Raw genomic sequence first — 143,197 nt, 5'->3', positions numbered from 1 at the left:
GCTTATGAGCAAATTAATGAATGTAATACACCAGGGAAAACATCTGACCAGTCCGAAAGCAAGAATGGATCTGCACCTCAAACGTTGGGCTTATTGTAACTGGGGCATTGTCTATCCATAGCTGCTGTCGGAGTTCGGATTATACGAGATCCACCGAACATAAAATGGCAAATAATTGGAAATAACACTCGGCACTGCTTGGTTTTGAGGCTATTCATCATCTGAAATATATTAGCATTTGTTAATTTAAAAGAGGAAATAATACAGGCTGAAATATCAAACCACCGTCCTGCCAAAAAATCGAAGACAACATCTGTACTGTAAGTATTCCTGCGTTATTGCCTATAGCTAGATCACAACCTGTGATATGGTTTGCGCCTGTGTTTATTATGCATGATCTTTTCACAGGCTACCTTCACCTGGTTACTTCGCAGCCTACAGGTCTGCTCCGCCGTCCAGGACTATACAATCAATACAAGATCGTATGGATTTTAACAATAACCTCCATTATTTGTTGTATTGAGTCCTGCGAAAATGTTGCTTCAATGTAACTATAGCCTGTGTCTTCGTATGTATGATTCAGATATCGGTTGTTGGTAAGGCTATTATTGTTAAGCATTCACTCTTGAGAGCTGAAATGCAAATTTGTTATCGGTGTAGCGACCTCGATGTTGTTGTTCAATACCGTTGATGAATGTCCTTACAAATTAGTGTGAATTATGAACAAAATCATGTACTATAATAATTAGTAGTGTGGACCATGATTGTTCAGCTTCCACGACCTATAATTACAATTTTCATCCCCAGACGTATGGTTTTGATTTCCAAGATAGTTAGCACCCCCATAAGTCTGTTATTGCTGTTGGTATATGGTCATTTTTAACATTGTGTCCTATAACCACACTACCTAGAAATCCCATACTTATTAGGGTTCAATAATAATATTGATAGTGTCCTTTGGATGAATTTCAGTCATAAATATAACATGTTTAAAGGGGTTATTGTTTGCTTTGTTCAACAGACATGGTAAGATTTCCTTTAAGCAGGCGAGGACAAAATTTGTTTTTTCATCTGTTTTGTTTCATACATTCTTTCCTGTCTCCTTTCTGATTTAGAGTGTATTTTAATCCCATGGTCATCTGCTGGGGATTTCTCAAACTGCTCCGGCTGTTAACTTTTGCAAAGCTCATCATCATCAACATCATCTGCCACTTCAAACGCATCACGCCTCAAGAGGAGAAAGCCTAGCCGCTTTTGACATTTCAAAAAGACGCTGATCAAAGAAGTTGTTTGAAACGTCAGTTGGGAAAAGCACCTTCATTATGACCGTGAGTTGTGCCGAGTGACCCAGATGAGTCCATCGGACCACCATGTCACAGAGGACAATAGGAGGGACTGCTGACATCACACTTGCAATTGTTAATTGACATTTATTTTTTTTGCCCATCTCTGATGACCAACGGGGTAGTAGTGGTCTTCTTGTGCTGTATTAGTAGCAGCTGAACCATAGACACAAACCATAGAAGATGGCACGGCCGGGCTCTGGCGTGCTGGTTTCGGTCAATGGGCTTGGGTACCCTCCTCAGAACCTGGCCCGGGTGGTGGTGTGGGAGTGGCTGAATGAACATGGACGCTGGCGGCCATACAGCGCGGCAACTTGCCACCACATAGAGAACGTACTGAAGGGGGACGCGAGGGGGACTGTGGTCCTTGGACAGGTGGATGCCCAGCTGGCTCCTTACGTTATCGACTTGCAGTCCATGCACCAGTTCAGACAGGACACAGGTAAGAACCAGTCAGAACATCTGTGTACTTCATTGTCATCGTGTGTTGCAGGCAGGCGCAACAAAATGAACTGTAGCCAGAGAACAACCAATGCAGATTTGTGGTTATAAGAAAACCCCCTAGATAGGCTGGAAGCTACTGTACAATAAAAGGAGTGGAGCAAGGCTGCATGGTGTGGCCAGTAGTCCTTTGGTTCTGCCACAGAATGCAGTACATATTCAATCATCTTTCTGAGCCATAGAGTCCTCCGTTATGGTATACATTTACTTTGCAAGCTCCTGGAACAATTTTGTAAACTACGTTTGAAGGATGTGCATCTTGTTCTACATTTGTTGTAACACAAACCCCCTAAGTTGGGGAAGAAGTCAAGCAGGACATCCAAATATACTGGAACCTCTCCGAGCCACAAGTGAGGTTGGTGTCGTTGCTATGACAGAAAATGAATCGCTCAGAGAACCATTCATGTTTAGCAGAGAAGAAACTAGTGTGGTGACGGCCCGCTTTAAGGTCATGACCTTGCCATATGTCCCTGTGATTGATGCAGCTGAGCATTTGACTTCTGTAAATCCTCAGTTTCCAGCACCATAAAACATTTTTTGGGTTACCAAATAACAATGTGAAATAAAATTCCTGATTAAATAATACAGCCATAGGCTTAATAAATGATTTTCCTTTCCAGTCATGTTTCGTTTATGTGGTATGTTTATGGATTATATTATTTGTCTCTTCCAAGTATTCACAGGGCTGCCACTGTGGTACAAACCTATCAATCATTTAAGATGAGCAAATCAACATTTTCTTTCATCTAGATGTTAAAGATGTTCTTAGACATACAGAATTAAGATCTCCTATATGTAAAAAATTATTGCAGTAATCACAATCACAGCAACAATCAACAGAAACATACAGACATTTAATTGTTTTATGTTTTTGTAGTCCACTGAAATGTCCACCTTCCCACCTGTTTAACATCAGTTCATGCAACACAGTTGCTTCTAACATGAGTTGTAAGAATATCAAAGCTTTCCTGTGTTGTTTGCTCTGAGTTTTTGTACCTGATGTCACAGCGAGTTAGCGGAGCAGATGTATGCATGCGGGGGCGGAATCAGAAAGATTTTCAATCTCAGCTGAAGAGAATCTTCTGAGATCTGAATCGCTGTAGCCTCACACAATAAATATCTCAATGTGATTAGTTCAGTGATTTATTTAATATTTAATAACATCTCTATGTCCCATTGGTTCGACGTCTACAGATGCTATATCTTAATTTGATCATCCTGTTGTTGCAGGATGTTTCCTGAACAGCAGGACATTTAAGCTTGTGTATTCAAGGTTTACAAAGTGTGCCATTTCGGCTTAAAAAAGTCAATCTTAAAAATGTATAAAACTCTTAAACTTCTTCCATTAATTTTAATTCACATTGCACATTCCAGAATTTAGACAAATCATTTGTATGCCTGTGTCGAAACTGGAACCTTGGGTTATGCTACTTCTGCTATCAGAAAATTACCAATTGCTTTATAAAAACGTGGTTAAATACAAAATGACGTGGTGGCCTGCTATGCCGATGTCTTGGGGATGTGGTCAGGATTGCGTTGTGTGCAGATTTCGCCTCAGTCTGAACGCCCTCAGATTAGTGAAAACGGATACAGGGGAACATGGGTCTCGATGGATCACCCTTGGTGAAAGGCCTAAATTCGGCTGTTGTTGTGCATAACAAAGATCTTATGTGTCTACGACCGTATGGCTGATTGGGAGTTAGTGGAACCAGCCATTACCATGGCGCTGGACCTGGACCTGACGTTTATCTCTCCTTATTGGGCCATTCTGCCTGTTGCCTTCCCCCTCGGCTGGAATAAAACTGTCACAACAGGCGCTGACAGACGGCCTCCTGGACTCCCGCTCCATGTCTCTCCTAACGGCCTGGGCTGGGCTCCTGCAACTATGGCCATCCTATTGATCTGTCTTCATAAAAATCTCTGGTGAACAACATGGGATATTGATGCGCCGCCACCATTTACATGAACGCTGGAATGGGAAACCGTGGCCCCTGCCCTGTTTGCTCTGGCTTTCGATACATTCGTTAACAGTAGATATTTGCTATGTGAAGGACCGTCACAAAGCCACAATCAATTAGCCTGCTGCCGGGCCCCATAATGTTCCTCCCGCAGGAAGACAATGGTTTCATGCTGGCTGTGCCGCTGTCCACTGTAGCTGTGGGAGGGGCTAGAGGCTGGAAGCCACAGGACTGATGCACTTGTGCGCGTGTGTGGTGTCCCGGGAAGAGCGTTGAGGGAGGGAGGGCTACGTTCGTTGGGCCGTGTGTGGTGTCCCGGGAAGAGCGTTGAGTGAGGGAGGGCTACGTTCGTTGGGCCGTGTGTGGTGTCCCGGGAAGAGCGTTGAGGGAGGGAGGGCTACGTTCGTTGGGCCGTGTGTGGTGTCCCGGGAAGAGCGTTGAGGGAGGGAGGGCTACGTTCGTTGGGCCGTGTGTGGTGTCCCGGGAAGAGCGTTGAGGGAGGGAGGGCTACGTTCGTTGGGCCGTGTGTGGTGTCCCGGGAAGAGCGTTGAGTGAGGGAGGGCTATGTTCGTTGGGCCGTGTGTGGTGTCCCGGGAAGAGCGTTGAGTGAGGGAGGGCTACGTTCGTTGGGCCGTGTGGGTGTCCCGGGAAGAGCGTTGAGGGAGGGAGGGCTACGTTCGTTGGGCCGTGTGTGGTGTCCCGGGAAGAGCGTTGAGGGAGGGAGGGCTACGTTCGTTGGGCCGTGTGTGGTGTCCCGGGAAGAGCGTTGAGGGAGGGAGGGCTACGTTCGTTGGGCCGTGTGTGGTGTCCCGGGAAGAGCGTTGAGTGAGGGAGGGCTACGTTCGTTGGGCCGTGTGTGGTGTCCCGGGAAGAGCGTTGAGTGAGGGAGGGCTACGTTCGTTGGGCCGTGTGTGGTGTCCTCTCCGTATGCTCCCCAGGGATTGGAAACAGTCTCTCGCGGCTTCGGGGGGAAGGCCAAGCCCGGGAGGGATCCAGACCAAAGACCTACGTACAGCACACCCACATGACGGAACGGAGACGGCGGCAGCTCCATTTTAACTGTCCTTCTCCCTATAATCAGTGGAGTGTGACGGCAGCAGCTCACCACTACGGTCTGTGGAGCCGGCAGTTCCCTCTGGAGCCTGCCAGGCACATCTGTATGCCACTGCCACTCTCCACAAAGGGGTTGCACAGAGCTGGGCTGAGCACCAGCTTGCCAAGGGAAGATACCCGTCCAGCTTGAAGTTAAAAAACACAAATAAAATGTAACTTCATTTATTGCGTTGGCTTAGTATGTGTGTACGCCCACTGACTTGCGTTTTTGGTCTATTCCTGCACGCGTGCGCGTACAGGCTTTGAATATTTGGCTAAAGGCCGGAATGGGTTGGACCGTGTCCAAAGAGGATGGATCCGTTCCCTTCCCCAGCGAGGTGTGTGAACCTCTAAACACTGCTGTGGACGGTCCCCTTTCACCCACCCGCTACCATAGCAAAGCACGGGGGCTTATCCCCCACCTCTGTCATGCCCCAGGAGCGTCCCTGCCCCTGGCCAGTCTGAATGGGCTGAGACTGTCTCAGGGTGGCCTGTCTCCCCTGCTTACCTGGCAGTAATCTGGCGGCTTCACCTCACCCAGTCATGAAATGCTGTGGCTGGTGGAAATGCAAAACACGACATTAGACACCCACAGACTGTTGTTTATCATCTTATCTCATGAGATGCCAGTTAAACGTATAAAACGAACACGCTTGAAACTCCACAGCAGCTTGTGACTAATAGGATTTAGAACCCGTGACGACTTCCTTTTATGCTTTGAGTACAAAGACAGTATGGAGTTCTTATGTGTAACCCTAGAGATACATTTGTACAAACACAATATTATTCTCAGAGAAACACTGTTTCTGTTCAGTGGGATCTACATGGCTACAGTTTGGGGACATATTAGTTAGTGTAATGGACTACATCACAGGTTGGACCCTTGTCCCAGAGTGCTGTGATAGTTCAAAACATTCTGGGGCCCACAGTCTTTCCAGACTTGGTAAACTAACCAGTTAAAATTCTAGACCTCAGTTCACATGGTTTTAAAATACTCCTGGAAAACCTCTTGGCATTGGGGAGTATGAAAACCCTGTCTAAAAACCTGACAAAAATGGGGTTTGATATATATAAAGTTTGGAGGTCACCTTGAGCACTGAATACAGCCCGTGCAACCTGTGAATCTGATTGGTCATTCCTTTGGTGTGTTTAGTAAACATATTTGAAACAATATATGAAATGCCCCAAGCTTGCAACAGCACAACAATGCTATGTGAATGACAAAGACATTTTTGTCTTAAAATCTTTGGAGAAATTGTGTTTCAGTCGGGCAAATCTATCAAAAAAAATAAAAGAGTGCTTGATAAGTTATGCTACTAAATCAGATGTAGTGTGGTGCTGCCACCAAAATGTGACAATCCCTGTTTTGTTGTTACTAGCGTGAGAACCTGCTCTCCCCTGACCTCCTTTCACTTTAATCGTGCTCCATTTTGACTAACTAAAAGCTGGTTTGTGACCACCACACTGCCTGTGGTGAAAAAAGATAGGCTGACAGTGACATCTTGAGAGAAAATAAAAGCCATCCCCTTACATTTTCACGTGTGGCTGACAGCCGGCAGTAGCTGTGGTCTTGGTTGAATTGCTGAGTGTGTGTTCTGCAGGTGTGTCGGGGGAGGGCAGTGTGTGGTTTCTGTTCTGTGCCGAGATCGTTTCAGTTGTGTGTGGGTGGGAGTTAGTGTTCTAAGAAGGATCCTGGCTGTGTACGTGCCACAGGTTAGATATGAGTTAGCAGTCAGCTGCCGCCGTGTGAGCAGAAGATTCAGTGTATAGGTGGTTCCTGGAGCGTGTTTATGTGCATGTGAGTGTGATTCCTCTCTGTCAAGGCAGGTGTGTTGTTGATTGACACAATGGGGTTATGCCGCGCTACAGCTGGTATTCTACGCATTATTCACGCAAGACTACGTAAGTGTTAGGATCTTGGAGTTACCTACAAATAAATGCTGATGACATGCATTACAGTCAATACATCCAACGGTGATCATGTGAGCTACAGTATTCTCCTAACAAACTCATAAAAGCAATAGTTCCCCTCGAATTGCAGATTTTTGGTAGGAGAAACTCTAGGTTTTAGAATTCAAAGCAGAAGGGTATGTGAAGGGTGCAGAGAGGAGATGAGGACTGAGAGGGAGAACCTGGGAGAAAAAGGACTGAAGGCGAGCTGGTGGAGTGTTCCCCTGATGTAAAATGACAGTCCAGAAAGGGGAGCACAAGCATAAGAACCAGACAGAAGCACAGCGAAGATATTGAGCCGTTCACTAGCAGGTGTAATTTTCCAAACCTGCCCTTTCTTTTCACTTTTCAAGTTTCTCTCTGTATCCATTGTCCCTCCCCTCATTTTTGATTTCCACCCTCCCCTGTTCAGTCTGAATAAAGGCCAGCGTGACACAGCCTCAGGTAATTAGGAACATTAGTTTATTGTTTTAACATTGTCTTTGTGTACATCCCTGTTTCCAAAGAAGTTGGGATGTTGTGTAAAACATAAATGAAACCAGAATGCAATGTTGTGCAAATAATTTAAACCCTATATTCAGTTTCAAATGTTGAAACTGAGAAATGTTATTGTTTCTCTGTAAACATAGGACAAGGCCGATATTGGATGGTCGTGATCTTCGGGCCCTCAGGCTGAACTGCATTAAAAACCGACACGATTCTGTAGTAGACATCACTGCATGGGCTCAGGAGCACTTCCAAAAACCACTGTTTGTGAATACAGTACGACACTGCATCCACAAATGCAAGTTAAAACTCTACCATGCAAAGAGGAAACCATGTTTAAACAATACCCGCTGCCGCTGTCTTCTCAGTACCCAAGCTCATTAAAGATGGGCTGAGACAAAGTGGAAAACTGTCCTGTAGTCTGACTAATCAAAATTATAATTTTTTGGGGGGAATCATGGATGCCGCGTCCTTTGGGCAAAAGAGGAGAGGGACCATCCGGCTTGTAATTAGCGCCCAGTTCAAAAGACGGTCTCCGTGATGGTATGGGGGTGCATTAGTGCACATGGCATGGGTGACTTGTACCCATGCAATGGGCACCATTAATGCTGAACAATATATACAGGTATTGGAGTAAAATGTGCTGCCATCCAGACAATGTTTTTTTCTGGGAAGGCCTTGCTTATTTCAGCAGGATAATCCCAAACCACAACACCAAGGCTCTGTAGTAAATGAGTCTCGGTGCTATACTGGCCTGCCTGCGATCCAGACCTGACATTTGTCGCATTATGAAATGAAAAATACGACAAAGGAGACCTCGAACAGTTGAGCAGCTGAAATCCTATATCAAGCACGAATGGGAAAACATTACACTTAAAACTACAGCAATTGGTCTCCTCAGTTCCCAAACACAGAGTATTGTTAAATGACGAGGTGACACAACACAGTGGTAAATAAGCCCCTGTCCCAACCTTTTTGGCAACAGGGTTGTAGATCAGATTGATGCAACTATGAATACTTTTTTTATGGTTGAAAACATTTCAAGACAGACATTTCTCAGAATGAAGTAGAGTCCAATTGCATACTTCTGCTCTACATAACCTAATTTATGTTTCTGGACTGGAGATGTATAGCTCTGTGGGACTCCAGTCTAGGAGCTTGGAGAGGTATTGTAGCCAACTGTTGTAGCTTGGAGTCCAGACCAGGTAGGTCTCCAGCCTGTTTGGCATAACTAAACCTGTGGCTGTGGAATGTCCTGAACCTTCCTAAAGTTTTTAGGTAGTATTGTTTATGCTGTGGTATTTAGGTGGTAGTGTTTAGGTTGTAGAGTACATGCTGTACTGTTTAGGCCATAATGTACAGGCCGTAGTTCATAGTCCGAAGTATATTGGCTGTAGTGTTTTGGCCGTAATGTTAAGAATGTAGTGTTTTTGCGTTAGTGTATATGCCAGAGGGTTTAGCTTTAGTGAAAATGCTGCAATGTTTAGCCTTTAGTATATAGGCCAGAGTGTATAGGTTGTAGCTTTTTAGCCGTAGTGATTTGATATGCACTGGGCAGGGAAGCAGCTGGTCTGCTCTGGACTGGCAGCCTGGCATACGCAATAGCACAGTCAAACACCAATGCCATCTCTCCCTCCTCTCACCCTCTTATCCAGTGAGTCACCACTTTTAACTTCTGAGGCAGATATCTTCCTCTTTCATCCAGCTAACAGCTTTTGAAGCTGATCTCAACTTGTGCTTCTATTATCAGGGCAAGTCTGGGGGGTCAGTCAGATTAGAGTCTGTCAATATAGGAATGTGTCTTTTTTTCTTTTCTTTCTTCACTATTTTTTCTCTCTGATCACACTGCTGTGAATTTGAAAGAGGCCCACACACCACTTTCTCTGAACAACTCCAATAATCTATCACCATCTTCTTGGTGTCGAAGGTTAAGGACCTTTTTACACTTCGTATATATACACCGATCAGCCATAACATTATGACCACTGACAGGTGAAGTGAATAACACTGATAATCTCATCATCATGACACCTCTCCGTGGGTGGGATATATTACAAGTGAACATTCTGTCATCAAAGTTGAGGTGTTAGAAGCAGGAAAAATGGGCAAACATAAGGGTCTGAGCGACTTTGACAAGGGCCAAATTGTGACAGCTAGACGACTGGGTCAGAGCATCTCCAAAACTGCAGCGCTTGGGGGTGTTCCCGGTCTGCAGTGGTCAGTATCTGTCAAAAGTGGTCCATGGAAGGAAAAGCAGTGAACCGGCGACAGGGTCATGTGCAGCCAAGGCTATTAGCTACTGTAGCTCAAATTTCTGGAAAAGTTAATGCTGGAACTGATAGAAAGGTGTCAAAACACACAGTGCATCACAGTTTGTTGCGTATGGGGCTGCATAGCTGCAGAACAGTCAGGGTGCCCATGCTGACCCCTATCCACTGCTGAAAGTGCCTACAATGGGCATGTGAACATCATAACTGGACCACGGAGCAATGGAAGAAGGTGGCCTGGTCTGATGAATCACATTTCCTTTTACATTACGTGGATGGCCGGGTGCGTGTACGTCACTTTCCTGGAGAACACATGGCCCCAGGATGCACTATGGGAAGAAGGCAAGCTGACAAAGGCAGTTTGATGCTTTGGCCAATGTTCTGCTGGGAGACCTTGGATCCTACCATTCATGTGAATGTTCCTTTGACACGTACCACCTACCTGAGCATTGTTGCAGAACATGTGCACCCTTTCATGGCAACGGTATTCCCTGATGGCATTGGCCTCTTTCAGCAGGATAATGTGCCCTGCCAAGAAGCAAAACATTTTCAGGAATGGTTTGAGAAATACAACAACTAGTTCAAGGTGTTGACTTGGTTAACAAATTCCCCTGATCTCAATACAATCGAGCATCTGTGGGATGTGCTGGACAAACAAGTCCGATCCATGGAGGCCCCACCTCCCAACTTACAGGGCTTAAATAATCTGCTGTTTACATCTTGGTGCCAGATACAACAGCACACCTTCAGAGGTCTAATGGAGTCCATGCCTCAGTGGGTCGACCTGGACCTGGACAATATTAGGCAGGTGGTAATAATTATGGCTGATCGGTGTACACCGTTCAAAAGTTTGGGGTCACTTAGAAATGACCTTGTTTGATAAAGATTTGTTGTCCATTAAAATAACATCAAATTGATCAGTAATACAGTGTAGACAATGTTATAAATTAGATTAGATTAGGTTCAACTTTAATGTCTTTGAACAGTAATAAGGACAGTACAACAAAATGCAGTTAGCATCTAATCAGAAGTGCAAATAGAATAGGACAGACATTTACAAGGATTAAGTATAATGTATGTATAGATGTGCAATGAAGGCAAATGCAAGTACAAATGGCAATTCTAAATGCGCAATGAAGGCAAATTGAAAGTAGTACGTGCAACTGAAATTCAGAGATAGCAACAATGAGATTACTGAGGTAGACATGTACATGCCGGAACTGAAAATGTCCTTATCAGACTTTGTAAAGCAGTACCAGAGTCCAGTAGTACAAGGAGAGTAGTGCAACAAGGTCCCTGAGAGGCAGTACTAATCTGTGTGCGGGTGGGTATGGTTTATTTTTGGGTACAGAATTCAGCAGGGTTGCAGTAGTAGGGAAGAAACTGTTGCTGAGCCTGCTGGTGCGGGAACAAAGGGACCTGTACCGCCTGCGTGATAGTAGGAGGGCAAACAGTTTGTGGCATGGATGTGAAGGGTCCCTGGTGATGCTGCGCACCCAATGCAGATACCTCTTGCGTTGGAGGTTTATGATGGTTGGGAGCTGGGCACCAGTGATGTGCTGGCTGGTTTTCACCACCCGTTGCAGGGCCTTCCAGTCAGCCATGGAACATCTTCTAAACCACACTGTGGCACAGTTAGTCAGAATGCTCAGCTAAAATGACTACTGTAATTGGAAATGGACGATTTCTAATGAAATATCTACATACAATACTTATGTCTTGCAATAAAATGCAAATTAATTATTTCAAAATCATACAATGTAATTTTCTGGATTTTTGTTTTAGATTCCGTCTCTCACAGTTGAAGTGTACCTATGATAAAACTTACAGACCTCAACATACTTTGTAAGTAGGAAAACCTGCAAAATCGGCAGTGTATCAAATACTTGTTCTCCCCACTGTAGGTGTACATAGGCACATTATCAGCAACCATCAGTCCTGTGTTCCAATGGCATGTTGTGTTTAGTAATCCAAATTTATAATTTATAATTTTAAAAACGTTTTGCAATTATGTTAGCCAAGCTGAAAACTGTTGTACTGATAAAACAAGCAATACAACTTTCAATATTATAGTTGAGTATCTGGAGCATCAGCAATTATGGGTTTGACTATAGGCTCAAAATATGCCTGAAAAAATTAACTTTTTTCTGAAACTCATCAGTCTATTCTTGTTATGAAAAATGAATATTACAAATTGTTGTACGAGATCTTCAGTTTCTTGGTAATTTCTCGCGAGGAATAACTCAGAACACGACTAGACTGACGAGTTTCAGAAGAAAGTTATTTGTTTTTGGTGTATTATGAGCCTGTAATTGAACCCACAAATGTTCCAGATACTCAAGTAGACTAAAGAAAGACAGTTTCATTGCTTCTTTTATCAGCACAACAGTTTTCAGCTGGGCTAACATAATTGCAAAAGAGTTTTCTAATGATCACATTGCCTTTTAAAATAATGTATTTGGATTAGCAAACACAACATGCCATTGGAACACAGGACTGATGGTTCATAATAATGGGCCTCTGTACGCCTATGTAGATATTCCCTTGAAAATCTGCCATTTCCAGTTATAATAGTTATTTACAACATTAACAATGTCTACAATGTCTCTCAAGAGTTGTTTTTACCATGGACATTTGCAGGGACAGCTCTGGCCATAAACAAGCCACCTATACTTATGGAGCTACCAAAAGGTACTATGTTCAAAGTGCTTAAACCATAAAAACATTTGAAATATCCAATGTAAAGCCCCAATTGGCTACCATTATGTCAGACTGTGAAATGCAGGTTCAAATGTGGTAAATTTTTACCTGGCCTAATAATCAGAGTATCAGCTGAAATAGGCTGAAAAAGAGCTGGAGTGGCTACACGCCTATGTAAACAGAAACATTAAGTCAATTTTTATGTAAGATAAGTGCACATCTCTCTATATCGTTAGATGAAAAGGCCCTGCTCTATAAGTACCAGGGTTGACTTAGGGTGCCCTGAACTTTGGCTGGACTCACCTTTTTATAATTGCACTGGACCCATATGCTAAGGTGTTTTGTACTTTGTATTTATGTTCATGTCTAGTACACCCTATGTGACAGTGCTAGTGCAATGAGTGCGTAAAAATTAGGCAAAAGGGAAAGAACAAACACCAAGCGATAACATTTACTCTCTTTATAGTCTTCTCTTTTCGGGATTACAGAACAACACCTCGCATCCAGGAACGGCAGGAAACAATCATCCGTGCTGGGCAGTGGCTAACAAACACAATATATACTGAACTAATGACTGAGCGGAAACAGGTGCGTCCTCGGGGTGCGCTGCCGCCATCACTCCCCGGCCAGTGGTTAGTACACCGGCGAGGTGGAGCGCCGGATAGGAAGAGGAGCTGCGGTGCCACGCGGAGCAGACGTCACAGCCTACATGATAAATGGTTCAGGCACTTACGATTAAGCATAACTGTTCTGATTCAAGCTGTCATCTCCCTGTGTTTGATCTGTGAAGTCACAGAAAATGAATAATGAAGGGAACACCGTATGGTAGCAGATGTTCTGATAATCCTGTTGCGCAAAGTGAGCTTCTCTGTTTCAGCCTTACAGCTCATTGATGCTCCGAAGTGCAACGTGATCGATCGGGACTTGTCGTGTTGAAGGGGACAGCATTCTAATTCTTATCTGCAGCCCTGTCTTTGATCTGTAGGGTTTGTGTGGTCTTTAGTGCAGACAAGGCATTGTTTGACTCAGAGCTGGATTAAGGGAGCTTTAGCTGCAGGCAGTCTGCTCAGCTAGCTTTCGGTCTGCTTGATCACTTAAAGTACAGATCTGGGTTTGGGCCTTTGATTTTGGTTCCAGTCATTTTTGGGGTGGGTTCCGGTCTTCCTCTTTTCCAGTGTTGATGATATTTAGTAATAGCTGTATTATCCCAGAGGGGTCAGTTTGTTCAATGCATTTATTAGGATCCCCATTGGTTGTTGCCAAGCCAGCAGTTACCCTTCATGAGGTCTGATATATTGTATGTAGATTCATAAACAAAAGTGCGTCTTTAAATAGCAATATCAGAATCATAAGGGACTTGCAAATTAGGTCCATGTTTATTTGTGTTACCATTACAACTGGTTTTGCCAGATGGGTTTACACTCGAATTAATCTTTCTTAGTGAATAATTTTTTTCATAGCCAGCGTATAACTGGGAAATACCGTTGCAAACCTTGTGACTGGAATGTTTGTTTGTCTGAGTTATTGACCTTTTCATTGGTCAGAGCTGTTCTGTATATGGCGTGCAGGAGCATGCTTGTCCATTTGACCACTTGTTGGTGGGCAGTTTTCTGCGCACTGTTTCTCTACCAGTTAAGGTATTCCAGGTTACACAAGTTGAGGGAACTATTGCTCGGGTGTGGGTTAACATATGTAACTCATCATTATCTAAAGCACAGTAATGATCATTCATTTAAATGCATTTAAATGCCTAGTTCTGGACAAAAAAAAACATCTAGCTCAATCAAGGTTTTCTATTGCTATTGCTTTTTTAGTCAAGAACTAGGCCTCATCTGTGTCTGTGAAACTGGCCCAAAGGGTTGCAATGAACCAATCAAGAGATGGAAGGTTATAGGCATTTAAAATATACAGCTCTGGAAAAACAAGAGACCACTGCAAAATTCTCAGTTTCTCTGGTTGTACTATTCATTGGTGTGTTTTTGAGTAAAATGAACAGTTTTGTTTTAATCTATAAACTACTGACAACATTACTCCCAAATTCCAAATAAAGATATAGTTTTTTAGAGTATTTATTTGTAAAAAAAAGCTGGTCAAAATAACCAAAAAAAGATGCATTGTTTTCAACCTCAAATAATGCAAAGAAAACAAATTCATGTTCATTTTTCAAAAACAAAATACTAATGTTTTAACTTAGGAAATGTTCAGAAATCAATATTTGGTGGAATTACCCTGATTTGTAATCATGCGCCTTGGCATGCTCTCCACCGGTCTGTCACATGGCTGGATGGTGACTTTATGCCACATCTGGCACAAAACTTCAAGTAGCTCAGCTTTGTTTGATGGCTTGTGACCATCCATCTTCCTCTTGATCAAATTCCAGAGGTTTTCAATGGGGTTCAGATCTGGAGATTGGGCTGGCCATGACAGGGTCTTGATCTGGTGGTCCTCCATACACATCTTGATTGACCTGGCTGTGTGGCATGGAGCATTGTCCTGCTGGAAAAAAAAAAATCTCAGAGTTGGGGAACATTGTCAGAGAAGAAGAAAGCAGGTGTTCTTCCTTGACAACCTTGTACTTGGCTTGTTTCATGCGTCCTTCACAAAAACAAAATTTGCCCAATTCCAGCCTTGCTGAAGCATCCCCAGATCATCACTGATCCTCCACCAAGTTTCACAGTGGGTGTGAGACACTGTGGCTTGTAGGCCTCTCCAGGTCTCTGTCTAACCATTAGATGACCAGGTGTTGTGCAAAGCTGAAAACTTGACTCGTCAGAGAAGATGACCTTACTCCATTCCTCTACTGTCCAATCCTTATGGTCTTTTGCAAACTTCAGCCTGGCTCTTCTTTGCTTCTCATTGATCAAGGGGTTTTTTCTAGCTTTGCACGACTTCAGCCCTGCCCCTATGAGCATGTTTCAAACCGTCCTCGCTGTGCACTTCACCCCAGCTGCTGTTTGCCATTCTTTTTGTAGGTCACTCGATGTCATCCTACGGTTGTTGAGTGACATTTGAATGATTTGACGGTCATCTCGGTCAGTGGGCAGTGGTTTTCACCTTCTGCCAGTCTGTAGCTTTGTTGTCCCCAATGTCTGTTGCTTGACCTTGTTCTTATGAACCGCCGTCTTTGAAATTTTCAGAATGGAAGCAACCTGATGCTCACTATATCCCTCTGCCAGTTAATCCAGAAATTAACCCTTTTCCTCACTCAAAGCTTTTCTTTTCAACTCTTTTGTCATTCTGAATAGTTGTTTTTTTATTCAAATTACCTTTGAGGTACTACATGCACTGTTTTTGCCATCCAGCTGGTCCTATTGCAAGAGAATAGTGATGACCACAGCAGTGGTTTTTATACTTTTACTCGTTAAATAATATTTGGTTCAGGTAATCACTTATCAGTACCTCATTAAGTAAAATGAGGTATGCCTGTGTTGGAATTTAACAGACCCTGGAATGGAATGGCTGTCATACATGTACATTGGTCTCTGGTACTGTATACAGTAGTAGACCATGGTATAGATGGGTGGATCAAGTTTATCAAGCTATTTTCTCCGACAAAGCAAGATGTATGGCGATTCTGATATGGAAGGAAATTCCCTTGCAGCAGAAAAACAAAAACTCATTATTTTCTAAAGTTCTACCCCTGACATCCGATATATTTCAGACTGAGCTGTTGATTTGTGGGCACCCAAATTGTGTCCTGGACCAGTACTTGAATAGATTCTCTACCATGTGACCCTACAGCCAATTCAAGTGTGTTCTTGAATACATACATTATGAACACTAATCTACCTGATGTATGGAGAATTTGTAACCCCGCGTGTTCACAGTGCTTCCCCCAAATCTTCAACTTTCTGGTCAGTGCCGTATTTCTCCCATACACCAATAATGTCAAGTCCCACAGCATTGAGATATCTGACCACAGCCCTCTTCCCTGAGACGTGGTGACGTTGGGCTCTGTGAGGGGTTATGGAGGCTAAATCTTCAGCCCCTCACAGAACTTGCAGTCCGTGAATAATTACTACTCTTTTAAATCAATGACAGTGGAGATAACTCCTAATTGTTACAATCAGAAAGCCTTTAAAGAGAGAGTAAGGGATTTAATTCTAAAAACATTTAGGGCTGGATGGAAGCAAGTGATTTTGATGGGGGACAAACAGCATATACGTAGATGACATAAGACTCAGCTTCTGGGACTCTTTTTGCGTCCTCTGTGAGGAAAGGGCCTACTCGACCTGTTTTTAAAGCATTATCCTGGTGGAGTGAATCACTGCATGGATGTTTGTAGACAATGTTAGGGCCTTTTGACCAGCTCTTTAGGGTCACAGCAAGGTTTTTTCTCAAGGGGACACCGTGGCGATGTCAACCGTGATGGAAAGGTTCTAGAGCAGACAGACCTAGCCCCAGAGGAAGAGTTCTGTAGCTCCATTTAGTTGACTCTTAGGTAGTGGTCCGACATTTAGGCAGACGTCATTTTGGCACGCAGAAACGTGCGTTGCCACCGGGCCGTCAGAACAGAGGAAAGAGGAGAATAGGGTCATCCACATAGCAATGACAGCCAGAGCGAAGTCATATGGGCTACAGACAGGGGGACGTCCGAGAGCCGAGCCCTGGGGGACACCTGTAGTTACAGTCTGTGTGGCATGCACAGATCATCTCCACTTTACATGGAAGCACAAGCTTGCCCAGTAGGATGCTATTCAAGAGTGGGCAGTGTGGCGTCAAAGGCAGCAAATGTATCTCGTAGGATGAGAGCAGATGAGAGAGCAGCAATTTAATCCTTTACCATCCTCAGTCATTTACCACCCAGGTTGTCAGTGCCGGTTATTTTAACCTCTCAATCTAGCTTTACAGAATGTAAAACTACAGTGCTTGTCTTTAATTATTTGGGCAGTTATGCTTTAACCCTAAGGGCCCAGCATTTATTGTTGGCATATAGAACCCAGTTTTATAATGTTGCCACAAAAGTCAGGGTTGTTTGATGAAAGAGCCATCTGATTCAATGAGCAGAATGAACACGGTGCATGCATTCAGCCAGTGTAACATTCTGCACCACAAAGCTGAGGGAGCAGAGTTTAGTTGGATACTTAATTTCTGGATATAAGTGGGCAATTCAGCCCTCACCTCAAGATAAACAGAATGCATTGTCCGTTACTTAAAATGAACAATAAAGGGTTAAGGTCCAAAGGGTTGCAGTTTCTATCTTTTAGTCTTGTCCTTTGTCACTTGGTTGATAAAACATGACATCAACCTGGTTGTGGGTTGGTTTCCCACGCGGCTACAGAGGTCTGCTGAAGGACCTAAAGTATTGTGCAAAAGTCTGAAAGTCGAACTGTAGTAATTTATTCGGAAAGTAAGTGTTTGTAAAAAATGTTATACATATTTATGTATTATATATATATATATATATATATATAAAACACTAGCCAAATAAACCTCCTCAGTTCGACTCTCTGCTGCCTAAGACTTATGCACAGTACTGTACATGTGAAAATGCAAATCTCCTGTTGTCCGTCCCCGTGTCTCTGTTGTGTGAACTACGAAGCATTTAGTGAGACCTTCAAAGGATGCTCCAGTTACTAGCAGAAATAAGAGGGGAAGGACTTTGACAAGCCAAGGGAGGGTGGATACAATGCACACCTGGCAGACAACATGGGGGTTCACACTACCCCCCCCCCCCCCCCACACACACACACACTGACTACTCCAAACCACAGGACTACAATTACAAACTCCATTCTCCCTCCCACCCACAGGACTACAATTACAAACTCCATTCTCCCTCCCACCCACAGGACTACAATCACTGACTCCTTGCCCCCTCCCACTTACAGGACTACAATCACAGACTCCTTTCCCCCTCCCACCCACAGGACTACAATTACAAACTCCATTCTCCCTCCCACCCACAGGACTACAATCACTGACTCCTTGCCCCCTCCCACTTACAGGACTACAATCACAGACTCCATTCTCCCTCCCACCCACAGGACTACAGTCACAGACTCCTTTCCCCCTCCCACCCACTACAATCACTTATTTTGATTGTTTACAGCCTGGTTGCCTGCAGAATACCAATATAAATCTCTCTCTCATTTCCTCCCGCTCTTTAATTCTCTCTCCTTCTCTCTTCTTCTCTCATTCTGTCTCTCATTTTCTCTCATTCTCTCACACTGTCCATGGTTCTTTCTAAGTTTCTCACTTTCACCTGTAAGTGCTTCTAAATCAGTGTTTTGGTCTCCCTCCAAGTCTTGTGACTGGTCAGCAGGAGAACCATCTTGCCGCAGCGTGTGAGGTGAATAATATTAGCCAGGTTTTCTTGGCGGAGTTCCCTTATAACTGAGCAGCTTCTCTTTCCAGGCGTGTCATTAATGATGACATAAACACAATCTCAGAGGGTTTGTTACCACTGTCTCAAGGTGAATTTTCATCAGGCTAGAAGTCCAATCCTTCAATACTTCCCGATTGGCCATCAGTCTTTGAGGCACTTGTCAATGTGAAAGGGAGCAGTAGACCCACCCAAGTGATGTATTTTCTGTTAAAAATATCTGTGGGATTTTACCACAGATGGTTTCCCTGTTAAATGGACGCCTGAACAGACGATCGATCTGAAGCAGAGCAATGATCACACATTGCAGCTCAATCTGTTGGATGGAATATTACCACATTTATTTCCATCTGTTTAATTAAAAGGGGAAATTGTACAGTAAGCTCCTCCAGAAATTAAGTGTACACTAGCAATATGTAATAATCAAATTATTATAATGAACTAAAAATACAATACTTGCAGAGTGCACCAGTGTAGCTAAAGGCTATAACTCAAATAAAAGACAATTATCCTGTACTCTGGAATCTCCCAAAGCACCTGTGATTCATATTTCATTTTTCTGATGGATACTGTACAGCCAGGCATATCCACCCAAGGGAAGGTTGACTTGGAGAATCCCAGAGCAGCTTAATGGCAGTTCTGGATTTGCAGAATTAGTTTCTCTAAAGGCCATGCTTCACCCTTTCATGAACCCCTTTGGACCTACATACTGTATCCTCTGACTTCCTACATCAACTCCACAGATAGGAAACCCGTCTTAACGAGCGCAGTGTACCATCCTTAACAAGCTGGTTCTCTCATTCTCAGAAGACCTGGTTGAGCTTGTCCTGTTTTTCTAAACACACAGTTCCACAGGAGGCTCAAGAGAGAGATTTAATTCAGTACACTTCTCCAGTGACATTTTGTGTCAAACTGAAGAAATTGTGCTGCACTCAGATTACCTTGTCATTCGTAGGTCATAAACACAACAGTATTAGCGTTTTGTTGTTGTTGTTTGTTGTTTTTTGTGTTTCCATTTACCGGGCCTCGTGTAGCTGGTACGGATTTTACTGATGGTACTGATTGCCCAACCACTGACTAGTATTCCTCTCATTTAGAATTCTGCTGCGCTAGCAAAACATTTTTACTACCTTACACACATTTCTACTGGCTGTTGGCTGATATTAAATATCCTCTTGTCACGTGGATAAATACTGGTTGAGACAGGCAGGGTTTAGTGAGGGGGAGGGGTGTTTAGCGTGCGCTTGTCATTCTCCTAGTGAGTGGAGTGTGAGAGAGATCTCATCTGCCCACCTGCAAGGTCGCCTGTCAGAGATACAGTCCTCTGAGCTCCGGCACTGCACTCCAGATGGCTCAGGCAGACAGACACCTGCACTCACGCCTCAGGCCTACCACCGTTCACCTCCCACTCACCTCCCGGCAGCACCTAAACACAGTACAGTAGAACAGAGTGCCTGACAACCAGCTAACAACCAGCTGCCTACTGTATCCTCTGCAGCAGGCCTGGACAGTCGTATTGAGAGACCGGCTATCTGTGGCACCCCAGGCCCAGGGCTGAGAGGGTGTCTGTGTCCCGTTACAACCCGGCGATGCGCTAATGAGACCGTCCAACGCTAAACCCGGTGCCTGATGAGGGGGCGGTGTCACACTACCGTGTGAAGTGGAAGTGACAGGTTGTGACACACCCACAGAGGGCAGTAGCCAACGGGTGACGGAGAAGAAGCGAGAGTATGCACGGCAGAGCTAAAGCACCTTGACACGACAGTCCGCGCACACACACACACACACACAAAGCCAAGATTGTGTCAGTGTCTGTAGCATTGCTGCAGTATAACATCTGGCAGAAACCACAAGATTAACTGAAATTCTTATTTATATATTATTATTTTTTTTGGGGGGGGGGGTGGTAATCACTGAGTGTATTGTAACTGGCCAGCACTCCAGGGCAGGAGGGTGGGGGTGGGGTGCTCAGCTGCTTCCTCAACAGATTGTTTGGCAAGCGGACTGAGGAGAACTGAGAAGGACTAAGTCAGTGAGGGCAGTTCTGCTGCAGTATTCTCAAGCTTGCCTAGGTAGGAGAGAGTGAGACATCCTCCCTGGCAGAGTAGCTCTCCGCACATCAGCAACCTTCCCCCACCAGCCTCCTCCCAACCACCTGTACCTTTTCTTCCTTTGTTCAGCCACCGCGTCAGCTGCAAAGAGGAGGAGGCTTCTTCTGCTCTAGAGACTGTAGGTTTCCTCCTCCTTCTCTACGGACTCCAGATGAATTGAGCTCTGCATTTTTATTTGAAACTGCAAAATAACGTACGGTGGCTGAGCAGTATAACAATTTGCTTTGTCAAAAGGAAGTGGGTAATTTTGTTTGGAGGAAACATGGGTGTGATAAGGTATTGAGGAGCTATGTAAAACTGTAGGTACACCACCTGAAATGTACGCCACTTTTTTGTTTCACATGGATATTTGAGGTAAATTCCAACCAAATTCATTGAGAAAGGTAACCTAACTCAACAAATCCCACCTTATCTTTTTTTTACTTTGAAACCATTATGCAATTAAAATCAACAGAAATGCAGTTAAATATTGCAGGTAAAAGTGCATCGCTAGCTTCAATTGCTGATGTTGCCTTACTCATAACTTCATTTAAAATGTCTTTGTCAGTCTTTTACCTCAGCTTGGAAGAATGATTGCCCCCTCTTCAATGCAGTACTGCTTCAACTGATTTATATTTGAGAGCTTTCTTGTATGCACGCCCCGCTTCAAGTCACGCCACTGCATTTCCATAGAATTGAGATGTCCTTGAATCAGCCAATCCATAGCCCTCCGTTTCTTAATTTTGTGGAAAATGATTCAGGAAAATGATTCAGCTTTAAAACATTTTCCTGTTTCAAGATCCATGTTTGGTTCTGCTTCAACATTTTAATGGATAGCCACACAGTCATCTCAAGAATTCTCTGGTTCAATATAGAATTTATGGTTGACTCAATTTGGCAGCAAAGCAGCCCCACACCATAATGCAACCACCTCCATGCTTTACGGTTGGTATGAGGTTTTTCGGTTCTAAGGCAGCATTTAGTTTTGACATTGCAGCCAAACAACTCCACCTTTGACTCATCTGTCCAGAAGACATTGTTCCTGTAGAAAGAGTTTTTGTCTTTACTCAGGTGTTGTCAGGCAATCATCAGTTGTGTGTTGATATTCATTTTTGAGAGCTGACTTCCTCCTTCCTTCCCAATTTTAGTCATTTAAAGTGATAACAGTGAAGGTTGAAAGGATTGTTTGGATAAGGGGGGGTTGATAACTAGTTTGTTTTTTTTTCTGTGAAAATATGTACAGCGGAAGTTGTTCTTTTTCATGACTGTATGTTGTGGCCAGTAACGTCAGCTACTGATACCATTTTCATTGAAGTAATTTAGCAGACTGTTATCCAGAGCGACTTTTAGTGAGTGCATACATAAACGAGGCATTTTAAGTGCCATGCTCCACCAACTGTGCTACACAATGTCACGTTGTCATCATCACTAGTTCCCATGTCAGGTGAGGTGACTAGCTGAACAATTCATCACGTCTTTTATATGTTTTATTTCACAAGGGGGATTGTGTTTTGCACATCCTCTTGCTACTTTGTGTTCCACGGAAAGCTGTTTCAATGTGTCCTGTAATAGCTGGCCCTGTGTGTTCTCTAAGAGCTGGTTCTTTGTGTTCTCTAAGAGCTGGTTCTGTGTGTTCTCTAAGAGCTGGTTCTGTGTTGTCTAAGAGCTGGTTCTGTGTTATCTAAGAGCTGGTTCATTATGTTCTCTAAGAGCTGGTTCAAATGTTCTCTAAGAGCTGGTTCAGTGTGTTCTTTCATAACTGTATTGGGTTAATTGTTTTTGAAGGCCATTTTCAGAAGATGAAAGTACAATTTATTTTGAAGTCGCCCCAGGGGTTTATGTAAAACATCAAACATACCTCAATTACTTTATTGCATTTAATGGAATATTTATTGTTGTTTCTCTGCATTCACTGATATCCAACATTCACACAGAGAATGTGTACAAGAGAATTAACACAGAATGAAGGCTTTTAAGTCCAAACTGATATACCGCACAATAAAGCTTTGTTAGAAATTAGGTTGATGAACTGTACTAAGTGGCTATATATCCTACAGCCGTCAAAGGAAAAGCTTGTAAATGACAAACCATGATTTAGGAAATGCCCAGCAGTAACGCAGATTCTGTTCTGATAAAGAAAGATCTCACGGTGCACCTGTTACTTTCTAGCTCTTTGATCAAAGGAAATTCTGTTGCTATTTTAATAAGCTCACGTGTTCCGTGGGGAATTGGAAATGACTGTCGATTATTAGGATACATAATTGGCCTGTAGCTAAGCCACGCATGGGCTTCTCATCAGCTTGCCTGCCGCAGCACTAGAGGAAGCGAGAGTGCTGAGTAATGTGGACCTTAATTGACTGTAGCAAAACCTCTGCCTCCGTCCATTTCATTAAGGTGTTTTCTAAGGCCAGAATGGTGGCCAGTGAGTGACAGGTTGGAAACTGTGAAGCTTTGGTCCGAGGGCGTTGCACGACTTGCCGGGAGTTGACATGAGGGGAAAAGGAAGGCTGGCGTCAGCGGGATATGGGAGAGTGGAAGAGGGGACAGGGGGGCGTCCACCATGCTCTCACTCTGGGCAGAGAGGACACGGTTACTGGGAACACACAGCCGTGGACAAATCCCTCGGGGGGGGTCCATGACAACGGATCCTACCTCCGCCGTTCTCTGACAACAAAGTCTGAATCTCATTAATGTTTCACTGGTTTTCAATGCTGTCTGGTTGGACCGGAGCAGTAGCTACATCAACGGTGTGCTTCACCGACAGCCTAGAACATTCCATTTAAGGTACTGTTGTAGTAGGATCCCCCGAGGCAGTCAGCGAAACACAGTCGGGATGGACGGATTTGGATGTGGGTTCTTTAGTTTGCGATAATGCCTGACAGGCGTTTCTTTATGCCTGCCACGAGGTGGTATAGAGAATAGGCTGGGGTCTTCAACTATTTTTAAGGCCTTCCTTTGACATCGTCTGGTGTAGAGGTCTCAGATGACATGGAACATGACCATAGTACAGTGGATTTAAAACGTATACACACCCCTGTTAAAATGCCAGGTTTTTGTGATGTAAACTTTTAATGTGACCTATAATGTGAACAATACAATTGAAAAACAAACTGAAGTCTTTAAGGGGGAAATATGAAAAATAAAAACCTTACTATAATCTGTTTGCATAAGTGTGCACACCCTCTTATAACTGGGGATGTGGCTGTGTTCAGAATTAACCAATCACATTCAAACTCATGTTAAATAGAAGTCATTACACACCTGCCATCATTTAAAGTAACTCTGATTAATCACAAATAAAGTTCAGCTGCTAGTAGGATTTCCCTGACATTTTCTAAGTTGCATCTCAGAGCAAAAGCTATGGTCCGCAGAGAGCTTCCAAAGAATCAGAGGGATCTCATTGTTGAAAGATCAGTCTGGAGAAGGGTACAACATTTTTTCCAAAGCATTAGATATACCATGGAACACAGTGAAGACAGTCATCATCAGTGGAGAAAATATGGCACAATAGAGACATTACCAAAAACTGGACGTCCCTCCAAAATGTATGAAAAGATGAGAAGAAAACTGGTCAGGGAGGCTTCCAAGAGGCCTACAGCAACATTAAAGGAACTGCAGGAACTTCTGGCAAGTACTGGCTGTGTGCTACATTTGACAACAATCTCCCGTATTCTTCATATGAATGGGCTATGGGGTAGGGTGGCAAGATGGAATCCTTTTCTTACAAAGAAAAACATCCAAGCCCGGCTGAAGTTTGCAAAAACAAACATCAAGTCCCCCAAAAGTATGTGGGAAAATGTGTTATGGTCTGATGAAACCAAGGTTGAACTTTTTGGCCATAATTCCAAAAGGTATGTTTGGCGCAAAAACAACACTGCACATCACCCAAAGAACACCATACCCACAGTGAAGCATGGTGGTGGCAGCATCATGCTTTGGGGCTGTTCTTCTTCAACTGGAACCGGGGCCTTAGTCAGGCGTCCGTTAGCAAGCTGAAGATGAAGAAGAAGTTCACCTTTCAGTATGACAACGACCCAAAGCACACATCCAAATCCACAAAAGCATGGCTTCACCAGAATGTGTTTTGGAATGGCCCAGCCAGAGCCCAAACCTGAATCCAATTGAACATCTATGGGGTGATCTGAAGAGGGCTGTGCAAAGGAGATCTCCTCACAATCTGACAGATTTGGAGTGATTTTGAAAAGAAAAATGGGCAAATATTGCCACGTCAAGATGTGCCATGCTAATAGAGTGCTGTAATAAAATCAAAAGGTGCTTCAACAAAGTATTAGTTTAAGGGTGTGCACACATATGCAACCAGGTTATTGTGAGTTTTTATTTTTTATTTTCCCCAAAAATATTTCAATATTTGTTTGTTTTTAAATTGAATTGTTCACATTATAGGTCACACTAAAGGTGGAAAAAGTTCTGACATGATTTATCTTTGTCTCATTCTTTTACATCACAAAAACCTGGCATTTTAACAGGGGTGTGTAGACTTATTATATCCACTGTAAGTACATCGGGTTCAGAGAGGTACTGCCAGTGATGTTACTCTGTAGTATCGCTGCGCAACAGAAGATCACACCATGTGTGAACTGGGGTATGTCCCACAGGGAGGCTTGACACAGTGGAGCCTCACACAGGTCACAGCTCCACACCCAATGGGACCACTGTAGGATGTCATGAGGAGCAGGCAGGAGGATGGGATGGGCCAGAGGGGAGACAGGAGAAGGAAGAGTAGGAGGAGAGACTCAGAAGGAAGGCATTGACTGCTGCCAAAGGCACATAGGGTCACACGGGAAGTGACCACTCTCTCTCCGTTTCCTGTCGGGAATAGCATAGGGGGGCAGCCGGTTCACACGGACAGCATCAACAACTCAGCCTCACTCTTTGGGCTGTAGCCATTATATATACAACCGTAAATGTGTGCAGACTGATGGATGGCTATATGAGGTTGTTTGTGCTGTATGTGGGTGGAGCTTCCTGTGTTGGTTCTGTGGGACTCGTCCACTGGCCCAACCTTCACACTCTTTTTAACGCCCATAATTACCCCTGTCAATACCTCCGGCATAGAAATACAAGCTATAGACCACATCCAGTCCTTTAATTGCGTTGGCTGTTGGACATTCCCATTCGTCTTCTTTTGACAGTTTATATCCCAGGGTTTGCATGTGATGTATTTGATTTATGGTCTGGCAAAGGAGAGGTAATATATTCTGAAGATGACCCTATTACAAGGGGTTTTCCTCATGGCAGTGTCATGGCTATACATCATATCCTGTTGATGGTAATTAGCTGTAATAATCAAGGAAACGTGATTTACAATCTACAATCTGCTCTCCATTGGGGGAACCATTTCTAGAATAATCATGCGTTGGTGAAGCTAAATTGCTGCCCAGCATGTAGCAAGTGTTTAGTCCTGCAGCACATCCACTGATTAGGTCTGAGTCCTGAGAACACACAACCACACACGCACACACACAAGCACTTATACACACTCTTACAGAGGGAAAGAGAGAGTGTTAGTCTGTTGCATGTTAATGTATCCCACCGGACTGAACACTAAGTGATAAAAGCCTTTTTCTGTAGAGGAGCTGTCAGTTCGTCACTTTGGCTCCAGGTACCAAATCAACAAGCTGGATCAAGAATTGGCGGTCGGCAGTGAAACAGTGAACAGGTGATGCAGTAAGCGAGGCTGGTAGAGCCAAAGGCTATGAGTGACTTGAGTTTCATCCCCAAATGAAAAGAGTGACAAAAGGGTGCGAATGAAATCGGAAGGTCTATCAATAGGGCTCCTGAGGTTGTAAAAGTGAGTGAAGATGCTGTCTCTCTGTGTTTGTGTGTGTGTTTGTGTGTTTGTGTGTTTGTAGAGGTGCTCAGCAGCCTTCTAGATGAAATCAGCCATCAAGCCAGGTCCTTTACCACAGTTTGTAGCAGCAGGATATCAAGGTCAGCGCCGCTGCCTCCTCTGATGTTGTTCATTCTCTTGAGCCAGTGGTGTTTGTCTGTATGTCAGTTATCAGCCCCCCTTCCCCCATAATCCCTTCCTTCCATTATCACCTGATGCTCTCCCAAAGGGAGGGTGCGTTTATGCGTTAAATGAAATGGGGGAAGGGTATTGGTGGTCCTGGGTACACGTTCAGGCTGGAGATGGATGGGAAAGGTCCTCTGATTTCCCATGTGACCGCAGTAATGGTATTCTAATGTCGACGCCCATCAGCGGGGGGGGTGGGGTGGGAGGAGGGGTGATAAACTCAACCTCCCCCGTCAGCAACCCAGGGACCCATACCAAATTGTGGCCATCATTTTGCCTGGTAGAATCTGGGTTGCTTTTTATTTCAATGCATGCATTGCTAATTTATTCAGTGAATTATACTTTTAAACTCACGGTTGTTTAAAGCAAAAGTGGTTTAAGATGGAGTGAAGCGGGTTTTCCTGGATGGATGGGTGGATGGGTGGATGGGTGGATGGGTGGATGGATGGATGGGTGGATGGGTGGATGGGTGGATGGGTGGATGGATGGATGGATGGATGGGTGGATGGATGGATGGGTGGATGGGTGGATGGGTGGATGGGTGGATGGGTGGATGGGTGGATGGATGGATGGGTGGATGGGTGGATGGATGGGTGGATGGGTGGATGGGTGGATGGGCGGTGTTCCCCTCTAACCTGCCCTCTCTTCCCCTCCAGGCACCATGAGGCCAGTCCACAGAAACTTCTACGAGCCTTCGTCCGCCCCGGGGAAGGGCGTGGTGTGGGAGTGGGAGAACGACAGCGGCTCCTGGACGCCGTACGACATGGAGATCTGTGTGACCATCCAGAACGCCTACGAGAAGCAGCACCCCTGGCTGGACCTGACCTCTCTGGGTTTCTGCTACCTCATAGACTTCAACAGCATGGCCCAGACCAACCGCCAGAGCCAGAGGAAGCGGCGGCTGCGCCGACGGATGGACCTGGCCTACCCCCTCATCATGGGCTCCATCCCCAAGTCCCAGTCGTGGCCCGTGGGAGCCAGCTCCGGCCAGCCCTGCTCCTGCCAGCAGTGCATCTTGGTCAACAGCACCCGGGCCGCCTCCAACGCCATCCTGGCCTCCCAGCGCCGTAAGCTGTACGGAGGGTCCGCGGGGGCTCCCGGGGCCACAGGCACGCTCACCGCAGTGCGGCAGAGTAACACCTTCGCTGGAACCACCAGCAACATACAGCATAACAACATCAGCACAGGAGGCGGTCAGGCCAAAGCTGAACAGGTGCAGTCGCCCGTGTTCAGCGCCAACTTCTCCTGTTCCCCGGCACTGCCGTCCCTTCCGGCCGCGCACGGCCTCTCCCATGTCCACGCACACTCCCACGGCCACCATGCCATCATCAATGGGCAGAACAACCTGAACCGGCCGGGCACCCAGCGCCTTTCCATGGGTACTGCCAGAGGAGCCGTCCCACCAGGGTAACCATGACGTCAATGATTTGGATTACATTTCGATTGGTAGAAAAGAAACACGTCATTTTTTGATGCGAGAACAAGAATAACGCACGAGGTGTGACAAGAGTAAATCCTGTTAGTCGACACTTTAGTGGTTTTCAACTGGTGGTTCGCAAGTAAAACAAATAGAAACATATAAAAAATATAAAAAAATAAAAAAGGAACATACACCAGGTGGAATGTGAATAGAAATGGTATAGTATAAATCTTAACATAATCTATCAGTAAAATACATTTTTCAATATAAAATTATTAAAAATAATAATATTTTTATAGGTTACATCCAAAGCGACATGAATTAGCAATTTGAATGAACTGTCTTGCTTGAGGACACATAATGTAATAACACCTGCATTTTGTTATAAATTATTACATAATTGAGTGATTATTAAAAATGAGTTTGACTTTTCTCAATGAAATGTAATAATATGGGGCATTATGTAATAACCAACCAAATTGGATGTCTTCATTGGATGTCACCATTCACACATCGTTATAACATAGGAAAGTTTTTTGTTGCTATCATACTGACTCAAAATTAATATGATACTACCAATAAGATACTACCCATCTACTGCACTAATTGTATCTTTCATTCACCTGAAGTACATCAAGTGTCACTGTATTCCTTATCTTAATAGAAACTGTACTTGAGAGTTCAACAAACACAGTATTGGTATACACACATGTCAGGACACACGTGCGTGTGTGCGTGCACACACACACAGCTCTACCATTAAGGATTATGCAAATTTTGACTGTATAGAAAAAGAATCCCAAACAAATTTGCATAACAAAAGACAAATATGGAACAGTAAATTCTTACAATTCTTAAATAAATATTGGTGTAGTTAAAAACTAGATTAAAAATAATAATATTTTTTTTTTAAGGGCTCAAATATGGCTTAACTAAAAACATCCATGGACCGTCTGTTTTTGAGTCCTGAATCAAGTGTTTTTGAGGGTTAGGATACTTTTTAGTTAGACGGGAGTCTGGTCCAGAGATGTGCAGCATGGGTTGCTTCACCCAGTTTAGCTCTGGCACTCACCAGTTAAGCCCCAAGCAGCACTGCATTGTGTTCATTTCTGTGGCTGACATCCGGGTGAATGTGGTCTGACCTTTTGGTCCCTGTAAGAACTCTAGCAGCCGCATTTTGATTAAGCTGAAGCTTAATTGGCGTAGTCAACCCTGCTAGAAATAAAAGCTTTTATGTGGTTATTTAGGTGAACTATAGCGCCATGGGGGGCACAGAGGTCATAGGGGTCTTGTTTAATATTTGGGAAGTTTATTTTAGCATGATTATTAAAATTGTAACTGTGCAGATGAAGACATCTATTTTGGTTGGTTATTACATAATGCACCATATTATTACATTTTCATAAAAAATTATTCAAACTCCCACATTTTGTAAAAATCTGCGCATTATGTAAACATTTATTACAAAATGCAGGGAAATGTATTACATATTGCATTCAAGCTGTTTATTACAAAATTTGGCAAATTATTACCAAATGTGGGTGTTATTACGTAACGAATTAAACATTTATTGCATTTTTGTCAAGTTATTACATAATGCAGTGTTATTACATAATTGTTGTTAGATGGACAGAAAATAGATTTTCACCATTGCGGCTTGGGGAAATCAATCAAGCAACGTTTTGCTTACTGGTCTGATGCTTTGACTTTGATCTGTATTAGCAGTGCTACTTCTCAAACCAGTGTGTCTGTCGACATTCTTTATCAAGACTGAATAATACGGAATTATTAAAAATAAAAAGGGCGAAATGTGATTCCCTTGCCTAATATGATAAGAATTTGTTTTCTTGTCAATATAGCACAGCTTGTTCCGATGCCCAAAAAGAACAACATCTTGCTTGGTTAGCGTAACTGTCATACAACTTCACAAAGCATCTTCTCATGTAATAGTTTGTGTCTGTTGCATTGTTGTGTGTGGCATCACAGACATCTCTCACTCTTCTTCCTCTCTTCTCTCTCTCCTTCACTCTGTTGAGTATCTGCTGATTTACTGCACCTCTTGTTAACTGGGTGATCAATGGCTCTGCAGAGGAAGCTCCAGGTCCTGCTTGCATAGACTGAACTGCCTCGGCTGCTGTTCTTCACTCATCTCTTCCTCAGAGATAGACTGTACCCTATCTCTCTTCACTCTCCTTTCTCAAAACTCTCCCCTATCTCTCTTCACTCTCCTTTCTCTACACTGTCCCCTATCTCTCTTCACTCTCCTTTCTCTACCTTGTCCTCTATCTGTCTTCACATTCCTTTCTCTACCTTGTCCTCTATCTCTCTTCACTCTCCATTTTCTCTACTGTCCTCTATCTCTCTTCACACTCTTTTCTCTACTGTCCTCTATCTCTCTTCACTCTCCTCTCTTTACAATGTCTTCTCAGTCTACTGTCCTCTCTATACGCTGTCTTCTCTACCTCTACACAGGGGAGTGGGGAAACACTTTCCTCTCTGCTCCACATTTGAATCTTAGTGTGGTTGTCCTGGATAAAGAATCTTGCCTCAATAGACTCTGAAAAGCTATCTGTCTGCACTGTGTCTCTCATTTTACCCAGTTAATTTCTACCACATTATTGTGGTTAGCTATATGTGTCCTGTTGTTCAATGCTGAGCGCTGTCTGAGTTTTGGGTGGTTGTTCTGAAGTGTGTTCTTGTGGGAGCTCAAGCCTGTGTACATGCTAGCATAAAGCTGTGCTCCTGTGTAGCCGTGGAAACCCATTTGCCATAGAGGCCAAGATTCACTGGGGAGAAATGAATTATGGATCGAGCAAAAAATGGGAGCTTGAGCTGAGCGATCTGACCCGAGAGCGATTCAGAGAAGGGAACTGGAGGAAAGTAGTGCCTGTAGCTGTAACGGACACCTCAGTCCCTATCCTGCTTCCTTCACTAAAATAAATCCTCTGGTGATCTCATTTCATTCCAGTTCTCTCACACAGCTCACAGGAAGAGACACAGTTAGACAGCGTACTGTCCTTCAATGCCTAGTTCTGTGGAAGGGAATATGTGACGTTGGCAGCTCATGGAAGCACATGACTGAGTGGACAGACGGCAGCTGAATGTTTCCCTGACATCACCTTAACGTGTGAAACAGGCAGGAGCGGGTGTGTTTTTGTGTGTGTGTGTGTGTGTGTGTGTGTGTGTTGGGGACAACTTGTTGGCCCAGTGGTAATTCGTAGCTAAGGGTGCCATCAAATCAGAGTCCTGGAGTTGTCGGAGTGCTCATTTCTCACCTCAGTGTGCAGTGTGTGTGTGTGTGTGTGTGTGTGTGTGTGTGCGAGGGGCTGTGAGAGTCTGTGGGAGAAGACTGAGAGGAAGACAGACAGAGAGAAAGAAATGAGGTGGAGTACAACATTCCCCTGGCGAGTGGCTGCGCAGCGCACGCACAGGATGTGTGGTTTGCAGCACACGCAGCCAAACACAGACGCACAGACACATTCTCACACATTCCCATGAGTGCATTTAGACAGATAACAACGAAACCCACACAGAATAAAAACACTTCAATTTTCACACACCCACACCCAAATATCACTCGAGTCAGCCGTTAGCAATAACAAAGTCCCCCTTCCCCCTAATTTGAAACACAATTTGATACTGTAGTTTGTTTGTTACATATGTAACATTTTTTTGCAGCAACTCCATATTACCCCTTTAAGTGCCCCCATCATTCCCACAGAAACACACTCCAGCTGTTTGGTTCCATGCGCTGATTAACATTAAGTGTATGGTAGAAGCATTATACTTCAAAGCTAAACCCATTGAACAAGATATGAATCCACTGTGTAGACATATCAGAGATGGAGTAAAGTGCACCACCTACTGGTCTGTCCTGACATGTCACGTTCGTTTTTCATTTGCGATTCACTTTCCAATTGGCCTTTCCAGAAGACCAAACGTATCAGAACACTTATGTGTAAAAATAAATAAATTACACTCCAAAACTATGAATGTAATGGTACAAAGAGGAAGAAACTAGACTGGAATAAAGAGCATATTGTCATTTAGGAGAATTTCTAGTGAACCAGGCTTCTGCTTCTCTTCCGATCTTGTGTGTAGACAGTACGGTGCTAGAGTTTTCTCCAATCCTCTGGGACATGAGAGGGTTAGCAGGTGATTTAAGTCAGCAAGCCACTTCCTTATCTTAACTTCCTCCATTCACTTCCCCAACGCATAGAAACCCAGAGAATGTATGTTGTTGTTCTGTGTAGAAAACAGGAACTATCTGGTTTATTTTCTACAGATGGAGATATCAGATGACAAGGCAGGGTAAGAGAGATCGTTTATACCGTACTTGTATTACTATCTCATTTCATTTTGAAGCTCTGAATGATAGTGCAGCACACTGCCCAGCAGTGCTCTGCCCTTGACTGAGTGAGTCTGGTTTGTTGTGGTGTTCATGTCTCCTTGTGTTAAGCGATGATTAACGGCGTCTGGCTCTGCTCAGACTGGAAAGCTAGCTACATTATCTGATGTGAGTATACCATGGAACGCAGCGGTGACTACAGCACTTACTCCGTTCTCCACTGGAGCCCATCAGCCCTGTCTGAATCAAAGGAGAAATAACTGAATAAATCCTAATCTCGTGTTTTGGGAGCGCTTTGCGAGGTGCCTTACTCTTGTTGTCATCTTTCTCTGGGCCTGGCCCAGGGCAGGGGCCGTCTTCCTCCCTCAACCGATGCGCCATTAAGCACTTTTTGAGTTTCCTCCTCTCTACCTCCCCCTGCCTTTTTGGTGCATGATAAACAGATGAGAACATGTAATGGCTCCGTCAGCAGTCTTCTAACTGGGCCTAATTTGGTCTCTGTATCACATTGCTCTCAGCCTAATGAAGTCCTGCTCAAGTCCGTCTTTCAGAGAGAGGAGGAGAAGGAACAACCTCATCTCAAGGGAATACGTAACTTAGTGTACGTAAATCTGTTACAACCAAACTAAATGTTACGTTACATTACATTACAATGCGCTACTTAAAGGTTTCATGTGCTACAGATTTGCAAAAACATATCATATAGTATATTTCAAATTTACAAAAATGTATGAAGTTAGGAATTACTTTGAATGTTTAAGGTTAGGTTGGGGTTAGGCATCACAGTACTGAGGTAATGGTTAGGATTAAGAATAAAATAAAGAAAACCTCTTCATGGATATGATCTTGTATCCGTCCACCATCCCCGACCACAAACCAACAGCCACTGTATTTCATCCCAAATGTGCTTTCTACTCCTCCAAGCAGACAGTCTTTATCCTAACATAATATAGTATGAATTCGGCTGTCAAAGATTTAGGTAAACCATTTTGTGTAGTCCCCTAAGACCAGCCTGGAAGGATAACAGTGGAAGAGAGGGATGGAGACAGAACGGTAATAACAGGGAGCAGAGAATGAGGTTACTAAAGTATTGTTGTCTTCACTCATATGTTCTAACTTTTGTTTAACTTTTTCCCTCTAGAATAATAGTGAAAACATCAAAACTAACTAACACATATGGTATCATGTAGTAACCAAAAAGGTGTCAAAGAAATGACAATACATTTATAATTTAGATTCTTCAAATTTGCCACCTTTTGCCTTGACAGCTTTCCACACACTTTGCATTCTCTAAACCAGCTTCATGAGGTAGTCACCTGGAATACATTTCAGTTAACAGGTACGCCCTATTTTGTGGAATTTATTTCCTTCTATGTGCCAGTCAGTTCTATGCCAGTCAGTTCTATGCCAATCAGTTCTATGACAAACTAGGGTTGGTATACAGAAGACCATCATTATGTCTTTACTGTAGTACTCCATATTGTGGCAAGAACAGCAAATGGCAAATAAACAAAGAGAAATGACAGACATCATTATTTTAAGACATGAAGGTCACTCAACCTGGAAACATTTCAAGAACCTTTAATGTTTTTTCTAGTACAGTCACAAAAACCATTAAGCTGGCTCTCATGAGGCCAGCCGTAGGAAAGAAAGACCCAGAGTTATGTCTGCTGCTGAGTATAAGTTCATTAGAGTTACCAGCATCAGAAATCTGCAATTACAAATGGGAAGCTGTAGGGTAAGAGTTAAATACTCTTGGTGTACAGTATGTGTAACAACACTAAGGGCTATTCTATTCCTGCTAGTGAGAGGAATAGAAAATGTATACTACAGTCATGGACAAAGGTTTTGAGAATGATACAAATATAAATTTTCACTTCAGTGTATTTAGATATTTTTGTCAGATGTATGGTATACAGAAGTATAATGACAAGCATTTCATAAGTGTCAAAGGCTTTTATTGACAATTACATTAAGTTTATGTGAATAGTGAATATTTGCAGTGTTGGCCCTTCTTTTTCAAGACCTCTGCAATCCGCCCTGGCATGCTTTCAATTAAATTCTGGGCCACATCCTGATTGATGGCAGCCCATTCTTGCATAATCAGAATTTGTGGGTTTTTGTTTGTCCACCCGCTCCTTGACGATTGACCACAAGTTCTCAATGGGATTAAGGTCTGGGGAGTTTCCTGGCCATGGACACAACATTTTGATTTGTGAGTGAGCCCACACACATGAATGGTCTCAGGATGCTTTGCAGTTGCCATGACACAGGACTGATGGTAGTGCTCACCTTGTCTTCTCCGGACAAGCTTTTTACCGGAAACAATCGGAAAGGGGATCAGAGAGAAGGACTTTACCCCAGTCCTCAGCAGTCTAATCCCTGTACCTTTTGCAGAATATCAGTCTGTCCCTATGTTTTTCCTGGACAGAATTCTCTTCTTTGCTGCCCTTCTTGACACCAGGCCATCCTCCAAAATCTGATGCACTCACACCTGCCTGCTGCCATTCCTAAGCAAACTCTGCACTGGTGGTGCCCCGATATCGTAGCTGAATCAACTTTAGGAGACGGTGCCCTGACGCCTTCTTCACAACAGTTGAACCTCTCTCCTTGAAGTTCTTGATGAGCCGATAAATGGTTGATTTAGGTGCAATCTTACTAGCAGCAATATTCTTGCCTGTGAAGCCCTTTTTGTGCAAAGCAATGATGACGGCACGTGCTTCCTTGCAGGTAACCACAGAGGAAGAACAATGATTCCAAGCACCACCCACAGTTTAAAGCTTCCAATCTGTTATTCTGACTCAATCAGCATGACAGAGTGATCTCCAGCCTTGTCCTAGTCAACACTCTCACATGTGTTAATGAGAGAATCGCTGACATGATGTCAGCTGGTCATTTGTGGCAGGGCTGAAATGCAGTGTAAATGTTTAAGGGATTAAGTTCATTTACATTGCAAATAGGGACTTTGCAATTAATTCCAATTCGTATGATCACTCTTCAAAACATTCTGGAGTATATGCAAATTGCCATCATTAAAACTGAGGCAGCAGACTTTGTTAAAATTGATGTTTGTGTCATTCTCAAAACTGGGATTAGAGTTTTGTTATTAGATAATAACAAATGAGCTGAAAAGCTCTCTCCTAAAACCTCCTGTCCTATCACATTTACACATTAGTCACAGAGATATTATTTGTCCTGCCACAATTTTTGTGGGGATATTTTTATAAAATGTTCATTCATTTCACTTTTGTTAAATTTACACTGGTGGTCTGAGACGTCACATAGGACAACAGTACTTATATCATTAGTCAAATACATGAAGAACTATGAACCTATCCCCATTACAGCATCATAGAACGGTCTAAGGAGTGTTCTTGTATTTATGTGTTGACATTGTCTGAAAAGTTATTACCAAATCTTTATGTCAAGTTCATTTACCCTTATTCTGTCCCAATGGGGCCAGTGGTGTCAGATCTATCATATGTGACCTTCCAACGAAAGTGCATATGTACATACGGAGACCAAACCACCGCCCCCTCAACAATATATTTACTGAGTGAGCCACATGTAGTTCACTACTCTTAGCTGCCAGGCAAGGGTCCTGGAACTTGTACTGGAGGGAGAGAGAAAGATGTAAAGAACATTTAGAGTACATCTCCTGCCGTTCATGGACATACGTCTTGCACATACTGGAGTACTGTGTAACTTAACATGATGTTTACAGTTGAGGCATTGAGCAGGTGCTCTTATCCAGAGTGATTTCCAGTTAATGCACATATTTTAAGAAGCTGGGTTGAACAAACACACAGCTAAGAAGTAGTAAAACCATTCTATTAAATTAATTAGCAATCAGCAAACGTCCGTGGGAAGAAGAGAGTGGAAATGATTTACTTAATTGATTTAACAAGCATTCGCGAAGGCAACAGAAAGTGGCTGATGTAATAATTAATAGAATATGCTTTTTTTGTTGCAATCTTTGCGTAAGCAGTCATTGAAATAGCTGCCTTTTTTCACGTGGTCCTGTTTTTTCCACACCTACTCTACTGTAGAGTAGTAGAAGCAGCAGAAGCCTGTGGTCTCTAACCTCGATCCTCTGACAGGTGACCTTTCTCTGCAGCGTAGGCTGCCCTGTGTGGGGTGCTCCTTTATCACCAGACTGAGACCAAGGCCAGGATGTCTCAAAAGGGACTTACCAAAACACACAGGCTCATCATAAACCACTTTCTTTGTGCATGGTTTTCTATCACTTTCCACTTTTAAATGTCTTTGAGATTATTGCAGATTCCGTCTTCTGTGTGTTGTTTGTGTGTGTGAGTAAGTGAGTGAGTGTGTGTGTGTGAGTGAGTGTGTGTATGTGTGTGTGTGTGTGTGTGTGGATGCGTGCATTCTGAATCATGCCCTCGCTCCACATTCTGTAGATGATTCAAATTAGGGCTGACTCAATATAGAACTCGGATGCTAAGGCTCCCTGACTGACTATCAAACATAAATCAAGTGCATTTTTCAGTAAGAACAGTAGAATAAACCAGAATGAACCAAGTGCACGTAGTCTTACTGGTGATGTGGTGAATTCCTGTGGGGCCAGGGGCCATGACTTCCTGGGGGCTGCCATTGATTTTGTTAGACATTCTTTTTCAGATATCCTATTACTGAGACACAAGTCGTTGAAAAATTGGCACAGTTAAAAGAAATAACCTTTAAAACTGCAACAAAGGTAAAATGGATAGAATTTTGATGAACTTTGCAGTAAAATAATTATCTCCCCCACCAATGACATTGTTATTTAGGCTTGCTTTCCTGATGTTGTTTTTTTTCAGATCTGTATACTGTATGTTTTAAACATTTAATGAAAATACTTTTTAAAGCCAAACTCTAACTGCATTTAAATTAATTTTTAAATATTTAAAGTAAACCTATGCCCATGGCAAATGTTTTGAATTCAGGTCACTTTAATTTAACCCTAAAATGTTCTCCTGGGTTTCAAGAGGCCAGTAAAAGGTTTTCCGCAAGGTGGGGGGCCCCTCAACCAAATCTCACTGAGCACCACCAAAAGGCGAGATGTAAACTTCTCTGAATGTTATGACACATTCATGGACAATTTTCTACTAGTCAGTAGACTATGCTGAAATATAACTGCAATTCTATTTAAGTGTGGCCATTCTGACAGAAAATGCCTAGTCTTTTGAAAACCTGATGATGTGCCTAGTCTTTTGAAAACCTGATGATGTGCCTAGTCTTTTGAAAACCTGATGATGTGCCTAGTCTTTTGAAAACCTGATGATATCATATCTCTCCATAGAGTCCCTGCCCTCCCTGTTAAGAACCTTACTGGATCAGGACCAGTTCACCCAGCACTTGCAGGTAATAGTTCTATTTACATTTTCTTTGACAATTAGAAATAACCGATTGCTATATCATTGTCTCCCTGTCCCTTTCTTAATATTTCACATGACTTCCTTCCTGTTTGTGTCACAGGTATGACAGGTATCTTAATGTGTGCGGCTGGCTTGCCTGTCTGTCTGACCCGGGCCCCTAAACCCATCCTGCACCCGCCTCCCATCAACAAGAGTGACATGAAGCCTGTGCCCGGAGTCAACGGCATCCGCCGCAAGACCAAGAAGAAGCACCTTAGAAGAGGTATGTGTACTTTATGGATGACCAGGAGGGCTCCTGGGACCGCTACGGGTGTCTCAGACGAGACATTGAGATGATCTGTAAACCTCTGCTGGATACGATGGGAGCGTTCAGGGGCTTGCCAGTGCGCTGAAATTAACAGAGCTATTTCCGACCGCCGTAATTAAGAGAAAAGCTATTGCATAGTGATTGGTAGATGAGGATCCAGGGGTCTCTCTCTAGTGCCGCCAGGTCAAAGACGATTTGATGCCGTGGAAATCATAGGCATTCCCCAGAGAGTCTTTGTCCTAATTGGTCAGTGAGGCTGGGGGGTAACCAGCCCTGCGTTACTGTTCCACCCAGACAAACCCCATGCCCTATCTCCCCCCCCCCCCGCTACATCCTCCATCCCAGGTCACAGACGGGGACGGGATGACACCACAGATTGTTAAATGGGTGGCAGCCAGTTGTGCCTGCATTGATGCAGCACAGAGACCACAGAGCGAGGCATGAGGGAATGAGATTCAGGGTGATTTTGTTCCAGCTTCTGCTATAAAGGAGACCAGAGAGGCCTTTGATCCCGGTAATGAAGCCATCAGAAAAGCAATGCCGGAAAATTGCATAATTCAATCCTATTCCATCTCTCTCCCTATTTCTTTCCCCTTCATCACTTCCTCGTGTCGTTTCTTTTGCTTCAGAGTTTTTTTTCCCTTCCTTCCACCCATCCCCCCTCTTATCCGCCTCTCTTTGCTCCCCAATACACCAACAGAGCCCCTCTGGAAACGTATTATGAGCTGTGAGCTGTGGGGAGGCTCTGTTACCTATGCTAGCCGGTTTTCATACTGGGATTAGCTTTGTGTGGGGGTGACGGCTCATTGTACTGTGTCGAGTTGAAGGTGACCTCCTCTTCCGCAACTCTCTCTGTATTATCCACACGCCTCTTCTTGGATCGGTCTCGTCCCAATTAAGTCGTTCAGTGATCACTGGGCTTCCCTGTCACTCCAATAGACAGGACACACCTTTACTCATGCACTTCAGACTGGTCAGCGTCAATTCTTAGGACAGCATATGCGTCTGTGTGTGAGGGATTGGCCTGTGTCAGTTGTGTCGGTTACAGTTTCAGATTCCTTTAAAGCATGTGCCTTCCCATGTTGTGTCTTATTGACAGGGAAAAACCCGGAGGATGTGGTCCGGCGATACACGGAGAAAGTGAAAGTAGCCCCTGACGAGGTAAGTCTCGGATGACACTCACTTCCATGGAGCCTGCTGTCCCGAGGTGTGGTTGTCATCGGTGCCTGCTCACTTCCCCATCCCAGGACTGCACCATCTGTATGGAGAGGCTGGTGATGTCATCAGGCTACGAGGGTGTCCTGCAGCACAAGGGCATAAAGCCAGAGCTGGTGGGCAAGCTTGGCAAATGTGGGCACATGTACCATCTGCTGTGCCTGGTGGCAATGTACAACAATGGCAACAAGGTGAGAAAGGGCACGCGCGCTAGCGCTTGTTAACCTGTCATGTTTTATGACCTGTCATTTGATGTCATGTGTTGTGATGTGATGTCATAAGATTTGATTGATATCCAACAAATTCAGAGGCAGTGTTACTCTGCCAAACACAGTTCACTAGCATTTTTAGGCGGAACCACATACAGGTGCTGGTCATAAAATTAGAATATCATCAAAAAGTTGATTTATTTCAGTAATTCCATTCAAGAAGTGAAACTTGTATAATTTATACATTCATTCCACACAGACTGATATATTTCAAGTGTTTATTTCTTTTAATTTTGATGATTATAACTGAAAACTAATGAAAACCCCAAATTCAGTATCTCAGAAAATTTAAATATTGTGAAAAGGTTCAATATTGAAGACACCTGCCACACTCTAATCAGCTAATTAACCCAAAACACCTGCAAAGGCCTTTAAATTGCCTCTCAGTCTAGTTCTGTAGGCAACACAATCATGGGGAAGACTGCTGACTTGACAGCTGTCCAAAAGACGACCATTGACACCTTGCACAAGGAGGGCAAGACACAAAAGGTCGTTAGAAGCACCACACCGTAGAAGGACGGGCTTTAGATGAAACCAGCGTTGACATTCTCACACCTGCTGCAGAGTGCTTGCAACCTAATCAGATCCATACTCACCAACTTAATGTCATGGCGCGGGTCCATTTTGAACCATGGCTGTGTCCCTGTCTAGGATGGCAGTCTGCAGTGCCCTACCTGTAAGGCTATCTATGGGGAGAAAACCGGCACCCAGCCCCCTGGGAAGATGGAGTACCATGTCATCCCCCACTGCCTGCCCGGCTACCCAGAGGCCAAGACCATCCGCATTGTCTATGACATTCCTGCAGGCATACAGGTCAGCATGACTCGCCGTGTCCTCCACGCACACGCTTTTCTTCCATGGTCTCTTCCTCTGCACGGCTGTAGAACTGATGCGTCTGATACGAGGAGGCTACAGAGGGTATTTGATGACGTAGTGAGTGTTGTTGAGGAGGTTGATGTGTCCTACAGCTGTGTGACGGCATTCTCATAAAGGGAGCAAGAGAACGATTCACCTACTCTGTTTACAGGCCTGCAGGGGCAGTCTAGTCAAGATATATTTCATACTTTATCCTGATTGCAAAGCTGAGTTCTAATTGAGTATTTCTATCGGGGGGTGGGGGGGGGGGTTGTAGTCTTCACATCCCCTTTACATTCATCTACATTGACAACTGTAGTCTTCACATCCCCTTTACATTCATCTACATTGACAACTGTAGTCTTCACATCCCCTTTACATTCATCTACATTGACAACTGTAGTGTTCACATCCCCTTTACATTCATCTACATTGACAACTGTAGTCTTCACATCCCCTTTAAACACATCTACATTGACAACTGTAGTCTTCACATCCCCTTTACATTCATCTACATTGACAACTGTAGTCTTCACATCCCCTTTAAACACATTTACACTGACAGCTGTAGTCCTCACATCCCCTTTAAACACATCTACATTGACAGCTGTAATTCTCACATCCCCTTTAAACACATCTACACTGACAGCTGTAGTCCTCACATGCCCTTTAAACACATCTACACTGACAGCTGTAGTCTTCACATCCCCTTTAATCACATCTACACTGACAGATGTAGTTCTCACATCCCCTTTAAACACATCTTCACTGACAGCTGTAGTCTTCACATCCCCTTTAAACACATCTACACTGACAGAAGTAGTTCTCATATCCCTTTTGAACACATTTACACTGACAGCTGTAGGTTTCACATCCCCTTTAAATACATCTACACTGACAGCTGTAGTCTTCACATCCCCTTTCAACACATCTATACTGACAGCTGTAGTTCTCACATCCCCTTTAAATACATCTACACTGACAGCTGTAGTCTTCACATCCCCTTTCAACACATCTATACGGACAGCTGTAGTTCTCACATCCCCTTTAAATACATCTACACTGACAGCTGTAGTCTTCACATCCCCTTTAAACACATCTATACTGACAGCTGTAGTTCTCACATTCCCTTTAATCACATCTACACTGACAGCTGTAGTTCTCACATCCCTTTTAAACACATCTACACTGACAGCTGTAGTCCTCACATCCCTTTTAAACACATCTATACTGACAGCTGTAGTTTTCACATCCCCTTTAATCACATCTACACTGACAGCTGTAGTTCTCACATCCCTTTTAAACACATCTACACTGACAGCTATAGTCCTCACATCCTCTTTACACACATCTACACTGACAGCTGTAGTCCTCACATCCTCTTTACACACATCTACACTGACAGCTGTAGTTCTCACATCCCCTTTAAAAACATCTAAACTGACAACTGTAGTCCTCACATCCCCTTAACACACATCTACACCGACAGATGTAGTCTTCAAATCCTTTTTAAACACATCCACACTGACAGCTGTAGTCTGCACATCCCATTTAAACAAATCTACACTGACAGCTGTACTGATTGCAATCATACAGTACATGATCAACACAAGCTCTGCATCACCTGGTATGGCAGTAAATTCATTTTTTTCTGTAACATTTGAGAAACGTGTTTCTGGATGATAAGTGAAAAGGTTCAATTTGGCAGTGGCATAAATTTCCCCAAAAATTAATGCTTTGATAGAGTGCAAATACCCACCAGAGTAGTCTGACTGCCTACTAATATACAAGCTTGTCCCAGGGGCACATTTGACATTTCCCTCTGACTGAATCTTAATTGAAATAGAAAAAAGTGGCGCCCTGGTGGTGCAGCTGTCTAAGGAACTGCATCACAGGGTTAAGGGGTCCACCACAGTCTAGATTCATGCCTTGACAATGCTGCTTGCCGCCCTGCGGCCGGAACTCCCACTTGGTGGTGCATATTGGCCAGCATCGCCTGGGATGGGGGAGACATTGTCATTGTGTTCTAAGACTCCCTCAGGCTGATCGGCTACCTGCAAGCTAACTTAGGTTGTTAGTTGAGTGAGCCTGACCTCACACATCGCTTGGCTTGACACCTGATCCGTTGGGAGTTGTTGCGAGGAGAGAAGGCCATAACAACATTTGGATATCACAAAGAATGGGTTGTCACTTTTCTTGTTTTCGTCCTACTCACCAGACCACAGAGCATCCCAATCCAGGGAAGAAGTTCAGCGCTAGGGGCTTCCCCCGGCACTGCTACCTCCCAGACAATGATAAGGGCAGGAGGGTACGTTTTCCACTACTGTTTATATGAGATGAACAGTTTCTCCAATTATATTATGCCGTAAACTATTTGTGGACTGGAAAGAGCAGACGTTGTCTACATTGAATGTGTTATGTACCCGGGCTCTTTTTGTCCATAGGTCCTGAAACTTCTCATCATGGCGTGGGACCGCCGCCTCATCTTCACAATCGGCACGTCCAGCACCACAGGTGAGTCAGACACGGTGGTGTGGAACGAGATTCACCACAAGACGGAGTTTGGCTCCAATCTGACTGGACACGGCTACCCGGACCCCAACTACCTGGACAACGTCCTGACAGAGCTGTCAGCGCAGGGGGTGGGGGAGGACAACCTGAAGGAGTGAGATGTGGGGAGGGGGGCAGAGAGGCCCCCCCGAGGACCAGCGCCCATATATGTACCTGACATAGAGTCTCTGAATAAAGGGGCTATATGTAATACCATAACTGACTTTCAGTCCCCACTCCCAAAACGGCCCCTCAGATTCTGTATGGTGGGGGGGGGGGGGGGGGGTCAAGGGATTACCACAAATGGCATAGAAGTGGTCAAGTCATGATTTTGTTCCACTGGCATTTGCATTGACCTAAACGTAACAGTAAAACATTTCTGACTGCAGTGTCATTGTCTATGCCTTGAGCGTGTGCATTTTTGCCCAATGTCAGCCTGATAGGGTAGATATATGGAAGGACAGGATTTGAAATGTTGATCTCAGTGTTGTAGGGGTTTAGACATTGATACACGTAAAATGTTAATTGGTTTCTCTGAGACAGGGTATTGAACTCCGTCTTCTGAACTGAGGTTGATTTTTGGGACATCTTGGCACTGGAGGAGATTTGTCTTGTTTGTGCTTGACACCAAACCAAACGGCCCAGATTTTGATATTGCATTTGAATGCTGACAGCTTAACTGCAACTTTTGCGAAGCAGTTGGCTAGAGCTCTACTTGCTCTAGCTGTCTGTCCCCATTGGTTCTAGTTTTGGCATATGTGTATTTTTTATTTTTTATGGGATTTGTCAAGTTGTAGTTGGCGTTTCTGTTGATATCTTCAGGAGAATTGTAATATTCAGAATTGACCGGTATCATTTTAATAGCATGTTTGCTGTTCCGGAGCCGGCTCTTATTAGTCCAATTCACGCAAAATCTATACCTTTAAACTTGTTGTGGAAATGCTGTTGTGGTTGATAGTGACAGTCTTTTGAAAGTAAGGCTTTTCGCTTGGTGATCTCTTGCACCAAAACTGACCTGAAATGGATGCTCACAGCTATGTAACCTTCAGGAACGAGAGGACATTGCAAATTGGCTCATAGGGGGTTATTTTACAGCATTTGTTGCCACTGGCCAAGTCTGAAGGTTCACCTGAGAGGAAGCTTTTTGAAGTGAAATCTGAACATAGCTTCATATGCAAGCATCTTACCGACCAGTTAGAGGCTTGTTAATAATGTGTGCTTCTGGAAGTTCAGATGTGAGCCAGTGGAGCACATCTCGATCCGAACCAAGGTTAACCTAATTTGTTTTGTTGACACATTGATGACGCTGACCACTGTGAATAAGCTCACCTTATTATTCTCCCTACAGAGAAGGCCCAGGCAGTGGTTTGATCTATCACACTCACAGCACCTTGGCATGTTTGTGTGTGTGTTTGTGTGTGTGTTTGTCCGCGTGCTGTGGCGTTAATAGGCTCTTTGGCTCTCTAGTCCTTGAACAGAGAGGAACATGCACTTCTCAGAGAGCAGTGTCCTCCTACGAGAAAGTCTCCCTCCTCACCTAGGAGATCCATCATACAGAGCTGCCCACACGCGCACACACGCGCGCACACACACACACACACACACATTGTGATGCACTAGCCCCTGGGGTTCTTGTATGCTCTGCAGTGCTGGGCTGGTTGCATGTTGAGCCTCTGCAGCTCCCTGTGCTGCAGCCAACAGACTCCCCTTATACTGTCAAAGCCTTCTGAAGGCTCTTAGGTCTCATGCTGATGTATGGGTGCCTTTCCTCCGCAGCCTGATGAGCTCATTCTCCTGGAGGATCACTCAGAGTGTTGGTAAATGAAGTAGTGTGCTGATATTCCACTGGGAATATCCACTCATTTGGCTACCCTCCACCGCCCACAGATTATGTGCCCGTAAGTTAAAGAGTTCTTAAAGGTTGTAGGGCTTGATTTGATTCGGTTTAAAGTTGTTAGTGTTTCTGTGTTAGCGGAAACTGCATTATAAACAGAGACGGAACCAGAGCCAGATGGCCCACCGGATGTGTTTTACTTGGAGCCAAAAATACAAAAAAATTGCATTGTTTAGAGTGCAGGGCAGACTGAGTTACTGCACATGTGCTTAACTGAAGATGTGTTCCCTATCTGAAAATGCATACTAGAAGGAGCCAATAGGATCTTGCTAGCTTGTGCTATGCCCTGCCCACTATGCTATGGCCTCTGTTTTGCCCACTCTGCTTTTCTAGTCTGCCATTGGAAATAGCTTGTGGTCTACATTTGGCTTGATCTTGGCTGTAACCTCTCCATACTCTATGTGGCCTCATTCCAAAAGTAACCTTACATATCAATTTTGGAACAGTGGTGAACTTCTGCCATACAAATCGAATCAAGCCCTAAGTCTTGTAATGACATCTTGTGATGTTTCTTTTCCTAAAATAACACTTATTCATTAGGCTTCATAATAGTCTCCAACCAGTAGCATCTGGTCAATTTTAATGAATGGAGATGTTGGTGTAATCCAGAAGAGATTGGTGTTGAGGTTTTATGGTATACCACCCACCTCACTGGGTGTAATCCTTTAAATGCTTTTTAATATTTTGGATTGAATCAAAGTCTTCCGTAGCACTTTGAGGCAGCAGTTTTCTTCAATCAATCCTTTCATTTTTGGAAGATGTCTTTAAATGTATTGGCTACAATATCTGCATATTATATTTTAATGTTTATAAACTTGTCTTGTATTGCTTCAAATATATATCTACACATTTGCAGATGTGATCTACCTTTCAATGTACATGAACAGTATGCTCAATTTGAGTCATATGGTGTAAGTTTAATTTATTTTTATACTCTTCTATATATGAAAATATACACACATCTACCCGCCCAAATATCCACAAACAGGCACATATTAACATGAATACATCAAATCTGGCATGTATGATTTGCCAGAATGTCAGGGATTGTTGAGATATGTATGCCATGTTATTAGCGTCTTATATTAGCAGTAGTATGAGCTTTTGCTGCTGTCGTTAATGTAGATTCTGTATAGTGGAGCCCCTGAGGGATTCATTAAGTACAATAAGTCCCCATTTGTTATTTGTTGGAGGGATGTTGGCAGCATGATGCAGACCCCTTCCCTCAGATGGGTCATTGACCACAGAATTAGAATTCTGTCCCCTTGTGTGACCTTCTAGAAGAGGAGGGTACTGTCCAAACCCAACCTGGTGAAAACCATTTTCTCTGTTCCTTTCTTCTTCATCTTTTTGCAAGTTTGCAAGCTGATTTTAAGCTTTTTGTCACTCTTTTAAATGGGAAAAACAGGAAAGAAATGCTTCGAGTCTTATCAGGGAATTTTCCATTTTAAGTAACTCTTTTTGAGTTGTACAGTTTAAAAACAAATTCACTTAGTATTTCAAGACCTGATTACGCTCACATTTTCAGTCTCCAAATGCTAACATGTACCCGTGAAAGTAATATAATGTTTAATGTTCTAGAACTCAGCTTTTCAGGTGTACATACAGTCACCATCCTGTTAATTGAGTCTGTCCATGGGGAGCTTTATTATGAGTATATATGTTTTGTCTGATTTTGGACAAAGGATAATAGGTTATGCAACTATATATGCGAGCGATTTGTACCATTATGTGTAGCTTGAGGAATAAGGAGTTTTTAGGGACAGAAGAATGTCTATTCATCATTCTTTAAGGCATGTTCATTTGTGACCAAGGGAGACAGTAAACCAGTTTATTGCTTGTGAGCTCTACATAGGAGAACATATATTTTTGATGAATATTTTCAAATACTGTTTTACTTCATTTGAGCAGTCATAGTTTGTAGCATTGCTACATACAGTGTTTTACATTCATTAAGATGCATTGTATAACATTTTTCATAGCACACAATTATTAGGTGTCAGAAATGGGGTAACATTGACTTGTGAGAATACTTTAACAGGGATCTGTTCTCATCTGGAGTTTGCCTCACTATCTTATAGAGATGAATGCAAATGTGTTTATCTGTGTACACAGATATGCCTGTAACAAATTGGTGCGAATCTGTGTAAGTGTGAGATTGTCTGTATCTTGACCTGTTCCCATGCCTTTTTAGGACCAGAATTCACCACAATATCCTGAAATTAAATGAAGAAATGAAACATGCTGAAGTGACGACTTTTTGCAAGTCTTGATGTATTTTTTTTTTAGGTTATGAGAAGGTCAGGGTTATGTTTATGCACAAAAGTCAAGGTTACGTTTAGAGATTTATTGAGGATTAAATGTTTTGGAAAATTGTTTTTTGGAATGAAAAAAAATGTGGTCATGAAAACATTGTGCGTAGGTGTGTCTGTGTGAAAGTGCTTTGTTTAAGCTCCTAAGGGATTGGAACAGTAGATATTTGGGGATTGAGACAAACACATTTAATAGAAGTGCATGTTACTCAATGCGTAAACAAGTATGCTAACTAATATTTTTGTATGTGAAAATTGTTATTGAGTCATTCCAGATGTCATCCAGCTGTCAAGGGACATGGTGGACTCCATACTGTTTATCTGCGTGGCTTGGCCACAGAGGAGGATTTGAGAGAAAGAGATGAGAATGAGATAGCGCTTTGCTGCTCCTTTCTTCTCCTCCTGTTTCACACTGACAGTAATAATTAATATGTATGAGGCAATCTCCTGCATTTCACGTGCCAATTTTTTACTGACAAAATGTCAGAAAGTCATGTCATCATGGTTCAACATTCAAATGGAATTTTTGAGTCGTCAGAAGCAACGTGACATATAGTGATTTAAAAAAAATAAAGAACACACAAAGAGAAATGGAGACTTAAAGTGTACAATAAAATGAACGATATAAAATAAAGGCAAGATTAGAGACATTGATAAAACATTAAAGGGCTTCTTAATCTATCAGTCTTTATTGGATTGTGATGACTATGTTGCATGTTTGTGTGTTTCGTGTGAAAAATAAACATGCCCTCAACAGGGTAGTTTGTTTGACCTTCTCTCTCATCTCATTCTTTATTCTCTTAACTTGGCACCATGTCCTTCTCTTCTTTTGACTCTGTTCCTGTCTTCTCCAGGCTGTCATGTGCTCTGAGCCTCGTTATGTGCTTATAAACCAGATTTGCTCGAGCTGTGAAGTGCAGCAGTAATAGTTTTCCACGGCAGTCAATTTTGCTTTATGGTTATTTTCTGTCACTGGCTGCTGACGGTCGGTGCTGTGTGGACCAGCTGGGGGTTGGGTGAGCAGGCAGGCACTGTGGTGCATACTAGAGCGGACACACCCCCAGCCCTCTCGCTGCCCTCCAGGCCTGGAGGAACAGCTTGTGGGGCTGTCATGGAAGGACTCCCTGGTGGTCCTGGGGACAGACTGTGGTATCTGTCAATGAGCAAATCTTCCCTTTGCCAGTCCTAACCATGACTCAGAGGGCCTGTCACGGCCGGGGCTGACACTCCAGACCTCCTTTCTCCAAGCTAGGCCCCCCTCTTCACTCATCTCTGTCACTAATGAAGGTGTTAACCAGAAATGCTCTGCTGCCCCATGGCATGTGCCTCTCATTAACATTTTTATAAGGCTGTGAAGGGGAAGTGCTGCAAGCACATTTTACTCGCATTCTTAAATATTCAGCTAATATAAAGGGAAACCAGCTCAAAAATTCATATTTAACATGAATTACCTGGCGTGAATCCTGGGGGATTTGAAGTCTGTGTTCACGCAGCTCAGAGTAGTATTTAGTTGGGAAAAAGAGCACTAAGGTAGATAATACAGTAAGGCTGAATTTGGATCCAGTAAATTCCCTGAGGTAACAGTCTTCTCTTTTCCATACATAAGACTGGATGGGCCCTTTGTCACCTCACATTCAGGGGCTGCAAGTAACTCCTATCTGAAAGGAATGGGACCATGACTGTATGTTGAACAAGTGGTAAATTGGGTGTATGAACAGAGATTCAAACAAAATGGTAATAGTGATTCTGTAACATTTTACTGAACATGTACCAATACATTTCACATTAATACACATTATGTTACTGCCCATCTATCAAAATTCACTTTGAACATGGAATCATTTTGTCAGCAATATACATCGAAGCTAATAATAAAAAAAAAACTCTAGACAAATAATCCACAATCCAACCAATAAACGTTTGTCCAGATTTTAACTTGCTAGGTGAATTTCAGTGCAGTTGAACAGTGGTCTGAATCAAACCTCCAAATATATCCAAGCAAAGTTAATACAGTTTGTAATGTTGAAAACACAACTTACAAAACAAATGACAATAGTTTTATTAAATTAATTACGTTTTCATACAGTATATCCCTACGATGACTCATGATTTCAACTGCAGGAGAAAAGTGGCCCTACACGTTCATTACTGTAGAAATCAAACTTGAATATACATTGTTTAAATTAGCAATTGTCTGACAGAAAGACAGCCAGGTTTATACAAATCCCTGATGTTGAAAACCAAATGGTAGTTTAAAAGAAAGGAAAGATAATGTCTAGAGGCTTTTTTACTGTTTAGATCTAGTTTATAAATTAATTGCTGGGCTGATGTGACAGTGAGCTGTGCATCGAGAAGGAAGAGTAAAAAAGAGTTTCAATGTCACAGCATTTGCAATTTATTAGTTGTATCTCATAAACTGTGTAATTTCGGGTCCAGGTTGCTGATTGGCTGTCAGATGTGATATATCAGACCACATTTCACACGCATGAGTAAAGAGAACTTACAGTATTAATTACATTGGTAATCAGTTTATAACAGTAATAAGGCAGCAATAAGGCAACTTAAGGTATATGGCCAATATACAACGGTTAAGGGCGGTGTCCAGGCAGTCTGTGTTGTAACGTGGCTTAGAACAGCCCTTAGCTGTAGTATATTGGCCATATACCACATCCAGGCCTTACTGCTTAAATAGATACCATCTATAGCTGAATAGATTATTCAGCTATAGATGGTACATGGCAAAAAAGTCAATTTGGCATCTGAAACAGCACCCAATCGCCACAGAAAGCATTTTCAATGGCACACACCATTCCACAAAATTCATACACTTGGAGTTTTACTTCTTATCAACATGTAATACCACATGACTGTGGGAAGGCATGTGCAACAACATTTTCTCAACATTAATGTATACTACTGGATCGAGTGGCCCATGGTGGCTGTGGTATGGTCAGGCTGTACTGGATGTACTGCCAAATTCTCTGAAACGACTTTGGTAGAGAAATTAACATTCAATTCACAGGCAACAGCTCTGGTGGACATTCCTGCAGTCAGCATGCCAATTGCACGCTCCTTCAAAACTTGCAACATCTGTGGCATTGTGCTGTATGAAGGAACTGCACAGTTTAGAGTGGCCTTTTATTGTGGCCAGCCTAAGGCACACCTGTGCAAAAATCATGCTGTCTAATCAGCATCTTGATATGCCACACCTGTGAGGTGAATGGAATATCTCGGCAATAGAGAAGTGCTCACAAACACAGATTTAGACAGATTTGTGAACAATACCTACATTCCAGTATACATCAATTTTTGGAGAAAAAGGATAAGAAAGGATGTTCTCCAACTGTTGTGTGTGAACATCATGAGCTCTATACAGAGGGTTATGAGAGCCCAACTGAAGTACCATAGAAACAATCTACATGTGTCCCATTCCATTAATTAAATACACAAAGAAATGACAGTTCCTGTACAATTAAAATCAGCTGCCTTAAAATGGCTTACAATACCTGATAAGGGAAAACACAAGTCACTGAATCCACTGTACATATATGTCAATAGTAGGCCTATTGCATTTAAAAATTGTTTACTAATTAACCATCATCTGAGAACCCCATGTACTGTATGTAAAACACGTTTTCATAACAAAGCTATGACCTTGATTTTGAGTTACTCCACATAAAACCATGGAGCATCAGCAGCAATAAACGCAAGCTTCACTAAGTCTTAATCTCAGGTGCTCATGGCAACAGTGAAAATACAATATACAAATAGCAAACGAGGGAGAATTCAGGCAAATATTAATAACATTCAGGACTCTGTTCTGTCTGGATCTCTTAAGCTTTTCAGGTTGCAGAGAATATAATATATTAAAAGACCATTTCTAATTGAGCAGGCAAATACACTGTTTACTGTAAAGTCAGTCTCCAAAGGAACATTGCCATTTCAATCACGCTAATGCTTTAACTCTGAACTGTGGCAATCTGGATACTAACACATCTCCACGGACATCAACCTCAGTGAAATGTACACAAACACCATCTCACTGCTAGATTGTGGCTGTTCTCAAATAAAATACATACAATTTGAGAGTACGAAATATCAATAAAAGCAGTATCAAAATAGCATACATTCGGGTAGATTTAGCGAAACCTAGAGTAGATTGCATAATCCTCCTCCTTCAGTCTATAACGATAGTGAATATAAACACATTTTCTTCACATTGTACAAACATTGGATGTAGGTTTTGCACATTCCTTGATAGCCATACACACATTCCTTGATAGCCATACACAGTTCCACTGTTCCAATTACTCTATTGCCTGTCTTAAACCGGGAAGTGGGTTGAAGGCATTGTGGCTTTTAAACGTCTGCTGCATTTACCGTGAATGATAATCTAGGTGACCATTGTGTTTAAACCCTGCAATGCCTATTACTTGCTTTCAGGAATACATCTCCCTCTGCTTCAGGTCATTTAGTTTAGGACTAGGTGTCCCTTTGCTTCAGCTCATTTAGTTCAGGACTATATCTCCCCTTTTGTCAGCTCATTTAATTCAGGAATACATCCCCCTGCTTCAGCTCAATTAATTCAGGAATACATGTCCCCTTGCTTCAGCTCATTTAATTCAGGAATGCATGTCCCCTTGCTTCAGCTCAAATAAATTCAGGAATACATGTCCCCCTGCTTCAGCTCATTTAATTCAGGAATACATGTCGCCCTGCTTCAGCTCATTTAATTCAGGAATACATCCCCCTGCTTAAACTCAGTGTCACATAACAGTGTGTGCTGACCAAGTAATAGGACCAAAGCTTTGTGAGACTAGCAAATGTTTTTAAGTGTCAGTCAACCTGCAAGCAAGACTTGTAGCAATCACCTATGTGCTATGAGCATGTGTGTGTGTAAGATATAAAATAAAAACCAGAATGGAATGTTGCAGAGAAGGCATCCTCTGTATTTTAATGAAAAAGTTCCCCAGAGTTCCCCTAGACAGCACATGTAACAGACTTGACAGGGTGCCTTCCTTCTGTGGTCGCTTAGCTTTCCTACACAGTTTGGAGAGCAGGTCTGAACTTTCCTCTGTCCAACCTCTAATCCAGCCCCTCCCCCAGGCCCAACCAGGCCCCAGGGAAGGCCCAGTCTAGGGGCTCAGTATAAGGCTGGCCTCCTCCATTTCCCTCCGCTGGAAGGTGGCATGGGCCTGCTCCAGATCCAAAACCACCCCCAGTAGCCGAGCCGCTACAGCCTGCCTGCGCTCCAGGACCTCTTTTCTACTCTGTGCTCCATCTGAGGGGAGAGAAAGATTTAAATCAAGGTAAAAACTTAAAATGACAAAACAAGGGCCTCTGGAACCAATCTGATAAATAACATCAGATGTACAATTTCGTGAAATGAGCGGCTTATGAGATATTTTGAGTAGATGTTTTTAATATATATATATATATATATATATATATATATATATATATATTATAATTTTTTTAAACCTGTTAGATAAAATTGTTTGCACCTTCGGAAACTTTGGGCATTTTGTCAACCCTGTCTCTCTTTTATTGGAACAATTTCACAAGAAAGCCACTGAATGCACTGTTCTCAGAGATTTGCTATAATTCTAAAAATGTAAAAGTGCAAAAATGTCTAGAAAGTTATTTCTGAAACTTTGACAAAGTCATACCTGAATAATATTTAATATATCCTAAATTATTTAATGTCATTACCGATCAATTAAGGTTTCTATATCCGCCATGTTAATGTCAACACTGCTATAAGAACTTAACTGTTACAGTGGGGAGAACAGGTGTTTGATACACTGCCGATTTTGCAGGTTTTCCCATTTACAAAGCATGTAGAAGTCTGTAATTTTTATCATAGGTACACTTCAACTGTGAGAGACTGAATCTAAAACAAAAATCCAGAAAATCACATTGCATGATTTGTAAGTAATTCATTTGCATTTTATTGCATGAAAAAGGTATTTGAAACATCAGAAAAGCAGAACTTAATATTTGGTACAGAAACCTTTGTTTGCAATTACAGATATCATACGTTTCCTGTAGTTCTTGACCAGGTTTGCACACACTGCAGCACACCATACAGACCCTCTCCAGATCCTTCAGGTTTCAGGGCTGTTGCTAGGCAATACAGTATTTCAGCTCCCTCCAAAGATTTTCTATTGGGTTCAGGTCTGGAGACTGGCTAGGCCACTCCAGGATCTTGAGATGCTTCTTACGGAGCCACTCCTTAGTTGCCCTGGCTGTGTGTTTTGGGTCATTGTCATGCTGGAATACCCAGCCACGACCCATCTTCAATGCTCTTACTGAGGGAAGGAGGTTGATGGCAAAGATCTCGCGATACATGGCCCCATCCATCCTCCCCTCAATATGGTGCAGTCGTCCTGTCCCCTTTGCAGAAAAGCATCCCCAAAGAATGATGTTTCCATCTCCATGCTTCACGGTTGGGATGGTTTTCTTGAGGTTGTACTCATCCTTCTTCTTCCTCCAAACATGGCGAGTGGAGTTTAGACCAAAAAGCTCTAATTTTGTCTCATCAGACCACATGACCTTCTCCCATTCCTCCTCTGGATCATCCAGATGTTCATTGGCAAACTTCAGAGGGGCCTGGTCATGCGCTGGCTTGAGCAGGGGGACCTTGCGTGTGCTGCAGGATTTTAATCCATGATGGCGTAATGTGTTACTAATGGTTTTCTTTGAGACTGTGGTCCCAGCTCTCTTCAGGTCATTGACCAGGTCCTGCCGTGTAGTTCTGGGCTGATCCCTCACCTTCCTCATGATCATTGATGCCCCACGAGGTGATTTCTTGCATGGAGCCCCAGACAGAGGGAGATTGACCGTCATCTTGAACTTCTTCCATTTTCTAATAATTGCGCCAACAGCTGTTGCCTTCTCACCAAGCTGCTTGCCTATTGTCCTGTAGCCCATCCCAGCCTTGTGTAGGTCTACAATTTTATCCCTGATGCCCTACATAGCTCTCTGGTCTTGGCCATTGTGGAGAGGTTTGATTGAACATGTGGACAGGTGTCTTTTATACAGGTAACGAGTTCAAACAGGTGCAGTTAATACAGGTAATGAGTGGAGAACAGGAGGGCTTCTTAAAGAAAAACTAACAGGTCTATGAGAGCCAGAATTCTTACTGGTTGGTAGGTGATCAAATACTTATGTCATGCAATAAAATGCAAATGTATTATTTAAAAATCATACAATGTGACTTTCCGGATTTTTGTTTTAGATTCCGTCTTTTCCAGTTGAAGAGTACCTATGATAAAAATGATAGACCTCTACATGCTTTGTAAGTAGGAAAACCTGCAAGATCGGCAGTGTATCAAATACTTGTTCTCCCCACTGTATATTGTTGTTGTTGTCTGAAGGAAAAACAATATATATTTTTATATGTAACAATTTAAATATATATAGGACTTTATTGTTATATAAACATACAATAAAGTCCTGTTCTACAGCGGGTAGGCTAGTTCGATTCTATTGAGCTGGTTGGTTAAAACATTTAATTACTTGTGTAAATAAGGGTAAAGAAGCCAACTTAACCAATCACTTTAGGTAGCATTATTCTATGAGTTAGAATATACTTTAGAGGGACAAGACATCTGAGAAATAATTATTCACTGAACAAACTTTGCCTTGTCTTGTTGAATCCACATATCTTATTATTTATTTTTTACTGTGCATAGATAAACTGGAAATGTTTTGGCAATTTCATTTATTATTTGGATTTCTTTTGCATTACCTTACCTGCTACACACAACATGGCTCCATTACCTTGGTCATGTAAAGATTTTTGTCAAACCTGTTACACTAAAACCTGTTACACTCAAACCAGTTACAATAAAACCTGTTACTTTTTTTGGCAGGAGAATTAAAAATCCCAATTTTACATTTTGATATTAGATGTTTCCTCACAATGAATGAGCCAAGAAAAACTGTACCCATGATTTAGTTTTGTCTACAAACTTCACAAAAATGTAAACATTTGAGCTTTAAATCATACATTACCGCCATTAGACACTTTGTTGTATGAATGTTTTACTATATTACCAAGTTATATTACAACTGATATATCCTGCATGATCCGGACCCTGAATGCAGATGTGCTGTAAACCATGGTCTATCAGAAACCACAGGTAGGACAACATCACTTGATCACTATGCCACACCGTGCATTATTGCTGAAGAAGGGACTAGTTTGACAGTTTCTCACCAGGGAGCATCCTGGAGTTTAGTCTCTTCCCATCATCTTCAGTCGTCTCAAACTCCACCTCCACATACTGCTTCCTGTTAGCAAAGGTCACATAGCACAGCTCAGTGAACTCACAATAAAGGATAATGTCACTAGTTAGGTGGAAATGGTATGCTATATAAGGGTACACTTATTTTTAGCGATTTCACATGTGTTTTGAGTATCATTTGTTCCATGGACAAACTTTACAAAAGACATCATTTTACAAAAGCCGAAGTTCTCAGTGACGCAGTACATGAACATTTGTCTCTGAACTTCACCATAATGCAAATTTCCTGCACAGCTATATTGGTGGACTTTCTCGTTGACAATATGTCTTGAATACAATAACACACGTCACTGTTTTATACACATAATTTGGCTGGGATTCCCAGACTTCCAAAAGGCCGGACATTGGTTAACATTTGTATATAAGGCTGTATTGCAGAAACATCTATACTATCTTACCTCAAAAATAAACAGGAAAACCAGCAGTTTCCAAACACGCTCTTAAGACTCAAGGCTAGTCCTAGAGATACCGCAGGCTTATTCAGAGTTAAGTAAAACTGCTTTTGCTCTGGCAGAGTAGCTTTAAGCTAGATGTTCTGGTGCCCATATGTCAGTTCAAATGTTTGATACAGTACCTTCATATAGTTCACCATTATTGCTTCAGTTTAAATGTATTTAATCGGTTCATTTGTCTTTCCTTTTGCTGTAGTACATGCCTCAACTGTAAAAAAGACCTAAGTCAGCTTAATTTCTCTGTATAATTAAAGGTAAATGAATAATACACAGATATATTTCAGCAATATGCTTGGGAAGGTAAGTATAAACAACATGGATTTCAAATACATAACAACCTTGAGTGCTGTTTGTAACATTTTGCAGTTTGTAACATTTTGTATTTGGGTGTTAGAGCCTTTGTTGATGTTTTATGTTTAATTCCCTCAGTAGTTTAATTCATGGAGGGATAATGTCAGTGAAAATGTTGGTGAAAAAGAAACACAAATGTAGATCCTTGTATACCAAGCAATCTCTATAAAGAAAAATAGATTAGGTTCCTAAATAGTGAAATAGTCCTTTAACGCACTGATCAATATGTTTGTCAACGTTTAACACAGTGTAAGAGAGGATGTACATGTCAATCCACATTCATTTGTTGCTGAGTTACAGGCTATTACCGGTACAGTATATTAATGAATACTGATGAGCAGAGAATATTCTAGTGTTACAATGTAGACCCCTTGTGACAAATAAATTAACTACACCCTTTTTTGAAAAATGAAAAAGCATTTAGCCATAGCCTCTAAACGCCTCAGGTCAAACTGCCACTGACCTTAATCTGTCTCTTCCCTGAAGAAGCTGTTTGTAGATGGTCTGAGTCTCTGCATCTGGATCCAGTGGGTCACTCCAGTCACCCAGGGTAACTGCAGAGTGAGTACGACTGCAACCTGAAGCTAAACAAGAGAGTGGCCACACAGAGATGCTCAGAAGAACGAAGCTGGTCAGTTGTGTGAAACGTAAAGCTTACTATGTAACGGTCAACGTTATCGTTACCATTGCGGTCGGCCTGCAGGCAGCAGGTCCATTTGCTACTGCGGTACGCCCCCGGGTGGAAGGAGGGCAGCATGCGTTCGTTGTAAATACTGGCCTTCCTGACAGCTGACAACCACTGGTTCAACTCGTTGACGTTCTGCAAGCCCAGACCGACACACAGCACTCCGGTCAGTCCCAGCAAACGCACGAAACGCACGTAGCGTCTCCAGTCATGACCGCACACTAACGTGTCGGAGGGAAAAAACGACGAAGCGCCACAAAGACAAAGGTGCTCAGAGGTCCTTGACCGGAGGCCTGTCAGTACCTTACACTGGATGTACATGATGTTCATCTGTCCATCGTTGTCCTGGGTGATCACCTGCATCACATTCTGCTGCTGGAAGGCGTTGTCGTCCACCCTCTCCACAGCACACACACACTGCACGGGGATGGTGGAGCGCACCTGAAGGGCGCACACAGACAGAACCCGGTCAGGGTGAACACACGGGTCACTCTCGCGCGGCGCGTCTGCTTGGGCACTTCCTGTCGAGTTCGAAGCGTTTGAAGATGTGTAACCGACTGGCAAAGGAGAGAAACGAGTAGTGGGGAGACGGAGAAGAAAGGCAGAGGAAGAGAGCAGGGAAGGATGAACCCGGCTTTAATGTGTTAATCAGTCGCTTCCACGCTCCCTCGCTCGGGCTTGCTCACAGTGGGAGGGGCGAGGGGGAGACAGGATATTGTCCACCCTTGAATATCCACATACTTCAATTAGCCAAGGCTTTATTTCAGGCACACAAAAGGAAGGAGCCGCACAAAGAGAACAGCCAGATACGGCCTAACTCTCTTCTCCACATACTCCTATCTCTCAATCTCTGTCTACCACTGTCTGTATCCCACACCTCTCTTGTTCACAAGTCTTTCGGTTTTTTCCCTCTCCCTCTCTTTTTTCTTCCTGTCTCTCCCTCCCTCTCGACCACTCTCCCTCGTTCATCCTTTCTCTTATCTTGAGCTGGCAAGGCAAATGAGGGAAGCTCATTATCAAAAGGCTGGGCATCACATGATAATAGCCTTCCCATTAATGAGGTTCTTATACAGAGAGAAACACAAATAAATTAAGGCAGAGGGATGATTAAAATGTTTCCTATTTTATGGGACAGGATGAAGAGGAAACATCCTTTGAAGGGTACAGGAGCAATTCGTCAGGCAGAGGGGAAAAAGTGTTATCTTGCCATAATGAATGAGTCACTTTCAGAGGGTGCTGATCCTTAAAATCTTTCCTCTCCCAATGTTACACCCTTTTCATCCCAATTTCATGATATGTAATTATACTAAATACCCTTTCTCATCGCAGTAACACGCTTCCTCCAACCAGAAAGTTAGCCTGGTCAGTGTGTGAAGTCACGCTCACCCGACCTAGAACCTGATGAGTAAAGGAATGTTTCCCAGTATGCACCGACCCAAGGGACTCCCAGTCATACAGCTGCAAGTGGCACAGTAAAGACTCAAAACTAGACCACAGTGGACACCTCAACACTGATGTAGACCGCTGTGATACCCAGAGACCTGGTCCTGTAGGTTTTCTTGTATATCTGTATCTGACAGAGTGGGAAGGTAACCATCAGAGCTGGCCATGGATACATTTCTCCAGAGTGCATGTGGAGTCATACCTGCCATGGGTCCGGAGTCTTTGCATAGGACAGGGCCTCACTGCTCAGCCAGAAGTATCGCTTCTTGAAGGCAAAGCGCGAGAGGAGCTGGGTGCCTTCCGCCTTGTGTTTGTGGAGGTAGCCCTCCTTCACTATTACGGATGGCAGAAACACAGCCTTCTGGGGCACCTCAGACACTGCAGAGAAAGCACAGAGGAAGGACGTGGACCAGACAAATGGGACAAGACATGAGTCAAACAAAGAATGATGAATAAGATAGTTTAGGGCAGCTGTTGGTGTTTCTACCTTTAGTTATTGGACACAAGGTGGCGCTGTAGCAGTATAGTTAGGGTTAACCTAAACATATCGTTGAATTGTATTACAGCACGTTACAGTAAATGCATTAACTCATTGTGAAATATGGTTTGTGCCATTCACACACCCTCTCATCACCTCGTGTTCAGCACACACTCAGACAGATGGAACCACTCAGATTCACTCCTGCGTGACACGTTTACTGTGCATTATGTCCAACCTGGCTTCCAGGGAGAGCCGGTGGCAGAGATGACGCACGGAGATTGGAATGTGATATTTCACAGGGCTAAGACGGATTATAACCACGGAGTCACTGACACATGACGATGAGAAAGGAGTGTGAGTGTGCCATCCAGTCAGTGTGGTGGGGGGGGGTGCTGAGGGCTCCACAGTTCAACGCCCAGCCCACCCAACTCCCTTATAGTCCCAGTATCAGCTCGCTGATGCCTATTAATATTTCACCATTGGTTCTATTGTCTCTATTGATACCAGTAATAACTGGCCCTGCCAATGTGGCACCTGGTGGGTTAGCCTGCCAGAATAGGAGCCTAGCCAACTTTGCCGACCCCCCCCCCCCCCCCTAGCCTGGACGGACTGGAGCTCAGCCCAGCTCTGCTGTTCCCCCCCAGTGGCTCTACCTCATCGCTGACCTGCTGCTTCTTCAGCGAGCTGATGATGCGCTACTGCAAGCACAGAGTTTCCTCTGGTCAGGTGTCACGGTGAGGAAGAACTCCTGGTCTTATGCATTAGTGAATAAATAGTACTGCTGGAGTTCCCTACCGCTATCGTGGTCGATGTCGATGAGCTTGTCCAGGAAATCTTTAACCGAGGCCACACTGCAAAGGATGATGGGATGCAGGGGTTCCATCCACAGCTCCTTGCAGTGGCCCAGCTGAAGGCCCAGGTTTCCCACACTCTGCACTGCCTGTATCACAGAGAAATACACTCTCCTGTAACCACAACCTACCATCTCCTAAATGGATCAAGTCTGGTATTAAGAAAATATTGTAGAAACAATTGCTGATGCTTTCTCAATAAACTGAAAAAGAGAAGCAATTTGTTTGAAACATTTGCAAATTTTTTCATATCACATTCCCATGACACCCTTAACTGAGTGACTTTAAATCAACTTGACCCCCAACTTGGAGAAGGATGTGCCTGGGCTTTCCGTTATACCAGGCCAGTGCACCTATCTGTCTATTTCTCTTAGTCTCTAAGTGTAACATCAAATAACAGCCCAGTAACCCAGCATGCTGTGAGGCCCTCTTTATCCTGCCCACACCTGGCCTGGGGCGCAGAGGAAACCCTTCTCCAAAACCCTCTCTGAAGCTCTGCTTTGAACCCCAGCCTGGCCACACACATACACACACTGGGGTAAAAATAGACCCTTCTCTGTAGAGGGCCCCTAGCAACAGGAGCTCAGCATCATGGACAGCAGCTCTGTCCTCTGTAGTTGAATTGTGGCACTGTATCTCTCAGAATACCTATACATGGGACTAAAATGTGGCTTGTTGTAGCAGGTCTATGTGAAATATCCAACAGTTAATTTAAAGTCATTTTATGTTTTTTGGCGAAGAATAGTCTTTTCAGACCCATGTGTGTTTGACAACAGCCATTAACCAGCAAATATTGAGATGATAATCATCTGATGAGATGCTAACTGTCGGATAAAGATATGATAACCACCTGATAATATGATGACAACCGGCTGCTAATGAGATGACAACATGAGGTGATAATATGATAACAGGCTGATAAACAAATTATATTCTGGCTGATAATGAGACAATACCCAGCTGATGAGATGATAGTTGGCGGATGAGGATGATAACCGTTAATAATAAGATGATAACCAGCTGAAGGGATGACAGCCGGCAGATGATTAGTGTTTTTTGTGTGAATGAGTGCATGTTTCTTTGTGCATGCAAGGGCAAAGTACCTTGGCCAGTAGTAAGAGTGTTCTGCTAGTGCGTGTGTCTGCATGATGGTCCCTCAGCTGGAAGAGCTTAGGTGCGAGGATAGCAGGGGCAAAGAAACGCAGAAAGAAGAATCCACTGATGGCCAGATACTTCACATCCTGAGGGGAGGTCAGGGGGGAGAAGTGCAACAATGATGAGTAAATGAAATGCACAGACACCATGCCCACCATTCCCTATATTCGCTATAACCCTGGTTTCCTGAAAGAGAGGCTGAGGTGGGACACGTACAGGGCACACACGTCGGCTGCGTTCCAAATGTACTGAAACGATTGCTATTTTAGGAACACCAGTGTTGATCATGCCCATGTGGTGTTCTGTGCCTGGCTGTACGAATTACACACAAATACATGTATAAGTGTTATTTGTAAGTAAATAACAAATCTCAGATTCCTAAGTCTTTGCCAGTAGGAATAGACCAAAAACTTGGTAATTGTTAATATTGAACTGTGCACAGGATTGGCATACCTGTTACAAAACAATACAAAGGCCCACTGCAAAAGAAAGTCTTTAATAACTTTTTTAATAGATTGGAAATTATCCATGAGATCAAATTACATGTTAACTTCAAATATAAAGACTAAATATGCATACAAATAAAGGCACTTCACAAAATAGAGAATGCAATGTGCATATTTTAGCACAAATCAAACCACGCCGAGAACTACACAATGTAGAATGATCTAAATACAGGGAAATACATCAGAAGTATTATAGTCATTGATCTGAATACCATGGCACTGAGCGATGTACTGTTGAACTTTGTATTCAGGCCTGTGCTACTATAGCGGCCTGTCCTGCCTTCTCTAGGTTCATGTCCAGGACCAGAAGAAGCTAATCAGGTTTGGACATCACAAGGGTATCCAGCAGTCATCCCTGGATCCTAGAAAATCCCTCATTTCTCCGCCATCTCTGTGCCTGCAGCCCCTTTTTCCTCTCTGGCATCAATATGAGATGATGTGAGCTTTGTGATACGGTTCGTTATCCTGTTGGAAGTAGCTATTAGAAGTTGGGTACACAGTGGTCATAAAGGGATGGACATGGTCAGCCGCAGGGACGTCGCTAGGCCTATTTTATGGGGCCTTTAGACAATTCAATTCTTACAAATTGTATGGAATCATGTTCATTTGGCAGCATGTTATGTTGAGTTTGATGATTTGAAAGTAGTAGACACATCAGAGAAAACTACGATCTGTCAATTTTAATACAAATAAAAAGCAGTTATAATGTAAATCAATAATTGGGAACGGTGGCATTTGTTAAATACGTCACTAACCAACTACCTGAAAATATTAATATTTAAAAAACATTATCATTAATGACATGCTAGCTACAAATTGTATATCAGTAATTATCATCATAAACATTGATGACATGATCAAATGATTACTCGGTACAAAAATATGTTTTGCAAAATTGCTGTTGGATATGCCGATAATAGGGGGTTGGAGATTAGTTATGTTCCATGATTTGGTTTCAACCAAACACAGTTGCAAAACTGCGTATTTCACAGATTCCTGTTTGTTAGTGTTTGAAGTTAATGTATTCTGTTCAGAGGAAGGGAGATCCGGTTATTGAATGTTAATTTTTTTAAGCATGATCACTTCATTCCGAAGTGAATAGGCTAATGGTTAAATCTGTAATGATTCAGAGAAATCGCGTTCAGAAACAGAGTATGTAGTTCATTTACTATAAGTATAGTTAACAAAATATTTTGGCTACAAAGTACTGCGATTTTTGTGGGTGTTGGATGGATAAAGACAGAGTGGACTTTAATTTAAGTCATATTAGATCGGTGTCTAGCACAAACTATGAGACAACTATACTTGTAGCCAACCTTGACCCAAAATAACATTATTTTGACAGATTTTACACCTGATTTTACACCTGTTGTTACTACAAAGTATGCCCAGACCCCCCAAAACGAGGTTTGGCCCCCCATTCCATAAATTTTTTGTGACATCCCTGGTCAGTAGCAATACTCAGGTAAGCTGTGGCGTTTAAACAATGCTCAATTGGTACTAAGAGGCAAAAAGTGTACCAAGAAAATATCCCCCACAACATTACACCACCAGCAGCCTGAACCACGGCAGGATGGATCCATGCTTTCATGTTGTGCCAAATTCTGACCCTACCATTGGAATGTCGCATCAGAAATCGAGACCCCTCAGACCAGGCAATGTTTTTCCAATCTTATATTGTCCAATTTTGGTGGGCCTGTGCAAATCGTAGCCTCAGTTTCCTATTCTTAACTGAAAGGAGTGGAATCCCAGTGTGGTCTTCTGCTGATGTAGCCTATCTGCTTCAAGGTTCCACATGTTGTGTGTTCATAGATGCTCTTCTGCATACCTTGGTAGTAACTAGTGGTTATTTGAGTTACTGTTGCCTTTCCATCAGCTTGAACCAGTCTGGCCATTCTCCTCTGATCTTTTCCATCAACAAATAATTTTCACCCAGAGAACTGCCACTCACTGGATATTTCCTATTTTTTGGACCCTACTCTTTTTCTACTGGGGAAAATCACTTAAATCACCTTTCTTCCCCATTCTGATATTTGGTTTGAACTTCAGCATATCATCTTGACCATGTCTACCTGCCTAAATGCATTGAATTGGCGCCATGTGATTAGCTGATTAGATATTTGCATTAATGAGCAGTTGATAAGGTGTACCTAATGAAGTGGCTAATGAATGTAGCTTTAGTTTTAGGCCATAAAATGGAGCACAAGGCAGTTCTTAGTTGCAATTCAGGTTATTCCTTTTGTTTAACTGGGAAAAACAATAATTTCCCTACCCAACCCAGCAATTTGAAATATGTCCATGATGACAGAGCAAGCTAGAAAGCTAGCATATATATTTTTTTATAGTAGTTAGTGCAAAATGTAGCTAGCTAAAGTTTCACAGGTAACAAACAGCACATTGATATAGCATATTTTAAACTTGCTGAGGTAATGACATAAACATTACAGATCACAACACTTACCAGTTTTATAATTTCTCATCTTGCTGCGCAGTCCTTGTCATCATTTGCTTGTGTCCCGATAATGCTTCGTAGTAGCTATCACTTGCTTTAGATTGTTCAAATATATTTACAACTGTTGTGCATCTTGGCATCTGTTTTTTACTTTTCTTAATAATGACTGTATAATTAATCCAGTTGCCTGAACCCTATTAACAACACAACATCCATTGTTTTGTATAACAGTTTGATGCGTCAACTCCCAAACTAGTACTAGTTGAGAGAAGGGCCACTCGGCCGATGGCTAAAGCAACATCGGTACCACTCATGGCAGGGGAAACAGAAAACCTTTGTGCTTTGTAGTAAACCATCAGTGAAAATGCAGAATTGGTGTGGGATGAAATACAGAGATGAAGGGAGAAGGGGGTCTTTTCTGGGTGAGGGGAGGAGGTCATGGGTAATTTATTCATTTTTGTTTATTCATTGTTATTGTTTTTTTTGTTTTTTTCTGATCAATACTGTTTTCATTTTATTTGTTTGAACTTTGAAACATAAACATTTTTAAAATGGATCTATATTTATTTTCTTTTGTAAAAATTCCTGTTGCCAATTATTATGTGTGTTCAATAAAAATAATACTAGGAACTGGTTTGGTGTTTACCAAAGTAGACTGTCAAGCTGACACTGAAAAGTGTACTTCATGTGTGTTGTAATAAAGAGTCTGACTAAAAAGAAAAAACTTCATTCAGATGACCTATGACCTGTGGATGAGACTGACCTCGTTCTCCGGCTCAGGGAACTGCTCCTCTACCCTCTTGTGCAACTGCTTGAAAGCCACCCTCATGACAGGAGGGCACTGGTCGACTGATGCAACGATGGACTCCACGATGCTGGTCAAATAGCCCTGCAGCATTTCAACACTGCTCTCCCTCACCTCAGCCTCAGAGACTGCACCCTTAAATGAGATACGCCTCCAGAGAGAAACAGGGGGGTCAGGGTTACATTCAAATGAAATGCATACTGCCAAATCAATAGATCTCTGAAAGAGATAGCCTGTGGGACCAATACAGACCTTTGCTTGTTACAAACAGCATTGTCAGTAATTGTCTGACAACAGTCAGAGACAGACATTTGTACTGTTGCCAAATCGATACATCAACATGCATACATACAAGCTTCAGTATTATTTCAGTAGGTGATGTTTTTGGAAACATTAGCACAAATGTGGACAGATCTAATGGTATGTAGGATCTGTCTGTAAATATATGGTCTCAGCAACTACAGCGTTGATGGATGCTGGAGATGGGTGGGTGTCAGAGCTAGGCATCTCAGGGGGCTCTTTCTGGTTGCCAGGCAACAACCTTTCCCCATTTTGAAACTCCCTTTTCATGCCTAGATGTTGTCAGTGTGAAGTTGGGGGTTCTTCTATGATGACACTGTACTGTAGATGTTATGTGTTGTTATTCAGGAATGTATTCCATTCCTTTCAGGCCATAAATAATGATATTCACACTTGTATTTCCTGAAAAACTACGAATAATAATCACCATAATACCTCCCGGCACCACTGGAAAAGCAGCTCTTTGCATTCTTCCCGCATTCATTTCCTACATTGGGGATTTTTTAGAATCACTTCAATTAAGGTCTATGTTTCGTGCAGACTTACTCAACCTGGCCGTTTTGATAACTGTGAAAATATGTAAAGGATGAATTGACTTTTATCAATATTGGCTAATTATAAGCAAAGCAATTTTTTGGTAGATCTAATTGAAGCAAATATGTTAACAAAAGTCACCTTGTCCTGATGACATTTACACAGTTGTCAAAACACAGAGCCAGGGAATGTCTAAACAAAATCTAAAAGTTCCAGTATTACATTTTGCTGCTAGGCATTATGGGGATTATGACTCGTCGACCATTTCAGTCAATAGAGACAAATATTTCCTATTTACCTGGTTCTGTTAAGATCAATTTTACACGGGTCCAGCTCAATGTACTTCTTCTCCAAAAAGATGCGGTTAATTATTGGTTTCAGGACCTCATGAAGGTACAGCATACCCACAGCCTGTCAGTGTACAATGCCACAAATTTACAACACATCACTTATGTATTTGTAGCAGATATTCAGAAAAATATTCATTCTTAGATTGATGTTGTTCCCCTGGTTACAGGACTAGGGGTTAATGCTATATTGTGGACCAGGTGTGAACATACTTTGGCTGTCAAGATTCCTGCAAACACATTGGACGGCAGGCCCAGGCCGACACAATGAGGAGAATCTCCGGGAGGTTAACTGACCTTCATAAACTGCTCCATGGCTTTTGAAGCTAGCGAGTTGGACCGGAACAGAGTGTTTGGATCCGCTGGCGGGTCAAAACACAATTGAGAAGAGAAATGTAATCATGAGGTTATCTTTAGTGTTTCAGGTACATGGTATTGCCAAATTATTTTGATAACAGGAGGCATGAACCAGATATTGATATTGGTCGCTGCTGATCTACTAGCACTACTCTATTTTCAGTATTCAAAGAGAACCTTCATTGACCCTCTTGGCTAACCAGTTACCTTTGTCCTTGGAGAGAGAAACATTGATGTAGTCATGGTGATATGACCGGTTGCCGGACAAAGTGTTTTAATGTAGGACTAAAGGTCATTTTGTGGGAGGAGAAGGAAAGGATCTGCCTGTTCTTTCATGAGATAAAAAAACACACGTTGGGGTCTATTACACAACTAGTACAGAATGAATGCATGTCTTGTATTCTTCCTTGTGCCCTGCTTTAATGTCTTTCTGCACCCCAGCATCTATTTTCATCTTATGATCAACCAGCTCCGTTTTAGATTGTGTGGAGTTGCTATGGAAACTTGCTTGTTATCGCGAGCCACACTAACAGGGGGAAAAATACGGAGGACAAAACTATTTAAGACTGAGGGACCCGAATGGAGACAGGGAGGAGACGTAATAATGAACATAATTATTGTAAAGCCAGAACTTGTGAAGCAACTGTATGGGTGAATAATGGTTGGAGGTCTGATAAATATAGTGCTGGCAGGCGTGCACTGCCCTCCCACACAGACCAGCAGTGGCTGCTACTGCTGCGATTAGAGAGCGTAAAATCAGAGGTAAATACCAGTAAAGCTTAAAGCCTCTGTGGGATACACAGCAACAAGAGCAGGTGAGCAGCTGGGCTCTTATTTCATCTGCCTAGCACACGCGCGCGTGCGCACATACACACACACAGACACACAAGTACGCACACACACACACACACACATATCACCTTCCTCCCATGTACACAACTTAAACCAGCACAGATTTGTTACACAACATTTAAGAGATTCAGTGGCCATACAACCATACTAATTGAAAAGAGTAATTAAAATAGCATTACAAATCTGAATTTCCCATCCTATTCTATATTCCCCAGCCAGCCAGTGTTTCTTACAGGTGTGGTTGACCTCACGGGTGTTGAAGTAGTCCAGGAAGGGCACCACCAGGCCCTGGCCCAGGAAGATCTTAACCAGGGTCATGGCCACATCCTGCCGGCTGTCCACCGTGGTCACCTCCTCCAACATAGTCAGTGGGCTGCTGTCTTCCACCTAGTAGACCAGAGGGTGGAGAGATACTGGAGTCATGGTATAGTGAAGCGGTAAGGCATGAGAGGGTGTGTCTCAGCATTGCGTAAATACCACAAAACCTTGACATGCCTTACCGCCATTATAAACTGGTTACCAATGCTATTCGAACATTACAAATATATTTACATACAGACGGGTGAAAAATTAAGGGAAAGAAATGAAATAAATGAGTGGAAGAACATATTGAATGCAGATGCGTCCATAGAGGTGTACTGCACTAACATGCAGGGTTTCGACCCTGCAAAAAGAATAATTTATAATAAATCATTAATAAGGACTATAGTGAGGTAATTGAAACCAACGCGCTATAAAAACAAAGAAAACAAGCAGTATGGGGCAACCAACTAAGGCCAAGTCTTTGAATGCTGCACTTTCCTCTGAAGGTGGAAAGGATGAGGTCAAATTAATGTTGTCAATGGAAAGTCATTTTTCCAAGAATAACTTATACCGACCCAGTGACAGGACAATACAGTCAATAGACAGCATATATATAGAGGTCCATGGGGGCACGAATTATGGCAGCTACTGTCCACCATATTCCGTGTCCCCTGTCAATCAACAGTGTTTTTCTCCAAAAGTGTCTTATACTGTTTTGTGGTTTCCTCACCAACAAATCCAACAGGCAACTAAATTGTAGAGTTGATTTCTTTCCTAAAATAACCCCTACAGGATTCAAACCAACAAACTGCAGCAGAAAATGCACACAGCTTTACATAGTGAGCTACTCAGAGACTGGCAAAAATTCAGTCAATAAGGGGGTCCATAGGGGGTACGGATAATGGCAGCCACTGACCACCGAATTCCGTGTCCCCTGTCAATCAAGTGTTTTGTTGCAGGATCACATAAGCGAATGTCTCTTACTGAGTGAGTGAGTGAGTGAGTGAGTGAGAGGGTGAGTGAGTGACAGAGTTACTGACGGATTACTCAATGTTAAATAGCGTAGCGGTTAGGGAGGTGGATTGCCACATAGTCGACCTGAGTTCCATCCTCACCACAGACAAAACAAATTAGGCATTAGGATTTGTTCAGACTAAACCTTCGCTGGCTACAAGCTTCAGTAGCTACATTATAGAAAGTCTAAGTTACAATTATTTATCGTTATATTACGATGGACGAACTGCACTGACAACAAACATACTGCTTTTGATTTTGATTTACATAGCGTAGTTCACATAGCGTAGCGGTTAGCCATGCAACTACTATTTTATGGACGACCGTCTACAGTAATCTTTGTACAAGAGTACACTTTAGTTATGTTAATAAATTATCTGTTGCCTGTGTTATTTCAGTTTGTGGGAACTGACCTCGATGACCTTGACCTCCCAGACCTTGATGCACATTATTAACATTTTGACCACGGTTCAATTCCCCTCTCAGACGTTCCAATTTTTTGTCTCTCTGTGCTGGCTTTTTTAGATGTTAGTCTAATCTGGCCTTTCTATTCTTGAGGCTTATGAATAGTTTGCACCTTGTTGCGAACCCTCTGTATTTGCACTCATGAACTCTTCTATTTATGGAAGACTTGGATAATGATATGCCTACATCCTGGAGAGTGTTATTCACTTATCTGGATGTTGTGAAGGGGTTTTTCTTTACCATGGAAAGGATCCTATGATTGTCCACCACTGTTGTCCTCCGTGGACGTCCAGGGCATTTTGTGTTGCAGAGCTAACCAATGCATTATTTTTTTCTCAGAAAGTACCAAACTGTTGATTTGGCCACTCCTAATGTTCCCGCTTCTATCTTTTTTTTTTTTTTTGCAGGCTAAGGTTGGCTTGTTTCACTTGCACTGAGAGCTCCTTTGACCGCATGTTGTGGATTTAGAGCAGCAGCTTCCAAATGTGAATGCCACACCTGGAAACAACTCCAGACCTCTTACCTTAATTGCTGAAGAAATAACAAAGGAATAGTCCATACCTGTCCATGAAACAGCTTTTTAGTCAGATGTCCAATTACTTTTGGTCCCTTAAAAAAGAGGGGACAGCAATTCCTAAACCCTTCCTTCAATTTGGATGTGAATACCCTCAAATTAGAGAGGCTGCACTTATTGTAAAAAGCCAAAATAACCTAACTGTTTATCACACCCTGTAAACCCGAATAAGTCAAAACATTTAATCTCCATTACATTTATAAAGCACATAAAAAAACAACTAGTGTCAACCAAAGTGCTGTACAATCAAACAGAGTATATAGGACAGCAAAAGAAAAAACGTGCATAAAACATATAGCTAACTAAACATATTTTCATAGTTCATGATAGACATAAACATAAACGTCCTACCCAATTGCAAACTCAATGCTAAAGAAAAAAGATAGGTCTTAAGGTGGGATTTAAAAATGTTGCTACTAGTACAAGACCTAATATATAAAGGTAAGCTATTCCACAACTTTATAGCAGCAACAGAAAAGGCACAGTCACCTTTAAACTTTAATCAGGACCGTGGAGCACACAAAGCAGTTTGTTGGAATATCTAAGGGTCCTTGAGGAAGAGTGCTGGCTAAGGAGATCCGATATATAGGAGGGTGCTGATCCATGTAGGGCATACAAAACAAATAAAATAACCTTAAAATCTATCCTATATTTAACAGGTAGCCAGTGGAGGGAGGCCAATACATGAGTGATGAACTCTCTCTACTTTTTAACCTAGCAGCTGCATTTTGAACAAGCTGAAGGCGGGACAAGGAAAACTGACAGACAACCCATATACAAAGAGTTACTATAATCCAGACGGGACAAAATTAACGCATGAATAAATGTCTCCAAATTATTGAAAGAAAGAATGGGTTTCAATTTGGCAATGGCCCTGAGCTAGAAAAAGCTACCTCTGACAACAGCATTTACTTGTTTATCAAATTTGAGATCTGAATCAAAAACTTAAGATTATTTGCATGGCTATGTACATTATTGGATAGGGGCCCTAGGTTATTAACAATAACTTTGGTGGAGTCTGTGGGGCCAAATAAAATTACTTCTATTTTTGTGGTATTTAATTGAAGAAAGTTTTCAGCTAGCCAGTATTGTATGTCTTTAAGACAATCAGAGAGTGATTTCAGAGATTTCTTGTCCTCAAGTTTCAGGGGAAGGTACAGTTGTCGCATCAGCATAGCAATGGTAAGAGATGTTATATTTCTGAAAGATGTAGCCTAAGGGAAGCATATATAACGTGAATAAGATAGGACCTAGGACAGAGCCTTGAGGTACCCAACAGATGATTGATGCAGAGGAGGAGGAGAAATTCCTGTCTCATAATAATCAATAACTCTACCAACTGCTGCTAGTTCACACTGTTATTTATATTACTGCCATACTTGCCATATCTTCATGTTCAAACACTACCCTGATTGCTGCTGTATCAATAATACTACCCAGACTGCTGCTAGTTTACAGTACACTTTTTTTTAAACTGCAGCTAGTGTAAAATTGTATTGATATTGTTGCTATTTGATTATTATTTCTGTCTAGCTATATTTTTGCTTATATACTCTTCTCACTAACTCTCACTACGTAGTTGTCGGACTGTCTCCATATTGTCACCCATACCTGTTTCCCATTCTCACTTATTTTCATGCCTGTATATGGCCCTGTTTCCCCAGTGCTGTGTTGGTTATTATTTCCATGTCACCGGCTAGTGAGTACGACGTTTATGTGTGTGTGTATTGTATCGTTCTGGCTTCGTCCGCCTGTTCTGTTTTGGAGGCTTTTCACCTCACTTTACTTTGGCCTTGCCCAGTCAGTTTTTTTACGTGCTTTGAGTTGGGTTATAGAAACCCTTACCGCATTTCCTGTGTCTGTCTCCATTCCCTACAACACTGTGACACCATCATAGTTAAACTGTAATTTAAAGGAAATTAAATAATTGAAGTAATGACAACTAATATAAAACTAAAACGTTATTATTTAAATAACTCAAAACCATTTGGTTCTAAACTTAAATGTTTAGATGCAACTGATTGCCTCAACAGAAATGAGTACTACTCACTGTAAACCTCAACAGAGTTTCAGAAGTCTTACAATCCACCTAGCTCATGGATGATTCATTTCAGATGTCCTCAGATACACTGTGCTGTCAGATTAAAATCCTAGCACAGTTGCCAGAAAGCCATGGTTCAATTATTTTTGCAAATTTTCAGGAAAATTCTCGGTGAAATCACCGCTTCAGCTGAGATTCTGGATAACCTGGGAACTTCATCAGAATTTCGCAAAGCTACCCACAAGGCTTTGGTTTGCAAAAAGGAAAACACAACTCCCATTGGAATCCAGGTTAAGTGTTGACAGGAAGATTTTTCTATGTAATTGTTACAATAATTTCAGTAGTTGGTGCAAAATATTTCTTTTACTGCGTGATTGGAATACTTTAGACAAATGTATGTGTTTGATGTTTGTGTAGCTTAGATGAATACATCAGTCAATGTAGATTAAAAAAAACAATTCCAAAATATTACCTTAAGCAGAGCATGCAATTTCTATAAACTTATAAAAACTGATTAAAAGTCAGTAAAACATAAATGTTTTAAGCCATTAGGAACATTTCTCTAACTTTGAGTTACACTTAGTAGAAACATTTGAGTAAGAAATACATTAGGGTTTACAGTGCAGGAGGTTGACCCTGCAGTATGTCATCCATGGGAATAAGAAAAAACATAGAGGAAAGATGACAGAAATCTAAATACGGACATTGGTTTTCACAGAAATTGGGCAAGCACCATTACATCTTCATATGGCATGAAGAAGAGAACATGAGTAACAAACAGTTTGATATGAGTGTGGTGCTGACCTCAGAAGGAGAAATGACTGACTCAACCAACAGGTCAATGAGAGGCTGATAGTACACAGAGGGCAGGATACGGTCCTCCACCAGGCGCACTTTCAGACGCAGTGCTCCCAGCTTACCTCTGTGTAGAAAGGATGAGTGACAGGGAGCAGGGAAAGAAGATAATCTTTATAAACACAAGAAGCACTCTTAAGCAATACTTATAGGAAGGTTTCCCACACTGTGTATATAATGTTACGTTTGGTGAATTATCATGCAGGCTATATGTGTAACAACCACCCGGTAAAGGTATTTTTTACAGGTTCTAGTGATTTGAGGGTGGCAAACCTACAGTATATTACCTTACCATTTCCCCCTGAACAAACACCCCCCAAACCTGTGACCTGTGTGTATGTCACAGGTCTTCAACCCTCTCCTGGGCACCCCTCAGCCATTCCATCTACTAGATGTATCATAGAGCTAGCACACCTGAATCAACTTTTTAACTAATTAACAAGCCCTTACCTGTTGAATTAGGTGAGCTATTTTAGGGCAAAAACAAAACTGTTAGATGTATAGTGCATGTGATCTCTCTATCTAGAAAGATAATGAAACCTAAAGAAAATGGTCAGGTCCCGACTAGAACAAATATTTTGACATATGTAATGTTCACTTAAACCCTATTGACAAATAAAGATAACCTAATGATTATTATTGACATTGGGGTTGTACGTGACTTTTTCCTAAATTATGTCAGTTGTGGAATACAACGTTCTTGTTTTGCACTGTTTTGTACACCTTCAATTTCTTAACATCAAAGTGAAAGAAATGAAAAGTGAAATGCATGTGTATTTTCCTTGTGAAGTTTGTCAACACATACACCCAGACCAACACCGACACTCTACTTACCCAGCATCATCCTCATTGTTTCCCAGAGGCATCAGACGAAACCAACTCTGTAACAGAGGGGTCTTTTGCAAGCAAGAAAAAGGGATTTCCACCTGTGCATGATCACAAAAAAAACATTGTATCATAACATACATTAAACTGAAAGTACACTTCAACACAAACCCATTTCCTAAAAAAGTTGGGACACTGCGTGAAATGTAAATAAAAACAGAATGCAATGGAGTGCAAATCATTAAACCCTATACTCAGTAGAAAATACTACAAAGACAACATATCAAATATTGAAAATTAGACATTCTATTGTTTCTTGAAAAATAAATGCCCATTTTGAATTTGATGCCAGCAACACATTTCAAAAAAGTTGGGACAGTGGCATCTTTACCCCTGTGTTGCATCACCATCTTGTTTGATGTAGGATTGCAGCTGCTCAACAGTTCGAGGTCTTCTTTGTCATATTTTTTGTTTCCTAATGCAATGGGTGACAGGTCTAGACTTCAGGCAGGCCAGTTTAGCACTCTGACTCTTACTACAGAGCCATGCTGTTGTAATACATGCAGAATGTGGTTTGGCATGGTCTTGTTGAAATATGCAAGGCCTTCCTTGAAAAAGACGTCTGGATGGCAGCATATGTGGCTCCAAAACCTGTATATATTGTTCAGCATTAATGGTGCCTTCACAGATGTGCAAGTCACCCATGCCATGTGCACTAATGCACCCCCATATGATCACGGATGCTGGATTTTGAACTGTGTGCTGATAACAAGCTGGATTTGCAAGACCACAGGACAGTTTTCCACTTCGCCTCAGTCCATCTTAAATAAGCTTGGGACCAGAGAAGGTGACCTACAATATGAACAATTCAATTGAAAAACAAACTGAAACCTTCGAGGGGGAAAAATGAAAAATAAAATGCGTGACCACTCAGAAGCTTGTTTTCACTTCTGCTAGTTTCTCTTAAAAAAAAAGCAAGCTGTCTTTAATGTTTCTGAACATCAGTGTTTTCCTGTGGTATTGTGGTGCTGTGCTTCCGGGTTACTTGTTTTTCAACATTATGATATTCTTGTATATTTAGTGGGGAATCCATTTAGGCCACATTCAACAACAAAATTGGTTTCACTGTGATGATACAATTCAAGATGCTTTAGATATTTCTTCTGTGTTCTGGTTTTAATAGGACAACGTGGACATTGATAACATATTACATCATCTCACCAGAAAATACCTTTGTGTAATCAAGTTGGACAACTTCTGCTATTTGTAGGATTGGCGATGATGTGAATGTTATCGAAATTCCAGTTTTCCTACAGTAAGCTGAGCATGATCATCATGGTCCAAGGAGGTATCTGCTATTCATTAGATTGGACAAAAATTTTGGCATATTTCAATTGGGTAATACACCCCAAACAGTTAACATGCCACAATTAATGATCGGCGGAACCATCAAAAATGTATGTGGTGCCCCTAGTTTTAAAAAGAAACAGAAGAATGTTATTTCCCACAATGCTTTGGTTCCCATTAGCAGTAGGTGGGGAGTTGCAGTAGGTGGGAAGCAACCCCAGATATTTTCAGTCAACTGCAGATGTGATGTCATTACCTTTGATCACATGGTTCCTGTCATATAGTTGCAAAGGTCACCCAAGTCGTGCAATTTGTGTCCCCATAATGCAACACATTTCATCTAGAAAATCAGATTCACTTCAACGCTGTGCCCAATGGGTGAACAGAGTGAAGGGGTGTGAACAAATTCATAATCAAGAATAGGAAGCTGAATTGCAGAGACACCAAGTAATCACTGTGTGATGACCTGAATGTTGCTCTTAGAAACACTCTATAAAGTGTAGTGATGGAATGGGACAAAGATAAATCATGTCAGAAATGTTTTCACCTTTAACGTGAACAATTCAATTGAAAAACAAACAGAAATCTTTGAGGGGGAATAATTTAAAATTAAAAACTCACAATAACCTGGTTGTATAAGTGTGCAATTTCAAATACATGATGTAAAACACTTAACTTTTGCTTTTACATGGCTTTTACATTTTATTAAAAAAAATAACTATTGTATGGCATGAAATTATAGCAAAGATATCAACTACGGCAGAACATGTAAAATGACTTGATTGAGGGGATTCCACATACATATACCTTTGAAGAAACATTTGAAATATTGGTAAACATTTTCTAACACCCATGATTTCAACAATCCTTGAAGAACACTTTCTTCAAAAAAGGGGTTTTCTGTAGCAAATGGTTCTGGGAAGAACCTCAACACTTCATGAAGAATCCTTTTGGAACACTTATTTCTAAGAGTGTATCTATATAATATAATTAAGTACAATGCAAAGTTTAGGACCATAACATCTTCACCTTTCCCAGGAAGTCATTCCTGCCGACCATGTCCCAGTCCCAAACCTCCACTGTGATAATGCCTCCCGCAGTCAGCTCATTTGTTTCTAGCTCCAACTCCACGGTCTCACCCCAGTGTGGGTAACGGGTCTTCTTAATGATCTGACACACACAAAAACACAAGAAAAAAACCATGATGACCTATGTAACATACTCAAACAATATTTTCTGCACTAAGGTAAAACAAGACATGGTATACGGTTAACATCCCTTCTCACCGAAGTCTCAGCACTGTGGTTATTGAAGAGGATCCTGGCAAAGGGGTCAGAGGTTCCAGTGATGTCTCGTGGAGCCAGGTCTCTGAGAGGGTAAGAAACAAAAACACAAATTCAATGAGTAGGATGATACGCAGAGAGAGTATAATTCCTCTACGTTTGAATTTAGTCTGCAGATGAAAGAACTTTTAGGACTTGTGTAGCGTACCTTTATAGTCAGGCAGCAGATGTAATTAGTAGGTTTAGTGACTTCGTAGGCACCACAAGTTAGTAGGCTTAGTGAATTAGTAAGTGTTGTGAGACAGTAGGTGTAGTGAATTAGTAGCCTTGGTAAGTTGGTAGATGAAGTGAGATAGTAGGTGTAGTGAATAGGTTTGATGACTTTGTAGGCTTAACAAGTTAGTAGCCTTTGTGAATTAATAGGTGTAATGAGGTATATGATGTAGTCAGTAAAGGTGTAGGACGTTAGCAGGTTAAATAGAGTTAGTGGGATAATTACTGAACTGGATTCATGAGCAGGAGGCATGCTGCTGAGTGACAGTGATGGAGCGTGAGGTTTGACGTCTTCACAGAGGTCCACTATCCTTAGACTCTGTCAGAGACCCAGTGACCTTTCAGAAAGAAGCTCTGCATAGGAACCGAGTTTTCATGTTCAAACTTGTCTCTTCCTTCTCCCAGTGCTCTGACTGCACTAAAACAACACGAAGTAATACAAATGGCTCCCCGGAGGAAAACCTTGTGAGGTGCATTCCCACACAACTCACAGAGAGCACAAACCCCAATGTCATTTTCACATCCTTAACAACGCATTGCTGTCTATAGGAGACAAAGGCCAAGTAGTGGAAGACATTCCCAATTCTGCCATTTGACACAATGTTTTGCATTGCAGTGTTCTGCTTCCAAGAGAGATAACTAAGTTGTTTTGGTCTAAACTCTCTGGACACTGTGCTCATTTGTCTTGGATGTGGATCGGCAGACTTTGGTGTATAAGTATTGTCAATGATTTCTGGAACATAAAAATATTGAAAACTGAAATGTAAAACTGAAAACTGTCTTGAGCATGTTGCAACTGATTTTTTAAGCCCTGCAGAAACTGCGATGCTTGGACAGCTGCCACGCTCAGCCTCTTCCATACTGTCACTGAAGCCCTCTCTCTGCCTGACTGCCTCTTACTTAATGGCTTCCTCTGTAGCACACTCCCGCTAAATGAGCTTATCGTTCTCAACACCTACTTTCTGTGATGCCCTGGTTTTGGTGCCTGCTGGTACTTCAAAAGAACACTTTAAAACACAATCTCCTCTACGACTTGTTTGTACTTACAATAAAGGGGAGGGCAATACCATATTGTTTGCGGAAACAGTGCTGATAGTGAATTCAAGCTCAAAGCATTGATTACAACTGCCGATCTGTTGAAACGGCTTGAGATTATTTTTGAAAGATTATATTGAGTTTACCTGGCCTCTTTGAAATGGCAGCGCAGTCCGATCTTCTGGGCATCTCTGAGAAGCTCCAAACTTAGGTGGATCTCTCCCTGCACCTCCTCATCCGGGTCCACCCGGGTCAGATTCAGCCAGTTATCCAGCCCTGGGCACCGGGGACATGACAACACATGTGGCACTTCATGATGCCCAGGGGTGATATGGTACAGTCAGCACCGTTCTACAGTAATGTCTAGCATCTTGGGTTGGGTTGGTGCACCGGTTCTGTTTTTGTGAAACCTCTGTAAATCCAAAAACACATTCTCACCCTGGATAAAGATTCAATATGCAAAATGAAAAGACAAGAAGATTACTGTGTGTGTGTGTGTGTGTGTGTGTGTGTGTGTGTGTGTGTGTGTGTGTGTGTGTGTGAGTGTGTGTGTATAATATGGAGATTGGGGCTGACATTTCAGTTTGAAATAGAAGAAGGGAGGGCAGTGACAAAAGAGGAGAGAATTTCAAAGATCCTGTGAAGGAGTTGACTCAGTGTCAACATGTTGCAGTGAATCACAGGACTAAATGCATAATGTTGCTTAGAGACCTACACTGGTATCAGACACATACAGATAAACTTTTTATGTATTAATAAAACACAAACTCTGGTTGTGTACACCAAGTGGCCGTGTTTATGGCTAAGCACTGCAAGGACATATTACTATAAATTGGAACGTATTTCCATGTTCAAGACAACTATAGGAGAGCCAGGTGTGCCTTGTTAGAGGGAGGCACAGAGACAGAAAAGCTTTTGGCCACGTCTCACAGACTATAGTGAGGTTTTAGACAAAAGGACAGCTGCATTGTACAATGAATGATCATGGACTCGATGAAAACCCTGATTCAAGCAGCAATCCCGGTTATGTAACCAATGACAGGCCATTCCCTCTCTATGTTAACGTTGTCCAATGAGAAGGAAGCTGTCTGACCCAGTGGGACAAGTGTGTGAGCAAATGATCGAGCCCAACATTCAGAAAACAGATCTGTAAATTAGCCAATGGCTGTATGAGAATACACTGGTAAAACTTTCCCAGCGACATGGCCTAAAAAAGGCCCAGCTCCTCTATCACAGTGACAACCAGGGCAGAACCTTACTTAAAGTCATGGGAATATCCCTTTGCTGGTGACCATTTGCCCTCTTACCTTGACCTCTAGTACATCCTCACGGGCACATACTGATACGATACTGATTCTTGAAGACAGAAAACATTTAAAAGGGTTTCTGTTCTAGTTTTTTCCCATCGTGTAGGTGTCTCTTAGAAACAGTAATGTGATATACAGGGGATCGACTATACCTTTATTCTGGGACCCGATGGCGTCTTTGCTTAGAGTTATCTTTCCAATAACGTCATCATGGCTAGGAATGAAAAATAATTAGAACACATTAAATGGGCAATCCCCAGTTAAAACAGTGACAAATCATTATGTTCAGTAACTGAGAGATGGGGCTGCAGAAATTAAACCACTCTCAAAATGATTATGGAATATGCATGCATAGACTGACCATCCTTAATATCAAAAGTATACGTTTAACCATCATTTGAGGCTGTACAGCATTTGTTTATGACAAACATATATTATATTTTGAGTTACAACACTTAAACTAAACTATAAGCAATCTTCACCAATAATCAACAGGTATGTCATGATATATAGTCCAAAAAGCTAGCATCTGCAGGAGCCCATTTAATAACACAATACAATTACTAAAATAATTGTCATTCTGAGGTCTTTACAAGAGGCATTTCTCTAAAGAACATCCTATTAAGTTCCCTTACATAACAGCCAACACATGTATGAATATTCTGATGGGGTTGTTGATGACTAAAGGATAGAGAATATTAAGGTTGTGTGTCAGTTCTCAATCTGTGGTACCATCTGAGTGTTGATCTTTGTTTATTCAAAGCATGCAGATTTTCAAAAACACACATCCATGGTTCTTCTTCACCAAGTCAGTCTGAGTACAACACTCTAAATCACAGCCTCAGCCGAACAAGCCCTCAATCATGAACATCTCGTAAATTGCACAACATGAGGACTTTTTATCACCTGTGTATACACCATTATCAATGATTGTATTGACACAACAAACATTTTGTGAATTTTTGCAGATAGCTGTTAAAGACACCCTTACCCAATGGTGTCCTCGTCCATGACATAGAAAGAGATTGAGTGGAATCCCATTGGGAGGTGGAGTGTGTATTCTTCTCCCCAGAAAGGGTTGAGATTCTTCCACACTGTGGCTGTCCTACAACAGAAAGTTGACATTTTGACAGTAACCTCGGAAAGTACTGTGTATGGTTTTAGACAAATCCCTTAGTGGTTTCTATCATTGTTTTGAATTTAAGAATAAAATATGACACAATTCACAGTTATGCAGGAAATTTAATTGGGGCTGTATGCAGCTAAGCAGATAGGTAGAAAAAACTATCTTCCAAATTACTTTTCAGCCTATTACCCTTTTTGCTACCTTCTTCTACTTGTCTTTATCCTCAATCACTCCAAATTTCCTCTAACCCCAGGAATTTCATTGCCATCTTCTCTTCACTTATTTGATTTAATTAAATGAATCCTACCCAATCCTAACCTATTGAAAAGAGGGTTGATGATATCCAACATATTACCCCTCAACATAAAAAAAACAGGCCGCAATTCTGTCTGTCCTTCCTTTCCAAAACTTTTCAGCATGCTATCTCTGACTTACTCTCCTGACATCTCTTTCAGTATTTGCCCTCCCCCTTCCTTCTAACACCAAAAAAGCAACACATATTTCTGTGTGCCTGACCAACATTTCAGCTTGGATGTCAGCCCACCACCTCAAGCTCTTTGACAACACAGAGCTGTTCTTCCTCCAGGGAAGGCTTGTTCACTCTAAAAGATGTCCATCACAGTTGACAACTCCATGGTGTCTCCCTTCCCAAAGTGCAAAAAAACCTTGGCTTTGTCCTAGGTTCAAGCTCCTAAGAGGTAATGATCTAGAACAGGGGTACTCAGCTCTTACCCTACGAGGTCCAGAGTCTGCTGGTTTTTTTGTACCTCATGGTTAAGTGCACCTACCTGGTGAACCAGGTCTAAATAAGTCTGTAATTAGAGGGTTGCAATGAAAACAAGAAACCAAAAAACCAGGCAAGCCGAGTTCAGTTAAACTGATTCATGTTTCTTACTAAGTTTCAATCAATCAATAACATTTATTTATAAAGTCCTTTTTACAACAAGTTGTCACAAAGTGCTTTACAGAGTTGTCACAAAGTGCTTTACAGAGACACCCGGCCTTAAACCCCAAGGAGCAAACAACAGTAGTGTTGAATTTCAGTGGCTAGGAAAAACTCCCTAAGAAGGTCGAATTTTAGGAAGAAACCTAGAGAGGACCCAGGCTCAGAGGGGTGACCAGTCCTCTTCTGGCTGTGCCGGGTGAGATATTAAGAGTCCAATTGGAATAATAAATACATTTCTCTGGGCTAAATCCAGAGTCTATTTGATTTTAGACTAGGTCAGAAGTATGACCAGGTGGACAAGGACAGGGACAGCAACGGGCCCTCCAAACCAGGTAATCCGCAGGTGTGGACCAGGACCTCATCTCCTCCTAAAATTTTAAGTTGGAGGAGACTGAGAAAAGTTAGTAGTACATCCCTCATATCCCCCAGCACAATAATATAGCAGTGTAACACCTTGGAACTGAGACGGGGGGGTCCGGTGACACTGTGGCCCTACCCGGGGGAGGCCACGGACAGGGCCCAACAGGCAGGAAATCAATTCACCCACATTGCCAGGCATCAACCAAAGGGACACCCACCAACCTCAACCCCCCAAGTTTAACTCCACCACAAATAGCGTCTAAGTATGGCATTTGTCACTGGCCGTTTTAACAGCGTATTAGCCAGTAATACTTTTTCTTAATATCAATATATCAATATCAATAAAGGTGATGGTAACTAACTTCTTCATCAAGTGAAAAGACGAGAGAAATAGTCGTAATACTGTATAACTGTAAAGTTTTATTGTAGCCCACAAATAATTAAAAAAATGTCATTGGCTATCGATAGTTTCGAACCCAGTTCTTCCGTGTAAGAGGAACTGTCTTTAACCACAACACCACAGCACTACATGTTTCAGCAGTTGCTAGACTCAATTGAGGATTGTGTTAAACTAACTAAGCGAAGCATTCGTCTATACAGAATAATTCATAATACATACTTCGCTTCGCCTGCGGGACCTATAGTTTACAGGTCCGCTTCTCTAACCACTACGCTATTTAACAAGGGGTAGTCAGTCAGTCAGTCAGTCATCCACCCACTCACTCGGTAAGAGACATTCGCTCTTGGCCGGCTCTGTTTCGCGGTCTGGCAGAATTGGAGTGGACATGGCTTCAAGGTTCAGAGTTGACTGTGAGGCTCTAGAACATTTGTATGGCTCCTTGCTTGTGTCATCAACCTCTACAACTTATCCAGAAAAGAAAACACACTGCTCTGCAGGCCTTTGATGGCCAAGCATATATATGTAATAATATTGTAACATTCTGGTGAATTAATTGCAGTATTTGTGAGGATGAAACGGTGTTCATACACTTTTCAAAGAGCCAGGCAGCCCAGTGATATTACATTGTGTATATCAGACCATGCTTTCATTCCAATCCTAAAAATTCTACTGGGCCCAGTTGTTCAGTAGCAATCGGATCGGATTTCAGCAATCGGATTGGATCAAATTTTGAAAATGTATCACATAATCCAGTCTTGGTTTTGTTCTGGATTGTTCAAGTGTTGTTCAAAACTTTTTTGGGGGATTGGGATACTTTTGTTCCCATAAATCTGTATTATCCTGATCCCAGCACACGAGTGGATTCAGGGTGGATTTCAGGAACAAAATGTAATAAAACATTTAAATTGGTCAAATAATACAACTTTAACATCTTGCACCTGATTTGTTTAACTGTTACAATGATAACGTAGTAGTCTAGTAGACATTAGGCTACCTGTTAAGTTTTTCAGTAAGGTAAAAAAATCCCCATAAAAGAATCCCACAAACAGCTCTCAATATATAAACTTTTTCTTTTAAGTGTAATTTATCATTATATACTTATTACAATGACAATAATATCAGAGATGAACCAGTCATTGAGGTAGAAGATGGATCTTCACTGGTAGAGCCAGTAGTTATTCCCATAGGAGCTCAGAAAAGAGGTTGCCAAACAAAGATGATGAAAACTATAAATCACTGTTTAAATGAGCAGTGGCGTTTTTATATGTAAATAATTGGTGGGGCACAAACCATTTCAAAATATAGGATACATACCAGTAAAGCTACATACATCCCTCTTGCTACTGATGTGTTTATTTAAAACATCAACAAACAGCGTGGCTCCACTAAACACTTTTAAAGCCAGAGCGACTTGCTTCTACCAGGTGTTGTAGTACACATACTGGAGAGAGACCTTCTTGTGTAATTGTTCTCCTTCTCTCTCACACACATGTAAAATTACTACTGTCACATTTACAAACCTAAATTAGGAATGCAACCAAGCTCAGAACCAATGTGCCTACAGGGCCATACGCGAACAGCAATGAGCTCAACAAAACTGAAGGCCACAATGAAGCGGAAAGACAACTTTTTTACAGATCCATTCTATGACAACAACCTTAATAGATAAGCATGGACACACTGACACTCGTCACCATCTATATCAATTGATCCAGCACAAAAATATCACCAATGCACGGACCAGCACCACAAATATGCTTTCCATCACCAAGGCTGAGGGCTCATTTGAAGAGAAAGGTGGCACGGCGGTTTTTCCTCTGGGTTCTTCCTCTGGGTGGTTCTTCCTCTTTTTAGATGACTTTGGGAATGAAGTCATGTAGCTGCTGAATCAGCTGGTTTTCGATGGACAACATGGCCAATGCATGGAGTCGCGGCTGTCCCATGGTATTGCAAGTGAAGGTATTTACCCTCTTCAAGGTGGAAAAGTTCCTCTATGACTCGGATGTCATCAAGGTGTTGTTATGATCATTTTCAGCAGAGTGACGGTCTCAGCAAAAGCCTCCTCTAGGTTGTTGTCATGGATGGATCTTAACAGAGACAGGGCCGTCTTACCAGTGTGAAGCTCAGTGTGGCTGTACAGAGTGGTCAGCTCAACCTTTCCTCATTTCCTAGAGGCCATAGTTTCACCGCACAGTCAAGGTCAGATGCAGGGAATGACAGGACAAATTGTGGGAAGAGCAAGCTGTCAACCAGCTTGGCAGCGATCAGGTGGTCACTTAGTGAAAACCTCTGCTCCACCTGGGAGATGACTGTGTCGCATGCCTCCTTCATCACCGGCGCTGTATTGGTTAAACGTCGGCCTGGCTCGTCTGTTCCATCATGAACGGTGGCAGCCCATTCATCAGTTTGCTTCCGCATATTCTGGAAATTCTCCTTGACACGGGTGAGTGCACTGCTAATCCCAGATGCATTGATGCTCCATTTTTGCAGAGTGTTGTATAAAACATCAACTTCTGGCATAAGGAAGAAAAAAAAGCAGGTGGTCTTGGAATGTGCCTATGTGTTGCTTTGTCTTGCCTCAGCAAGTGCCGCAACACGTTTTGGAGCGCCAGAGAAAAAGGTGGCAAAAAAAAAACACCTTCAGGATGCTCATCCTTGCTGAACAAAGTTGCTGCAAGGTCTGGTTCAGCTGGTGAGCATAGCAGTGAACAAACTGGGCATGTGGGTACGTCTCTTTCATTAGCGTCTGTACCCCTCAGACGTTTCCAATCATTACAGCCACACCATCATAAGTCTGAGCGATCAGCTTTTCTACCAGCACACCCTTGATGCTATTAGAGAAGCCGAGTCCAGTTTTATCTTTGACATCCACAAACTCCAAAAACCTCTCTGTAGCTGTATTGTCGGGCAACATGTATCGCTAAACATTTGTTATTTACAGGTGATATTAGTTGTCTCATCTGCCTGTATGACAACAAATTATGTCTCGTCCACTTGCTTGGCTATCTCCTCCCTGTACACTTCATACATACAGTATAAGAGTTTGTTTTGTACAGTGCTAGATGTCCCTTTAAAGATGGGCTGACCGTCATAGTGCCTCTGAAGTCTCGAATTGCCCTCGAAAATGCATCTGAATATTCCAGGATTCAGGGAGTCCACCGACTCGTCATGCCACCGCAGTGCGGTTTCACATTGTCCACAAAGTTTAATACATGTTATGATCTGACAGAGAACGTACATGTTTTCCTCCACCTGTTTGTTATGCTGCTCAATGGAGCGCCTGTATGCACTGTCAACTTGGGCTGTGACATTTACCCTTCCAAGTAAGCCCAATTTCACAGCATTGTCCAGATGACTCCCGCTGCTCTCATGTTTTGCAATCCTCTCAGAAAGATGTTTCAAATCTTTGTAACCCAGTCCTTGACCAAGTACCATCTCCACCAAATAGCAGACATGGAAAACAGAAGAGTGACTTCTTTTGTATGCTAACCATTAGCCACTTTTTCTTAAAAAAACACTCCACATTAAACCCGCGGTTACTTTCACCAGCAGTTTGATTGATGACAATATCCCGTGGCTGATGGGCACCAAGCTTTACTTCAAGTTTCTCCTCCAAATAAAGGGTTTCAAACTGGTGCTTGAGTACGAAATCCACTTTATTCATTTTCTCAAGTTATCTGGTGTTTGTGAAGCTAACAAGCTAGCTAAGTCAACCTACCCTCCTCACTCTTCTTGCCGACTAATGTGGGCACCAGACAGACAGACAGCCAATCAGGTCTATAATATATGAAATGACGCTGTAGTGGGGCTACCGGATGTCAGCCCCACTTGGCATCAAATTCGTGTGATCTACATTGATCACACTAACATTCTGAGCATGCGTATTAATATTTTCACACGTAAAATGTACATTGTATTGTGAGAGAGGGGCTAGCCCCACATTCACGCTTTGCCTATGGCCTACTACTGTGAACTTGAATCGACAGAACAGTCTGAAGCAGCAAAGCAGGGACCAATGAACATGAAATCAAATCCTAACATAAATGATATGAAATATAGGAAGATGCTATATTCATAGATAATAAATTATAGGAAGTCATCTTCAAGAAATAAAAATAACATAATTTTGTTGCAGTTCTTTCTTTTGACAAAAGGTGGGGCTGTGCCCGACCTACCCCTAAAGACCAGTCGCCCCTGTAAATGAGAAACCGAAAAAGCAGAAGTACAGATTCATCTGGCAAAGGAACAAATCACTTTTACCCAAAAACAGCAAACCAAAGCCAGACTTTATATCCACCTCCTAAATGTGGGGCTTCAAATGGCTGGTCTCTCTACAAATTAAGAACTCTGAAAGAACTCTGAATGTCTGAATGACATTTAGCCTTTTTATCATTTAATACACATTCAAAATATCCCCAAAAATGTTTTTAGAAATGTATATATGCTTGGTATTATTTCTTTGTTGGTGGTTCGATGAGAGGTCTGACTGTTTAAAAGAAACAGAAAATGGAAGGGGATGTTCGTATTATTTTATTGTACTGTTTTCTGTCACTTATATACAAGTTAAAAAACTCAAAGCGACCCAACGCTGGCTATTCTTCCTGTTATTCTTTATAAGGGTGCTCCAATCCAATGTTGCTTTGAAAAACCGGCACGAAAGTAAGATGGATTACCTGATCCTGGATCCAAATACAGATCATTCCGATCGAGATTAAACTTTTTAAACAACTGGGCCCTGTATATGACTCAGCTTGCACTACACTCATGGAAAGTGACACAATGTGTTTAGTTTACATTGCCTGCTAACATGAATTTGCTAAATATGTTGGTTTAAAAACATTTTACTTTTGTGTATTGGTTTTCAAAACGGCATAATTGTTTATGGTTAAACAATTTACATTTGTGCAATGCAGTGCTTTGTTCGCTAATGCACTTTTTCTTAAACCATCAACCAATTTGGCAAAGTTGATGTGGGTTGTGATTTCATGACTATTTAACAGGCATTGCATGGTTTATAAACAAAGCAGAATACGCTAGATGACCTACAAATAAAAATCTTCAGAAGACAGTATTGCATAATAACGTAGACTACTGGCCTACTGTTTAGGCAAACATTCTCAATCATCCTTTTCATTATGACGTGAAATTGAAAACTGTTTGTCTCAACATCAAGTTGTGAAGTGACATCTGCATCATATCCTCAGAGCTATTGGCTGGATGGAAGGTCCCTTGATTGAAATGAAACGCTGCTTTTCTAGACCCCATTAGGCCACAGCAGGGTCAAAACAACAAGGTGTCCATAACGTACTGGGCCCCGGCTCACAGTCAATGAGTCAGTGAGCTGCAAACGAGCCAGCCATAGATTGATGCAGTGGATCTCTGCAGTCTGTCTACCCTCCAGCTCCTCTCATTATGGGAGAGGAAACAACACAAGACAAAACAAATGCATGCAATGAACAGCTGAAACACATCAGTTGGTCAGGAAGTAGAATGGTCAGTGATGAATGAGGATGGGACGCAGCAAGACTCTGGCAGCAATAACACCTGCTACAAACAATGACAGACTAATTTTCATTTGGGGTCATAAAATGATCTAAAAGTACAATTGCATTCCAATAGTGTTCAACTAGTGTTTAGAGTGAACTTTGGTCTTTAATTTGTTACAGCAACCAAAAAGATTCAGAGATTTCCATAGCTTACTCGGCCTGTTCTATTTCTTAACTTTTTTAAATTTTCGTGACTCTTTCTAACTTTGTTAACATCATTTCTTAATTTCTTATAGTCTATAAAAATGGAAACTTGCCTGGATTTCCGGAATTCCAGAAAGCAATATATTCAATCTCTTAATTTCTTTTAAAACGTATGGTTATTTTCTTTGCTTAACAAAAAATAATATTAAAATTCCTTTTACAGCATCTAAAAAGAACAATTTAAACCACATTTCAATACACTACAATGTGCTGCACTGTAGTCTATGACTGAATATTATTATTTTTTAAATCAGCAAAATAAGGGAAATTTAGAAAGATCATAAAGGATCTGCCCATCCTCATAAATGTAATAACAATACCCAAGAACAGTACAATTAGTCAGGTATAGTCCAGGCTAATCATATTTCCTCATTCTTATTGTAAACTATCGGTGTAGTTCAGAGGTACATGATGCAGACATTACATTTGAGTTATTTCAGATGTATGCCAAACATAAAACCTTGATTGCAAAGTTTGACTAACCATACAACTCAATGACTCAATGCACACTCCCTTTCCACAGAACAATTTCCGCACACATTTTTGTGACAGACAGAAAGGTAACATGTTGGTGAAATGTCCTTCAGTTTTACTATGGGATGGCGTTTTCAAAACTATATACATATTGGTTTAAAAATAACATCAAAAACATTTTGTGGAAAGAATGTGATGTGAGCTACGAAAAAAAATATAAACTTATGTTTGAACTACAGTAAGTGAAATGAATAATATCATAGGTTCCTGATGTGTACTACACAGAAATGCATAATTATGGATATAAATGTCATTCCCTGATGTTTGGTGTGCAGCACAGTGGAGCTCAATAATGCAGTATGGTACAGTACAGAAAAGCCTGGTAGAGTTAACTTTGCTGTACATTACATCACAGAAATTCAAAAGAATAAAGTACAGAAGGATGGAGTACATTATAGTGAGTATAGCACAGAAGAACCGTATGAAATACAATACAATAAACAGAAGAATAAAGTGCAGTACAATATGTTAAACTTTATTGTGCTCTACTGTACAGTGTTGTTCTGTTCTTTACTGTGACGTTTCCTAATCTACTGTATCGTACACTACTCACTATAAGTCCAAACGTACATCTGTGAAGTCCATCTGTGGACATTTTAAACAAAACGTTTTAAACAAAACTTGTTTAAAATGTTTAATTAGACAAACAGTGAGGTAACATTACAAAGCCTGTATGGAGACTACAAGAACCCAGGTCGCAAAGATTAAGAAGTGTCAGGTAATGAACCAGCATTTCATTAAGAGGAGAGGACACAATCCCTAGACGAAAACAAACTTCATGTATAGGACATTTATGTACAGAATACTGTTGTTTGAACAAGAACACTGTCAAACCCAAGAGCAATGCACTGCATGAACCTTTGTCCCCCCCTCTCATCAGCCTTGCAAGTCTCTACCTGGAGCTGGGAATGGGAATGGGAATGGGAGCTGGCTGCAATAATTTATGCCACCTCTCCATGGTTACCTGCTGGTGTCTAAGGCCAGCCCTGGATCAGGTTCTCATGTGCTTAGGGGTTTCAAGCTGAGAATACCAAAGCCCTGATCCGTGATCACACACATAGACTACTGGACCACACCCCTGTGGATTGGAATAGTCCATAATATATTTATACATTTGTCTCTTTATACATATCCAGCCATACAATAGTCAGTTCTGTTCAAACTAAGACTAGCGATTTTAGATTTCTATGAAAACCTACAATACTTGCAATATGAGTGAAACAGTTTCCGTTCCAAATAATGGTAAACAGTGTTAAAAAGATGCTTTTTTTGTGTAGGAAAGGTGTGGGCACACCCTGACAACAAAAGGGTGACAGTGCACACCAGTTGTGAATAGACCTCTGATTGGCCTGCTCATTTTCCTTTAGACCTCTGATTGGCCAGTTCATTATCAGTACATTATAATGGATAAACCATCTGTGTCTTTAAGTTTTAAAAATATATGCTTTGATCACTAATATGATAAATGGCAAACATTGAAAGTGAGGTTTTCAACAGTGGCGTTATATTACAGTCAGAATTTGTTCATTGAAAGTTATAGAGAATTGGAACCTGAATATCGGTTCACTTGCTGAATCGGCTGGAATTAACATGAAGTTGACCTAATCCTGATTTACTGTGGTTCCCTAACATGCATACAAGTTAATGGCAGCCACTTGCTATTAAATTATACAGGTTAGTCCATTTATCAATAACATTTCTAATCATAGTAAAATTAAAGGAAACAATAAGGCATAGAGGATATATTCTGAACTCACCTGGCTACAACTTCATTGTCAACTTTTACAATGCAGTAAGGGTCACTAGTCCCAGAGCTTGAGAAACAGGAGAAAAACATGTTCAAAATAAAATGAAGGTTGCAGGACAAATCTACATATATTTGATTTCCTAGTCATTTGCTAAATGTATTATCAAATACTAAGACATGTGTCAAGTCGACAGCTACACATATTTTTTACCACACTGTAATTTCTGTTGTGCAGCAAAACGGCTTCTTGACACGTGAACATTAAGTGTACTTCACAAGAAAAAACATGACTACTACTGCCTGTTGCATTTTTACAATCAATACATACTTACACGTCTTTGGCTGGTAGGCTCCTGCCCTCCACAATACGAAAATATAGGGATGTATTTTTTGCCATTTCTGACAGAAGAGTGTGGTTTTGCCACTTCTTTTCATCTGCCCATCTGCGATCCTCCTTACAACGGTACTCCCTATGGTACTCCCTATGGTGCTCTCCTCCTCCGCAACTGGGTTCTCTTCATATCTGGCACGTCTTGCGCGTGACTGTGTGCGGAGTCTATATTACAATGAATGTGATGTAGCCTCTCGTTTTCAAAGTAGCATATACGTAGTTATGGAAATACAGAATGAAGGTCACCTCACCAATCACAAAATGTTGTAAAAGGCTTGGGTGGAAACCCAAATAAAATCTAAACATTTTATGATAGCGACATGATTAATACCAAATATAGCCAAGATTTATTGACTGACATTAACTTTCGTCATTTGGTTCCATTACAATAATCAACCTATACGTTATTTTCGAATTTTCTGACAAAATAACATCTGTAGGATTCTATACTGTGCCAAAAATAGAAGATCAGACTAGAACTAGTTAGATACAAAAAACAGAGACATCTCTTAACTAGGTTTCATTGACTGCGAAGTCTCATCAATCTGCACGACTTGCTGAAATGACACTTGACACGGTAAATTACAGTTGGAAACCCAAGCATGTTCAGCTTAGAGTCATAAGCTTCACCGAAGCTGAACATGTAGCTGTAGCGTCTTTACTGGAATGAAAGTGCGACGCACGCCACCTTCCGTAGAAATGTTGCTCCTGCAAGTTGGAGATTTTTCGCGTTTTCCATAATCGAGTTTGTTTCTGTAAACTATTTATTATTTTCTACTAAAATAAATTCCATGAATTTAATATAAAAATTTGGATTTAATACAATTAAGAAGAACAATATTAATTAGAAACAGGCATATCATAGACAACCCACCTTTTGTTATGGTCCTTCCTCTAGAAAGCATCAGTCCAGCTAGTCAGGGTCCAGTTAGTAGCTTGTATAATTTTGCTAATCTCTAGCTTCAGCAGGAATGCACACTTTTTTGTTAACACTAGCTTAAGTTGGATTAATTTCTAAAGGAAGATATTTCGAGCTAGGCAACTTGGTAAGTATAAAATACGGTTTCTCAAAGCTTGTACAATATAAATGCTAGTGCTATAATTCAGAGTAAAGCTCTCTGTGTCTTGTTGGATTGGTTTCAAAATAGTCATCATCAACTGCAACTGTATCAGCTAGCTATATTGTATTTGTTTTGTTTCTTTGACTTCCATTCAGGAAATGGAGGGTTACCCTGCGGTCTACGACGAGCAGACCGATTCTACAAAACAGCAAGAGAGACATTACTACTTATTGTCAGAACTACAAACCCTTGTTAAAGATTTGCCCAGGTAACTAGCCTAGCCAGCAACAGTAAACGATGAGTAATAAACCATCATAACACATTCATGGTATAATTTCAATTGCATGGTCCGGAGAGGGGTTGCAAGGAATAAAGATTAAGATTATTTCCGTTTTTTATGTGCATTCATAGTTCCCTGTTGCTGTTAAGAACTCAATTCTGCCATCGCCTATTAAGCATCAATTGGACCATTGTAACTACAATCCTGAATTTGTATTTTAATGTTCAATAACTTCAGCTATTGATTGCATTATGGTTTTCAGAACATGGACCATATCTTTTGTGTCAGCAAAAAGGGATATTTCAAATAAAAACAAGACTAGCTATTTTAAACAGTTCTATTTGGCTGCGTGTGGCTCCGGAATATGAAATGCACTTTTGCAACACTTTCTCCCCAGTTGTCCTTATATGCTCTAAAGGCCTTGCAGAGTATAACCACAGCATCATATGGGGCCAAATAATAAACAAGTTCTTAATCTGTCCCCAAACTTTTTGTGGTCTGAAAAGTGGATGTATAAAAATGTTGATATGCCATGTGTTTAGAGCCATAGCACAAGTATTTCATTGTATTTAAATATGAAAACGTTGAGCTTGAACTTGGTTGTGGAGCACAACAGGTTGTCTATCTCTTTGTCAGTTTGACTTCCAGTAACTAGGCATTGTGGAAACAGTACTTGACCTCTTTCCAGCTCCTTCCAGCAGCGCTTGTCCTACACCACACTGAGTGATCTGGCTTTGGCACTCATAGATGGAACAGTGTATGACATAGTGCAAGGACTCCTGGATATACAACACCTGACGGAGAGGAATCTGTACAATCAGAGACAAAAGCTGCACTGTGAGCACCGAGGTATGTGTGTTTCCTATTGATCTAACAACAAATCTGTTGATGTTCTGTTAAATGAAAGGTCCTTTTACCAATTCACTGTTTATATTCTCTTGCTCATGTCCAGCGTTAAAGCAGGATTTGGTTCGTAAGCACAAAGAGGCCCTGCAGGCTTGTAAGTCCCACAACATTGCAGTTATGAAAACCAATCAACAAGCAGAAACAGAGGTAAGGAATTGATAAAGCATCACATCATTATTATGGCACAGATTATCTGTACTAAGCTCTTCTGTAGACCATGTCTGAGGGCCAATATCACTTGTTGTTATCAGGCCCTGGAGATTCGGGTGCGAGAGGAGCAGAGGATGATGGATGAGAAAATTGTGGTGGAGTTGGACCAGAAGGTGACAGACCAGCAGAACACCTTAGAGATGGCTGGAGTCCCAGGATTCTACATAACTACCAATCCCCAGGTGAATGGCACTCATTTAACATCTCTAGACTGAAACCAGTGAGGAGCAATGTCCCCTTTCAATTTCAGAGTACATCCCCAAGCATTCAGGAAGGATCTGGACCGACCATGCTTAGGCACAGGGGCAATGCAGGGTTCTGTGCTGCTTGCAGTCTAGTACATATGCCAACTACACAGTGGATGGATTTACATAATCTATATTGGCCAATACAAATGAACTTTGACATTTACATGAGGTAGTCTAATGGATTGGTTTTATTGATGAAACTTGCCTGGATCTCTGAGGACAAATGGCAATTTTACAAGAGTCTAATTGTTTCCCTTTGAACAGACTATTCAGGTGTTTGTTCCTACTATGAACCATATAGGATTTTTTTTAGGGGACAACAGAAGCATTGATGCTTAACGGTTTGGGCACTTTGTATAGTGTTAAATGGATTCCAAACATATTTTCACGCTTATGCTATAGCAAAGCACAACATCCATTTCGTACACTGATGTAGCAGGTGGCTTTGTCTACAGTAAGAGGCTAATCAAGAATAAATCACTTAAGTGCGCGATTTCTAATCTCTAAATCCATTCAGATTCATAGCAATCCAATCACAACTTGATCAAAGTGGCACTAGATTAACTTTAGGCACTTTAGAAGCTGGCAGGTTTTTATTTAGATATTAATCTGGATGGATTTTGAGATGGTGGTCAGGTAAACTGCTAGAATGGTAAAAGACAGATTGAACTGCAGGAAAATGTCCAGTAGATGGTGCTAAATTCTCTACGCCATTATGATACACCTAGCTACTACAGGAGTAGTCAAATCTTCTTTTTTTTTTAGCTGCTTTACTGGAGTCTTGTGGATGGTGCAAGCAGAGCACAAGGGTTTTTGGGCATGATCTATGTGGCTTGGGACATTGTATCTTGTTTTACTGGATATTGTAGCATGTCACCTGGTCGAAGTTATGCTTTATGCAGGGCTGGCAGAGACTAAAAATCTTAGTCAACCGATACTTATCAGTTGTCTCTGATGATTAATTGGACAACATTTTATGTTGTGTATTTTTCCATATCATTGACACTGTTTTAATAAAATGCACTGAGCTTGTCAGATTCTTCTAAAGTGAACCGAATAATTAAATATTGCAAAGGACCCAAGATTAGGTTATATTATGTTGTTAACTACTCATTAAGATAACACCCAAGCCTTCAGATTTCAGACAGTTACGCTCCTGAAGTTGCCTTTTAAGTAACACATGAACACATTCTCGCACACACACACACAATTGCTGCTCAAATGTAGGCTGTTATTAGGGTGCTATAAATAGCAATTATTTTTCATAATATTTTGGACTTGCATTTTGTTGCTGAAGTCAAATCATGTTAAGCAGTTGTAGTCCAACACTTGGAGAATCATATGCCCTTTCTATATGTTACCAATATTTTACAATGAGAAACTATATAATTCTGCACCACACACTCACTTTGGACAGGCACTGTCTCTGAAGAAAATATCATTTTGGCTGTTTAACTATAGAAATCTTAGTTAACCAAGAGCCTAATGACCAAACAATACCCCAGTGGACTAAATAGTCATTCCTAGCTTTCCTAGGTGTAGTAGTTAGATTAGTGATGGCTCAGAGGTTTCATGTTTCCTTCTTGTCCTTGCAGGAGCTGACGATGCAGATAAACCTGCTGGAACTAATCCTTAAACTTCAACAGAAAGAGTCCCAGTCAGGAGGCCTGTCTTGACTGATCAACATAAAAAGGCGATATTGCACTGGACTCACTCACTATCAACATGCTTAAGTTCATGTCCTTAAAATCTGTGTTCCCTTCAATTCCAATGGATACCAAGTTCTGTTACTTTGATTCTATATAGAAATCAATAGTTCTGGATGACAATGGGTTCCTAAAGATACTTCAAGAATTTGAAGACTCATTGAAGGCTGAGGGTGGATTTCCAAGCTCTCATAGATGAAAAATTTATTGATCCAATTGAACATGTATTTGCTGATATTGACGTAAAGAATAAGTCACCCATTTTTACAAGTGATCTTATTTTTACTCTTTCTGTAATTTTGTTGATCCCCAAATTACAGTTCAAATTTGCAAATTCTGACTAAAATGTCATCACCAACTTAATCTAGAACATGGTCACAAAGTCAATTTCTCTATTAATGTTTTTCAACATTACATTTACACTGATTTTTGCCAAAGTAAAATATGTTCATGAAATAATGAAGATTTATTTTGACTCTGTGCTGATTCATTATTATGCTAGTTGGATGACCGCAGGGCCAATAGGCCTCATTTATTAAAAATGCATTCTCTGCTTGTTGGCCACTGGGTTCAAGTCGCGCTGTTGCGTCAGAACTGGGTCTCAGAAAATTGTTTGTGTTTGTGTCCCAAATATATTATGCATCCAGCTCAAAATTGAATGTTTTAAACATGTTCTTAATTCCTAAAGATTCTGCATCTTTTATGGTATTTACAGACTATTTACCTGAAGTAATTTGAATCTAATTTGCATGATGTTTATTTTGAATCTAATTTGCATGATGTTTATTTTGCATCTATGTTTGATGTATATGGTAGATAAATCCAGAGCCGTTGAGATTAGCGACACTCTTATAGAACGCCATAGGAACTTTAGAATGCGGAAGTAACACGTGTCGTGGAGCAGCCAATAGTTCCAAACGCTGATAATTCCAGCACTGAAGACCATTAATATTAGGAGCTTCCGAAGTACGCTCGCTGGTAAGTTGATGAAATTATTGTAATTTTGACTATTAAACACATTTTCCGACCTCTCATGAATCTATTCAGTAGTTTTGTTTTATGTAGCTACTTTTAGTTAATGTTTATTGGAAGATAATAGATGTTTTCAAAAGGATCAAATTATGATTTGTCAATATAAACACAATATACAGTAAAATGAACATTAACAAAACACTAGTACAACTGGGTGAGGAACAGCCAAACTCGGCTAACAACATTGGATAACACCATTAACTGTCAAAAGTTATACTGAGCACAACAAAAAAGGCAGACAGCCGTTTTCAGATGTGCTGTCCAAGCTCTTTTAAAGAAGCACAAATGAACTGACAATGTTGAGGACCGTAGTGATCATCCAAAGAAAAACTTGCTGCAGCAAATGAAAGACACATTATGCCACAAACAGCATCATCCCTTGTTTTCGGAAGATGTTTAGCAGTGCCATCTGGTCAGAGCTGCAGAAAACACTTGAACCCTGGTACACCTACCTATTGTCTGGAGATGTCTGGTCAAAAGTGGCTGTCATTGAAGATTTGGGGCAAAAAGATGTACCTCCGACATGTGTGTGTGTGTGTGTGTGTGTGTGTGTGTGTGTGTGTGTGTGTGTGTGTGTGTGTGTGTGTGTGTGTGTGTGTGTGTGTGTGTTTGTGCGTGCGTGCGTGCGTTTATGGGTTAGGGTTAGTTGTGTACATATTTATACTTAAGTGTAGGCCTATACTAGTCTGTACAATGTGTACATCATATCGTATGGATGTATTATTCATTTCTTTTGTGTGTGTGTGTTTTCTGATACATGGTTTAGTCTATGATTAAGGAAGGATGAAAGGGTACATTGGCCATACTGAAATCAATCCCATTAACAGTTATGGGTCGTATTTAGGAACATAGTTAATTCACTCAGTAATGATATCTGTTTGGAACTATTGAGAGCTACATAAACCACGTGACTGCGTGGCGGCGAGATCATAGTGTGTCGCAATTTTTCAACGGCTCTGGATAAATCGAACACTTTGACAGCTTCAAACTTTTCTTTTGTTCAACACTGGCCATCCGAACACCATTGCTTATCACATCGTCATCAGATGAATTGTAAACCGGTACCCACTGTGCCTTTAAGAACAGAGAGCTCATCTCACTATCGTCGTTTTCACCACCTTCCGTCTGCGGTTGAGGTTAAACAATATCAACCCGGCCTGACATAAGCGATATTCAACAATAAAGGTAAGGCCAAATAAGTAATTTCTTACCATATTAGAGCGATGTTTTTTCATCTGATGTGTTAGACTAGCGGTAAATGCATAATAGCTATGGTGATTGAGTTTCTTACCTGCCATTTGTCAGTGTGACTACCTTCGTGTCCTAATACAACATCTATAATACATATAGGAAACAATTTTACATACTAATTAGTCTTCGCTTTTTAGCATAGCTTATATTGGGTTATTTGTAGCACTGGCATATGTTTCCATTTTCTTATAAATTATTAATGTGGCTTTTGTAAAACGACGCGCATCTATTCATTCGCGCAATGACTCCACATTTATACGAATCACACGGTTATTATAGAGGAAGGATGTAATGGGTCGCTTCACTTTTGAGACGATTTTTATTTCTAGTTGGGAATAAAAGCGTTACGTAATTTATTTCGAGCATTGAGCCTAAACTCGCCATATGGCCGTTGCGCGCAGTCATGGGAAACGGTGCATCAGAAAGTCGCAAACCACGGGCTGGTCCCTTTTAATCTAATTCATTTTAGCACATGATTGCATTTGGCCTCCCAGCGTTTAACTTAACCGAAGTTGTGTGTAAGATTAGGGACGGCTGCGTATTGCGGAGTAGGCTGCTAGTGAACATAAAAAATATGTCATAAATACCGAGCAAATCGAACAGATATCTTCATCATGGGCAGTTATTTATTAGTCACAGACACACTTAAACATTATTCAACGTTGGTTAAATCTCATAATTCCTGTTTATTTGACTGTTTCTCGAGCCGAGTAGGAGGTAATCTGATAATGGGGGTGGTGGGTTGAGGAAAATCTTTATGAACAAATTGTTAAATCTTCCGAGGCCAAGGAGGGCCTTTCAGATAGTATCTAACTCTGATACAGTCCAATTAGTCTTTGGGCTGTGACTATTCATGCCTTACTGATTACCAGGGAAACTTTTAAGGTGGATATGTTCATTTAAACAACTATCTAGAACTCTTGTAAGTTTGAACGTTGTACAAATCCAACATTTCCATAATTGCATACGGTACAGATCCTAAACTAAAATATGTCAAACACTATAGTGCATCTCCATAGACCCAGATCTATCTCTTAGTATTTGTTGTCAGTTAGTATAATTTCTGTGCCATCAGAGTGGAGTGGACTCTGAAATAAAAAGCAGTATCACAATGTAGTAGCAGATAAAAGGAACATGTAAAAATAGTACTTTTGTAAATGAGCCTCATTTCAATAATCATATTCACCTGATAGGCAAGTCTTCCCTGAAGACAAAAGTTGGGCCTTCATACTTTGATTATTGAAGTTGAAATACAACCCTGTTTCCCAAATAGTTGGGACGCTGCATAAAATGCAAATACAAACACAATGCAATGATGTGCAAATAATTTATCCCTATATTTAATTGAAAATAGTACAAAGATAACATCATAGGTTGAAACTGAGGAATGTTATTGTTTTTGGAAAAAAAACATGCCCATTTTGAATTGGATGCCAGCAACACTGCATCACCTCTTCTTTTAACAATACTGTGTAAGCGTTTGGGAACTGAGGAGATCAATTGCTCTAGTTTTGAAAGTGAAATGTATTCCCATTCTTGCTTGATATCGGATTGGAGCTGTTCAACAGTTTGGGGTATCCTTTGTCATATTTTTTGTTTCATAATGCACCAAATGTATTCAATGGGAGACAGGTCTGGACTGCAGGCAAGCAAGTTTAGCACCCAGACTCTTAATACGGAGCCATGCTGTTGTAATATGTGCAGAATGTGGTTTGGCGTTGCCTTGCTGAAATAAGCATGGCCTTCCCTGGAAAATAAGTTGTCTGGATGGCAGCATATGTTGATCCAAAATCTGTATATATTATTCAGCATTAATGGTGCCTTTACAGATGTGCAAGTCACCCATGCCATGTGCACTAATGCACCCCCATACCATCACGGATGCTGGATTTGAACTGTGTGCTGATAACAAGCTGGATGGTCACTCCTCTTTAGTCCGGAGGACGTGGTGATCATGATTCCCAAAAACAATTTCAAATTTGGATTTGTCAGACCTCAGGACAGTTTTCCACTTCACCTTAGTCCATCTTAAATGAGCTCGGGCCCTGAGAAGGCAGCGGTTCTGGTTCTTGTTTATGTATGGTTTATTCTTTGCATGGTAGAGTTTTTACTTGCATTTGTGGATGCAGCGATGTACTGTGTTCACAGACAATGGTTTTTGGAAGTGTTGCTGAGCCCATGCAGTGTCCATTACAGAATCATGTCTGTTTTTAATGGAGTGCCGTCTGAGGGCCCGAAGATCACGGCCATCCAATATTGGTTATCCACCTTGTCCTTTGCGTACAGTGATTTCTCCGGATTCTGTGAATCTTTTGATGATCTTATGCACCATAGATGGTGAGATCCCCAAACTTTGCAATTTTACATTAAGAAATCTTATTCTTAAATTGTTACACTATTAGCCGGTGCAGTCTTTCACAGAGTGGTGAACCCCTCCCCATTTTTACGTCTGAAAGACTCATCCTCTCAGGGATGCTCTTTTTATACCCAATCATGTTACTGACCTATTGCCAATTAACTAATTAGTTGAGATGTTCCACCAGGTTTTTTTTTACCATTACACAACTATTCCAGTCTTTTGTAGTGCCAGCTTTTTTTTTAGCGTGTTGCTTGCATCAAATTCAAAGTGGGTTTACAGTGTCAATATTTGATATGTTGTCTTTGTACTATTTCTATTCAAATATGATTTAAATGATTAGCACGTCATTGCACTCTGTTTTTCTTTAGATTTTTGTAAACGGGGTTGTAACAACAATATGACTTATTTCATGTATGGTTTATGAGGTCAGAATACTGCCATTGATGATCATTTATACTACGGCAAGAAGGTAGAATAGGAAGTTAGCCCTGCATGTTAGGCCAGAAAGGACTACCGAATATCTAAGGGGTTAGATATTCTCAAAATACAGAAAGAAAATACAGAGAGCCTAGAAAATACATTCGCAAATATGTTTTCTAATTGGGAAATACTAAAATATGGATTGGTTAAGTAGATCAATTTGTCTATTTCAGACTAAATAGGACTTCATTTCAGGTTTAGATAAAATTAGACTATATTTGCCATTGTATATAAATGCTTTTGATGTACTACAAAGTTGTACATCACAAGAGTTGGTCTTGAAGTATCTTATTCAGGGCAAACAATTTAAAAAATAGAAAATAAAATATTCTCCTTTGATGAGGGCTCATGTGAAATGCATATTGTCAGAAATAAGGCTTGATGCTGTGTTGCAGGGATGGATGGATAACTAGAGGCATTCCTCAGAGGAAGGTTAGCTGGAGTTGCTTTTGTCAACCTGCTCTGAAGGCACAGGCTTCATGGCTAAGACAATCATGGCCACCTTGTCTGTGTTTGACGGTATGTACGTGTGTTTTTGTCTCACAGATCCATTGATCGGAGGAGAATGGATCCAGTTTGAGCGTCTTGACCTAGTTCAGTTGCTGAGTGTGAACCTGTAACCATGGCGACCTGCGGGCGTGGCTGCGTCCCAGCAGTGCGTTTCTGCCACCAGCTGAACCGACTAAAGACCCTGGATGATGACTTGATGGTGACGTCAATGAAGCGCTGCCTGTCCATGGTCGATCTGGCCCTGCTGGGGGTTGGGGGCATGGTGGGATCTGGCCTCTACGTCCTGACTGGCGCTGTTGCCAAGGACACAGCGGGACCCGCTGTGGTCCTGTCCTTCCTCATAGCTGCCATTGCCTCCCTAATGGCCGCCCTGTGCTACGCCGAGTTCGGAGCTCGCGTTCCTAGAACTGGCTCGGCCTACATGTTCACCTATGTTTCTTGTGGAGAAATCTGGGCCTTTCTCATCGGCTGGAACGTGGTGTTGGAGTACATGATTGGTGGGGCTGCGGTGGCACGGGCATGGAGTGGTTACCTGGACTCTATGTTTAACCACACCATTCAGAACTACACTCAGAACCACATAATGAAGTGGAATGTTCCCTATATTGCCCACTACCCTGACCTGCTGGCTGCCGGGATTCTAGTGGTTGCCACTTTTTTCATTACCTTCGGAGTGCGAGTCTCTTCTTGGCTCAACCACATATTCTCTGCCATTAGTCTGGCTGTCATACTCTTCATCTTGGTGTTTGGTTTCATACTGGCTGACCCTGTCAACTGGAGCAAGGATGAAGGAGGTTTTGCACCGTTTGGTGTATCTGGGGTGATGGCTGGCACAGCCACCTGCTTTTATGCATTTGTTGGCTTCGATGTGATTGCTGCGTCCAGTGAGGAAGCGAAGAATCCCCAACGAGCCATTCCCATGGCCACAGCTATCTCCCTGGGCTTGGCAGCCACAGCTTACATCCTGGTCTCCACTGTACTGACTCTCATGGTTCCCTGGCACTCTCTTGACCCCAACTCAGCCCTGTCGGACGCCTTCTTCCGCCGAGGATACAGCTGGGCTGGCTACATCGTGGCAGTAGGGTCCATATGTGGTAAGTGCCTCTCAAATGACATAGACAACGTTACTCTTTCAATGTAGAATTTACCTTGGGTTTATGTTTTTGGTTTCGTTGATATTATAATACAGTAATGCGAAAATACAGTCTGTGTATTTTGTTCTTTTTCATGTACATATTTGGTTATATAAATATGTTATCTACATTTCAACACCATTAACCAATATCAGAAACATAATTTAACAGATTATACTGAAAAGTCATATTTTGTAATAGTTTATTCCTTAACAAACAACTGAAATGCAATTTAGTAGTAAGGAAAAAGTAAGTACACCCTAAGTTTCAATAGCTGGTGTTGTTTGCTAAAACAGCATTAACTTCATGTAGCTATTTCTTTTAACTGTCAGTCTCTTACATTGACTGGGAAGAATTGGCCTATTGTCTTTACAGTACTGCTTCCACTGTGTCATGTTTGAGGGCTTTCTAAAGTCCTTTGGCCGATGGCCTCATATTCTCCTTAAGAATTCTATGATACAATTTGGTATTCATGGTTGACTAAATGATGTCAAGTTTGCCATGCCCTGAGGCAGCAAAGCAGGCCCAACCATAATTCTACCCACATGCTTTGAGGTAGGTATAAGGTTCTTATATTTAAAGGGAGAGTTTTGTTCTCGCAAAATATTGCAAAAGAGATGGATGAATGTGTAAGTCCCATTGCGGCCAAATATCTCCACCTTTGACTCTTCCAGTCACATTGTTCCAGTAGTTTGTTCTTTAACCAGGTGTTATCTATCATTATTATATTTTTTTTAGAGCAGAAGCTCCTTCTTTCTTGAACTTCATGTGTTTGTGCAGTCTCTTTCTGACAGTTGACTCATGCAATTCAACATTGACCTTTAGATCCCTGGAGGATACCTTAAGGTTCTTGGGCTGAATTTGGTGAGACAACCTGTCCTATGCAGATTGCCAATGGTCAGGAATTTTCAAAATGTCTAGATGATCTGTTGGACAGTGGAAAGATTGTACTTTTAATAGAAAGCTGGACACTCCCAATTAACTCTGTTATTATAATCTCATAATTTGCACTGGTTTTGGTGCACCTAATTCTAATTAAAGCAATTTTCTGTGATTTGAAGGTAAGGGTGTGCTTTTTCCCCATGTACTCTAATATTTTTTAGTTTTTTAACTGCATAAAAGTTTCACATTATAATATTTTTATCTATGATTTTTGAAATTGGGTTACCTGTGTCACTGAATGTGGTTTGAATTTAGTTTTAAAGAATATCACCTTCCAGGCTGTGAAATCTTTCATATGACTATAGATAGACTATTAATCTTAGATACAGTATTTCTCATATTTCTCCATCCTTTCTTTCAGCCATGAACACGGTGCTCCTCAGCAACCTTTTCTCCCTCCCTAGGATTGTTTATGCCATGGCAGAGGATGGGCTATTCTTTTCCTTCTTTGCCAAAGTCAACCCGGTTACCAAGGTTCCTGTGAATGCAATTTTGGTGTTTGGCCTCCTCATGGCTGTCATGGCCCTTGTCTTTGACCTGGAGGCCCTGGTTCAGTTCCTCTCCATTGGCACTCTACTGGCCTACACCTTCGTGGCAGCCAGTGTCATCGTGCTGCGCTTTCAGCCTGAGAAAGAGAAGAGCAGTTCAAAGTCTAACTCCACCTCTCCCAACTTCCACCTTGAGACGTCACCCGAAGCCTCAGAGTCCCAGATCATAGCTCAGGACAGCGGGGAGCTGAAGGAGTATGAGTCTTTCTCTGACAAGCTGCAGCTGGTGGAGATGCAGAAGACCAAGGACCGCAGTGCCCCGGGGGTGTTGAAGGCCCGCTGGGAGCCATACTTGGGCAGGGCGCTGGGGGACTTTGAGCCAGGTAAGGTGGTGGCCTACTCTGTGCTGGGGGTGATGGTGAGCTCGGTGTCCCTCTGTGCAGTGTTTGTGTTTGGGACTAAACAGCTGCACCTGCCTACATGGAGCTTCGCCCTGCTGACCGTGGTGTTCGGCTCCACCTACCTCCTCAGCCTGGTCATCATATACGCCCATGAACCTCATATCAACACCAAAACCTTCCAGGTGAGATGAACAGATACTGATTTTGTGCCTGCTCAGTTGTTAAATGCAAAACAGTTCACACCTTTGTGTAGGTCAAAGTCTAGTCCTCCATTGTAGTATCTGTATGCCTTGGGGAGCTAACAGCCTTTCCTTAAGTCCTCATGTAGTTTTGATGAACTGAGAATATCTGGGTTTTGAAAAATTCTTATAGACTTTTTGGAATCTTTCTCCATGTCAGATGTGAGAAATTCTGCTCAGTCTGACTAGAGCCCAGTTGGCAGGAACTTAGAGTCACAGGCTGCTGACGCTTGCTCTCAGCTGTGTGGTTGATCTGCTCATCATAACATAAACATCATGTAGCTCAAGGACAGCTCATGTTCTCTAAGGCACCAACCATGTTAAATGTAGACTGCCATGAATTTGCCTTGAACAGCACTGTGTATATTGTAATGAGCAGGATGAAACCTAGGTCTCATACAGATCCACAGCCTCTGTGCAGTACCCAGGTTAATTTAATGTACAAATATATAGCATTGTAGCCAAAGGATGTAAACGGCAGAGATATTTATCATATTCATTGAACACTCTTAGTTGTTTGCTGAAAGTGACTCACCTTGCTGTTTATTTTGAATCTACATTTAAAACCTAACAACTCTGCTGAACTCTTCAGTGACCCCAATCTCGATTGTTAAGCAACTTCTAGTCTTTCAGTCAAGACTAGTGGTCTTTAGGAGTTCCACATTTGTCAGTGATGAACCCTTGTGGAATTCAGGTCGGCAATGATGATTTGACACATTTAGATGCTTTTTCCAGGTACCCTTAGTCCCGTTCGTCCCCGCGGCAAGCATCCTACTGAACGTGTTCCTAATGCTAAAGCTCACCCCGATGACCTGGATCCGCTTCACCGTATGGGTGGCTGCAGGTAAGATTACCTTACAGAACCATGTGCCTTGTCGCAAAGACACATCCTTTTGACAAACCTTATGGCTACTGAGTGATGATAGACAACAGGATGCCAAAGAAGGTCACCCCTTCTCTGTGGGTTTTAAAGAAAGTGTTCAGTACAAAGTAGGTTTGTACTGAAACACCCACAGGCTACTTGTTCCACTGTAAACACACCAAGTCAAACACGCTGAAGGGAGAATTAGTCTGTGAAAAGTATTTCCCAGCCTTTGTCTGCTGCACTAAGAAGTTGTTAATTGGTTATAAAGTTCCCAGTCAGCAAAGAGGATCAACGGGAAACATTAGATGTGTTCAGAGGGCTCAGAGGTCTTCTGGACCATGTAAACCCTTTCAACATGCCTGTCTGCCTACAGAGTTTACTTCACAAGGAATATTGAACATGACAGGGGCTAAGGCAAAGTCATGTCTAAGTAATTAGTGCCCTGGTGAAAGTTCTCTGATCATTACACACAGATGGGCTGGACCAATATCTTTAGTCTGTTCACTAGTACCTTGTTGCTACTAAAGCTGTGTCTTTCCCATGACAATGCCCATACAGTAAGATAGTATAACAATAACACGTTTTTTGTGTGAATCTCATTATGTACACACGTCTTAAGTAGGGTAGCGAAAGCCTAGGAACTTTGAGAAAGTTCTGGGAAACAGCCCTGATTCTACTGGTGTGTGCTGCTCCTCCCCAGGTCTCCTGGTGTATTTTGGCTATGGGATCTGGCACAGTAAAGAGAGGCTGAGGGAGCTGCAACCCAAGGACCTGGCAGCCAGGTACGTGGTGCTCCCGAGCGGCAGCCTGGTGGAGACGGTGCAGTCAGTGCAGCCAAACGGACAGGGGGACACCAGCACCCTCCACACCAGCTCTTCCCCCGGCCACAACGCCGAGGAGCAGCAGGCCAAGAGATGATTCTCATGGCAGTGGGCCGTTATCGTCCGTCCACTCATGACCGTACGTTACGGCATTCATTACCTCACTCACTTCTCACTCCCCCGTCAGGTGATTGGCCTCTACCTGTTGGTGTGCACTGCCGCACAGCTCTGTGTCTTCGTGTTAGAAAGCACACATCAGTCACACCATGGGACTTCACGCACTCTCTCAGTTTAATCTGTGTTTCTGTCTGTTGACATGGGAACATAGCTTTATCACTCTCTAGCTGAATTTTCTATTTTGCTTTTTTGGTTATTATCTCAATCCTTGATAGACCAGTACAGGTGTTACTTCCTTGTTAGCTTGACTCCTGAATTGATCCCCATGTTAAGGCCTTTCTGTCACCCAGATTTGAATGTGTTTGGAAGTAGGGAGGTGCTTATGATCATGGCATTTGTTGATTCATGATTCATTAACAGGTAATTTGCGGCACGCTTCATTTAACAAGCAGGGGAAAGAAAGGACCTTTGTTTACACACACCCAAGCAACAAATTTGCTTTCCCTCTCACACACACATCCACACAGTCATTGAGGTATAGTCAATAGGTACTGTCAGTAGGTCAACTGGTTCCACCTACAACCCCTGTTACAACCATTAACATACATTTTCTATTTTGAAGATGAATTAGGACAATCTATTTCATGTAATTCTTGAGCTGTGAAACAGAGTATATTATTGTTATACTGTTGGCGTTCACTGATGATGGCGTATCACAAACACACACACACACATTCTATCTTTGTGTTGTTTTGGAATCTTTCTTCATATCATACAGTGAAATGACCACACTTTTTAATAATCTCCTTAATATAGAAACTCTCTTTTTGTAAGGATGAATTTAATTATTTTAATTTCAGGAATTGTGCTTTTATTCTCTCAATCTACTGACTGCCATTCTGAAATGTCATAGATTTTGCAGTCACGATCAGTTCAATCTCTACTGAGTTTTTCCTCCAATGCACAAAAACTGGGCCGCATTAGTAAGCACATAAATCCTAGCAGTGCAGCTGAACAGACTGGGAGATGCCAGTGCCATTCCCCTTTCTTTCTGCTGTCATGACATCAGATTATACAACCATATGATCTAAAATCATGTATTATGGATTATTATTAGCTATTGTTCTGCGTTTTTCCAGAAGAGGGATAACTTGAAACAATATTTATAAACGTATGTTTTGATATGCTGTTTTTTAGGCCAGCACAAACCCAAGTACCTGAACAGGTTTTGGTGGTGCTACTGTTTAGAAGCACATCGACACACAGGGATCTGCGTTTTGTCGGACTACGCCAGGCATAGAACATTGCTCATCCTCATCATGAGGCCAGGGTAATCCGACAGATTTGCAGCAGTCTCTGCAGCTGCCCAACAGCTTGACCTAGATTACATACACACATTAATAGTGGCTTCCCAGAGAGCAATAGAGTATGTATTATGTTGCATGGGTAAATGGACTGAAACGTTTACATATTTACAAGTACACATGTATTAGCAAAATGAAATGGCCATAGCGATTTCACCGAATTATGTAGAATAAGAGGCAAATGGGCTTTAAACCACTAGAGGGTGCTACAAGGATTAGTTACTAGCGACTATTATTAAACGTTGATATATGAACAGCTACCGATCATGGTAAGCATTTACTTTTGAAGTGTAGCTGGAGAACGTTCAGTCAACTTGGAATAACCTCATCCTAGTCAAAAACTTGAGGCACAAACGTTCAACAATTCTGCCAGCCTTGAGAATGTCATATTCCCCTCCGTCGTAATCCCGCCGCCCCAGCTAACCAGAACTCACCTTGGTGGCCGTTTGATCAGTGTCTACATGCACCTGTCACATGTACCTCTCGGGTGTGCTAATTAGCTAACGTTCCTCTGCCGGTTAAAACCTGAATTTGAACTTTTTGTAGGAGAACGGATTGGCATTTTCTGAATTGGAATGCCTAATCTTCAGTGTTTGCCAAAGTATGGCTCCATAAACCACTGAAAATCATGAACACTGCTGAAGTCAATGTAAAATCAGTGCGGCCCAGTAATGAAAGTTGCTTTCCAAAGCAGAATCGGGTACCCACTATGTGTAGACACTGTCAGACTCCACAGACACCAAGTCAAGGTCAAACTCTCGCCAATTCTACTTTTTCTAATGTTTTCTACAGGTTGTTCTATGAATGTCATATAATGCTACACAGCCTATAATCAACACAGAGTGAGATATCAATGACGTTGTTTTAGCCTCAAATTGCTACGGGGTTAGTAACGTGTTTCTAAAGTTGCCTACTCGTGTCACACTATTACCAACAATGCATTAAGATACTTAAATCAAATGCTTCACGGACCAAATTCGACACTCTCATTGACGATGATCAATACAAAAACACATTTCTTGAATGTTAAAATATTTTTTAAAACAAATTGGCGACTTTCGGTACTTCTCTGCCAAGGGCGCATATTAGTCATATTAGTTTAGACGTAGCCTACTTCGTTACCTGAAACTTACTAGAGTAGCCTACTTGTAAGGATTCCTAGCACCAAAACACGCCACTAGCACCAAAACACGTCACCTTGCCACTTTCAGATGTTTGCGGTTATTACAGTTCGAGCTAATTAAGACATTGACTTAAATCTAAGTTTTGTCGGGAAGAGAGTGGGTTGGTCTAAATCTAAAACCCACTCTCTTCCCTTTGCGTACATATAACACAGGTTTACACTTCACAATTTCGTGCTATGCATACGCCCATGGATGTAGCACAAAATTCTGGGCCCTGTACATAGGCGGTCTCTGAGGGCCCCTCCCCACTTTATTCAAGATTCAAACATTTTTGAGGGCCCCTCTACACATTAGGGCCCTATATACTTAGTACCCCTTTTCCCCCCAGTCCAACGCCCCTGCATACGCCAAAGTACTTTTTTGCGTGGAGTTCAGACGCGATCTCCTCCAATTAAGAACAATGGTGAATAAATGCGTTATTAAAGTTTTACCTTTACCCTTTTACGTTCTTTCAAGAGAAAAGTTAATCTACGGCTTTTAAACGATTAGTCAATCTTCGGGAAATCCGTGCCTCGATGATGGTGACGTCAAATAGGTTTCAGTTGGTGCGTGTCAATGAAACTATTTTATTGACCCTTATTATTAATGGGAGGAGATCGCGTCTCAACTGCACGCAAAAAAGGACTTTGGCGTATGCATAGCACGACATTGTTGAACCCGTGTTATATGTACGCAAAAGGAAGAGAGTGGGTTGATTTAGACTGGTTCCCTTTTCATGTCTCCTACTGATTTTTTTTAACAGCGCAGAAACTGAAAATGTGTGCTGACTCTTTGTGCAGTTTCTGACCTGCGTTCTCGAAACTGTAGCAAATTTGCCTCTGGGCGAATATCTGTATCCACGATTAGTGAGAGGGCACTACAATGACATGACAATGTAACGATTTCTCTAAGTGATAGTCATAACATTCCAAGTCCTGTGGATGTATTATTTATATAAGGTGAAGGCTTGCCTGTTTATCACATTTCGAGATTGCAGTAAAACATCTACCATTTATCTGTGTTATAATAATGTTAATACAACATTGCCTTGATGTTATAAGCGTTTTTTTATGTATACAGTCCTTAGAATAATGAACACTGAGCATGTGTCCTTCACTACCTTCTACCAACCTCAAATGTCTCTTTTATTTATCACTATTTATTAGTTATTGTAAAAATATTGATTTGTTTATGTAAATATATGATATAAGCAACCAATGGCCTTAAAGATGTTGATGATACAGAATGATTCTGAAAGCTTAGGTAAAATCTTAATTACTTAGTTGATATTTTTTTCTGAAGTACTTTTCCTTGTAATATTCTCAGTATTTACTCTTTACTGGGATATTATATTGTAAATTCATTTGATTTCAATAACATATACAAACTTTGAAATACTGAAATGTTGGTGGATATGGGGATACCAAAAATATTTAATCTTATTCGATTTTTGTACAACTTTGCACATTGTTTGAGATTTCAAAGGGCCACTCCGATCACATGAAAAGTACCAGCTTGAGAAGTCCCAGCTTGCAAAACAATCATAGGTTTGGAAGAAAAAATAGCTAGTCAATTGGTTCTAGCCTGTTGAAACTCTTCTTCCCCCAACTAAAGATCCTGCTGCACACCTGAACCTCATTTTGAATGTGGTTATGATTGGTGGACATACGTGAAGCAGCTTCAGATCACTATCACAATTTTAAGGATGTTATCATGTGACCAGAGTGGCTCACCGCAAACTAATGTATGTCTGTCTGTACCAGCCATCACTTACTTCCTACATGGGCAAGGAAGAGGTGTTGACATTGGTGCTTTTGGCATTTCCTCTGTATGAGTTACAGTCTCTGTCTATTGTCTGCCAGAAAGCAGTGCGCTATGAGGTCTGACTGTACCTATTTAGCCTACTCTATACTACTTGCACATCTATATTTTATGTATTTTTGTGTTGTATAGTCTATAAGTGGTATTTCGTGACAATTAAAATGTTTTGAAGAAACATGCTAATGTTATTATTACAGTGTAGCTTGGTAATATAATTAAAATAACTTGGATATACAATGCTCCATTCATTAATTTGCTTCATTAAGCTCTGGCCAGAGAGCATTTGAGTGTATTGCCAGAGAGAATTTACCAACGCACCTATACCCTGACCTTAGTTGAAAGGTACAATTTGTAAAGGCTCTATAAAGGGCATAATTACACTAATAATGGTTATTTAAGCATTTGTAATTGCATTATAAATGGTTATTACACATTGGTCAAACTAGTGTGATAGCAACAAATCTTTGCATTCCATGTCATGTCATTGACATATGATGTGTGGTGGCTTGTTTACTAAAAAAGAAAAACTATTCCAGTGTTACAAGATTTGTCGGGCTTTGGCAATTCCTAATCAAAGGAACATGCCTTAAATCAGTGTGAGGTAAGGCAGACATGAGGGAAGGACAAGTGTACAGGCACAATAAACCATCAGCGCCGAACACGCCTTGAGCTAAAGGATTCAAAAGAGACTCTGAAAAAACAATTTCAATTGATTTCTTGACAAAGATGTTTTACTTATTTTTATTAAACACCTACACAAAGTGTATTTTTTAACATGCAGTTTGTTTATAATGAATGTGTACAGACTGCATGGAAAACTGAACTAAATCACATTATAGATAAGGTTTTAGGGATGCCAGTGTGTCTTTAATCAACTATGGGAGAAGAGACTCAAGAAAAATCGCAATGACATGCTTCAGTAATTATTACACAGCTGTAGAATTACCTCAATTGAAAGAATGAAGTTATGTCTCACTGAACTCCAATAAGACTAAGTCCTCCTTAGAGCCTCTCCAGGGATCAAGACCTTTTGTTAATGAAGAGTAGGATTTGTGAGACCTGGCGTTAAACCATTCAATCAAATGTGACTTACCATTTTTTTTTTTATAGTTGACATTTCAATTCAATAAGGTTGAAATTAATAATGATACAAGGCTACAAGTGCTCTAGGCTATCCTGTCAGCCAATCAGGTCTGTGTATGTACATTTCTTGACATTTGTGTCCTAACGCTCACTTGATGGGACTGAGAATTTCAGGCCCAAAGAGGCTCAGGGGCAATGCATTATTAAAAATATGGACCGAATGGGAACTCACTATCGGGCTACTTCTAAGCTTATGCATAACCTTTTAAACAGGCATGAGTAATAATTTGGGTGAGTTGTCCTCTTGTGATACCAAGAGTTATCTCCTTCTATTTTTAGGTTTCTCATCACCAGTCTGTGGTTAAATGGGGCTTTTCACAGGCAGAACAGGAATGTAATTTGGATTTTCTAGTGAAGGAAAATACTATCAAGGGACAACTATTTTACAACTAAATGCAGCTTGGGAAGCACACAGTGAAGTGGAGTGTATATCAGAGTATAGTGGCTGGCCTGACAGTAAGACCAGGATGGAAACCACTTGTGTCATGCTCTGATCAGCAGGGTTGCCATGGAGACCCTCCCCTGTCATCAGAGTGCTCCGTAAAGCGCTGGACACGTCTGCCGTCGTGGCATTGTGTTGGTGACATAATGGAACGTTTAGAAGGCCACGCAGCTAAACACACTGAGCACCGTGCCACGCCTGTCATCGGGGCTAGCCCCTCACCTGGGATCTCTCCACCTCCACAGTGGCTCGTTCAACGTTGACAGTGTGTTTATGCTTGGCTACATTCATGAGTTATAACAATTCATTTGCTTTAATACTGTGTTTGTTATGCTATGTCTTTCATAGTTGGACCTTTTTAAAAGGTGAAACTGTTTCGTTCCAGTGACTGACACAACATTAGAAGAAAGAAAAAAAAGCTCTTTAATTATCTGATTACAAATACATTTTCAGTTAAAAAGCAACTTCAAGGCAGCTCAAAGTTGCTTGACGTTTCTGAACTCCATAGTGTTCCTGTTTATTTTTATGCCCAAATATTCTGTCTGCCCCAGCTCATAGACAAAGAACTACTGTATGTGTGAGAACAGAAATGCAGTGATTTACCGCAGTCTCTATTTAGAGACGCCTGAAATACACTTCAAACAACAGCCTCTTTTAGCCTTCACCTCAGCATTTCTCAGCCTTGTTCCGCTCCAAAACATAATACGATGAAGCTAACCATCCAGTACAGGACTCACTTCTTCCCCTGGTGCATGCCCAAGGAGCGGGGTCGGGGTGCCTGGCGTATCTTTTCATGGGTTCTGACTGCGCTGGTGTCTGGGGAGAGCCAGGGAGTCTGCCGATGCACCGGAGGTGTACAGGCAGGGAGGGAGGAAACTCCTGCCCGGGAGCTCTGGCTGGGATGGGCGGAGTGAAAGAACAAATGGATTACTAAAAACATGATGTCAACAAATATCCGTCTGATTGCTGTTTTAACTGCCGTGTACTGTACATGCCATACTCGTATTTGATCTTTCTGTGGTGTTACTGTGCTGCTAACTTACAGGACGCTGTGATGTACGTCAGAGCTGCGACTTAACCGTCCGTCTCCGGGCGTGTCATGCAGGGGCTGGGAGAAACCACAGCTGCTGGGAGAGGTTGTCTATGAGAGATAACAATGCTCATTATTAAGGTAGATTCCATACCGCTCAACATTTAGTGATTACCCCAGGAGCAGTACTGGAGTATTATCCTGTTACACCATTTCATACATTTTCAGCCAACCCACTTCACACTGAGGAGTTTATATACCCCAGACCCCACATTGGGGGACACTAGCTGGGCAATATTCCTTAGTTTCATCAGGCTGTTGCGCAGGGTGCTGTTCTCCTGCTCCAGGACCCTAATCCGAACACAATTAGCCTGCAATTGTTGCTCCATGTCCCCCAACACATCCCCTGTGCCTGAGAAAGACAGAGTGAAGTCTTTGATTATCACCTAGATGACTGCAATGGGAGGAGTCTCAGACTGAAATATGTAGTAACCAGACATGCAGCTTGACATGATAGTAATGGAAATGAACATTTATCAGTCAGCATAGATGTAACCTTAACGGTATTAATTCAATACGGTACGTAAATAAACCCATGTTGGCGTACATACAGAGGTCTGGTTGTACAGGTAATGTCAACATGGTAGGTAAATATACAGAGAACACTGGGTCATTTAGGGAAATTATCTTACTCTGTGGAGGTCCCAGAGGCAGGGGGTTGAGTTCTGGGAATGCCACTAGAAGCCTCTCCCTCTGGGCTAATTCCTGTACCTCTCCTGTCAGCTGATCCACACTGGTTTTCAGCTCCATCACATGACTCTCCAGTCTCTGCTTCTCCTGCTGTAACTCAGAACACGAGGCCTCAGGGAACACACAGGCCGTGCAGTAAGTTATACACAAGGGAACTGAAACAGGGTAATGTAATATATGAAATATGGATCTGCTTAATGTATGCACAAAGCATTATAAAAATATAATACATAACTAGATTGTTATATTACATTACATTGGGCTTATTACTGTGTTCTTGAATTGTGGGTTTATTGTGTTCAGGAATCATAGCCTTATTACTGTGTTCATGAATCATGGGCTTATTACTGTGTTCATGAATCATGGGCATATAACTGTGTTCATGAATCATGGGCTTATTACTGTGTTCATGAATCATGGGCATATAACTGTGTTCATGAATCATGGGCTTATTACTGTGTTCATGAATCATGGGCTTATTACTGTGTTCATGAATCATGGGCTAATTACTGAGTTCATGAATCATGGGTTTATTACTGTGTTCATGAATCATGGGCATATAACTGTGTTCATGAATCATGGGCTTATTACTGTGTTCATGAATCATGGGCTTATTACTGTGTTCATGAATCATGGGCATATAACTGTGTTCATGAATCATGGGCTTATTACTGTGTTCATGAATCATGGGTTTATTACTGTGTTTATGAATCATGGGCTTATTACTGTGTTCATGAATCATGGGCATATAACTGTGTTCATGAATCATGGGCTTATTACTGTGTTCATGAATCATGGGCTAATTACTGAGTTCATGAATCATGGGCTTATTACTGTCTTCATGAATCATGGGCTTATTACTGTCTTCATGAATCATGGGTTTATTACTGTGTTCATGAATCATGGGCTTATTACTGTCTTCATGAATCATGGGTTTATTACTGTGTTCATGAATAATGGGCTTATTACTGTGTTCATGAATAATGGGCTTATTACTGTCTTCATGAATTATGGGTTTATTACTGTATTCATGAATAATGGGCTTATTACTCTGTTCATGAATCATGGGCTTATTACTGTGTTCATGAATCATGGGCTTATTACTGTGTTCGTGAATGTGAATCATAAAGTTCTTCAGTTATATGTAATGTACCTGTTCTTGGGTTAGCTGGGTTTGTAGTTTTTCTTTCTCCTCTGAGATGTGAGTCAGTCTATCCTGTAATTCTGTCTGCCTGCCCTCGCTCTCCTCCAACTGTCCCTGTAGCTCCTCACACTCCTGGTCCAGGGCATCCAGTCGCTCCAACAGAGACATCTGCTTGGCCTGCAGTGACTGTTGACACAACAACCCAGTCCCATTGGTCCCATCTGTGTTTTTGCTGGGCAAGGTTAGCCCACCTCAAGCCAGCATCAGCCTGACACAGGACTGCCAAAAATATGCCTAACCCTGGCTAAACACGGACTAATCCACACAAACTCAACATAGGCCGGCCCAAACCAGCTTAACAAGCTATGTGTATGCTAGTAAGAAAATCATCCCAACACATGCTGTGTAATAACCAACACCAGCTTGCTGGGAAAAGACAAGAGCTGCCACAGTGAGAAAATGTCTTCAGGGCCAACCTAAAGCAGCAACGGCACATGAACCAAATGTTGAGTCAATATATTAGCCAACATCGGGCCAGCTTCATAGCAATGTGGACATGTTTGCTGAGAAATAACATGAACCAAACACAAATCAATCTTAAATATACCTGGTTTAAGTCCCAGGTACTCCCTCAGATCTTGGAAATTATACTGACCTCCTGTTGGCGACAGGCATTCTGGTACTTGGAGTTCTCCTTGTCAAGTAAGAGTTGAGTAGCGCAGAGTTGAGCTTCCAGCATTTGTGTCTTCTCCTCTAGTTTGAGCCGGGCATCTGCCTCTACCTGCAAGCCCTTCACTTCATGATGTAGCTCATCTCTCTCGGACTCTGAGGAAGAACGGACAATGTTCCACAGATTCTCTGTTCACAATAAAAACTTCACACGTAGGTTGGAGATGTATGTCCTGACCTTACCAAGTTTGTGCAACCTTTCTTGTTGAAAACGTATCTCTGTCTTCAGTTTAGAGATGCTAACCTCCAGGGACAAAGTGCCTTAAAACACACATTTACACTGTGAATATCATGAAAACACATTTACTCTTAGAATGTTACATTAGTTACTCTCCCTTGAAACATACTATACTGTACATCTATACTCCATATGTACCAGTGTACCTCTCCTTAACTCCTCCTTTTCTTCCTGCAGTCTCCTCTCTGTCTCCTCCCTGGAGGCCTCAGCCTCCTGCAATCTTTTCTCCAGCTGTTGTCTGCTGGTTTGGTGAGTTGCCCTTTCACACTTGAGTTCCTCCTGTGCTCTTCTGAGCTGAGCCCTGAACTCCTCCCGTTCCCCTTCTGCTGCCTGAAGGCTCTCCCTGAGAGGCCGAACTGTGGACCGCACCTCCAGCAGATGCTTTCCCAACCGACCCATATCCCTGCACTGCTCTGCCGACCACTGGGCCACATCCCCTGCAGTCAGCCAGCCCCGCTCCAGAGTTTCATCCACAGCCACCAGGAGGCGTTGAAGAGAGCAGGGAATGCCCTCGCTCCGGCAAAGCTTGACTAGAGCATCACCGGTTTCCCTCAAACTGGACTGGACCTGAGCACAGGCATCACAGGGGATGAGGGAGGACTCGACTGTCTGGCAATTTACATTACGAGTGTCTGTGGATATATGGGCAAGGCACAAGGGGACGGTGCTTGATGTTTTGTCAGTAGGACAGGAAGGGGTGCCATTTGCTCTGTTTTGTGGAGCGCTTGCTACCGTTCTTGAGGTACAAAGAGACCCTGTGGATGCAGACTGTGGACCAATATCACTTTTTGTCGAGAGGAATGAGGATGATGCAGATGAAGTGGTGTTTTCCTCGCATCTTGGAGTTTTAATCACTTCTTTACTAACTGGCTTTATGGTCTGAGGAAGAGGGGAAACAACATAATAAAAAACATATTTTAAATTACAACCCCGCTTCCAAAAAAGTTGGGATAATGTGTAAAATGTAAAGTAAAACAGAATGATAATGCAAATAATTTAGGCCTAAACCCTATTTTCAATAGAAAATAGTACCAAGACAACATATCGAATGTTGAAACTGAGAAATGTTATTGTTTCTTGGAAAATACATGTTCCCTTTGAATGTGTTGCCAGCGACACATTTAAAAAAATAAGCTGGGACAGAGGCACCAAAAGACTGGAAACGTAATGCTAAAAAACTAAACCTGGTGGAATATCACCCAACTAATTAGGTCAATTGGATGGACATGATCTTTAGGCCCTCAGATGGCACTGCATTAAAAACAGACACAATTCTTTAGTGGATATCACTGCATGGGTGAAAAAAAAGCCTGTGTGCTAAACTAACCTGCCTGCAGTCCGGACCTGACCCCGACTGAAAACATTTGGCGCATTATGAAATGACAAATACAGCAAAGAGACCCCAAACTGTTGAGCAGCTGCAATCCTATATCAAGCAAGAATGGGACAACATTCCACTTTCAAAACAACAGCGTTTGGTCACCTCACATCCCAAACACTTACAGAGTGTTGTTAAAAGAAGAGGCGATGCAACACAGTGGTAAAGATGCCCCTGTCCCAACTTTCAAGGATAGTGATCATATGAAGCCATTTATTATCACATAGTTGTTTGGCTCATTTTTTAATCGTAATAATAACAGAAATCACTCAAATGGTCCTGATCAAAAGTTGACGTAACCCTTGAATATTTGGCCTTGTTACAGACACACAAGGTGACACACACAGGTGAAAATGGCAATTAAAGGTGAATTTCCCACACCTGTGGCTTTTAAAATTAGTGTCTGTGTATAAATAGTCAATTAGTTTGTTTGCGCTCACATGGATGCACTGAGCAGGATAGATACAGAGCCATGGGGAGCAGAAAAAAACTGTCAAAAGACCTGTGTTACAATGTAATGGAACTTTATGAAGATGGAAAATGATATAAAAAAATATCCAAAGCTTTGCAAATGCCAGTCATTACTGTTCGATCACTTAAGTGGAAATTTGTGAATCTCTTAAAACCAAGCCAAGATCAGGTAGACCAAGAAAGATTTCAGCCAAAACTGCCAGAAGAATTGTTCGGAATACAAAGAAAAACCCACAGGTAACCTAAGGAGAAATACAGGCTACTCTGGAAAAAGACAGTGTGGTTGTTTCAAGGAGCACAATATGACGATACTTGAAAAAAATGAGCTGCATACTCAAGTTGCCAGAAAGAAGCCTTTACTGTGCCAATGCCACAAAAAGGCCAGGTTACAATATGCCCGACAACACCTTGACACACCTCACAGCTTCTGGCACACTGTAATTTGGAGTGACGAGACCAAAATAGAGCTTTATGGTCACAACCATAAGCGCTATGTGTGGAGAAGGGTCAACAAGGCCTATAGTGAACAGAATATCATCCCCACTTTGAAGCTCACTGATGTTTTGGGGGTGTGTGAGCTCTAAAGGCACGAGAATCTTGTGAAAATTGATGACAAGATGAATGCAGCATGTCATCAGAAAATACTGGCCGACAATTTGCATTCTTCTGCATGAAAACTGCGCATGGGATGCTCTTGGACTTTCCAGCACGACAATTACCCTAAGCACAAGGCCAAGTTTACCCTCCATTGGTTACAGAAGAAAAAGGTGAAGGTTCTGGGGTGGCCATCACAGTCTCCTGACATTAATATCATCAAGCTGGGGAGATATCAAATGTACGGTTCATGCAAGACGACCAAAGACTTTGCATGACCTGGAGGCATTTTGCCAAGACGAATGGGCAGCTATACCACCTGCAAGAATTCAGGGCCTCATAGATAACTATTACAAAAGGCTGCATGCTGTCATTGATGCTAAAGGGGGCAATACACAGTATTAAGAACTAAGAGTATGCAGGCTTTTGAACAGGGGTCAGTTCATGCCATGTTTTGTTTTATGATTGTGCCATTCTGTTGTGACCTACAGCTGAATGTAAATCCCATAAGAAATAAAAGATGTGTTTTGCCAGCTCACTCATGTTTTCTATACATATGGTAGATATATTAATTATCCAAGGGTATGCAAACTTTTGAGTAAAACTGTGTGTTTTGTGTGTGTGTGTGTGTGTGTGTGTGTGTGTGTATATATATATATATATATAAAACTCACCATCTGGTAGTTGCCAATCTGAATCAAGTTATTCCAATAGTGTCTGACCACAAGGCCAATTGATACACATGGAACTGTTTGCTGAATGTGTTCTCTCTTTTGTCCAACCTTCAACTGCTCCACATGGGCATCAAAACTTTGCAGCAGCAGTAGCAGCCTAAGGACAATAAGTGGATTACAATCATAATTTCCTTACTATTATTTAGCTACAGCACATCATGAGATCCATACAACACGATATCCTCGAAATGAGAATGTGAAAACATTTTGTTGTCGTTTGCGCAAGACTGTTAACCGTAATTGCTCCTCTAGTCGCACTGGATAACAGCCACAGAGCTGATAAATCATTACTAAAATGTCAAATGTAGTGTACAGCTATTTACCTGTCAATTACTAACTCCATCAAAACAATGTGAGAATGCTGATTAAAATCCTCCTCTCCATCAACATAGTCGTATTGTTCCAACAATGACACAAGGTCCAGATTGCACGACAGCTTATCTGGGAACTTCCAGGATGGGAATCGAACTGGCCCAGTCCGAGAGAAGATATCAACAACAGTGCCTTGAAGATCTATTAGATCTCTCCGAAGACTTTCAACGCAGTCCTGACGTCCTAAGAGATGTGTCATTTTAACAAATCTTGCTAAACTGGTAGCTTGCACTCTTTCTATCGTGTGTTTTGTGTAGGTACGGACTGTTTTTCTTTCAGGAAATGTATGTGAGAATGCAGAGCTGAATGGATGTTTTTACTTTATTTCCATAGCGACTTGATAAAAAGACAACAAATCCCATGATGCGCAGATATGTTTCCGGAAGTAAAAGACCTCCATTCCAGGCGGGTCGACGATAGAGCTACGCGTTCGCATAGAATCGTATGTCCTATCTGGAAAGATAGTGTTATGCAATTCTTTACGTTTGTAGACATGCAGTACCACACCCGTTAGTGTAATTGTAACGAGAACAACCTTTTTAGTGTACCTACCTTTTTGTTGTACTTTCCACGTGTTAATAGCTAAGTCAAGCAAGGAATTGACGCAGCAATGCCGCCAGGGCCTGTACAAATGGTTCAGCCTGAGCCCAACCACAAAGTAAGACTTGCTTCACCTACTTCAGTCGCCCTTAAAAGTGTTTTTTAGTTACATTAGCAACTGCCTCTAACTGGGAAGATGTATGGTATTATTACATATGCATCTATTAACTTTACCCCTCTAGAGTTGATGTCTCTGCTTTTGGGTTTCAACTAAGGTCGTAGTTAAGCTAGCTAAAATTAGCTATGTAGCTAGCCAATATGCGCCCAAGTCAAGTCGACCTGAGTAGCAAGTGTGAATGTGTCGTGGAGTGAAGTTAGCTGGGATGTTCTAGCTTCTACCCCAGTGTACCTATTTAGTTATTTTATATCATATATATACAAAGACTCCAGATGTATAACCATAGTAGATGCTGTAGGATTAATTGCATTCTTCAGGCATCCCCCGTCACTCCAACGTACAGAGGATTGACAGAATTTTCATGTTACTGTTTCAACAGCCTGATGAGCCTACGGAGGAAACCCCTGCAACAAAACCCATAGTTGGCATCATCTATCCACCTCCTGAGGTCCGAAACATTGTTGATAAGACTGCCAGCTTTGTAGCCAGGTTAGTTTATCTTTCTCATCCTCAATCCTCTTTTTCTTCAAATGTATGAGGTCTTATGTATGATGCCTTATTGGAATGGTCATGCATCCCTTTCCATCCACACATTATCAGGAATGGACCCGAATTCGAGGCGAGGATCCGACAGAATGAGATCAACAACCCAAAGTTCAACTTCCTGAACCCCAATGACCCCTACCATGCCTATTACCGCCACAAGGTCAATGAATTCAAGGAGGGCAAGGGCCAGGAGCCATCGGCTGCTGTGCCCAAGGTCATGCAGCAGCAGGCTCTGCAGAACTCACAGCAGCTTCCTCAAAAGGTGTGCCCTCCCAGACATCCGGGGTGGTTTCTTAGAATCGTAGTTAAATTAATACAATCCTCTGATTCTGTCAAATATTTACTGTAAGATGTGATTGATGCCTAAAAGAGCTACTCTAAGTTATGGTTTCCGTTTCTGGTAGGTGCAGGCCCAGGTGATTCATGAGACTGTGGTGCCCAAGGAGCCACCGCCTGAGTTTGAGTTTATTGCTGACCCTCCCTCGATCTCAGCATTTGATCTAGATGTTGTCAAGCTGACTGCCCAGTTTGTTGCACGCAACGGGCGCCAGTTCCTTACGCAGCTCATGCAGAAAGAGCAGCGAAATTATCAGTTTGACTTCCTGCGTCCGCAACACAGCCTCTTCAACTACTTCACCAAGCTTGTAGAGCAGTACACTAAGGTAAACCGTCTTGCAGAACATCCCTTATCTCAGTCGTTCACTGTACAGTCTTGTGTATGTGTAAGAAAAGGTACATCTTTCCAAAAATAATATTGAAACAATTTTATTTTAGAATGGTGGTAACAGTGATGAATACATGTCTTATGGTGTGGTACACAAAATATGTAAACGTCAAGCAGCTCCAAACTGTTTTGGCCTTCATGATAAAAAATTCACTTACAGATTACCCTTAGTTTGGGCAAATATGCCAAAAGGTTATTGAAATACAATGGAACCATCCATCACCCAAACTAGAATAGAACATAGTGTTTTGTTTTTTTTTTGGAAACAGCACAGCAGATGTTAACATACCCTCTTAGAAAAGGTGACCTTCTACGGTCTCCTTGAAAAAAGAAATTCAAATATCATGCTGAAGAGCGTATTATATGTATATAGATGTTTTGTTAGCTTCACTGTCCAAATACATATGGAGGGGACGTGTCTCGTTAAAACATCTAAATGTTTAATTTGGTAGCACATGTCTTTGGTTGATTGTCTTATGATGCTGTTTTGTATCTTGTTTCTGTAGATTCTGATCCCTCCGAAGGGCCTCCTGATGAAGCTGAAGCGGGAGGCTGAGAACCCCAGGGAGGTGCTGGATCAGGTAAGCCCGTGGAACTTTGAAGTTCCCACCATAAATTCTTTAAATGGCTGTAGTTTATATTTCTGTGCAATAACAACTTACGTATTCTACAAACAGGTGAGGTACCGTGTTGAGTGGGCGAAGTTCCAGGAGCGTGAACGGAAGAAGGAGGAGGAGGAGCGAGAGAAGGAGCGTGTGTCCTATGCCCAAATTGACTGGCATGACTTTGTAGTGGTGGAGACTGTGGACTTCCAGCCTAATGAGCAAGGTGGGGAAATGTAACTGGGAGCCAGACTAATTTTTATAAGTCAATTGTTGATTTTCTGTCATCTAACCTCTGTCACTTTGTAATGATGGTTTATGACTTTTGTGTTTCAACAGGCCACTTCCCCCCACCCACCACACCGGAGGAGCTGGGAGCTCGCATTCTCATCCAGGAACGCTACGACAAGTTTGGAGAGAGTGAGGAGGTGGAGATGGAGGTTGAAAGTGAGGATGAGGAGGAGGACGAGCGTGAGACTCGGGACGAAGGGCGCCCCACGCAGCCTGACCAGGACACGCAGCTGCAAGACATGGATGAGGTTAGTCAGTGGACAGTCACCCGTGGGATGACATTTATACCTCATTACAGGTTCACTGTGCAGAGTTACAGGTGTCATATTACCATCATTCAGCAACGGTACCATCAGGAGTGATTGGTTTTCTCCCCCCCCCCCCCCCAGGGTTCTGATGATGAGGACGAAGGCAAGGCCCCATTGCCCCCAGACAACCCCATGCCCCCTCCACTGCCCCCTACTCCAGACCAGGTCATTATCCGCAAGGACTATGACCCCAAAGGTGAGACATTTCGTCATTATGAACCCCCGTAAAACGTTTATTAAAGGCTTGTTTTTGGTTGTAAAGACGCAATGTTTTTATACTGGCATATGCAGTGTTGTGCCTCTGATGTCACTGCATTTAGAACAACAGAAGAAATGTCTGCCATTATTCAGTCTGTATCGTAGTCTGTGTTTGGTAGGTGAATTGTCTGATTCAAAACGTGTTATCTGTCAGGGAATACTTTGTGTGGGGGCATGGTTTTACACCCCACCTTGCTGATGCTGATCCTCTCTAAGACACTCTGAAGCTGTAGCTGAACAGGGTTAGTTAGGGGTAGTTTAACAGGAGTGTCAATTAAACTAACCATCGAAGTAGACTATATAGGAAATAAAGAGATCCAAAATCAAAATATCTTTGACATAAAGTTGAAATACCCTTTTACGTTAGCTAAAGGTTACGTTGACTTTCCTACAAACTAAATAAATCAAGAAATGCAGTGTCTCCATAATAAGGTTGTTAACGTCTTAATTATACTTATAATTTCGTTCCTTTAAACAGAGGCTGCAGATGTTCCAGTAGACATTACATTTGAAATCAGTCCATGTGGTTGGGAATAGATTTGTCTAGTTGGATAATTCCGTTATGTGATTATGGTAGCACTGAGTTTACACACATCGGCCCTGTATCAAACCGCTTTAGGTGGAATTATTAAAATGCAGGATAGAAAAGAACTGGCCCTAAATGCGCTATTAGGTGGTTTAATCATAACGGAAGACCCAATGGACTAGAAAGACCTTCCTTTAGACCTGACATTTTTTTCCTTGCCTTTTGACCCCTGTAGCCTCCAAGCCCCAGGCTCCAACCAAGGCTTTGGATGAATACCTCATCTCGCCCATCACCGGTGAGCGGATCCAGGCCAGTAAGATGCAGGAGCACATGCGCATTGGTCTCCTGGATCCCCGCTGGCTGGAGCAGAGAGACCGCGGCATCAGAGAGCGGCAGATCGAGGATGAGGTGTACGCCCCTGGCATGGACATTGAGAGCAGCCTGAAGCAGCTGGCTGAGAGGCGTACCGATATCTTTGGTGTGGAGGAGACAGCCATCGGTAAGAAGATTGGAGAAGAGGAGATCCAGAAGCCTGAGGAGAAGGTGAGTACTGTGGAGAAGTGGGAGAGACTATATCCATATATAATACAACACGTGTCAGAGGAAATAGTAGTTAGACATGTAGCGGCTTAGACCACTGGATCACCCTGGGCCACAGCTTTAATACGGTTCATTTTCGTCATCATCATGAGTTCACGGTCTTGACTTTTTGTCATTAGGTGACCTGGGATGGGCACTCCGGAAGCATGGCCCGTACTCAGCAGGCAGCGCAGGCCAACATCACCCTACAGGAGCAGATTGAGGCCATTCACAAGGCTAAGGGGCTGGTGCAGGAAGACGAGACTAAAGAGAAGATTGGACCGAGCAAGCCTGAGCTTTACCATCATCACCAGTCGCCCCTCATCTCCTCGTCCCCCATTCTGCCAAAACCCACCCCTCCGATGACCACCATGGCCCGGGCCCCTCCCTCCGTAAGTCCTGAGCCAGGAATGACCTCTAAAATGAATACGCCAGTATGTAAGGCTAACTGTGTTTTACTCCCCCTGTGAATAATGCAGATGCCTCCCCCGGTGCGTACTACTCTCCTGTCAGCTGTGCCTGTGATCCCACGACCCCCTATGGCTCCTGTGCAGATGCGACTGGCCTCTGGACAGGTCCTGACACCAATGCCCCCCATGATGCATGCTCCGCGAATCAACGTGGTGCCCATGCCCCAGCCGCCTCACATGATGGCCCCCAGACCACCCCCCATGGTGGTCCCAACTGGTAGGAGAACCATTGCTGCACTATTCCCACAGTATTTCATTCTTTGAAATCCAACAAAAGACTTCAGAAATGTGCTGCAGTACCAAGTAGGGCCGCCCCATGAATTGGATTCTAATCAAAGTTGCGATGTTGATATGAGCAATATCCAAATCGCCAACTTGAAGAAGCAGTGAATGAAGCACATGTCAGGCGAGTCGGCGGTCACGTGTCTTCTGTCTGTATGTGTTTGAAAATTGAAAATTATAATTGTTCCCCAGAAGAATTGCGATTTAAATATTTTATCCAGAACATGGAGCGCTAATACCGAGTATGTGATTATTTAACATTTTTGTTTAAATTAGTAATGTTTTGTTCTATTCTGCATTATTTATTGGCTGATTTTGAATCATCCCTGTCCAGCATTTGTCCCGGCCCCTCCAGTCCCGCAGCCCCCTCGCCCTGACCCCCAGCCACCATCCCATCCACCCCCACCCCACGATGATGAGCCTTCCAGCAAGAAGATGAAGACCGAGGACAACCTTATGCCAGAGGAGGAGTTCCTGCGCAGATACAAGGTTTGTTCATCAATTACATGTTGACTAATGGCGAAATGCAGTAATATAAATGATCCATGACTTGGTTCAGATACGCCGTGTCGGTCATGCTATGCTTCTATGCGTACAGTTTGTATTACAGTATGTTAAGGTGTAACATGTATACAAGATATATGTACAAATTGTGTTATTCTGTTTTATTATTATTTATTTTTTTAGGGTTCAGTGTCGATCAAAGTGCAGGTTCCTAACATGCAGGACAAGACAGAATGGAAGCTAAGTGGACAAGCGCTCAATTTCACTGTTCCACTCACAGATCAGGTATGTTTGTAGTTCACCCTTTATTCCACTCTTCTATCTATACTGTATTTCGGGTAGTGCAACTGTATGAAAACACTGGCTGAAATGTTTCTCATATTTGAACTTTTATCTCACCACAGGTCTCTGTTATTAAAGTCAAAATCCATGAAGCTACTGGCATGCCGGCAGGAAAGCAAAAGCTACAGTATGAGGTAAGAATTGTTCATACAGGCAATTTACATGTATGAAATGTATAATCAATTTGGTTGCAGCTTTATCATCAGCCTGCACAGTACAATCCCTTAGTATTGAAAAAAGGAACAATATTTTGACAAAATACTGGAAAGATTGTCTGATGTTTAGACATTAGAGGGTTGGAGTTGAGATCAATTTTGTTAATTACAGACACTGGCCCTCTTCATGAAACGTGCATTTGATCAAATTGGATCTCAAAATGATCACATGATCATTTCACCGACATAGCTGATATTCATCAGTATTATCTTTGTCATATCCTTACAATCAAACTCATGTCTGGTCGGAGAGGGTGTAAACCAAAGTAAAAAATAAATAAAAAATAGATAATGCCTGATTCGCATTAAGATGATCATTATCATGAAAAACTGTTGTAACAGCCTCAGTGACAACAAACACAATAATAATTATAATAGGTAATATAAAATAAAATGACAAGGAATATAGCACATACAAACGTACCACAATATTAAATATTGTAACACTAACTTATTAATGTATTATTATCACTTCATTCTGCATTTTCTCTTTCTGTTCATGCGTTTTTAAGGTTTGAATTGCCTTTGTGTATGTAATGCGCAAAACTAAAGCTTGCTTTGCCTCGCTTTTCCTAAGTCATTCAGGCCTGAAGTATCAACATACTTGGAGATCTTAAATGGTCGTTATAATTTCGGTTTAGCTAACAGCTAATGATGGCAGAGCTTGCTCATTTTAAGGACTTTGGCTCAGGGCTGAGACGCAAAAGAGTGTTCCGTAACTGCACTGATCTTTTCAAGGTGAATTACAAATGGTTAATTAGCCGTTTCAGGCTATAATTTATGCTGAAAGCTGTCAATTCATAGGTTGATGATCACCACACCCACATAAATTACGGGTGTGTCATATGTAAATAAGGACTGGTGCAGCGTTCTCGCCTTAATATGATTTAGCAATCTTGCGATGACATCCAAACTCTTTGAAGAGGTGCCACAGGTCCGTAAATCACACTTGGAGATGGTCGTCTCCCCACACTTGAATCTGAGATTTTCTGAGAAGGTTTCATGAATGAGGGCTACTGTCTTTTATTCTGTAGTTAGGTAGGTTGGAACAGAATTGGAGGAAATGCAATAAAGGGGAAGTTTGTTGGGCCTTCTAAAGAATACATTTAAATAAACATTAAAACTCTAAATGGGTATTAAAAATGTATTCAACATGAATTGTTCCTTTGAATTTGTATGGGTAAATATAAACTTGCATGACCAGGTACAAACGGAGTAATTTACATGGAACACTCTTCCATTACAGGGAATATTCATAAAAGACTCCAACTCCCTGGCCTACTACAACATGAACAACGGTTCAGTTATACACCTGGCACTGAAGGAGAGAGGTGGCAGAAAGAAGTGAGGTGTGCATAACTTCAGCGGTCTTCTGTCTGTTATACACACAGCCAGTTTGTGATAATGTTGTAATTTACCCGTATGTCATTATTATAATTTGGGTGAATGAGCAACTTTGTCTTAGATCTTTCAAAACGATGTATGTTCAATACTGGTCATAACAATTGTAAAGAATGCTTATGACGAATTAATCATACACTGCAATTAGCTAGTTTACTATTTTTAAGTGTTTTATGTATTCTTTTCTGATTGTTCATTGTACTGTAAATGGATTTAAGCTTATGCTGCTGTGTTGCAGGGGGGTTTATTTGAGGTCTTTGTTTTTTGTAAATCCCACAGTGTCTTGTTACACATGTCCACAGCATTGCTACTGTCTGTCAATTTATCAAATAAAGTAATAAAATGCTACCGTTTTATCACTTGCGTTGAATGAACCAGGGCATTCTTTTTATGATTTGCTACTAAGAAGCCACGCACAGCATAGTTGAAATATGTATTAAGCAGATGTTAAAGAGATTTGGGCAGCTGATGTGAAAACCAGTGGGGAAATGAAGTTGTAACCACAGCATAGATAAAAGCAGGCAGGGTAGCCGCACGAACGAAATCATCTACCCAAACCGCGGACCAGGAAGGAAGGACAGGAACAGTTTCTTTTAGTTTGATTTTCCGACATGACATGGCTACAAAAATGTAACATTTGTGTTAAATTGTGCTTGATAATAATATAGGTAGTTGCCGATTAAAGTTTTTCTCAATAAAGTTTTTGGTTTGCCTACTCACTTCATACAACCTAGCCAATCATCGTGACGAGAGCAAAATTCGTTTGCAGCTGGTTGGTTACTGTGGCACTCAGACAAGCTAGTGACAGTGTACTACAGCTACCTAGCAAAGTTAGCTAGCTACTTGGGAAGGCTGGGCGTTAACATCACGCGGTGAAACGTGCGATATCTACTAATATTTGGCTTGCCTAAATATTTGCATTTGATCTAAATAAGATGAAGTAGTTGGCTTGCAATTTATGTAACGTTCGTGAATAGCGAACTTTAGCTGGTTACCTAGCTAGTTATCTTAGCCTAGCTAGCTAACTACGTGTTCCGTGCCATGGCATTTGTTTTGTTTGTTTGGAAACTTTCGTCTAGCTCAATTTCGTTGGTTGTGACTGTGTCAGATAAATAGCTTTGGATATAACTGAGCAAATCATGGCTAAAATAGAGAATGGTCGCTTGTCCGCCGACACTAGAAGTATCAGGACCATTAGCAGCAGCAGTCATATGGACGACGAAAGCTCTATTGGTTCAGACTCCGAAATCAACGGGTTCACCAGCGACAGACATACCGATAAATATGGATTTATTGGGGGCGCACAACAGTATTCAGAAGAATCGTAAGTAAACTCGGTGCTTACATACCTATAATGTGTATACTTGCACCCTGCCAGAAATGCTGGGTTAACTGTCTAACTTGAGTGTGGAGATGTGACGTGAACGTTATACTACATTTTCACACTTTTCACACCCTAGCATTCTTTCAGTGATGCACTTAACTAGCTTGCTCCGTCAACTGTGGCTGAGACCTTTAAAGGTCTCTCTATTCAATATGTCTGTTCTCTAACCGCAAAGAGACGGTAGTACCAATATCACCCCCACCCATTAGTTGTAGTTAATATGGTAATGAACCGTTGAGGGAGACTTGACACAAAAGCACTGCTTTTACAGTCCGAATGCGACTTTATCAGTGCACTGGGTGTTTAGCAAGCAGTGTCAACTTCATATTCCAGTTATAACGAGTAAGTCGTTTCTGTCTACTCTGAAGTTCAGGGAAGTCCCTTAGGCTTTACAGTGTCTGTAATTTTTTTTAATTGTTTTGGTCTGGATTGAATGTGTTCTATGTAACTGGTCAACTCTGAGTGAAAAGTTAGGATAAGCGGTCACATGAATGTACCAAGTTCAATACTATGGCAACCTATTCTTTAAAACGTATGTGATCCGGGTCAGGTTAAGTCACCACTAATTCAGCACACCCCTGAATTAAATTACTAAGCAATGTTTTTTAACCAGCTTGGTTGACCTGAATACACATTCTCATGTATAATTACAATGTGGGGAATGGTTACAAGGGGGAGGAGAGGAGATGAGTCAGCTGGATGCTAAGGAGGATTAGGTGGCTGTCATGCTATCTTACAATAAGTGCCAAAGGTGTCATCATTCATGACTGACAGAATCAGAGGGAAGAGGGCCTCTGTTAATTCAGAGGGGCGGCAGGGTCGCCTAGTGGTCAAGAGTATTGTGCCAGTAAACAAAACGTTGGTGGTTCTAATCACTGAGCCGACATGATGAAAAACCTTGAAGTTCTGTCCCTGAGCTATAAAGGGAACCCTAATTGGTCCCAGGTTGTTGCTGTAAATTAGAACCTGTTCTTAGTATACCTGGTAAAATAATGATTATTAAAAAAACTCTACTACTAGAATTAGTAGCAAAAAAATAGGGATCTCTCCAACAGTCAAACAGTGTGAAACGCTATTTTCTCTGTTTTCCTTTATGTAGCATCAGGGAGGCAGAGAGGCTAGAGCAGAGAGGGACGAGGGAGGGGTCACAGTGATTGGTGCGCCCAAGCAGCAGCCCAGAGATAAGCGCCAAACACCAAAAGGGAACCAAAACTGACTGAGTCTTTAAATTTAGCTGAATCTGTCATTACTTCTACCAATAAAAGTACCTGGAAGGCTCTGACAACTTCCCCTTACACTAAATGTAGCAGCCTGTGCATGGTTCGAGTGATTTCATTTTTTTCTATACATTTGCTTCCAAAATGATTGACACCGTTGATGAAGATGAACAAACAAATAAACCTATTTATTTAGCTGTCTGGTATCCTAAAATGTGGGGACAATATTTAAATTTCATTTTGTTTATTGAAAAACAATTAAAAAGATTGGTGTCGTGGCCAGGATGGTCCAATGGTATAAGCAGCTTTCCCACACGTACCAATCCTTGTTTCTGAATCTGGCTTACTGCTCTACAGCCCTGTCCACTGTCATTCAACACTTTCCTGTCCAATAATCATAAAATGTCAAAAATTGGCAAAAAAAAAACATAATCAGTGTCAGTAGGTGTCCAACTCTTATGAATAAAATAAACAATCTGCATTAATATTCATGGATTCCTGTTTCAATGCGGTATCGAAAATGAGGTCAGATCTATTTGTCATCTATCACCATGGAGAATTAATTAAGTGAGACACGGTTGTTGACCATTATAAGTCAGGCAATGGGTACAACATAGAGCTTCAAATCTGAATGTATTCACAGTTATCTGCGTTTTGATAACTGCATAAATATCTAGCCTATAGGACAAGGGGACTTTAATCAATGACTTCATCTATATTTAGCCAGTCTTTTTTTGGATTGACTTGATGCAAGTATGTTGACAAACATCACCTTGTCCTGATAAGATTCAACTGATTATCAGAATGCGGAGTTGGGGTAAGCCTATATGAAACAGACATTATTTGAAGTGAATCGGAAATCCCTTTTAGGATAAATGAATGATGTGAAGCTGCTTTCAGATTTTGCTGCCAGGTTTGTTGATTGACACATCACCTATTTGTCTCTATAAAGCCCCAGCTTCATTGTCACGGAAAACAGCAAGTTGAAACAAACTTGGAGTAGGCCTATAGAAGTTCTCTATTATGATAACATAAGCCAGACAAAGATAATTAATGCTGAATTAACCTATACTGAACCAATTTCCATGGTTGATAAATTTTTTGTCTTTTAATTATAATTTAATTATAATTTGAATCATTGAATAATTGAAAATAGCGCAAAGACAACATATACAATTTTGAAACTGAGATGTTATTGTTTATGGAAAAATATATAGGCATTTTTAATTTGAAGCCAGTGAGATGTTTCAAAAAAGTTGGGACATGCATGTTTATTTCTGTGTTGTATCTCCTCTCTCTTTAAGAAAAGTTAAATGTTTCAGTTCTGGGTCAGCTTTGTCGTATGTTTCGTTTCCTAATGCGCCAAATGTTTTCAATGAGTGACAGGTCTGGACTGCCGGCAGGCCAGTTTAGCACCCAGACTCTTTTGCAACACAGCCATGCTATTGTAATACGTGCAGAATGTGGTTTGGCATTATATTTGCTGGAATATGCAAGGCCATCCCTGAAAAAGACGTTGTCTGGATGGCAGCATATGTTGCTCCAAACTTGTATATGTTGTTCAGCATTAATGGTGCCTACACAGATGTTCAAGTCACACATGCCATGTGCACTAATGCACCCCCATACCATCACGGATGCTGGCTTTTGAACTGTGCGCTGATAAGAAGCCTGATGGTCTCTTTCCTCTTAAGCCCATAGAACTAAATAATGTCCATGATTCCAAAAAAAAATTCAAAGTTTGTTTTGTCAGACAACAGGACAGTTTTGCGCTTCACCTCAGTCCTTCTTAAATGAGCTCGGGCCCAGAGAATGAGGCAGCATTTCTGGATCTTGTTTAGATCTGGTGTCTTTTTTGCATGGTCGAGTTTTAACTTGCATTTGTGGATGCAGCGACATACTGTGTTTACAGGCAATGGTTTTCGGAAGTGTTCCTGAGCCCATGTGTCCACTACAGAATTATCTGTTTTTAATGCAGTGCCTGCTTTTTTGTTGCTGGCAATAAATTCAAAGTGGGCCTATATTTTTCAAGAAACTGTAAAATGTCTAATTTTCTATAACGGATACGTTGTCTTTATACTATTTTCTATTGAATATAGGGTTTAAATGATTTGCACATCTTTGCATTCTGGTTTTATTCCCAACTTTTATGGAAACAGGGTTGTAATCCAGGTAAACTACACAGATCCAATCGCCGACCCAATCATGTATACATGATTTTTAGTGAATTTCTTTTACAGTTGTTTGTAGGTAACACTAGTTCTTAACTACACAAATACTGTTTACCATTATGGTTAGGAGGAGGAGTGATTGAGATTTAAACTGAGGAAGGGTAACCTTTCTGATCAGACTTGATCATTAAGCAACCTAATCATTACCCAATCTTCCAGTCCATCAAATAAGCCTACATAAACCTCTCACCTGGGCTGATAGATTTTCATGTCAGTTGGGTCTCTCACTTCACTTCTTCCTCTGGCCTAGCACACTGAGAGTGGAAGATATTAGTTGTGCCAAGCACTAGCTGGCTGTAAGCTTCCTGTTTTCTGTAAGGTGGCCTAGTGCCACAGCTTTGGTGCCACTTGTTAGAGTGCCTCTTTTGGCTGTGGGTTTTATAGGAAGTGGAAGACAAAGAGGTTTTATTAGGATTTCTATGGGATTAACAGCACTTAAGTACAGAACTATATTTCTATTTTTGTTCACTTGTAAATTTGGTAGGCAAACTGGCAGAGAAGGATGGACGTTTTTTTTTAGCTCAGCTTTTTTGAGGGAGGAGTAGAGTGAACAGAATTACAGCCGGGCGGCCCATGTTTAAGGCCTTTCAAGACTTCATCTCATGATTATAAGGTTGTGCTGATGATTATATACTAGTTGAACGCCTTTAAGTAACTCTGTAAGATGATGTTAGGCCTACATTTTCTCAATGTTCCATTTCTTAAATGCAGCCAAACATACCACATTATGGAATTACCTCATCCCTTGCCTGGTTTCCCTCCTGCTTGGATTTATTATATACAATGTTTATAATCCTGTCAGTTTGCATGGCATTTTGATTCACTTTTAATGCACAAACAAAATAAATGTAACACACGTTGTTTAAATGAATTCAATTATTTTGAACATCTTAAAATGTTTCACCTTTCCTTCCCCTGTCATCCCCAGTGCTCAGGATCTCCCCCCAGAGGTGCTGAGACAGAGAGAGGTCAAGTGGCTGGACATGCTCAGTAATTGGGACAAATGGATGGCAAAGAGACATAATAAGGTCAGAGAGCTGCATACATTTGGAACATTCATAAGTCTGACACAACTTCATCTGTGGCTGTGTTTTGACGGCTGGGACACTCTCTTAACCTCATTTTTCCATAACAATCCTAAATAAGTTCCTAACAGTGTGGCAACTCCACATTATGTTATTAGCCAACCAGGGCCTAGGTTAGGCTTGGATCTTGTTGGAACTTCTTCCACGTTTTGCTGTCCAGGCGTGTAGGGGATTTGGGGTTGTTTTGTAACAGCGTTTATTGCATGTTTACTGTTACTGTCACCTTTGTGTATGTCATATTGACCTGTTTGTTCCTCTTTAAATGTACAGAGTAGCTGCAGATCTGGCTTTTCTCTTACGTATGCTCTTTCAGTTTGATCAACACGATGTGTCATTCAGTACTGCCTCATATTTCTAAACAGCAAAAATGACAACAGTGCAGCTATGTGAAGTCTACCACTCATTCCCCCCAAACACTTCAACATGTAGGCTACAACCATAGTGTTGGTTGTAATTTGTAAGTAGGCTATTGCAAACATTAATGCTTTGCAAATAGGCATTATAATTAGGCAAACTATCAAACACATTCAGGACAGAAAGGTTGTCTAAGTAGTGACTTGATGTTCCATTTCACATTGCAAACATTGGATATGATGGTAAAGTGATTGGGCCTTGCCAAAGGTCTTGTCCCTGTCTAACCGGTAGTTTTGCTGTTGCTGCGCAGAGGAGGAACTATGACGAATTTCAGTTCATGTGCTGATAGGTTGGGTACTAACTACTTACATGCGTTCTTTCCTATGTGCTTGTGATAAAATGGGGTTCTTGGTCAATGGCTTTTATCTCCTCAGAGCTTTGGAGTTTGTCTGTAGCGGTGGGAGGAACTGTCACAACCTTCTCTGCAGTACTCAATCAATCACGCCTTTTTGGTGCAGTGGCTAGACGGAAGCCAGTAGAAGGCATATGGCATGCTGCCTGAATGACTCTGAGATCACAAGGAAAAATATGCTCTGGTCTGATGTGACCAAAATCAAACTATTTGGCCTGAATTCCAAGTGCTGGGTCTGGTGAAAACAAGTCACTGCTCATCAATTGGCTAATACCATTCCTATGGTGAAGCATGGTGGTCGGCACACCATGCTATGGGTATGCTTCCCAGGGCCAGGGACTGGGAGACTGGTAAGAATTGAGGGAAGGATGAAACAAAACTGAAACAAAATAAGGAGAGGAATTTCTTAGACTGTTGCTTTCGGCTCCACGAAGACCCAAAGCACACAGCCATCAAAACACTGGAATGATTTCAGGACAAGTCTGTGAACGTCCTTGAGCGGTTCAGCCAAAGCCTGACCTTGAAACCCATTGAATATCTCTGGGGAGAACTCAGGATCGCAGTTCACCAACGCTCCCCATCCAATCTGACTGCTTGAGAAGATCTGCAAGGAAGGACTTTTAAAGGCCAAGTGGACAATAACGTGATCACGCCTCTGGGTCCATAGAGACAGAGATTGTTTGAAGTTATGACCCAAAGCCACAGCCTAAACATTATAACAGTGCGTAGACGCTGTTCTTTCATAATTAAGATTGTGCCCGGGTTTTGGCTGTCTGACATAACCTGTTCAACCTGTGTGTCTCACGTCAACTGCAGCCTCATCTTATCCTCATGAGTCAGCAGCAGGCCCTGACACAACCCATATATTTCCACATTGACCCAGCTGAATAAGTGACAGAGCAAGATTGACTAGGGCTGTTCTAACATAACATGACCCTGTAACAGAGTTTGTGGGGAAATTGCAGGTTTGAAGGCAGCTAGCTTGTTTTCTCTTTCACTGCAATCTCAAGTGGAGTTAAGGGCGTTTCCACATGCCACACACTTAAATAAACACTGAATTATTCAGTAGGCATTTTTCCTCTGACTGCTGTGCTTGCTGATTTTAGTCAGTGAATGTGATAGATGCCTTTTGGACTGTGAGTGCGAAGGAGAATGCCTTATTTGGCGTGATTTACTTAATGATTATGTTGGCATATAACCACTGATAGTGATGTAGCCCACCCACAAGGATGTTTGTCTTCCGATGCCCTTCTGCACACCCCTGTTATAAACCGTGGTTATTTTAGTTTGTATGGTCGTTCTGTCAGCATGACCGTATCTGGCCATTCCTCTCCAAACTCTCTCATTAGCAAGGTGTTTTTTGCCCACAGAACTACCGCTCACTGGATCTTTTTATCACACCGTTCTCTGTAAACTCTGGAGACGGTAGTGTGTGAAAATCCCAGGTGGTCTGCTGTTTCTGAGTTGCTGGAGCCCCCACGTCCGGCACCTACAACCATACCACTTTAAAAGTTATTTTTAGTCGAACAACGACATGATTCGCTGTTTAACTATTTTTGTTAACAAGCAGGTGTCCATAATAAAGTTTCCTGTTAGTATATATGTAGCTACACCGCTATATAATATTAGTAAACTAGCTATTTTCTTGCTCTTCTTCTGCGTTAATCATCCTTCATTTTCTGCTGAAAATCTCATTCGGCTTCTGGTAGAATGATCTGGTCTGAGACGTTTTTGACAAACCACAAGAATTATCCACGAGATAAGTTCTTCACATGAGACAAGTTCTTAGTCTAAGGTGACTAGACCGACATCCCTCTATTTGGATGGTTTTTGTTGGCCAATACCCAACTAGTCTCTGCACATGTCCCATGTAAGCCCTTGTAAGATAAAAGTAAGTTAAATCACAGCTGATAGTTCAAGTGTCACACAATTGCCTGTAGAATTGTGCTTGTACCAAATATATAGAATTGTTATGAACAATTTATCAGCAATGTACTGTAATCAATTTGTTGACCAACGTGCCCGTAACCAGAAAGCGTAATTGCAAAATTTGGCTTACAAAATGGGTAAATCTGAAAGTACTATACCTCAGCCGCTGGTGGGTTGGCCTCCTGAGACTGACTCATCCCTGAAATCTCTTCTATAACTCAACCAACAATGGGATTCCAGGAGATTTCAATAGACTTATTCTCTGCCTTGTATCACTGTGCTGCTGATTTTCAGTCTGCCCGTCTTGACCACACACTTTGGGAACATCCTTATCTGGTCATCACTAACTCTGTCCCAGTCACCAAGAGTCTGGTCTACGACCATGGTGTGCCTGAAGACAAGGTTGTCACCCTGGGCTTGACATTCTTTTCCCATTTTGGACCTGTCTCTTTAAGCTTTTCCAAACCCTTTGAGGTCTTCAGCCAATCCCTGAGCAATGTGCTTTGACCTCCATGCCCCCATGTAATTTGCATTCCACCATAAACCCCATTCCCACATTATGACACCAGAAGATCAGCTTTTTAAAAACCGGGGTCACAACATCAGATGTACCTCTCCTCCCAGCGTCAGCCCTCCACCAACGCCGCCACAGACGCTCTCCGGCTTCCTTGAAATCCCCTAGAGAGCTATTGAGAACTCAAGCATTCAGCTCTCTGATAACCTTCATCCGTCCCATGATTGCTGTCATCAACCCCCGTCTGAAGACTTCCTAGATCCGGAAGTGCTGGCCAGTTTCTCCTCATCCTCACTAAGGTGTTGGAAGACGTGTTAGCTCTACAGCTTTAGGACCCTTTCAGAAGAACCCCCTACTTAGGGTCACTACAGACCTGATGGTGCAGGTTTCCTCTGTCTCCTGGTCCTTCTCTACTCGAAGACTGGGTTTGACACCTTTGAAACCTTTCCTCTGTCTGGACCTGTCCTAAGCTGGTTCCACTCTTTCCTCTCAGACCAGACTGAGGATGTCCCTGACCCACCAGGTCACCTGCTGTGGCCCCCAAGGATCTGAATATGGAACACGGCCCTGAACATCAGTCAGTATGGAATATCACTCCTTTGCAATGCTAATGACACCCGTCTTGGTGTAAAACACTCTCCCACCTCCCTGTGATGCAAGTGCCCTTCTGAACGCCTGTCTTCAGGAGATAAGCGCATGGATTAAGCAAAACCTCCTTCAAATTAACAGCACCATAGCCACGATAACACACCTCACGGTTGCAAGGCAGACCATCATTCTCTACCCCTCTTTCTAGGCTGGGTGTATTGCTGGATGACCTTAGAAAGCAACATCAAACAACTTTAGAAAGTGTGATTTACCCAAGTATGTTATCAGTCTAATTTAGAAAAGCTCATCAATGCATTTTATCTCCTCAAGGCTGGACTACTGCAATACTCTCTTCATCGGGATTCCTGGAAATCCTTCCTGAATTCTGAGGGGAATGTGAAAAGACCCTCACGGAGATCACCCCCACCTTGGCATGGCTGCGTTGGTTCCGTGTCCCACTGATTACAATAAAAACCTTCTGGCTGTCTAGCGAGTGTATTCATGACCATGCCTTTCCTTATAAAGAACGTCTCTCCCTACATAATCTCACCCACACACTCCAGTCATGTGACAGTCAGGGAGATATTTGGATTCACCACTGCTCTTGAATGGTTGAGCTGCAAACACCAAATAAATATTGACGTTTTAGAGATTGTCTCATCTAAGATTGCCTGACTGTTGATGCACTTTCTAGACTTTGAACAATCATCATTGTCCTGGATCCATTTTAGCTAAAAGTAGACATAAGATGGCTTCAATAAAAAATCTTTTCATACCATGTTTGCTACCAACTTCAATCCTCATGAATTTCATTGGCCAAATGCACACTTAAACATTTACAAACTAAAATAACTAACACAAAACATTTCCTGTTTGCAAATGCCTTGACTGTGAGGCTAGTTGACGAGTGGTTGGGAAGCCCTATGTATAATGCAAATTGGCCAACATAGAGCAGAAAGGTGGCTTCGCCGGCAGGTACTAGCGATTCTGTCAGACACCTCAGGAATAGAGCTGACTGAGGTTGTCAGGTGAATGAACATGTTCTCACAAGCTTAGACTGCAACTTACAGGTTGGATGGGCTGTGTGCAGGGGAAAAAGGCATAATCAGCCAAATTTGTTATGAGTTGTTGTGATGAGACAGGGGCTGTATATACAAATGGGGAAGGGAGAATTGTTTTATTTTTATGTAATTTTTGTTTTATATATAAAATAATAAATCTTTTATTGCATTTTTAGATTTTTCTGCATAATGACAAGCCCATTGTTTGGTTTGTGATGAACACATTCCTCTGTCTCTGTTTAACAGGTGAGGCTGCGGTGTCAGAAAGGGATTCCTCCATCACTGCGAGGCCGGGCTTGGCTTTATCTGTCAGGGGGTAAAGTGAAGAAGGAGCAGAACCGAGGGAAGTTTGAGGTCAGTTAGGCTCTTTCTCCCTCTTGTTTTGGCCTGTGGGGGACTTGGGTTGACCCTCCCTGGTGTTGTTTCAGGAGCTGGATAGTCAGGCTGGAGACCCAAAGGAGCTGGACGTGATTGAAAAAGATCTACACAGACAGTTCCCCTTCCATGAGATGTTTGTGTCACGTGGGGGCCACGGGTTAGTGGTTTCACACAATCTAATAGATGACCCCCACTTAGTGCCTGATTCAGCTTGTCTTTTCCTTACTGTGTGTTCAGTGCTGTGTCAGTGTGTTTTGCGTCTTTCCCCATGCAGGCAGCAGGACCTGTTCCGTGTGCTGAAGGCCTACACTTTGTACCGGCCAGACGAGGGCTACTGCCAGGCCCAGGCCCCCATCGCCGCTGTGCTTCTCATGCACATGCCTGCAGAGGTGAGAAGTCTAATCATCTCACTAAACCACGCTGACCTGTTTCCAAACCTGCTTCCTTCCGTTTCTGACCCTAGCGACCATGGAATTAACCGCACGCTTTACCTCTTTGTTTTCCCTGCTGCTAGTGTGTGCTTTAGTTTAGTTTGGGTTTTTCAGGAAGCTTCCGTTCACTGTTTCTTAAAGCCATCATATGCATGTTTTTCCACAGGATGCATTCTGGGGGCTGGTCCAGATTTGTGAGAAGTACCTTCCTGGATACTACAGCGCGGGGCTGGTAAGACACCTTTTACTAATGCCCTAGAAGAAAACCACTTAAATTAGGCAGACAACACAATATTATTGGTTCTCGTGAAACACCCTGCTTCTCCCTGCCCTCTGTCCCTACAGGAGGCCATCCAGTTAGATGGGGAGATCCTGTATGCCTTGATGCGACGCGTGTCCCCTCTAGCGTACCGCCACCTGGAGAAACACAAGATAGAGCCCATCCTGTACATGACGGAGTGGTTCATGTGTGCCTTCTCCCGCACCCTGCCCTGGGCCTCGGTGCTGCGTGTCTGGGACATGTTCTTGTGTGATGGTTAGTTAGCACAAATACAAGCATTGAATAAACCACATGGACACTGAACCTTAAACATAACCCCGATATAAATCGAAAGATACACTGTAACAATCATGAATAGAGCCCACGTGTCTTACTTTTGAGTACTTGTGAGAAAGGATGGTTTATTCTGCACAACATCTGCTTGAATATTCCAGCATAATTATTTGATATTACCTGAGCCAGTCAGTGACTGGGAACCATGCCTCTCCGCCAGGTGTCAAGATCATCTTCCGGGTGGGCATGGTGCTACTGAAGTGCATGCTGGGTACGCGTGAGAAGCTCAAGGCGTGTCAGGGTCAGTATGAGACCATGGAGCTGCTGAGGACCATCGAGCCACGCTACATGCAGGAGGGCTTCCTCGTCCGAGAGGTGAGAACATGACTGTCAGGGTGTCAGTGAGGCTGGGGACGTTGGACGTGGCCAACAACAAACCTTCTAGAACCAGACTTCCAGAAGCACACGGCATGGTTGATCTTTGAGCTGATTGGAGTGGCAGTAAAGACCATGGGGATTACATTACTATGACAACCTCTTTTCACCCAGATTGTGAAGACTAATGTGTCTGTCTGTAGAGAACAGTGGCTGTTCAGAAGTGTGGTTGTACTGTGGAAATGTAGAGCTCAGAGTGGAGGTTGGACGTGATACAGAGAGAGAGAGAGACATTGATTGAACTTCTGACTGGTCAGTCTGTTGCATCTCCTTGGCTTTGTGTGTCTCAGTGTGACAATAGCCTCTCTGATAGTTGACCATCCTCCATGTGAGTGACTATGAAACTCTCTTAGCCTCGGGCTGTTTGACATTTACTAACAAGATTAACATTAGGAATATAATGATTCTCCAGTAAAAGAGCCTTTTCTCCCCTTGCCCATTTCCACTTTTCTAAACTAAATTACTGACTAATATGTTCTGGCATAAATTGAAGCAGTGTTCTGTGGTCCTGTAAGCTATCTGTAACCCGCAGTGTCTCTGTCTGTTCCCACAGGTTCTGGAGGTGCCTGTTTCAGCTCGGGATATTGAAAGAGAACACCATGTTCAGCTGAAGCGCTGGAGGAAGAATCGTGGGGACCTGCACTGTAAGTCCCCTCCCAGAATGCATGGCGCCAGGGCCATCATGGCTTCAGAACCTCCGAGTCGCCAAGATCTTCGTCAGAACCCCACCATCATCGTGGAGTCGCAACTGCCTCCCCCTCCGCCCACCCCTCAGCTGAAGAAGGAAGAGAAGAAGAGCAAGGAGGAAAAAAGCAAGGAGAAGAAGGGCAAGAAGAAAGGAAGTATGAAGAAAACCACTCCTGCTGTAAAGGATATCCCCAACCCTTATGCTTTACCTGTTGATCCTCAGCCTCCCCTAACTCCGTCTCCGTTGTCTCAGCCTCCCCTAACTCAGCCTCTGTTGTCTCAGCCTCCCCTAACTCAGCCTCTGTTGTCTCAGCCTCCCCTAACTCAGCCTCTGTTGTCTCAGCCTCCCCTAACTCAGCCTCTGTTGTCTCAGCCTCCCCTAACTCAGCCTCCGTTGTCTCAGCCTCCCCTAACTCAGCCTCCGTTGTCTCAGCCTCCCCTAACTCAGCCTCCGTTGTCTCAGCCTCCCCTAACTCAGCCTCCGTTGTCTCAGCCTCCCCTAACTCAGCCTCCGTTGTCTCAGCCTCCCCTAACTCAGCCTCCGTTGTCTCAGCCTCCCCTAACTCAGCCTCCGTTGTCTCAGCCTCCCCTAACTCAGCCTCCGTTGTCTCAGCCTCCCCTAACTCATCCTCCGGTGTCTCTGCCTCCGGTGCCTCTGCCTTTTCTAACTAAGCCTCCTCCAACTAACCCTCCATTGTCTCAGCCTCCATTGACAGTACCTCTTTCCCAGCCTCTTCTGAGATACTCTCCAGTACAACATCCCCTCATCAATGATACGCCCCTTCCAAATACACCTATAGACTGTTCCTTGCCTGACCAACCAGCCCTTAACGACCAACCAGCCCTTAACGACCAACCAGCCCTTAACGACCAACCAGCCCTTAACGACCAACCAGCCCTTAACGACCAACCAGCACTTAACGGCCAGTCTGTTCTTAAAGAGTCCCCCCTCCAGCAGTCCACACAGAGCCTGAGTAGCACAGAGGACACATACCTGTAGCTCTCCCTGTGGGTATGAGGAGGGACATCATGTCTGACACAGACATGATGGGAATGGGGTAGAGGGGAAGTGAGAGAGGAACTGGAAGTATCCCTGTGTTCTACTGCTCCAGTCTCACTCCCCACCGCATGGCTGTGAGGCTGAAAGCACCCAGAGAGGCTAATCCCTGACCTCTGTGGGAGATTCCAGGGTGGCTGTACTGAGGATGCCCCTGTGCCCATTCACAGTCTCTCCCAACCTGATACTGTCTCTGTATCAGGCATTTCCGGACTCCACCATAACCAGCAACTGGGTCTGTCATGGCCAATGGCAAAGCAGCACAACTGTTGTATATCTTTCCTATGAGTTTTAAACGGCTTGCTTTTAAGACACCATAATGCCTAGAGTACACAGTCAGCAGCATACACTAATGCATCACTGCTAAGTGTTATAATATGTTAGTCTTTATGTTATGTTCTTCCCTCTATGATGTGCAAGGGAGACACATTACTGATTGGTTGTGTAGTTGTTGTGTACATAAAACATTCCTTTTAGACAATGTGAAAGACCGCGCAATAGTCTACCTGGTTCTAGGAGTTAATGACATGATTGATTTATTAACACTTCATTGGAATGGGAGTTTTAGTTTTTTTTCCCTCATTCAACTCTTTAAACTGCCTATAGCACATAGGAAATGGGTATAAGATATTTCGCTTTTGGAGTTAAGTAAACAACCCTTCTAGTCTTCACCACCAGAGAGCAGTCCTGGTCTGTTTTCTGTTACCGTCTCTGTTAAATCAGCTGTTACATTCCCCTTCCTAAAAAGGAACGCTCAGCACTCTTTTCAGACTTCCCTTATGAGCACATCCATTCCTCGTCACGGCCACTCTTTCAAAGGAACTTTTTCAGTATTCAAGCTTGTATTGTACAGTAAAAGGTGTGATAATGAGGTCTGCCGACCTTGGTGGCGTGTGGCTGCCTACTCTCCCAGCCTGGAGGTCATGGTCCTGATGTTTTGAGAGTGCAGACACATTCCCAACATGCCATGCACTTCCAGTTATTATGTAGCATTTAACTACAGTAAGGTAAGAAAAAAGGAGCAGATTGAAGTTTCATGAGGAAGTATATGATGAATGCATATGCAATGACACATTCCTGTTTATTTAAAGGCAGCTTGTCTCGTGCATAGTCTGGGAATCATATGTATTCATAGTCTGGGAGTCGTATGTATTCATAGTCTGGGAATCTTATGTATTCATAGTCTGGGAATCGTCTGTATTCATAGTCTGGGAATCGTCTGTATTCATAGTCTGGGAATCGTATGTATTCATAGTCTGGGAATCGTATGTATTCTTAGTCTGGGAATCAGATGTATTCATGCATGTTTTCTTTTACTTATTTTAAGGAGTGTGCTTCTGCACAGGTGCCGGGTGAAATGGTCCTTTCAGGCTAGATCGTTTAAGATATGAATCCCCTAATTGCTACACGGAGTAACTGAAGCAGCTGTAGCAGAAACCAAGCAGGATGTGATGATTATCAGTGTTCCACTACCTGTTACTGCAGATGAGTACTTGGTCTTGCAGACATTCTAACGGAGTTTATGTACATGTAGATCTAGGCCTTCCATTTGGACAATGTTGAGAGTTGTCATGTTTTTGGGAAAATTGATGCCTTTACTTTTTTATATATATATATTTAATTCATTTGGGGAAAACATGAACCTGGGATGTATTCATTTTGTGGCCAGAATTCCGGTCGCTCTTTTGCTAAATGTTTTGGGACTAAATGTTGTGTTGGACGAATTTAATACAGCGGTGTTCTGATAAAGATCAGACCTTTGCTTTGGGATAACATGGACAGTCTGCTGAAACTTTTTGGTAAATTAAGGTTAGATGGATGTCATTGTTTTGCATTCTGAACTATCAAGCTTTTAGGACACTATGGGAAACTCTTTAGTAGGGAGAAAAATATTACTTCAGTATACCATATAATTGTACCTAATGCAAGTTTATTTTACAGGTCATCTCTGAGACCTCTCTAAAAAGCAATAATAGGTAAATACAGGGCAAATAAACACTGCCAAGTCCATCCAAGTGGACACTATTGAAGTCTATCACATACCTCCCATTTGGCCGGTATTCAAATTTAATTTAATGCTTAAAATGTGTAGATAAGATCAATTCGTAATATAAAAGATGTCTTTTTGGAATGAAAATAATATTGTATATCCGTATTTTATTTAACAAGATATGATCAAAGCGTGACAATTTTGACACTAGTTTTCGAGTTTAAACCAAAAGTTTAAACAAACACATGCAATGCGGTCATCCCTAGAAATGTATTGTCAGCGCAGTGCGGTTTTGTTCTTCCGATGAGACATTTTGTGTTTCTGTCAGCTATCAATAAATATCACTTTTTGTTTCAGACGTGGTTGCATATTGTCTTTTTTGTTTTGCAAATAAAATCACTAATTAAACACCTACTAAGGACATTGTATTTTGGACATTGGTTGTTATTTGCTGCAGTACTGAATAGGTGATTGAAATTGAGCTATGCAGTGTGAGTTTAAATTGTACCACCAGAGGGAGTAGTAAAGCTGTAAAAAACTGTCAGTCTTCCACACTGGTAAATAGTCTGTTAAAACCTGGCTCCTAAAATGATTACAACCAGTTATAGGAATATTTTACCTTTGTCTTTTTTGATTTTGTAACCTAATTGAGGCAATGCCATCCAAAGTACTTCTGTCACTGACTAATTATAATAATTTTAGTTTAATTTTGTATTTTGACAAATTTGACATTTTTCTCACCTCAAGGAATTTGCTAAATTGAGTTAAAACCAAACCTCGGGCTAACAATAGTTCAGAGGAAATTGCTAGCTTTGCACCCTCAATTAAACACTCCAAAGTGGTCAGACAGTTACGCCGACTCCCAGTCTCTCTGAGATCCAGGCAATTGCCCCGGTCAGTAGGTAAAAATCCCTGTAAGGGAAATGGCATCTTCAACACGTCTTGCAGGC

At 42.0% G+C, this 143,197-nt stretch overlaps 8 protein-coding genes across 15 annotated transcripts in view; 5 read left to right on the top strand and 3 right to left on the bottom strand.

Annotated features, from left to right (window-relative positions):
- dtx1 (deltex 1, E3 ubiquitin ligase) overlaps window positions 1–43,571 on the top strand; it is a 43,943-nt gene extending 372 nt beyond the window's left edge. The window contains exons 1-10 of one of the 3 annotated variants that reach the window (XM_010895078.5): window positions 1–320; window positions 1,116–1,785; window positions 27,406–28,156; window positions 37,817–37,878; window positions 37,993–38,154; window positions 39,299–39,360; window positions 39,447–39,605; window positions 40,335–40,496; window positions 42,757–42,846; window positions 42,983–43,571. The exon at window positions 1–320 is cut by the window's left edge and continues 372 nt beyond it. In XM_010895078.5, the coding sequence (XP_010893380.2) occupies window positions 1,527–1,785; window positions 27,406–28,156; window positions 37,817–37,878; window positions 37,993–38,154; window positions 39,299–39,360; window positions 39,447–39,605; window positions 40,335–40,496; window positions 42,757–42,846; window positions 42,983–43,207 (1,932 nt within the window). In that variant the 5' untranslated portion in view covers window positions 1–320; window positions 1,116–1,526 and the 3' untranslated portion in view covers window positions 43,208–43,571. Of the gene's footprint in view, window positions 321–463; window positions 483–1,115; window positions 1,786–26,406; window positions 26,665–27,405; window positions 28,157–37,816; window positions 37,879–37,992; window positions 38,155–39,298; window positions 39,361–39,446; window positions 39,606–40,334; window positions 40,497–42,756; window positions 42,847–42,982 lie in introns of those variants that run through there. The other 2 variants (XM_010895079.5, XM_020052767.3) reach the window with 2 other exon arrangements.
- Window positions 43,572–52,217: 8,646 nt separating this feature from the next.
- Window positions 52,218–89,974, bottom strand: LOC105024840 (rasGAP-activating-like protein 1). Of its 3 annotated transcripts, none has more exons than XM_034296234.1 (21): window positions 89,691–89,972; window positions 89,373–89,429; window positions 79,491–79,604; window positions 78,652–78,713; window positions 77,339–77,468; window positions 75,888–75,969; window positions 75,631–75,771; window positions 73,264–73,355; window positions 72,379–72,496; window positions 67,411–67,564; window positions 66,266–66,330; window positions 65,920–66,032; window positions 64,746–64,938; window positions 60,973–61,110; window positions 59,814–59,958; window positions 58,740–58,915; window positions 57,398–57,535; window positions 57,094–57,229; window positions 56,873–56,993; window positions 55,519–55,592; window positions 52,218–52,575 (listed from the first exon to the last, which is right to left on the bottom strand). In XM_034296234.1, exons 1-21 carry the CDS (start codon window positions 89,795–89,797, stop codon window positions 52,430–52,432), a joined length of 2,502 nt encoding a protein of 833 aa, XP_034152125.1. In that variant the 5' UTR covers window positions 89,798–89,972; the 3' UTR covers window positions 52,218–52,429. The 3 variants fall into 3 exon arrangements, with proteins under 3 accessions (XP_034152125.1, XP_019907761.2, XP_019907762.2); XM_020052202.2 differs by having other exon boundaries at window positions 89,695–89,971; XM_020052203.2 differs by lacking the exons at window positions 52,218–52,575; window positions 55,519–55,592; window positions 56,873–56,993 and having other exon boundaries at window positions 57,149–57,229; window positions 57,403–57,535; window positions 89,691–89,974.
- Window positions 89,975–90,653: 679 nt separating this feature from the next.
- Window positions 90,654–94,644, top strand: dgcr6 (DiGeorge syndrome critical region gene 6). 2 transcript variants are annotated; one of them, XM_010895082.4, is made up of 6 exons: window positions 90,654–90,799; window positions 90,958–91,082; window positions 91,783–91,943; window positions 92,047–92,147; window positions 92,252–92,392; window positions 94,054–94,644. In XM_010895082.4, the coding sequence occupies exons 2-6, from the start codon at window positions 90,973–90,975 to the stop codon at window positions 94,132–94,134; spliced, it is 594 nt and encodes a 197-aa protein (XP_010893384.1). In that variant the 5' UTR covers window positions 90,654–90,799; window positions 90,958–90,972; the 3' UTR covers window positions 94,135–94,644.
- Window positions 94,645–96,179: 1,535 nt separating this feature from the next.
- Window positions 96,180–107,533, top strand: slc7a4 (solute carrier family 7 member 4). 2 transcript variants are annotated; one of them, XM_010895084.4, is made up of 5 exons: window positions 96,180–96,381; window positions 99,833–100,890; window positions 102,233–102,942; window positions 103,735–103,843; window positions 104,565–107,533. In XM_010895084.4, the coding sequence occupies exons 2-5, from the start codon at window positions 99,909–99,911 to the stop codon at window positions 104,780–104,782; spliced, it is 2,019 nt and encodes a 672-aa protein (XP_010893386.1). In that variant the 5' UTR covers window positions 96,180–96,381; window positions 99,833–99,908; the 3' UTR covers window positions 104,783–107,533. The 2 variants fall into 2 exon arrangements, with proteins under 2 accessions (XP_010893386.1, XP_034152103.1); XM_034296212.1 differs by lacking the exon at window positions 96,180–96,381 and adding an exon at window positions 98,764–98,784.
- Window positions 107,534–111,118: 3,585 nt separating this feature from the next.
- On the bottom strand, window positions 111,119–115,990 carry LOC105024843 (coiled-coil domain-containing protein 157). Its single transcript, XM_034296501.1, has 9 exons — window positions 115,954–115,990; window positions 114,773–115,258; window positions 114,572–114,649; window positions 114,315–114,484; window positions 113,669–113,845; window positions 112,458–112,626; window positions 112,026–112,177; window positions 111,779–111,876; window positions 111,119–111,631 (listed from the first exon to the last, which is right to left on the bottom strand). Exons 1-9 carry the CDS (start codon window positions 115,988–115,990, stop codon window positions 111,469–111,471), a joined length of 1,530 nt encoding a protein of 509 aa, XP_034152392.1. The 3' UTR covers window positions 111,119–111,468.
- Window positions 115,991–118,122: 2,132 nt separating this feature from the next.
- LOC117595414 (coiled-coil domain-containing protein 157-like) lies at window positions 118,123–118,502 on the bottom strand. The gene has a single exon (XM_034296296.1). It carries the CDS (start codon window positions 118,372–118,374, stop codon window positions 118,123–118,125), a length of 252 nt encoding a protein of 83 aa, XP_034152187.1. The 5' UTR covers window positions 118,375–118,502.
- Window positions 118,503–118,563: 61 nt separating this feature from the next.
- On the top strand, window positions 118,564–126,304 carry sf3a1 (splicing factor 3a, subunit 1). Of its 2 annotated transcripts, none has more exons than XM_013136659.4 (15): window positions 118,564–118,833; window positions 119,273–119,382; window positions 119,494–119,701; window positions 119,850–120,101; window positions 120,670–120,744; window positions 120,841–120,991; window positions 121,105–121,304; window positions 121,446–121,560; window positions 122,384–122,691; window positions 122,868–123,119; window positions 123,207–123,414; window positions 123,814–123,968; window positions 124,167–124,268; window positions 124,388–124,459; window positions 125,787–126,304. In XM_013136659.4, exons 1-15 carry the CDS (start codon window positions 118,786–118,788, stop codon window positions 125,886–125,888), a joined length of 2,358 nt encoding a protein of 785 aa, XP_012992113.1. In that variant the 5' UTR covers window positions 118,564–118,785; the 3' UTR covers window positions 125,889–126,304. The 2 variants fall into 2 exon arrangements, with proteins under 2 accessions (XP_012992113.1, XP_012992112.1); XM_013136658.4 differs by having other exon boundaries at window positions 119,844–120,101.
- A 416-nt stretch (window positions 126,305–126,720) lies between these two features.
- LOC105024846 (TBC1 domain family member 10A) lies at window positions 126,721–142,605 on the top strand. The gene is made up of 9 exons (XM_013136662.4): window positions 126,721–127,265; window positions 131,702–131,801; window positions 136,963–137,070; window positions 137,145–137,251; window positions 137,369–137,483; window positions 137,692–137,757; window positions 137,871–138,060; window positions 138,299–138,453; window positions 139,067–142,605. The coding sequence occupies exons 1-9, from the start codon at window positions 127,081–127,083 to the stop codon at window positions 140,198–140,200; spliced, it is 2,160 nt and encodes a 719-aa protein (XP_012992116.3). The 5' UTR covers window positions 126,721–127,080; the 3' UTR covers window positions 140,201–142,605.
- Window positions 142,606–143,197: the final 592 nt, after the last annotated feature.

This window comes from Esox lucius, chromosome 13, assembly GCF_011004845.1.
Source record: "Esox lucius isolate fEsoLuc1 chromosome 13, fEsoLuc1.pri, whole genome shotgun sequence".
Taxonomy (NCBI): Eukaryota; Metazoa; Chordata; class Actinopteri; order Esociformes; family Esocidae; genus Esox; species Esox lucius.
Note: the sequence above shows the minus strand (reverse complement) of the source record. Positions and strands in the feature narration are given on the sequence as shown.

What these genes read in the sequence shown, in the direction of transcription:
- slc7a4 (XM_010895084.4), top strand. Translation starts at nt 99,909, where the DNA reads ATGGCGACCTGCGGGCGTGGCTGCGTCCCAGCAGTGCGTTTCTGCCAC. An exon ending in GGCAGTAGGGTCCATATGTG is followed by an intron (nt 100,891 to 102,232) that starts GTAAGTGCCTCT and finishes CCTTTCTTTCAG; the next exon opens with CCATGAACACGGTGCTCCTC. An exon ending in CACCGTATGGGTGGCTGCAG is followed by an intron (nt 103,844 to 104,564) that starts GTAAGATTACCT and finishes GCTCCTCCCCAG; the next exon opens with GTCTCCTGGTGTATTTTGGC.
- LOC105024840 (XM_034296234.1), bottom strand. Translation starts at nt 89,797, where the DNA reads ATGAAAAGAAGTGGCAAAACCACACTCTTCTGTCAGAAATGGCAAAAA. An exon ending in TACCAGCCAAAGACGTGTAA is followed by an intron (nt 89,430 to 89,690) that starts GTATGTATTGAT and finishes CTGTTTCTCAAG; the next exon opens with CTCTGGGACTAGTGACCCTT. An exon ending in TCCCTGAGCCGGAGAACGAG is followed by an intron (nt 61,111 to 64,745) that starts GTCAGTCTCATC and finishes ACCTCCCCTCAG; the next exon opens with GATGTGAAGTATCTGGCCAT.
- LOC117595414 (XM_034296296.1), bottom strand. Translation starts at nt 118,374, where the DNA reads ATGACACATCTCTTAGGACGTCAGGACTGCGTTGAAAGTCTTCGGAGA.
- LOC105024843 (XM_034296501.1), bottom strand. Translation starts at nt 115,990, where the DNA reads ATGTTTTCAGTCGGGGTCAGGTCCGGACTGCAGGCAG. An exon ending in CCCAGCTAACCCAAGAACAG is followed by an intron (nt 112,627 to 113,668) that starts GTACATTACATA and finishes GTGTTCCCTGAG; the next exon opens with GCCTCGTGTTCTGAGTTACA. An exon ending in CCCCCAATGTGGGGTCTGGG is followed by an intron (nt 111,877 to 112,025) that starts GTATATAAACTC and finishes TATCTCTCATAG; the next exon opens with ACAACCTCTCCCAGCAGCTG.
- LOC105024846 (XM_013136662.4), top strand. Translation starts at nt 127,081, where the DNA reads ATGGCTAAAATAGAGAATGGTCGCTTGTCCGCCGACACTAGAAGTATC. An exon ending in CAACAGTATTCAGAAGAATC is followed by an intron (nt 127,266 to 131,701) that starts GTAAGTAAACTC and finishes TGTCATCCCCAG; the next exon opens with TGCTCAGGATCTCCCCCCAG. An exon ending in AGAACCGAGGGAAGTTTGAG is followed by an intron (nt 137,071 to 137,144) that starts GTCAGTTAGGCT and finishes GTGTTGTTTCAG; the next exon opens with GAGCTGGATAGTCAGGCTGG.
- sf3a1 (XM_013136658.4), top strand. Translation starts at nt 118,786, where the DNA reads ATGCCGCCAGGGCCTGTACAAATGGTTCAGCCTGAGCCCAACCACAAA. An exon ending in CTGTTCCACTCACAGATCAG is followed by an intron (nt 124,269 to 124,387) that starts GTATGTTTGTAG and finishes ATCTCACCACAG; the next exon opens with GTCTCTGTTATTAAAGTCAA. An exon ending in AGCAAAAGCTACAGTATGAG is followed by an intron (nt 124,460 to 125,786) that starts GTAAGAATTGTT and finishes CTTCCATTACAG; the next exon opens with GGAATATTCATAAAAGACTC.
- dgcr6 (XM_010895082.4), top strand. Translation starts at nt 90,973, where the DNA reads ATGGAGGGTTACCCTGCGGTCTACGACGAGCAGACCGATTCTACAAAA. An exon ending in GCTGCACTGTGAGCACCGAG is followed by an intron (nt 91,944 to 92,046) that starts GTATGTGTGTTT and finishes GCTCATGTCCAG; the next exon opens with CGTTAAAGCAGGATTTGGTT. An exon ending in ACATAACTACCAATCCCCAG is followed by an intron (nt 92,393 to 94,053) that starts GTGAATGGCACT and finishes TTGTCCTTGCAG; the next exon opens with GAGCTGACGATGCAGATAAA.